This window comes from Arachis hypogaea, chromosome 18 (assembly GCF_003086295.3).
Source record: "Arachis hypogaea cultivar Tifrunner chromosome 18, arahy.Tifrunner.gnm2.J5K5, whole genome shotgun sequence".
In the NCBI taxonomy this organism is placed as follows: domain Eukaryota; kingdom Viridiplantae; phylum Streptophyta; class Magnoliopsida; order Fabales; family Fabaceae; genus Arachis; species Arachis hypogaea.
This window is the reverse complement of record NC_092053.1, coordinates 2,131,482-2,241,842: the sequence shown is the minus strand read 5'-3', so window position 1 is coordinate 2,241,842 and position 110,361 is coordinate 2,131,482. Positions and strand designations below refer to the sequence as shown.

The 110,361-nt window shown below is 33.3% G+C and overlaps 11 protein-coding genes, 1 long non-coding RNA gene and 2 pseudogenes across 23 annotated transcripts; 9 read left to right on the top strand and 5 right to left on the bottom strand.

Annotated features, from left to right (window-relative positions):
* The first annotated feature begins 639 nt into the window (after window positions 1-639).
* LOC140181704 (disease resistance protein RUN1-like) lies at window positions 640-6,228 on the top strand (annotated as a pseudogene).
* Window positions 6,229-9,536: 3,308 nt separating this feature from the next.
* On the top strand, window positions 9,537-11,853 carry LOC112771304 (threonine synthase, chloroplastic). Its single transcript, XM_025816000.3, has 2 exons — window positions 9,537-10,311; window positions 10,445-11,853. Exons 1-2 carry the CDS (start codon window positions 9,697-9,699, stop codon window positions 11,384-11,386), a joined length of 1,557 nt encoding a protein of 518 aa, XP_025671785.1. The 5' UTR covers window positions 9,537-9,696; the 3' UTR covers window positions 11,387-11,853.
* A 546-nt stretch (window positions 11,854-12,399) lies between these two features.
* On the bottom strand, window positions 12,400-14,895 carry LOC112771303 (uncharacterized). Its single transcript, XM_025815999.3, has one exon. The coding sequence runs from the start codon at window positions 14,203-14,205 to the stop codon at window positions 12,553-12,555; it is 1,653 nt and encodes a 550-aa protein (XP_025671784.1). The 5' UTR covers window positions 14,206-14,895; the 3' UTR covers window positions 12,400-12,552.
* A 15,913-nt stretch (window positions 14,896-30,808) lies between these two features.
* LOC112771527 (mitochondrial import inner membrane translocase subunit TIM23-1-like) lies at window positions 30,809-32,695 on the top strand. The gene has a single exon (XM_025816296.2). The coding sequence runs from the start codon at window positions 31,843-31,845 to the stop codon at window positions 32,410-32,412; it is 570 nt and encodes a 189-aa protein (XP_025672081.1). The 5' UTR covers window positions 30,809-31,842; the 3' UTR covers window positions 32,413-32,695.
* Window positions 32,696-35,231: 2,536 nt separating this feature from the next.
* Window positions 35,232-41,817, top strand: LOC112773067 (seed linoleate 9S-lipoxygenase-2-like; annotated as a pseudogene).
* A 2,105-nt stretch (window positions 41,818-43,922) lies between these two features.
* On the bottom strand, window positions 43,923-45,115 carry LOC140181625 (uncharacterized). The gene is made up of 2 exons (XR_011876599.1): window positions 44,716-45,115; window positions 43,923-44,463 (listed from the first exon to the last, which is right to left on the bottom strand). It is a non-coding gene; the product is annotated as an uncharacterized lncRNA (long non-coding RNA).
* On the top strand, window positions 44,008-52,503 carry LOC112773065 (TMV resistance protein N). 10 transcript variants are annotated; one of them, XM_072225725.1, is made up of 8 exons: window positions 44,008-44,414; window positions 47,179-47,727; window positions 47,883-48,765; window positions 48,858-48,951; window positions 49,704-50,217; window positions 50,383-51,468; window positions 51,544-51,836; window positions 51,947-52,503. In XM_072225725.1, the coding sequence occupies exons 4-6, from the start codon at window positions 48,915-48,917 to the stop codon at window positions 50,432-50,434; spliced, it is 603 nt and encodes a 200-aa protein (XP_072081826.1). In that variant the 5' UTR covers window positions 44,008-44,414; window positions 47,179-47,727; window positions 47,883-48,765; window positions 48,858-48,914; the 3' UTR covers window positions 50,435-51,468; window positions 51,544-51,836; window positions 51,947-52,503. The 10 variants fall into 10 exon arrangements, with proteins under 10 accessions (XP_072081826.1, XP_072081825.1, XP_072081821.1 ...); XM_072225724.1 differs by having other exon boundaries at window positions 51,544-52,503; XM_029294767.2 differs by lacking the exons at window positions 44,008-44,414; window positions 47,179-47,727 and having other exon boundaries at window positions 48,192-48,765; window positions 49,701-50,217.
* LOC112772604 (disease resistance protein Roq1-like) lies at window positions 50,509-51,006 on the top strand. The gene has a single exon (XM_025817570.1). The coding sequence runs from the start codon at window positions 50,509-50,511 to the stop codon at window positions 51,004-51,006; it is 498 nt and encodes a 165-aa protein (XP_025673355.1).
* A 3,019-nt stretch (window positions 52,504-55,522) lies between the features above and the next one.
* Window positions 55,523-56,387, top strand: LOC112773064 (mitochondrial import inner membrane translocase subunit TIM23-1). Its single transcript, XM_025818103.3, has one exon. It carries the CDS (start codon window positions 55,673-55,675, stop codon window positions 56,240-56,242), a length of 570 nt encoding a protein of 189 aa, XP_025673888.1. The 5' UTR covers window positions 55,523-55,672; the 3' UTR covers window positions 56,243-56,387.
* A 1,902-nt stretch (window positions 56,388-58,289) lies between these two features.
* On the top strand, window positions 58,290-62,846 carry LOC112773063 (seed linoleate 9S-lipoxygenase-2). Its single transcript, XM_025818101.2, has 9 exons — window positions 58,290-59,414; window positions 59,729-60,015; window positions 60,111-60,351; window positions 60,433-60,750; window positions 60,840-60,925; window positions 61,015-61,116; window positions 61,201-61,505; window positions 61,585-61,848; window positions 61,924-62,846. Exons 1-9 carry the CDS (start codon window positions 59,180-59,182, stop codon window positions 62,675-62,677), a joined length of 2,592 nt encoding a protein of 863 aa, XP_025673886.1. The 5' UTR covers window positions 58,290-59,179; the 3' UTR covers window positions 62,678-62,846.
* Window positions 62,847-65,958: 3,112 nt separating this feature from the next.
* Window positions 65,959-69,986, bottom strand: LOC112773062 (linoleate 9S-lipoxygenase). The gene is made up of 9 exons (XM_025818100.3): window positions 69,713-69,986; window positions 68,859-69,154; window positions 68,542-68,779; window positions 68,137-68,457; window positions 67,951-68,036; window positions 67,759-67,866; window positions 67,352-67,656; window positions 67,006-67,269; window positions 65,959-66,890 (listed from the first exon to the last, which is right to left on the bottom strand). The coding sequence occupies exons 1-9, from the start codon at window positions 69,927-69,929 to the stop codon at window positions 66,134-66,136; spliced, it is 2,592 nt and encodes an 863-aa protein (XP_025673885.1). The 5' UTR covers window positions 69,930-69,986; the 3' UTR covers window positions 65,959-66,133.
* Window positions 69,987-87,818: 17,832 nt separating this feature from the next.
* Window positions 87,819-90,453, top strand: LOC112773061 (eukaryotic initiation factor 4A-8). Its single transcript, XM_025818099.3, has 5 exons — window positions 87,819-88,015; window positions 88,349-88,418; window positions 88,538-88,644; window positions 88,860-89,290; window positions 89,641-90,453. Exons 2-5 carry the CDS (start codon window positions 88,351-88,353, stop codon window positions 90,274-90,276), a joined length of 1,242 nt encoding a protein of 413 aa, XP_025673884.1. The 5' UTR covers window positions 87,819-88,015; window positions 88,349-88,350; the 3' UTR covers window positions 90,277-90,453.
* Window positions 90,454-91,326: 873 nt separating this feature from the next.
* On the bottom strand, window positions 91,327-95,943 carry LOC112773059 (casein kinase 1-like protein 2). Its single transcript, XM_025818098.2, has 14 exons — window positions 95,610-95,943; window positions 95,467-95,507; window positions 94,894-94,963; window positions 94,649-94,797; window positions 94,468-94,563; window positions 94,318-94,388; window positions 93,912-93,973; window positions 93,762-93,825; window positions 93,597-93,681; window positions 93,381-93,507; window positions 93,170-93,252; window positions 93,029-93,092; window positions 92,691-92,833; window positions 91,327-91,974 (listed from the first exon to the last, which is right to left on the bottom strand). Exons 1-14 carry the CDS (start codon window positions 95,683-95,685, stop codon window positions 91,687-91,689), a joined length of 1,419 nt encoding a protein of 472 aa, XP_025673883.1. The 5' UTR covers window positions 95,686-95,943; the 3' UTR covers window positions 91,327-91,686.
* A 4,117-nt stretch (window positions 95,944-100,060) lies between these two features.
* Window positions 100,061-106,929, bottom strand: LOC112771999 (probable phospholipid-transporting ATPase 4). Of its 3 annotated transcripts, none has more exons than XM_025816871.3 (11): window positions 106,352-106,929; window positions 103,814-105,778; window positions 103,553-103,663; window positions 103,059-103,335; window positions 102,889-102,977; window positions 102,682-102,766; window positions 102,367-102,576; window positions 101,917-102,042; window positions 101,547-101,645; window positions 101,173-101,364; window positions 100,061-101,084 (listed from the first exon to the last, which is right to left on the bottom strand). In XM_025816871.3, the coding sequence occupies exons 2-11, from the start codon at window positions 105,640-105,642 to the stop codon at window positions 100,416-100,418; spliced, it is 3,687 nt and encodes a 1,228-aa protein (XP_025672656.1). In that variant the 5' UTR covers window positions 105,643-105,778; window positions 106,352-106,929; the 3' UTR covers window positions 100,061-100,415. The 3 variants fall into 3 exon arrangements, with proteins under 3 accessions (XP_025672656.1, XP_025672657.1, XP_025672659.1); XM_025816872.3 differs by having other exon boundaries at window positions 106,028-106,613; XM_025816874.3 differs by having other exon boundaries at window positions 106,009-106,578.
* Between the last annotated feature and the right edge of the window lie 3,432 nt (window positions 106,930-110,361).

The following is a 110,361-nucleotide window of genomic DNA, read 5'->3' as shown; positions in this document are numbered from 1 at the left end:
GATTTTTATGCTTCAAAGGGCATTATTCATCAACGTAGTTATGTTGAAACTCCTCAACAAAATAGAAGGGTAGAACGCAAGCATCAACATATTTTGAATATAGCTCGTGCTCTTATGTTTCAATCTAATTTACCATCATCTTTTTGGTCTTATGCTGTTAGACATGCTGTTTATTCACTTAATAGAGTTCCATCATCCGCAATTAATTTTAAAACATCATTTGAGATTTTATTCAATCATCCACCAAATTATCATGACATTAAAATTTTTGGATGCTTATGTTTAGTTTCTACCCAAATGGCAAACAGATCAAAATTTGATCCAAGAGCCAAAAAGGCTGTATTTATTGGCTTTCAATATGGTTTTAAAGGGTATATTGTTTATGTTTTAGAAGATAAAAGAATTGAGATTTCTAGAAACGTAATTTTTTATGAAAAGATCTTGCCCTTAGTCACAAAAAATGTCCAATTCCAGACACTCAGCCCAACATTGCCAAACACACCTTCTCAAAAACAAGATTCAGTTAGTCTTCCAGTTGAACCCTCACCTATACCCATTGACCCAACTCCACCTAGTTCTTTATTTTCTCCAACAACCTCTCCTTCTTCCTCACTATCGTTTCCTAACCAAGTTGAACCCATGACCACCGAATCACTTTCAACACTAGACACCAGTCCACCATCACCTTCTCATCCCCCGTCACCTTCTTCACCACCTGAGCAACCCCATCCTCGTCATTCCGACCGGCCTCACCGACCTCCAGCATATCTCTCTGATTACTTGTGTAATTTCTCTCTCATCTCTACAAATCAATCTCCCTCAAAGTGCAAGTATCCTTTGTCTTCAGTCATATCTTTTTCTTCTCTTTCATCTTCACATAAAAAGTTTCTTTTATCTCTACATTCTGACATTGAGCCAAAGTCTTTTAAGGACGCCAATCAACACTCTAATTGGCGTAGTGCTATGAAAGATGAGTTGGATGCTCTTGAGCTGAACAAATTTGGCGTCTTGTTGATTGCCCTGCAGGGGTTAAGCCAGTTGGCTGTAAATGGGTCTATCGCATCAAACGTAAGCCTGATGGTTCAGTTGATCAATATAAAGCACGCCTTGTGGCTAAAGGGTTCACTCAAACTGAAGGTATTGATTTCTTGGAAACTTTCTCCCCTGTTGTCAAGCCTGCCACTATCAGATTAGTTTTGGCATTGACCTCTATGAAGCATTGGCCTATACATCAGTTGGATGTCAATAATGCTTTCTTACATGGGGATCTTTCTGAGGATGTTTATATGACTCTGCCACCCGGATTTATATCTCCTCAACCGAATCAATGTTGTAAGCTACTAAAGTCACTGTATGGTTTACGACAATCTAGTCGTATGTGGTATGACAAACTTTCTCACCTTTTGCTATCTCATGGATATCAGCAGACCTCATCTGATTATAGTTTATTTGTCAAATTTATTGGTGATCAAATTTCTATCCTTTTAGTCTATGTTGACGATATTGTTCTCACTGGTAATTCCATTTCTTAACTTGCTGCCATTAAGTCTATTTTGCACCAACACTTCCGAATTAAAGACTTGGGCCCATTAAAATATTTTTTGGGTATTGAAGTTGCTTAATCAGAGAAGGGAATTTGCTTATCTCAGAGAAAATATTGTCTTGATCTTTTGGAGGATTCTGGTTTATTAGGTGCTAAATCTGCCTCTGTTCCAATGGATAGTACCACAAGACTATATCAAGACAAAAGTCCCCTGATATCCGACCCTTTTGTATATCGTCGTTTGGTTGGCCGTCTTATCTATCTCACCACTACTCGACCGGACATCATGTATGCCAGTCAACAATTAAGTCAATTCATGGCATCTCCTACTGAATCTCATCTTCAAGCTGCCAAGCATGTGTTACGATATCTGAAAACTAGTCCCGGCAAATGACTTTTCTTTCCAAGGGAATTAGAAATTCAACTTCTCGGCTTCAATGACTCTGATTGGGCCGGATGTCCTGACACTCGGCGATCTTTAACAGGTTATTGTTTCTTCTTAGGCAGTTCTTTAGTCTCTTGGAAGACCAAGAAACAAACCACCGTTGCCCGCTCTTCCACAGAAGCAGAATATCGTGCACTTGCCAACACAACTTGTGAACTTCAATGGATACTAAATGTGTTACAATTTTTACGCATCTCTCCTATCCGCCCACCAGTTTTATATTGTGATAATCTGAGTGCTCTTCATATTGCTGCTAACCCGATTTTTCATGAACGGACCAAACATTTAGAGGTTGATTGTCACTTGGTTCGACAAAAAGCTCAAGCTGGAGTGATGAAACTTCTCCCAATTCCCTCTTCTGGGCAACTAGCTAACATCTTCACCAAGCCTTTGTCTCCTCAACCCTTCCATCTTAATCTGAATAAGCTTAGTGTTCTTGACATCTTTCATCCTCCAGCTTGCGGGGGCGTATTAAACCACTCTTCCACCTTAGCCCATGACAACAATAAAGACGTCTCACGGCCCACAAATTCAGCCCAACAGAATACACAAATTAAATTATAATTTAGTCTTTATCTTATCTTATAGTTATCTTTATCTTTATCTACTTTTATCTTTCATAGGCCAATACTTTATATATACTTAGTTTTACCTTCATAATTTACAATTCATTCAATCAACAATCAATAAAATTTCATCCTTTCTTTTTCACAATTCTTTTATTTTTCTATTCTTTCACAATTTTATTACTCACAAAGGCGAATTCAGAGATTGAATGTGTTGGTAAGTGTGACATGATTCAGAGTGAAAGTGTGAGGTATCAGACTGACAGAGTAATATTGAAGAAGGAAGACTGAAGTCAGAAGAGTCAGAAACTAGAAACCATGAGAAGAAGAATGTCAAGTATGAAGAAGACTCAAAACTGGTGGAAGAAGTAGAAGAATCTCAAAGCAGGAATGATGACAGAGTAATAGTGCATTCAGGCAGTTAAGGCTCCAGTTGGCATTAAGTTAAAGTCAGTTAGAGATTGTTGTTATGAGTACCAGTCTGAAATTCAGTTAACTAGTTAGTCTCAGTCTGTTAGCTTCCCCAATCAGTTAGTTAGAACACCCCTTCCAACTATCCTTATATATACATGGACTACACTGTAAGCAAGTGACGTTGAATTAGATTCAATAAATCAAATAAAATTAATTATACTAATTGTTTTTATCAACTAATTGATTTGATTAATTCTTAAAAATATTTTTATTTAATTTATTTAAATACATGAATTATAACTAATTAGTTATTTAATTTTATTAGGATAAATATCAAATTCTATTCTTAATATAAAAATACAAAATTTTATTCCTTCCATTTTTATTTTACCACTATAAAAGACCATATATGCTAGAAGAAAATATCATTTGTTTACCAATTACTCTTTCATTCGGTAGCTTTTATAACAATTCTTTTTCTTCTTATGAGGTGTCGCAAGAAAGACAACTATCGTAGACACAAACTACCACACACTCTCCGGGTTTTCATCATTCAGAGCAATATATGATACGTCGTTATCCATGAGACATTTATAAACTATGCTGTTATTATGTATGCATAAAATTCGTATTTAAACTTAAGTCATTTACCTGTTTCAACGTCACTTGCTATCCTTCATCATATCTGTTAAATCGGCCTGTGAGGCTCACACTTGATCGAGATTTTGACATGATGATAACTGGGCAACGCCATAGTTTTCTTGGGAAGTACAAGGTATTGCTAATATCAAATACATTGGTAAAACTAGTGTGGTTCTTTGAACGTCAAAATGTTGCTGTAAAATTTTTTTTCCTCTTTAAGATGTATTTTAGGCAGAAAATGACTATGAACTGTTGTATTAGTACTTTTGATTGCTTCTATCTGGCTTAAATTCTGGGAGATCACTGGTTCTTCTGATTTTAATGTGGTTGAATAGTCAATTAGAGATATTATCTGATTTAGGTCGGATTTACTAATAAGTTTGCCTCTTATACATTATGCAGGAATGATGCTGACCTTGTTGATGAAATTGTCAAACGTGTCTTACAAAGGTTAAACCAATCACCCCAAGGTGATTTGCATGGTCTTGTTGGAATTCATGGACCAATTGAAAAGCTAGTATCATTGTGCACGGAATCTGTTATTCTTGGCCTTTGGGGCATGGGCGGTGTTGGTAAGACAACTCTTGCGACTGCAGTTTTCAATAGACTGTGTGATGGGTTTGAAGGATTTTGCTTTTTGAACAATGTAAGAGAAAGAGCTAAGAAATATGGTATAGATCATTTGAAGACAGAACTTTCTAAACTGCTAAAGGAAGAAGATGCAAGTCCCTTTGTCACGCCTGGTGGGATAACTAATTTTGCCAAGAAAAGACTTGGTAAACAAAGGTTCTTGTTGTTCTTGATGATGTCAATGATTCAGATCAAATTGAAGATTTATGTGGAGGACATACATGGTTTGGGGCAAGTAGCAGAATCATAGTGACAACAAGAGACATGTCCTTGTTAAGGCGGATGCTGATCATATACATGAAGTTGAGGCATTGAATTATGATGATTCTCTTCGGCTTTTCAGCCTGAATGCCTTCAAGCAAAACTGCACTATAGAAGCAGAACAAGTTGAGTTGTCCAAGAGAGTGCTTAACTATTGCAAAGGCCTCCCTTTAGCATTGAAAATCTTGGGTTCCTTTCTTAAAGGAAAAACTCAACAAGAGTGGGAAAGTAAACTGGCCAAACTTGAAAAGATGCCTGATGAAAAAATCCAAAGTATATTGCGACTGAGTTATAATGAATTAGATCGTAATGATCGAAATATGTTTTTGGAACTTGCATGTTTCTTTGATAGAAATACAGAAGAGCAGATAAAATCTCTTCTTGATCGCTGTGGATACACAACTACTATCGGGCTGACAAATCTTTGTAATAAAGCTCTTATTTCCATTTCAAACAATTGTGTGTCAATGCATGACATTAATTCGAGAAATGGGTCGTGAAATTGTTCGCAAAGAATGTCAAGATGATCCAGGAAAACGCAGTAGACTATGGGATTCTTGTGATACCTATGAAGTACTAAAATACAATAAGGTAAGCGTAAGATTACCCAGATTGTAATTTTGTCCCATTTTGATATATATTTAATTTTGACATACATACTATGCAGGGAACTCAAGCTATTCAAAGTATCACTTTAAACATGTATGAAATTGATACGATAAGGTTGCACCCTGAGACATTTGAAAGAATGCCAGAACTGAAGCTTGTTAGATTTCATGCACCCGGTTTCAGAACAAAGTTGTGTGCTCCAGAAGGTATTACATCCCTGCCAAAGAAGTTAAGCTATCTTCATTGGGACGAGTTTCCTTTGAAATCTTTGCCGTCTTCTTTTGGTGCTGAGAGATTTGTTGAAATCATAATGCCCAACAGTGGATTGCAAACGCTTTGGGAAGGTGAACAGGTATGGAAACAAGATTGTGAAATTAATTTGATGCCATACACATGCATACCTACCTTTTAATTAGTTAATTTCAGAATCTTGTAAATCTAAGGAAAGTGGATCTAGATGGTTCGTCAAGCCTAATGGAGCTCCCAGATTTATCAAAAGCTCCAAATCTTAGAGAAGTGAGTATCTCTGGTTGCAAGAGTCTGCGTCAAGTTCCTCCATCTGCTGTATGTTCCCAGAAGCTGAAATACCTGAACGTGAGCAACTGTGAGAGCCTTGAGTCCATAGCAGAGCTTCCAGCATCGGTTGTGTGCATAATTGCTCGCAACTGCTGCTCACTACACACTGTATTTGTATCTGCTTTGGATTCTGTGGCTGAAGAGCCAATCCAGCAGCAGCAATTTGAGGATATAACCTTCAATTTCACCAACTGCTACAAATTGGAAGGGAATGCAAGAAACAACATTACGGAACATGCCTATGGCAGACTAAAGCGACCACTAGCAGTAGCACCTACATGTGCTACAACACCATGGCAGTATACGGGTAAGTTTCTTCCTCTGTGGAACGACAGGCACAATCATCCCAAGTTAAATGTGTTGTCAGGTGCAGACCCGGGATGGTTCAGATATATAAACCCAGAAAGAGGGGCCGTTACTCTAGATGTTGCCTCAGGTGATAACTTGTTGGGATTCATCTTTTGGGTCATGTTTCCTGCATACTATGGGAGTTACCAAGTGGACGCCACTGAAGTGTCATATAAGTATTGCGTTAAAGTGATGCATGGCCCAAGTTTCAGCTATGACGGGTATTGGATGCCAGGCGAGAATATATGGCATAACGGTAACTATTTTTGGTACGACGGGCAATGCTGCATTGACATGATCAAGGTAATGGAAGAAAGCACCAACACTAATAACAGTATTCAACTCGTGGTTTCATTCCAGTTCTTCTATGATCGTCTTATTTTGGGTCAGCCTATTGTGGAAGATGATGGCAAAGAATTAGAATATTGGGGTGTGCACCCAATGTACGCCTCAGATGTTCCAAACTGACATTTTGGTGTTATAACGACTGACTTATATATTCTTATGAGCACAAGTGCTGAGCAAAAACATAAAATAATTAAAAAGTAAAATTCAATCATTATTGTTTAAGCAAAAGTGTTTGATATTGCCAACCAGTTATACTTCAAATAGTATAACTTCTCTATCTTTATCTAGAGATTTCAGAGATGAGTTTTATACTTTTATTTGATATATTATATGGTTTAGATTGTATTGAATAAATTTTCAAAATTTACATTTGAAATCTAATGCTATCTTATGGCCTATTATAAAGGGAGTTTAATTTCTAATCTTTTATTTACATTTCTAATCTTTTAAGAGCAGATATAGGGTTTGTTTGGATAGGTTTTAAAAAAAAAAATTTTTTTTTCGAGTTATCTTTTTTTAAAAGATTTTATAAAAAAATAAAAGTAATTTTATGTTTGGATATCTCATACAAAAAAATCTTTTTATTTATCAATTTTATTTGAGTATAATAATATAAAAATATTTTTCTGTTTATTTATTACATGAAAAACATCTTTTTTTAACAAAAAAGGATTTAAAAAAAATATAAATTACAACTTCTCAAAAAAGTTTTTTTTTTTTATTTTTCTAGTATTTTTACTTTTACTACTAAAAATTTGTCAAATACGCTAAAAAAATTTATTAAAAAAAGATATTTTTTTAAATCAAAATAATGACTCCAAACAAACACATAATTTTTCTAAAAAAATAAACTTTGTTTGAAACTTATCAATGATAATATTGAGAATGAATTGTCAAATAATGTAATAATAAAATTCTTAAGTAAACCGTAATATATAAATCAAAGACTAAACAAGAATAATAATTAAGATAAGATCAAATAAATTTGACTAAATACTGCTTATAAATCTGTAATAAGAATAAACAAGTTGAACATGAACATGAATATGAACGAAATAACAATATACTAGAAAAGAACATAAAGAAAATAACAACAGTAGAAAAAAATTGATTTCAAACACTCACTTATACTGTATTCTATAATATTTTTTGTCATGGTGACAAAGAATCTTACAGAGATTTCAATGTTACTTGAGATGTTTTATTGAATTGAAATCCTTTTGAATGTCTTTGACTCTTTTATTTATAGAGAAAAATTTATATTGCCTTGAGTAGTTTTGGCCTCTTCTCCCACGTTTTTGTTTTTACTTAATCTCCAAGTTTAATCGTCCATATTTTATCATATCTTGGTAGTCAAATAATAGTTTTCACATTTTTTCCATCAATTATATTTTTCACATGTTATTACTTATTAGTCTTATTCAATCTAATATTCATTTTCGATTCTAGCTAAATTGTGTGAATCAAAAATCATATTTTATATTGTTATTAACTACGGTCAAAACAATTATACTGCATCAAACTTTTGTGCTAACAATAAGATAATAATTAATAACAACAGTTTATATCTGATTGAATATGATAATTATAAGTTTATAACTGTAACACCTCTAAAATCTAAAAATAAACAAAAAAGTATTTTAAGAGTTTAATTTTAAAAATATATTGATAGTATAAAATTATTTAATATTTTAATTATATTTATTTTTTTAAATAATTATTCGTATCATTAATATAAAAGATAAATATTTTTACTGATTTAGCGTATAAAACTATTTACATGTACATTAAAATTGAATTTATATTTTAATTTAAAAATTGAAAATTATTATTTTAAATAATTATACTCTAAAAAAAAAAATTTTTAGTTTTTTTTTTAAATCTTATAAAAAAGTAGAAGTAATTTTATATTTGGATATCTCATGTAAAAAGGTCTTTTTATCTATCAATTATGTTTGGGTATAATAATATAAAAATATTTTTATTTATTTATTACATAAAAAATATCTTTTTTAAAAAAAAATCTTTAAAAAAAAATATAAATTATAACTTTTTTAAAAAAATATGTTTTTTTATTTTTTTAGTATTTTTATTTTTACTATTAAAAATTTATCAAACACATTAAAAAATAAAAAAAATTTATTAAAAAAAGATATTCTTTATGAAAATAATGGCAGTATTAAGAGCTCGTTTGGGAAGTAGCAGAAGCTACTTTTTTTTGACTTTTGGATTATGAAAAGTCATAATCTGCGTGTTTGGCACTATCTTAAAAAAAGCTTTTAACTTCCCGAAAAGTTAATTTACAGCTTTTTGAAGAAGTAAAAATATATGACTTTTCGGCTTTTTGATAAGTCATTCTACCACTTTTTTTTTAAATTAATTTCAAAACAAAAAAAATCTACTCTGTGAAAAATATTGACTCTTTACCACTATTTTCACTCAAGGTCTGCTAGAAACATTGGCCTTCCACCATCATTCCACCATCATTCTCATGCAATGTTCCAAACCTCACCATCATTTTCACGTAATGATTCATCTGATGAAAGTATTGATCCTCTACCACCATTTTCATTTTTCAGACAATATTGCATCTGAAGAACAACCTACTGCATATATTCATTCTAAGTATTTTTTTATCATTTTATCATTCTATTTTTTATTATTAAATTTGTATTTAACTGTGGTATGAAATTTTAGTTTTAATTTTATTTTTTTCACATGTGATTTTATAGCTTGCTATTATTTTCATAATTAATTATAGCAAGTTCTTGACCTCAATAAAGGAGAAGGGAGTTCTAATAGGAGTAAAATAAAAACAGCAACAAAATATACATTGATACATTTTATAGTTATTTTTTATTTTCACCTACCATATCATACATAATATTAGTGATTAGATTAGGTAAAATCAACATTCAATATTAAAAAATATTTGTTATCATCGTTATTTTAATATTCATCCTCTTTTGTAAAAAAAAAATTATTTTTTGAATTATTTATCCAAACACTACAACTTCAAAATAAGTACTTTTATAACTAAAAATCCAAACACAAAATAACTTATTTATAAGCTACTATTAATAAAAGTCATTATGCTTTAAGCTCTTTTTTTAAAAGAACTTATTTAAGTTATTTACCCAAACTGGGCCTAAGTAGTCAAGTGCAGTTGGCAAAACATAAAGAAGAAACGACAGTGTGAAAGGCAAGTTGGCAGTGATCCAGTGAGAGTGGAATCACGGCGGCGGATCGCAAACAGTATTTAAAGCGTTTAGATTCAGAGCTGCTTTCTCATCTTTCACATTCTAAATCCCTCAATGGCTGCTGCTTCTTCTACCTCCCTCTTCCACGCATCTTCCCCTTTTCCCCTCAAAACCCACCAACCCCCCAGGCCCAGGCCCACCCACTTCCCTATCAAGGCCCAATCCCAGCCCACCACTCCTCTCACCTCCCCCAAGCAGCGCCGCCCTGCCGACGAGAACATCCGCGACGAAGCCCGTCGCAACAACATCACCCACGACAACCTCTTCTCAGCCTGCTACGTCCCCTTCAACGCCGACCCTTCCTCCACCGAGTCCTACTCCCTCGATGAGATCGTTTACCGCTCTCAATCCGGCGGCCTCCTCGACGTCCAGCACGACATGGCCGCCCTCAAGAAGTTCGACGGCGAGTACTGGCGCAACCTCTTCGATTCCCGCGTCGGCCGCACCACCTGGCCCTACGGCTCCGGCGTCTGGTCCAAGAAGGAGTGGGTGCTCCCCGAGATCGACAGCGATGACATCGTCAGTGCCTTTGAGGGAAACTCCAATCTCTTCTGGGCCGAGCGTTTCGGCAAACAGTTCCTCGGCATGAACGATCTCTGGGTCAAGCACTGCGGCATCAGCCACACCGGCAGCTTCAAGGATCTCGGCATGACCGTTCTCGTCAGCCAGGTATTCATAATCATATTCCCGTTAGGGTTCTTAGATTCTTAGTTATCAAACTATTATAAAGTTAGTTAGTTAGCATTGCTTATTCTGCAACTTGTAATGTTATTTGGGACTGATTTTGAGTGTTTAATACAAGGTGAACCGCTTGAGGAAGATGAATAGACCTGTGGTTGGTGTTGGTTGTGCTTCAACTGGAGACACCTCTGCTGCTTTGTCTGCTTACTGCGCTTCTGCGGGGATCCCTTCCATTGTGTTCTTGCCTGCTAACAGGATCTCCATTGCGCAGTTGGTGCAGCCGATTGCGAATGGTGCTTTCGTGCTGAGTATTGACACCGATTTTGATGGTTGTATGCAGCTGATTAGGGAGGTTACGGCCGAGCTGCCGATATATTTGGCGAATTCTTTGAACAGTTTGAGGCTTGAGGGGCAGAAGACTGCTGCTATTGAGATTCTGCAGCAGTTTGATTGGCAGGTCCCTGATTGGGTCATTGTCCCCGGCGGCAACCTTGGCAATATTTATGCTTTTTACAAAGGGTTTCATATGTGTAAAGAGTTGGGGCTTGTGGATAAGATTCCCAGGCTCGTTTGTGCCCAGGCTGCGAATGCCAATCCTTTGTACTTGTACTTCAAGTCAGGGTGGAAAGATTTTAAGGCGGTGAAGGCTAATACTACCTTTGCATCTGCCATACAAATTGGTGACCCTGTTTCAATTGACAGGGCTGTTTATGCCTTGAAGAACTCGAATGGGATTGTTGAGGAGGCGACTGAGGAGGAGTTGATGGATGCCATGGCTCAAGCAGACTCCACTGGCATGTTTATTTGCCCTCACACTGGAGTGGCTTTGACTGCATTGTTTAAGTTGAGGAATAGTGGGGTTATAAAGCCTACCGATAGGACTGTGGTGGTGAGCACGGCTCATGGGTTGAAGTTCACTCAGTCCAAAATCGATTATCATTCCAAGGATATCAAGGAGATGGCTTGCAGATATGCTAACCCGCCGGTGCAAGTGAAGGCGGACTTTGGCTCGGTTATGGATGTGTTGAAGAAGTATTTGCTGAGTAAGGCTCCAAAGCATTAGGTCAGCATTGCAAGTTTTGGCCCTGTTTCCCTTCTTCATTGCTGCTTATTTCCTTTAGGCACTCCAATCTATTGTCTTTTTTGTTAGCTTTAAGTATTATAACTTGCATTCTGTATACTGCTTTATGGTAGAATATGCTTACTGATTTTGTTGTAGACTATTTATTTGTTGAGCATGTTTAGCTCTCCCGCACAAATGAGTTTGATAAAGCGAGGAATGCGCCCTCTTTGGTTTGTTACTGGGTTATGAAATCCCATTCATGTTATGCTCTAACCAAACTGTAGGTGCTACCTTACAACTCTGCAATCAAAGGACGATTCTTCAGTTGTAATTTTTGCTACAGAGTTGAGGCCAAATTACTTCTGTTATTTTTGCTTTTGCAGTTGTTGAGTGTTTAATTGTTTATAGAGTTGACAGAAAGTTGAAAGTTTTACATTTTTATGGAATTGGAACAAATTGGAACTGCATGATATGCTTTATATTTGTTGGTACTGTATTTGTTAGCTTCATTCAATAAATTTACCCCACTGGATCATAATTTGGATTGAAGTTTCCAATCCTGTTCATCTCAAGAATTCTTGAACTTTGGGACAAAAGAATCTCGCTTTAGTCTTTGAAGATACTCCCTCCTTTCTCTCTCTATTCTGTAGATTGAAGTTATTTTACTGAAAAGTTTCGCGAAAAGATAGAGTACAGATTAATCCAGCAGTAACAAGTAGTTTTCCCCCTTTCTGAAAAGTTTCTTTGTAACATTTTTTATTCATAATCCTCTTTTCTAAAAGTTTTGTACTGGCCACATTTGAGTTGCTCAAAACATAAGGAAGGAATTTTGAGTGCAAAAGCAGTACCCACAACACCGTTCTCTTGATGCTTATATTGTTAGACAACTGTTACCTTTTAGGCTTTATGCAACACAGAATCTTAGTCACACGTCACCACATCAAAAGTATTTTCATGCTTTTTTAAGGAAAACTAAGATCAAATTAAAAAGGGATAAAATGCAAGAAGAGATCTATTGCAAAGGAAATAAAACTCCTGTTCTTCTATACTGTGTGGTACTATCGAACTTGATCTCAATTGGTACATGATAACAATTTACTGTAACAAAAAAGAAATGAACAAACGAATACAAAGAACAAAACAATCTGATAAACAAAGACAAAATCTCAATTTCGTAACTTCAACTTGGGTCCATTTCTTTCCAAATATGTTGAAGGTCCAAGATTGGATCTCCCTATTCCCTGCTTCTCCCTGGTGGAGTTGATCTTTTCCATCCTCAAACCAGCTCTGAATGTTTCAATGAAAGTACCAGCTTTGGTATCAACATCAGGGCTGGGATAGAACAACATTATTTCAGGTTCTAAATCCCCACCTTGTGGAGAAGAAGGACTATTATCATTATCCCATTGACTTGCCTCACTGCTGGGTGAATCCACAACATCTTCATCCAAATCTGGCGAACCACTACTTGAACTACTAATGCTATCTACTCTAACATAGTCACCCTGCACCAGGAACTTCCACGCCGGCAGTTTAAATGGCGGCGGAGGCGGCGGTGGAGGTATTGGCAGCAAGGGTGACTCGTTACCAGTAATAACGTTTTCTTCCAAAGTTGAGATATTCTCTCTAAGATGGGGCTTAACATTAGCCTTTGCCACAACAACCTGCGGTTTGGTTCTTGATGATGAAACATCTGGGTGACCCTTTTTATGTTTGCTTTTCTTAGAGAAAAGATTCTGAAAAACCGAAGGCGGTGGTGGCATAGGTGGTGGTGGGGGTGGTTGTCGTGGAGGCAGAGTAGGAGGAGGTTCAGAATTCAGAATGCTTTCGAAATTCTCGAAGCTGCGCTGCCTTTGTTTCTTCCTATTTTTTCCCTTCAAAGACGTGAAGAACTCCTTAGTTGCACTCCCTCTCTTGTTCTTATTGTGCACCGCAGGAAGCGGGGGAGGTGGTGGCGGTGAGTGTCGTTGTCTTATGCTTTCAACTCCCGATTCTTCATACTTCGGCTTCTCAATCACTCGGGAATGTCTTGGACGATCTTTACTGGGTAAAGGTGGTGGTGCCGGCGGCGGCGATGGTGCAACTGCTGCTTGTACCGGCGGCGATGGTGGAACCGCTGCTGGTACCGGCGGCGAGCTGGGGACTTTGGTCGTACGAACTTCAAAGGTGTCAACTTCAATGTTCTTAATGATCCCCTGCTCTTCTTCTTTTTGTTCTTCTCCGGCAGCTGGTCTTGACGGCCTGCGACGGAGTTCTCGGTTCTCGTTGTGGTCGATGCCCACCTCGCGGTAACCTCTAACGTGGGTATCATCGTAAAATCTCCATCGTTCTTCGGCGGCGATCCACGACTCTTGGCGGAGATCAGGGTAGGAGTTGAAACTCCTCAACCTGTTATAAGAGGGTGTTCTCTCAGAGTATTCATACCAATGCATTGGTGTTTCTGGGTTTTGTTTAGCATAGTCTTGTGATTGCGTTGCTTCAATGAAGGTTTGATCTTGATAGGAGGAGGAACGTGGGGTGTCGTTGGTGGTAGTGGTGTTGTTCTTGCTGAGGAAGCCACATAGTATGGCAAAGAGAACCAGAACAAAGTTGAGTGAATCCCAGCTTTTCTTCACTGAATGGGGTTTAAGAATGTGTGAACTGAAAGAATGTAATGTAGGTGCTATGATTAAGATGAATGCAGTTGCAGCCACCAGAAGGATAATGAGAACCGCCCCGGAGCTGAATATCATGGAGTATGAGCGGCGGAGGTGGCGGCCGCGGTGGCTGGCGGCACCACTTTGGAGCCAGAAGGGTGTGTCGTCCACTACTTCATCCATAATGGTGGAAAAAGTTGAACTTTCTCTGTAATTGCTAAATGGTTTTTCTATGTTGGCCTTTTTATATGTGTTTCTTTGAGTTGTGATGTCTTGTGTGTGTTTATGAATATTTTGGTTTACTTATATTGTGGATGAATTGATGTGATTGGTGGAGATGTGTAGGGATGTTGAAATGTGTAATAATTAATTAATAAATAAAAAAAATAATGGCAATTCAGTGTTGGCTGTCTTGGAAGAATGACAGTTAGATGGAAAACAATGGTGGTATTTGCATTGCTGCTAAACCATGTGCATCCCCAAATTGAAGCTTGTATGTGTTGTGCTTGCTTGACTTGGCCCCCAATATTATTTCATCATTCTTGCAAGGGACTAATCATTGCCCTACCTTAATTCATGCCATGAATTTTGTTTCTCAATTATCCATCAAACACCATTCAATCTCAATAAAAATTTGTTTATACTAGTAGTGCATTAAAATTAAAATCAATTGGTGTGACAAATGAAATAAATAAAGATATTAGAAAAAATTATTTTTAACATAATATAAATAGTCCAAAATATAAGTTGTTAGATTTGAATAGGCACAAAAAGTTTCTCTATAATAATACACTTACAATAAGTTATCATATGGTCATAATGTGAATGTTACCTGATAATGATATTAATATTATATCTCTTACTCTTACTTGTTAACATGATTTCCACAAAAGATGTTATTAAAATATAAGTAGCTATAAAATGTGAACATTTTATGTTTAAAAAAATGTTATAGGTGCAGTTGTACAAGATATTTGGTTGATGCTGTCATTGGCATTCTTTCCGCGTGAGACAATCAAACATTACTCAAACTCGTTTAATTAGACCCAAAACAAATTTTGAGTAACTTATGTGCATAAACTTAGAAAGAGAAGGATGATAAGGACAAGTAATAGAAAAAGACTAGTTCTAAATAGAGGTTTTTATAAATGTCTTTAAGAAAACCGTGTAGCGTAATGTCTTGTTTGTTTTTGTTTTATGTCATTATCTTCAACAGCGTGTAAGTTTTGTTATATATGCATGCTGTGTTATCAACCAGCAAACCACCCTCAAAGAAAATTGAACACTATTCAATTCTTTCGCCGCAAGCCTTCAGTTTTTGATTGATTATTTATCTGATATCTTTCTTGAGACTGAATGTTTGACTTTGTCTGCTAGTTCAATTTGATGGCTATAATCTTATATTCGAGAAGTAGCTAAGAAACAACCTCTACAATCTCTCTTCAAAATATTTACAATTACTTTAAGGTGAATACTATAGTGTGTTATACTTAAATTATTAAAAAAAATAAATAAATAATATTTAATAAATTTTAAATAATTTATTTTTTATTTTAAATTTTAAATTTTTTATTTTAAAAAAGAAATTAAACAATTTAAACACCACAACAAAGACACTATAAAATTCATCTTACTTTAAAGTTTAAACTAGCTATACATGTATAAATTAAAGTGCATACTAAAGTTGCATGTGGAAGGAAATAATCTTTGTACCATAATGTGTATTTTTTATTATTTATTTATTTTTAATAGTAAAAGTGAAATATGAATTTCATACAAGTGGTCACAGATTGGTCAACCATACATCAAGCTTGCCCCATCTAGAACCAGTAGATTTGATACAAGATGAATAACAGCTATTATTACAACAGCAAGTCATCAATAACAATAAATAATAATTAAAACATATAAAATAAAAATTTAGTTAATATATGTTCTAAGAATATAAGTTACGACTATTATTGGTAAAACAATTTTAGTTTAAACTATTTTTAGGGCACATATTAACTAATTTATAAATTAAAATAGTGTATAAATTACACGATAGAAATTATTCAAAAAGAATTATTATTAATATTTATCATAATTGTAATTATTATCAATTATTTTCATACTTAATTTGTCAACTACAACCACAAATTAAAATAGTCTTTTAAATTTTGATCTTTCCTCCCAACCTGAATTTTTTTAGTTCAAACTTAATAATAATCAATATAAAATTTTAAAATTTATGTGAAAATTTCATTAGATATTATTTACTTTGTTTTATTGTTGTAGTTTTCTTTTTTTTTTAAATGTTGTGTTGTAATCTAATCTCAGTGTCTTTTTAACTTTTTGTGAAAGACTTAATTATCAAACAAAAAAAGTTGTCTTGATTATTTGAGAATTCACCATATCTATGTAAATTTATCATTTTACATTTTCATTTGTGCTCAATCTTTTTCATCCATCTTCCTTTTCCACTAGTACACATATATTCTCACAGAATTTTATAGTCAGGAGTTAATTAGATGAAAATATAGAATGGGTAAAGAATAAGGTTAAAAATGAAAATACTTTTTTTATTCACAAAAGGTGATCAGGCCTTTTTTTTTTAATTCATTTAATGTGTCGTTAGATGGGATATTGTTGTATCATAAATTCATGATTATTAAATTAAAGAGTAATACCTCAAATAGGTATTCAAGAAATTTACGATCGGACAGATTTGTCCCCAATAAAATTCAACTAAGATTTTGATTCTAACGTTTTTAGTTATACATTAAATATGTCTTTATGGCAGTTTGACCTGGTTAGGACTAACGGTGACGTTCTACATAGAGGTTAACGAATTGATGTGTCAGGTTAACTGCGACGTGTCACCTCTAGGACAATTTGGTCCTCATCCAAACTGGACAAAACGACATCATATTGGATCATGAGGCGAATGACGTCGTTTCGTGGAGGACAGATTCGTCCCCACCATAGAAGGCAGAGTTGCAAAATGGCGCCATTTTAAATTGGGACCTATCTATCTGATGATTGTGCTTTTATAGGGACCTATTTGCCTGATAAGTTAATGTTTGGGGACCTATTTATTTAGGGGTATAATAATTGAGACATTGGTAGTTGTAGTTGTATTTTGTATATATGTGGTGGCTGTTTAGGCAAGTTTTAATCTGTGTTGATTATCAAATTGTTGGATTGAAATGTCTCATTATATTTGGATGGATATGCATGAAATCAATTGTGGTGAAATAGTATAAAATAAACACATTGCTTTTGGTTTGTTTCATACATTTATCAAAATGGTTACATAACTGATAATCAAAATATTATAACCACACAAGTAGTTAAGTTTAATAGCAACATAAACCAAATCACACAAAAGAAGGTTTATTTCCGTTAATATAGACTAAACAAAACAAACCAACCCAAGCAACAAAAGATCTATTTTCTCCAACATGACAAAATATGGTGTTGGAATTCTTAAAAGCATCATTTTTTCATAGACTGCTTCAATCCCGGTGTTGGAATAAATTTGAACAATCTAGATGTTGTGCCATTGGTTGCAACTGCTATGGCCGTTTTAGCACTAACACTTTCCTGAGCCTTGGGCCTGATTACTGTTTGGTTTGAACGTCTAAAAGATTGCTGAGCCTGGAATTAACAAAATTATTATGAGGATGCTTCATACACATTTCAATATACACATTAAGTCATTCAAAATTAGCATACTTTGGGATTGTTCGAAACATTTTTTGTGACATGTGAAAGAGAATCTTCAATTTGAGTGTCATGAGAGGGAGGATTAGAATTTTGCAAGCTACTAAGTCCAGATACATATTTTCAATGAAACCAAAAAAGGGCAATGAATATATTTGAGGGTAATGTCACCAACTATAGGTCAGATAAGTCTCCAACATTAGCTTATCAGACAAATAAGTCCCTATAGAAGCACAATCATCAGGCAGATAGGTTCCCATTTAAAACAACGCCATTTCGCAACTCTGTCCTCCACGAAACGACGTCGCCTCATGATCCAATTCGACGTTGTTTTGTCCAGTTTGGATAGGGATCAAATTATCCTAGAGGTGACACGTCGCAGTTAATCTGACACATCAACCCGTTAACCTCCATGTAGGAAGTCACCCTTAACCAGGTCAAACTGCCATAGGTATCTGATAGATAACTAAAAACGTCAAGTCAAAATCTTAATTAAATTTTGTTGAAGATAAATACGTCCGATCATAAATTTTTTAGAGACCTATTTAAGGTATTACTCTAAATTAAAATTTATTTTCTCAGTTTTAAATTGTTTAATGTTTTAACTCTATATTCAATTCTTACATGCATCATTCATGATAAAAGGATTAAACCACAATAATAATAATATACATGCATGCATGTTATTGATGTGAATAGCATATTATTATTTTAAGTTTAGAAGGTAGAGATGCTCAAAACCTTTTAATCAAAAGATAAATAAAAATGACACAAATTTATTAAATTCAAAAGAAAACAGTAATAACTTATCAAATATTAGACACATTTACCTTAAATAAATATACTCTAATAATTTATAAACATCAGAGTACTTAGAGAATACATAAAAAAATACCTAATTAATAAGATAAAATACATATCAAATTTAAATAATTACAAGAATACGATATTAAATAGTATTATAAAAATTAAAATATATAATTATTATAAGTGTCAGATAAATTTTTTTTTTGTATTTTTTCTTTATCGCACTATCTGATGATGTTTTACTGGCTGTTTCATCATCTTCAACAGCAGCAGAAGTTACAACTTCATCAGTTTTTCTTGGTGCTCTTCTCCTTTTCTTTTACAAAATTCATCATAAGAAGATAAAGAAGAAGTAATAAAGATAATAGAATGTATGATCACATTACAATTTAAGAAAGTCCAATTAATTATGGAGGTCGATAACACAATTTTTTCAATTTTATGTTAGATATAAACAATTTTTAATAGTACTAGAAATAATAAAATTATTGGCGTGACATGTTGTATATAATTTACTTGTAATAAACATACTTTAATAATATATATACACTGGAATATTTAAAGAATACGTATAGAATACCTAATTAATAAGATAAAATACATATCAAATTTAAATAACTACAGAATACATTATTAAATAGTATTATAAAAATTAGAATATATAATTATTACAAGAGATTTTTTTTCTTCTTTTTTTTTTATTATCTGATGATACTTTATCAGTTGTTTCATCATCTTCATTAGCAGCAGCAAAAGTTTAAGTTCATTCGCAGTTTTTTCAACGCTCTTTTCCTTTTCTTTTACAAAGTTCATCATAAGAAATCATAGGAGAAATTAAAAACATAATAAGGTGTATGGTCACATTGCAATTCAAGAAAGTCCAATTAATTATAGAGGTCGACAACACAATTTTATCAATTTCATGTTAGATATGAACCATTTTTAATAGTATTAGAAATAATAAAAGATATAAACAATTTTATCAATTTTAAGCTTTTGACATAGTTTTATATAATTTAACTCATTTTTAATATATATTTTATATTAATAACTAATTTTAATGACTGATTTAATAATTGTACTAAATTATACATATATTTATACATAAATATAATTGATTTTAGTGATAATTTTGTATTAATTTTTTAAAATATTAAAAAAATTTAGTGTATTACTCAATTATTGAATTTGGTGATATTTTTTAAAATTAGAGAAAATGATAAATAGGTCCTTAACCTTTTGGTTTGCAGACATTTAAATCCCAACGATTTGAAAATACATGTAAGTCTCTAACCTTCTCAAAATCTGGACAGATGGAATCAAACATGGCTTCCATTGTATTGGCCTGGCCGATATATAGATGTACACGTGAGAGAGTTTTTAAAATGGGACAAATTAGATTCGGGAATCGATATATCCAGATTTTGAGAAAGTCAGAGACTTAAATATATTTTTAAATCCTCAAAGATATAAATGTTCTGCGGGTCAAAAGGTCAATGACCTATTTGTTCTAACTCTTAAAATTATGAAGTGGGACAATATGCCCACGCATATTAACGATACGCTCTCGTCTCCGTAATTTTAAAAAACAACACAAAATCATCCAAGCAATTTTGAGGTGCAAATAATTATTTTTCTATAAAAAAATGTTACAAATAGGGGTGGCAAACGAGGAAGCCCGCCCATCCCGTCAAAAGTCCGCCATCTGGGGGCTAGCCTGTGTCCACCCCGCCTAGTAAAGCAATTCTAAATTCTTTCCCTGTCCCGCCTAATGGTAAACTGGCGCGTCAAAGCCCTATTTTTTTTATAAATCATTAAATATTAATTAAGATATATAATTTCACAACCATTTCAATAAACATATAATTTCTAAAGACATAAAAACTTATAATTTCTAAATTTACAAACATTAAAATGTTTATAATTATAAATATGTAATAAACATAATCATAAACCAAGTTTTTTAAAACAAAATAATAAAACTAACATTGTCCAAAACAAAACAAACATTATCCAAAATACATAATTAAACATCTTCAAGTTTATAATCAATCAAACATAAAACATGATACAAAATATAATTTAGAACATCATCATCTTGTAGATTAATAATATCATAGAAATTTGTAAAAAAATGGTCCTAACAAAAAAATGTTTAGCCCGCCCTGCCCCGGCGAAGCCCGCCAAAACCCACGGATTAGGCGGTGTGGATTAGACGAACTTTTTAAGTTTGATGATTTCAAATTTTCAGCATAACTCACCTTTTGGCGGGTTACACAAACCGATCCTTCGGGTTTCGCGCTGTTTGTCACCCTTAACTACAAGTTCAACAATGACTAACCCCTTATCCATTTCCCATGAATCAAAGCCACGTGTCAAACAACATTCAGGAACTGGATTTTTTTCTGACATAAAATAAAAAAAATCATTATTTCTAAAAACAAATTATCCCAACTTTAAATTCCAAATTTTGTTTTGTTTTTTCTTTTTTGGAAACTCGACCAAGTTCGCCGCACTCTCGATGAACCTTATGATATTACTAAGGTTCACCGCACTCCTGGGCTGTGAAATATATAGAGTTCGACGTATCTTCGACGAAATTTACCTTAAGTTTGCCCAAATATAAAAAAACGTGGGGGACCACTATACTTGTCATTTTCATTTTCATTTCAAAATTTTCTTTTCCAACTCTCTTCATTCTCATCCTCTCTATTGTGAAAGTTATTTCATTGATCGTTGGTGAAGTTTGTGAGCTCTTCAGTTGATTATTTATTTGAGTTCGATAGTATTAAGGAATTCTATTTTATTGTTTATCTTTTTTGTTTGATTTCTTATCATTCATTTTTTTAATATGTCTGTTTATGAAGGTAGATTAAGTTATTAGTTATATTAATTAGTTTCATAAGTCAATGATAGAGTTAATTTACATGATTTAGTTATTTTGAAATAATTTAGTTATTTTTAAATAATTTAGTTGATATTAAATAATTTAGTTAATTTAGTAAATTTTTTATGTAGTTTAGTTGATTTAGTAAATTTAGTTAATTTAATTAATTCATTCAATTTCAACAAAACTTAATCTATTTTGTTCTGTTAAAGTGTAGTCATGGAGCCAGAATTGTTGGGTTATGAGGATACAATGTATAGATTGGACCAAACTGACCACATTGCAAGCAAACTTTACCGAGTGGTACACTTTGTAACTCATGTCGCTTATATATTTGAAATTTGAATTTGTGTTGTAACTTGTTAATTCTTTTTTGTTATAATGATTTATTATATTTGGTAGGCGCCTAAGGTCTTGCATACCAAGAGGAAATTGTTGGGGCGTTCGCCTGAGGTTATTAGGCCATATCTCAGATGAGCAGGATTCGAGCATGTTACCTACATGGTAGAGTGGGAGCATGATTGGCCATTAATATTAGCTCTGATTGAGAGATGGCGACTCGAGTCCCATATGTTTCACTTGCCATGTGGGGAGATGACTATCACCCTGCATGACGTGGCATACCAGTTGGGACTCGTTATTGATGGAGAGCCAGTTAGTGTATGCATTGGTGGATGGGAGTAGTTCTATGAAGAATTGTCCATTGAGGAGATGTGTCAGGAGTATTTAGGAGCTATTATGGGCCCAGATGACAAACAGTCACAGACGAAGTGGACTGTCAAGCTCAACTGGTTCCAGAACACTGTGTGGAGAGTTGGAGGAGGACCCAACTGAACTGCGTCGACTGCATCATACTCGGGGTTATCTCATGCAGATGATCGGGGGCATTCTGTTTACGGATGCCTCAGACACTAGGGTGCACATTAGATGGTTGCTGCTGTTAGCAGACCTTGATCGGTGTGGGAGGTTATCTTGGGGATCAGCAATGCTAGCCTGGCTTTACCGCCAGATATGCCGGGCCACGAACTACTAAAAGCGAAATCTAGGTAGATGCAAAAATCTGCTACTTTCATGGACATATCACTATATACCACTGTTGAGGCCTCAGGGATACGTCACGTGCCATTTTCCACTTGTTGAGAGGTATAATATTTTTTAAGCATATTTATCGTAAGTTACTTAATTGTTTGTCATGTATTAACTATCATGAGATTATAGGTGAGCGGGGTTGCAGTCAGACAATGACAGAGGCAAGACTAAGCTTCATACTTACCGGCGTCTCCACAATGGACTAGGAGTCCTTAATGTAAGTGAATATCATTTGGTTTTAACATCAATGCATTAATTAACGTTTGAAGTTGTATATGATAAGTGTATGTGCGTTTGAACAGGTTGCATGGACACCGTACGCCGACCCAGGGCTGCAACATATCGTTCCACCAGGGATCGCAGAGTCTTAAGCCTCTGCTGCAGTTGTATGCCCTCTCTTGTGCTTTGCTAAAGTCGAGTGGCATCAGGCTGATCGTGTCCTTCGGCAGTTCGGTGGCCTCCAACACATTCCGATGAGATGCATGGCATGATGGGAGGTTCGGCAGGAGCAAGTGGTATCCTGACTTTCTGGGGCCTGGCATAAGTTTTGGGATGCTCACTGAGAGCACATGCTGCTGGTGCATCATTCCATAGATGTTCGCCCATCACGTGCATATTTTACCTGGTACTTCCGATGGGCACACATCGAGCTTGTTGGTCAGGATGACCCACACTTAGTGTCGAGCGGGGGTGGTGTGGGATGACCTCCCCATTCACCATCCAGAGGCTCCAGAGCTCCATCAATCAGAGGATGGCGAGCTTCCACAGGTGCGGCCTCGGGACGGAAGAGGGAGATGTAAGAGGAGAGGGCATCGTGCTGGAGGGAGAGGGAGGCAGAGGGATGCAGTGGCCGAACACGATAGAGACTCTGTAAGCCCACTTCCTAGTGGACATGGGGCACAGATTCCCGATGATGATGGGCAGGTGGTTGGGACGATGTCAGGACCGCTTTTTGAAGACTATTCGAGTCTTGGTCTTCTTGGGAATTCACATTAGTCAGAGGCCGGGAGCAACCAGTAGGGGCAGTGACTAGCGGTAATTTAGATTTTGACTTCGACATCCAGTTCAGTCCATCCGAGCTTCTTGGTATTGATCTATCGTACATCCGGTGTTGACTACACAGGACATGGATGAGGTCACCAAGTCGTGCCAGACTGGTTGTCCCCTTACATGCAGGAAGGTGGTGTAGGGTTCTTCGATGATGTGCCAAATCCACACCCGATACAACCCTTTTCACACGCCACCCCACCACCTTCCGCCTACTAGGGACGTCACCTTGACAATCCGTCCAGTGGTTCATCTCCCACAGCATCCCAGAGGGTGCAGACCTCCTCCATGTGTCACAGGTGGATGTCTGGATGCTGTGCCTCTTAGGCGACATCCAAACCACATGGAGGTAGGCGAGTACGTGGACAGTATGATACTATGTACAGTTATTATGATGTAGTATTTTGTGATATTGTAACCTTTGTAAAAATGTATATTTTTATGCCATGATCAAGCAGTATGTTGTCAGTATCATTACCATTGTCAAATTGTATACTTTATGGGGTAAGTACGATTTTGGTCCCTTAAGTATGGGGCCAGAATCGAATTCGTCCCTCTTCTTATTTTGCCATTAAAATCGTCCTTAATGTTTTTTTTTCGTATTAAAATCGTCCTTTTTATTTTTTTGGACAAAAATGCCCCTCCCCGTCTTCCCTTCCCAGCACCCCTACGTCCCCACCCCCCACCACCACCCCCACCCCCACCCCCACACCCCCACCACCATCCCGCGCCCCCTTTCCCCCCACCACCACCACCACACCGCGTCGTCCTCCCCTTCCCCCCAACTCCACCCCCTCCCCGCCTCCCCTTCCCCCACCTCCACCCCCACCCCCTCCTCGCCTCCCCTCCCCCTTCCCCTCCCCCTCTTCCCTTCCCCCACTCCCACCCCGCGTCACCCCCCTCCCCTTCTTCCCTTCCCAGCACCCCCACTCCCACCCCGCGTCACCCCCTCCCTGTCTTCCCTTCCCAGCACCCCCACCCCACCCCACGTCACCTCCCTCCCCGCTCTTCCCTTCCCCTCCACCCCCACCACCACCACCACCACAGCAAACAACAAACAGAGATAAATCAACAAATCAAAGATTCAACAAATCAAGAAGCAGAAGACGAAGCAGAAAGAAATCGAAGCAAGAAACAGAGGCGGCGAGCAGCAGTGGCGAGGCGGCGACCAGCAGCGGAGCGCAAGCGACGACGACGAGGAGGTCACGGCGGCGACCTCCCTGTTCCCCCCTTCTTTCCACCTCCACCCCCCGGTAGCGTGGTGAGGACGACGGCGGCAGCGCGGCGAGGACGCGGTGGTGATGAACGCGCGGCGGCTCCAAGCCCGTGACCCCTCTCAATGGGTCTGACGGCGGCTCCAAACGGTGCGATGGTGGCGGCGACTGAAGCACGAACGGCGGCGACAGGGTCTGACGGCAGCAACGCGAGCAGCAGCGAGCTGCTCCCTCCCCGGTGCCAGCCCCCTCCCCCCTTCCCTCCCCTCCCCTCCCCCCTTCCCTTCCCCTCCCCTCCCCTCCCCACCCACGCGTTTTCTTCCCCCCTTCCCCAAACACCCGTTTTGTTTTTTTTTTATTTTATAATTTTTATTATTAAAATAGGAATAGGGGTAGTTTAGGAATAAAACAAAATTTTTTATTAAAAAGGACGATTTTAATACGAAAAAAAACATTAAGGACGATTTTAATGGCAAAATAAGAAGAGGGACGAATTCGATTCTGGCCCCATACTTAAGGGACCAAAATCGTACTTACCCCATACTTTATTGTTTGTTACTAAGTTACTGTTGGATGGAAAAACATTCATAGAATGTTTCTATTATGTCTACCAAATTTGATAAGGTATTGTGTTGGAGTACATAGAGAAACATCATAAGTAATAACATTTTGACTTAATGAAAATTACGAAAACATACAACGGAAATGTAAAATAATATCTAATGCTGACTTGACGAGGCCCCACCAGTATCAAGAGCAGTACAAGTCGTTCGCATATGAGCGACCTAACAACACAATCCACACCTCTTCTCCCTATTGGATTTAACGTCATCCATGTTGTTATGAATCCTGAAGCTAACAGGCCGACCTTTTTTCGCTCTCATCATCCTAGGATTCGGCCGAATACAGGGTCCATCATATGAAGGCCAGTCATCCTCGTGACCTATGGGTTTGAACTCTGATCTGTAAACCTTAAATACGGTCTCCATGCGATACATGGGATGAACAAAGCGCCTCCAATCTTGTCGTGAATGGGAGCATACGGCTAGAATATGTCGGCATGGGGTATGAAGAGCTTGGAAATACCCATAATCACACTTACCATCATCAAGTAGAACTTGATAATTCTGCTGCCTGGAATTGGGCACTGCTGCCAACTCCTCAATGGTGAACGTGGTCCTCGACCGATCGAACTGATAAATATTTAACGTATTAATGTGCTTCGAGTTGAACTCTATAGTCTTGGATCAACAATTCTGAGAATTCTGTTCCAACTTGAAGCTGTGCATGGGCCTCAGATCCCTTCTTTGCAAAAAGTTCACCCAAATAGAAATAGGTTGACTTAACCAGACTCGTGATGGCCAGATTACGAGAACCTTTCATCACAGCGTTGATACACTCTGAAATGTTTGTTATCATGTTACCAAACCAGCGGCCATCATCTGCATATTGCGTCCACTGTGTACAAGGCATTTTTTTAAGCCATTTGTGATGGCAACATTCTCGCCTCTCAAACAACCAAAATAATGAGCAAACTCCTGTTGTGACTTAGAATACGCCGCATTGATGAGAACCTTCTTCAAGTCCTTGTTCTTGAAGTGAGTCATTAAGTTGGCAGCTATATGTTTTGTACAAAACGCCTGGAAGGTATGCAGGGGTTTCCATAAACTTCCATCGGGATTCAATGCAACATCAATCAACTTGTGGCTATCTGAAATCATTATCAGGCCTCGTTGGGGGAGGGGTGGGGGAGGGGGGTAACATGCTGCCTTAGATACGAAAGAAAAAATGACCAAGCCTCCTTCGTTTCACCCTCGACAATTGCAAATGCAATAGGCAATATGTTTGAATTGCCATCAACAATGTTCCTCCATATTTACCGTACAAGTGGGTGCCGTCAATGAAAATAAGTGGTTTACAGTGCTTAAAAGTCTCAACACACGGAGGAAATGTTAGGAACACCCGGTGAAACATCATAGTATCAGCTGAAGCAGGCCAAGGTTGGGTAACAAGTTGAACCTAGGTACCTAAATAATAACAGATGTTATTACTGAAGAGGTCTAGCTACGTTAAGCATATATAACAAAAGACAATGTAACAGATCTTACCAGATAACTACATCTGCATAGCGAATAACCAACGAGGAAGCTCATTGTATGACTCCTTTGAATCTTCGTATATCCTACCAATGACTCTCTACTTTACAAGCCAAACCTTATAGTATGATGCCTTGCAACCGAAGTGATTCTTCATACCTCCTTGCAGAACACGAATGCTGATGGTTGGATTTGCTTTTACCATGGTGAATATGTACTTAGCAATCAACTTTGAATCCAACCTTCGATGGTCTTGGCCCACCGATGTTTGCAAGCAAGTGTGAGGTCCATTGTATCTCCTCACCTCCCATTTTTCTTGCTTTCGGCGATAAGATATGCGTATGTTCCATCCACAACCGGACCCGAACTGGCTGCACTGTGCAGCATATTTTAATTGATCAATCTCTACTATCTTATACTCCATATCCCTCCTGATGTTATACGTCTTAACTGCCAACATCGCTCCCTCCTTTTTTTCAAACTGTTGTCCAATATCAAAGTCACTTACGGGATCCTCTTCGGGGGCTCATTGAGTGAAGACACAATATGAAGTCATTACATCGAGTTTTAAAGTGGAAAAGTGATCCGACTGGTCGTACGGTCGAAAAATGGTTGGTTGTGTTCAGCATAATTTGTGTGTCACCGTAGTAGTTCATCTCTTCCTCCTCCTCACCTTCATCGGGAATTTCCATTGGTTCAGCCTCAACATCTTCAATGTCATCGGGATTGACTTGATACAGATCTGTCATTGGGTCTCTAATCGCAGAACTCTCATGACTTTCAACATCAGACTGCATCATGTTTTCATTCGAATGTTCAATGTTTGAGCCCTCTTGACTATCTTGAGGTGACATATTTAAGTCAATTATCGTCCTTCTAATATATTTTCCTAACAGCTCCGCTTAAAGGGCTATCAACAACAGTATCTGCAGATAACTTTTGTCTACCTAACTCAACTAGGATAACGAATAATTCCAACAGATGAATATTTGTCCAATGGTTATGCCACACTCTTATAAGACGTATGTCTTCATCATCACGTAGCTGATACTTAAATGAAAAAAAAGATAAAATACTGTCAAAACCTCAACTATAATACAAAAAATACAAAAATAAGAATCACAACATCTACAACATACCTTTTGTAAAACAAAACGTTATCTACTTCGGACGGATATCGGTAGTAAATTTTCTTTACTCTTTTTGTCTGTTGTTGCCCAATAGCATTTAATATTAAATTCTTTAACATGGTTAGACTGTTAACTTCCGGTGCCATGTATGCAATTACTGGTTGAGCATATCTAAATACGATAGAACCTTCTTCATCATACATTATTTCACCATCATAATGAATGGATAACAACGGAATCCTAAACATTGTACAGAGTTTATTAAAATGATGAGCAATATCAGAAAGAAGAATAAGCTACTTGAATTGAGTTTCGACTCCGATCAGGGTGGGTCTTTATAGAAGTAGCTTTAAGTTTGTTGGGGGTACGACGAACTCTATATATTTTATAGCGTGCGCTGGAGGTTAGAGGTGTTGATGGATCGGATCCGATCCGCATATCCGCAGTATTTATTCGGATCGGATTGCGGATTTTTTGTAGGTATCTGCATATCCGTGGATCTGCAAAAATAAATAAATAAATAAATAATATTATTTTATGTTTTATTTCAACTAATATATGTTGACACGTTGTATTATTTTATTTTTATTATTTAAAAAAAGTATGTTTAATGATATTTTAAGAGTAAAAGTAAACATGTTTAAAAGAGTAGAAAAATAGTATTTTATTGATATTTTTAAAATAAAAATAAAATTTTTAAAATATTTATATATTTTGCGGATCGAATCCAAGTTTAAAAATCGCGGATATTTGATTCGATAATTTGAGTGCGGATCGGATCGAAGATTTTGCCATATTCGATCGGATCCGCGTTCACTCCTACAAGGAGGTGCATCGTATCTTAATAGGAAAATGCTACTTGTACAACAAAATTCAACCTTTATTCAACCTTTAAATCTAATATTTTATTATTTTAATTTTTTAATTAATCATATTTCTTATTTTTAAGGAACCACTTTTGTTTTGAATACTTATCATTGTAAAATTTGTAACCACTTGCAATTCAATAATTTTTTGCAAACCAAACCATAAAACTCGTAACAAGTTTTCGTGTACTAATTTTTAAAAAATCAGTGAAGTTTTCAAAATCAATTGAACTCACTTCCAGTGACGGACCCAGAAAAATTTTGTTGTAGGGGTAAAAAAATAATAAAATTTAGGTATAGATATATTTTTTTTGTTTTTTACTATAATATCTAATAAATTAAGAACTAATCTATCATGACTTTGAGTTTTATTTAAGAGGGACAATTAAGCTAATCACTCGATTAACCCAAATTTATTTAGACATATTTAAAATTTTAAATTAGAACTATCTATACATATTGATAAGAATTACAAACATACACACAATCACTTATTATAGTATTTAAAATAATAAAAAGATAATTTCACTCAATATAATATTTAAAATAATAAAAAATAATTTATAATGACTTTTTTATTTTTAACATAATTAAATATTATTTTTCTATATATGTACTTAAACAATTATTTTATTTTTTATTATCTCATATTTAATTATAAAATCTACTTATTATAGTTTTTATGGTATAAATAAATCTTTTATCCAAAATAATTACTATAATTAAGATCATTTTAATAATAAATATTAATAGAGTATATTAATATATAGATAATATGTTTTTTTATGTTAAATATTTTTTAAAAAGTCACTAATAATTTAAGTTGTATTTAATTAGAAAACTAAATTTTAATTTAATTATTAACTAATTAACTAATATAATAAAATTAATTATCACTATTTTTTGAATTTATTTATTTTTTATTTTTATTCTTATACTAAATCAAATTTAACAATATAATTATTATTAAATGTTTTTTTTTTTACCAAAGATATGAAGACTCGAACCCGCAACTTCTTAGATGAGTATGGGAAGATTATGCCATTTGAGCTATTACTCATTGGCTAATTATTATTAAATGTTAAGTTTAACAAAATATTTTTTTAACATAAAATACAAAAAAGTATTTATATTTTATTTTGGATAAATATAATATAATAAAAGGCATATATATATATATATATATATATATATATATATATATATATATATATATTAGTTTTTTTTTTAAAAAAATCCTGTGGGGGCAAATGCCCCCACCTCCTTCAATGTAGGTCTGTGCTCACTTTAATTATTTTTTTATTCAAAACATTCAAAACTCATGTTATAAACACATCTAAAATTAAATAAACAACATAACATTTAAAATTATGTATTAACACATCTAAATTATTGTCATTATAGTTCTAAATTACATATTGAACACAGAAAAAATTAAACTTAAATACACATCCAAAATTAAGGTAGCGTTTGGTGGAGAGACAGAGACGAAAAGACTGAGACTGAGAGACAGAGACTAAGAGACAGGGATTGAAATAAATCTCAGTATTCTGTTTGGTGCAAAATGGAAGACATGAATTGAAACAAGAATGAAACTCTAATTTAATTTGCACAAAGGGTAAAATTGGAATTAATTAATTGAAATGAAAGTATTTTAGGTATAAAATGTTATTAAAGTTTCAGTTTCCATCTCTAAAAATTTCAGTCCTATGTGTCCCTACTTTTTGGAGGTACTGAAATACTGAAATTTTAGAGACAGAGACAGAAATTTTAGTACCAGTCTCTGAACTAACAAACACGATACTGAGTCTCAGTCTCTCAGTCTCTGTCTCAGTACCTCAAAACAAACGCTACCTAAAAGAATGCACTCTAAATATTTTATCAACACATCCAAAATTCACATAAAAAAAACTTATATATGTACATAAGAACATAATCAACAACATAAACACACCCAAAATTAAGTATTGACACATCCAAATTAGATTAACATTACAACTTCCAAATCAAACATATGAGTGCAAAAAAAAATTATAATCACAAATACATTTGAAAAAAAAGAAAAAAAATACAGACACTTTCAATATTATACATAAATTTAAAAAAATAGAACTTTTTATTAAGCGAAAAAAGGAAGCAGAACTACCCGAGATAGAAGGAGTGCGACGTAGGGAAGGAGACAGGAGGCGCGAAAAAAGGGGGCGGTTGTGCGTGCCGCGAGAGAGGAGACCAGGGACGGGGAGGAGCCCATCGATGGAGAAGGCGCCAGGATATGCGCAGAGAAAGTGCGCGTCGCCGAAGGAGGAGATCGTCGCAGAGAAGTGCACAACACGGGAGAAGATGAAAGCGGTCACAGATGAGGAGGGAGAGGCGCTGCAGCTCTTGATGGAGTGAAGATTTTACTAGTAATTTAAGATGGTATAAGATTTATTTTAGAATTTTAAATTCAAAATTTTAAATTCTAACTAATTTGATTTTTGGATGTGTATTTAAATTGTAATATATTAATAATTAAATATATTAAATCTGAAATAAAAATTTAAAATTTATATTTAAATTTTAAATTTTAGTTTTATTTAGTTTATATTTTAAATATGTATTTAATTTTAAAAAAATACTAAATCTATTTATAATTTTTAGATGTATTTATTTTTTTTAAATTATTGTAATAAAAAAACTGAATATTATACAATTTTTAAAAGATATCTAGTTAAATTGATCTTAATAATATCATAAGCTTCGCCGAAAGTATGGCGAACTTGGTTGAGTTTCCAAAAAAAAACGAAATTTAAAATTTAAAGTTAAAATAATTTATTTTTAAAAATAATATTTTATTTTACCGAACGCGCCGCCATAGCGGTTCGATTAGGCATCAAAACGCAAAGCTTCAAAACAAAGCATCGTTGCTCTTTCAAAATCCTCTTTTCACCGTTTCTCTCAGCTCCGAAACCCTAACCCTAGAGTCCGGAAGCTTCTCTTATGGCGTACCAAGCCCCCGATCACGAACCGGACTCCGATTCCAAGAAAGAAATCCGCCTCTACAACCCATACAAGGACCTCGGGATTCCAAATCGAAACCTCTACCAGCTCCCAACTTCGCCGGAGTACCTCTTCATCGAGGAGGCTGAACGTAAGCGTCGATCCTGGGGTGAGAACCTCACCTTCTACACTGGCTGCGGTTACCTCGGTGGCGCCATCGGCGGCGGCGCTCGAGGCCTAGTAGACGGCGTCAAATCCTTCGAGGCCGGCGACACGCTCAAGCTCCGGATCAACCGTATTCTGAATTCTTCCGGCCACACTGGACGTACTTGGGGGAACCGTCTCGGCATCATAGGGTTGCTCTATTCCGGGATTGAGAGCGCCATGATGGAGACGAGAGACACCGACGACGTGTGGAACAGCGTGGTGGCGGGGCTGGGCACCGGAGCGCTGTATAGGATTTCGGGAGGCGTGAGATCTGCGGCCGTGGCAGGCGCAGTTGGAGTAGTGGTGGCCGGAACTGTCGTGACGGTTAAGCAGGCTTTCAAACGCTACGCACATCTTGCGTGAGCCTTTAATTTTTTTTTTTCTTTATTTCATTTTGGGTTGCTTCTATCAATTTTGAGCGGTTAATTATTGAGATATATTCGTGTTTAAAAAAAAAATATAGATGATTACAGCAAAATGTGAGTTGCAACGGTGTTGCTGTTGAAAGACTGTTGATATCCTGAGTTTAATTTTTTCCAGCTTGATTAATAACTAAGGCTAACCATATAATTTCTCGAATCATCTCTAATGAATAATATGGACGGCTGTAGAGCTGGATTATATATATATATATTAGCATAGAAAATTTGTCGTTTGTGTTGTGGGATTGTGCTTGTGTAGAGTATGATTTAGTTTCTCTGATGTTACTCTTAATGCATAAACTTTGAATTGTATGTCTTGATGGGCAGCAGCTAGGAAACAATGTTAATCCTTATTTTAGTATCTATTTAATTTAATAGGCAATTAAGTTTGCATTTAGGTGAATCGTGATTAGTTAGAATAAGGAAATGGTTCTCTATTATATATCGAGACGTTTTTGTTTGTAAGCGTTAACTAGTAGAATTTTAGAATTTTCATGTTTTAGGAACCATTTAACAGAGAAAATAATGTCGGCACATTTAGTGTTTTGCAGGACTTCAATATCCTTTTAATGTGATATTGTGCCCGAGTTTGGTCATCCATTTACAGATTCTATCTTATATCTAACTCTGTTAGATGTTTGAGCTCATGATTTGAGTGGTGCTAATTATTTTTGTGCAGCACTTGGAGAGCGCCTGTGTATTACTTTGTTAGTTGAACAAGTTTTCAGCTCAAACAGAAGCAATAAAAGTATTAACCAATGTAGATGATTGTTGTAGGATCTGATGGATACTCGGGAATTTTTCGTTTGCACGTATATGTTCTATATCTTGTGTCGGCAGTTTGGTTTCTGTTCATCCTCTTGCTATTTCATGATATTTGGTTGTTTCTGTTCATCCTCTTGCTAGTTCATGATATTTGGTTCTTGTTCTATCAGTTTGAATTCCAAAAATTTGTGTGTAAAGGAAAGCCCGTTTCCCATTTTCTCGGATTATCCTGAACCTTACCCAAGTTAGTTTGCTAGTTTTGTTTTAGCAGGTTCGTGCATAAACTTGGGGAAGTGTTTTCTTTTTTCTTTGATATTATGGTATATATGGTCATGTTTCCTTGTAGCTTAAAAAATAATCACAACGGTGGTTGATTATTAACAAATATTAGCAAAGACACAAGAAGAAGGTGAAAAATGTATTGTGTATATTTTTCGTTGCTATTCTTAAATTCTTGTATATATATATATCTAAAGGAATTTTATCTACAGCTCGTCGTATGTATCAAATCTTCCAAAATGCAAGAATCTTAATAGAATGATATTTACACTATGAGTCACTAATTCTAGAATAATGTAAAATAACGTGATAGAAATGAATTGAAGAAAAAGAATGCAGCTTATTTTGTGTGGGTTTGTTTGTCGTTTGATTTCTTTTGGGCCAACGGAGATGGTTGGTTCAATAATTATGTCAATTTGCATTTCTGACAACGTTCAACTTAAAATTGTCTCTAAATTTAATGTGGTTCGTCTTGAGATATTTTTGCGGTGAAATTATCTTAAAATTATTCCCGAAAATCACGCTGGACTTGTATTTTATCAATCTCGTCCCTCATCAATCTAAATCTTTTTATTCTCTTTGGTGTTGTTTTTATCACCACCATCACTACCACTATCACCTCTTGTAATTGCTACATAATATAGCCATTAGTTGTCCATCGTGGTTTCTTTTATACACGTCATTACTCTTTTCGCGAATATTCGTCAGAAAATATCTTAGAAACGATCGTTGTTAAGTTCAAGGATAATTTTGGAACAATTTTAAGTTTGGAGATGAATTTAAAGTTCAATTGCAAGTCAGAAACTATTTTAAGATTTAGCTCAATGAAAAATGAAACTTGAAACTTAACTGAGATTTGATTTGGCTACTTAAGTACATATACGACGTGGTTCTAGCATGCCATCAAGAATATTTAGTAGCACATTGTATTGGCGTTAAACTCGTGCCCTATATTTATTATGCGAGATCCGCAGCATAGTTTGTCTAGAACTATTGCACATTGCAGTATTTCCCACGAACAAATATTAAATTAAAAAAAAAAAAAAAAACTTAGAGGACACAGGAAACGCTCTGTTTAATGGTTATGGCAGAGAATTCAGTGTGTTAAAAACCTTAATTTCCCCATCTTAGTAAGGAAAATTCAAATTTACTTATATATACCGGTCAACAACTTTTGACATTGACCCCTGCCTTTTTACTTTTTCTTTTGCCTTGGTACGATTGTAAAGGATTATGAGGAAATATTATGGAGGTTGGTTTTACTTTTTACAAGAGCATGATTTCTGGATACAGCGTTTGAATGATTTCAATCATTCGCGGCTCCAGTTACACGTGCATCACGTAAAATGCAAAACGTAGCAAAGATCATTGTGAAGAGAACACGAAGATCAGCATATTGTCTGTATTCACACAATGAAAAGTTTTATTAAGAAATTCAACAGAGGATAATAAGTTGGGATCATACTGATACTGAGGTCTGAGGCCACCCAAAGAACGGGACAAAATTAACACCCAATATATATATTAAATGTGAATCTCTACGTAAAACAATTTTGCACTATGGGTTGGAAAACAATTCCCAATGAGAAATAGAATTGTTTATTATTGCATGCGTAGGGCATGGCAAGTGCTTCTTATCTTATCCTCTTATGCATCAAGTGTGTTTGACACCTAGCACTTGCATGCATGATCATTTCCCGCCATAAACACCAGTGCCTATCAATCTTGCTTTCCTCATCCTCCTCCTCCTTCTGAAATCTTCATACAGTTCAAACTTCAAAGATGTTTTCAGGGGTAGCCGGAATAATGCTCAACCGAGGCCACAAGATCAAAGGGACTGTGGTCTTGATGCGCAAGAATGTCCTGGACGTTGACACCTTTACTGATATTGCTGCCACCGCCAACATCGGAGGCCTCATTGGCACCGGCATCAACGTCATTGGCTCCACCGTTGACGCCCTCACCGCTTTCTTAGGCCGCAGTGTCTCCCTCCAGCTCATCAGTTCTGTTAGTCTCTGTGATGTGAAAGTACAATATACAAGGGGTATATATAGGTGCCAGAAGAATCAAAGTAATAAAGGTATAAAATCCTACAATTAATACACAGATATACTATAAAAATATAAACGATACTAACTGATCTAAAATGATTCTAATGATTCTCTAATGATTCTCTAATATCCCCCCTCAAACTCAAGTGGGAGCTAAGGATACCAACTTGAGTTTGGATAACAAAATCCGAAAACGAGTCGGGTGATGAGCTTTCGTGAAGATATCAGCAGTCTGATCCAGTGTTCCAACAGCAATGAGACGAACAGCATCAATAAGGATACGTTGCCTAACAAAGTGACAATTAATCTCAATGTGTTTGGTGCGTTCATGAAAGATATCATTATGAGCAATCTGAATAGCACTGCGGTTGTCACAAAAAACATCAGTAGGGGATGACTGAGGAGCACCCAAATCTTTGAGAAGCCAACGAATCGAGATAACCTCAGCAGTGGTGTCAGCGAGGGCACGGTACTCAGCTTCGGTGCTTGAGCGAGCAGTGAACGTTTGCTTCTTAGCACGCCAAGAAACAAACAGTAACCAGTAGTAGAACGACGATAAGTGGGATCACCAGCCCAATCAGCATCGGAGTATGCCTGAAGGGTCAAAGAGGAATGGGCAGAAAAATAAAGGCCATGAAATAAAGTGCCTTTGATGTAGCGAAGAATGCGAAGAACTGTCGCATAGTGAGTAGTACGAGGAGCTGACAAGAACTGGCTAAGTACATGAATGGGATAGGCAATGTCTGGTCGGGTGACAGTTAAGTAGACAAGTCCTCCAACTAGCTGTCAATAGAGAGTAGGATTATCCAAGACAGTGCCATCCATAGGAGTAAATCGAACATTAGGCTCAAGAGGAGTAGACTCAGTGCGACTATCGGTAATTCCGGCTCGAGCAAGGAGATCTGAAGCATATTTAGCTTGAGAGAGATAGATGGCATCATCGGTGGATATAACTTCTAGACTAAGAAAATAGCTGAGAGAACCAAGATCTTTCATCTCAAAAGTATGCTGAAGGGACGCCTTGAGATCAGAGATACCATCAGCATCATCTCCAGTAATGATCATGTCATCAACATACAGAAGTAGAAGAACAACTCCACGTTCACTTTTACGAATAAAGAGAGCATTCTCATGAGGACTGCAAGTGAAACCAAGACCGTATATGGTAGTGTTGAACTTGTCAAACCATTCACGAGGAGCTTGCTTAAGCCCATAGAGTGCCTTGCGAAGTAGACAAACTTTGCCAGAAGGACAAAGATAACCCGGAGGGGGTTTCATATAGACTTTCTGTTTCAAATCTCCATTAAGAAATGCATTCTTCACATCCATCTGACTGAGAGACCATCTTTTGACCGCAACAATGGCAAGAAGAGCTCGAACAGATGTGAGACGAGCAACAGGAGCAAAAGTCTCTTCATAGTCAATACCATACTCTTGCGTACAACCCTGAGCAACCAATCGTGCCTTATAACGGTCAATAGAACCATCAGAGCGAGTCTTGATCTTGTATACCCATCTGCTTCCCACAATTTCCTGATTTGAAGGAGAATCAACCAAGTCCCAAGTGTGTGCCTTTTCAAGTGCCTGTATTTCTTCCTGCATTGCTTGTTGCCAATTTGGATTTGTGGAGGCTTCTCTGAATGACTTAGGTTCATGTTGATGAAGAATAGTAGAAAAGCAATGATAATCAAGAAGATGAGGAGGTGGATTTCTCACCCTGGAACAGCGAGTGGAAGGAGGCGGCATGACGGTAGGAGTAGGAGCGTCGTCCGGTCCAGAATCATCGAGAGATGGAGAAGGCGGAAGAACAGGAGGCTGTGGAGGGTGACTCGAGATAGAATCTGTAGAATCATCACTAGGAAAAAGATCAACATTGGAGTTAGTGAAAAAAGGTGACTGAGTAGGAGGAATAGACTCAAAGGAGGAGAACCGAGAAAACATGTGATGCTCCCAGAAAACAACATGACGAGATATACAAATACGTTTAGAGAGAGGATCCCAACAACGATAACTCTTGTGTTCAGTGCCATAACCAAGGAAACAACACATACGAGCCCGAGGTTCAAGTTTAGTATGTTCATGAGGCTGAAGAAGAACAAAACAGACACAACCAAAAACTCGAAGAGAATTATAATCTGGGGAGGTACGATAAAGACGCTCAAAGGGAGTAACATTACCAAGAACAGAAGAAGGGATTTTATTGATAACATGAACAACAGTAAGAACAGCTTCACCCCAAGTACGCTCAGGACACGAAGAAGAAAGAAGCATTGCACGAACAGAGTCAAGAATGTGACGGTGTTTGTGTTCAACTCGGCCATTTTGTTGAGACGTACCAGGGCAAGAAAACTCAGACAAGGTACCCTGTTCTGCAAGAAAGGTTAAGAGTTTGGAATCACGGTATTCCATAGCATTATCACGGCGAAAACCTTAATGACCTTGGAAAACTGAGTTTTAATCATAGTGGCAAAGTTTATATAAATCTGAGGTAACTCATGGCGATTGGTCATCAAATAAACCCAAGTAAAACGTGAATAATCATCAATGAAAACAACAAAGTATCGAGCTCCTCCCATAGAAGCAGTGGGAGCGGGACCCCAAACATCAGAGTGAACGAGATCAAAAGGAGAGCAAGCAAGAGATGAATTATTGTGAAAAGATAAAGCAGGTTGTTTGACAGTTTGACAAGAAATGCAATCAAAAGATTCATTAGGAACCTGACCCAAAAACCTTGAGACACAAGAGGACGCAATTTTCCTAAGGAGCTGTGGGCAAGACGTTGATGCCATAAGTGAAGGGTAGATGGAGAAGAAGCAGCACATATATTTGGTATAGGAGGAATATAAAGATTCTCGACTTCAAACAACCTTCCAACCTTACGTCCAGTCCCGATGACTTGTCCCGTCCGACGATCCTGTACACGACAACCAGAGAGAGAAAAAGTGACATCAAAACCCAGATCAACAAGTTGACCAACAGAAATAAGATTAAAGCTTAAATTGGGAATAAAATAAGTATCAGGAAGATGAAGAGTCGACTGGGAGATAGAACCCTTGTGTGTTGCATGCAAGAGGGAACCATTAACAGTATTGACAGAAGGTCCATTTGTAGTGGTAGACAGAGACGAGAAGAGATTTCGCGACGGAGACATGTGATTAAAGCATCCCGAGTCAAAATACCATTTAGAATTATCTGGAGGAGTCGAAAGAGCAGCAGGGGTATTACCAGAAAGGGAGAGAAGTCGTTGAAGGAGAGACACAATATCAGATAGAGAGACAGAAGACGAGGTGAGAGGAGCAGAGGTGGTAGATTCAGGAGTAGCATGAACAACAGAAGCAGGCATACGACGTGGTGGGCGAGTAGGACAGGTAGTAAGCAAATGTCCCGAGAGCTTGCAATAATGGCAGAATAGTTGTGAACAATGGTAGCTAATATGACCTTTCTGATGGCATGTGCGACATTCAACAGAAGGACAGACGGAGAAGTGGTGCCCAAAACGGTTACAATTTCGACAGAATTTATCATTTTCATGTGTGGTAGCAAAAACAACTGACTTTTCCATAATAGTAGATATAGAGATCATGAAGAGGAGAGAAAAACTGCAACTTGTAAGCCGAAAATGAGAAAACGGAGGGCAAAATCGGAAAGAGCTCACCAAAAAACCTTAGGAATGGTCCCACTTGTCTGACACGTCAGCGACACGTCAGCGCCACGTCAGCAGGATCGTCAGTGCCACGTCAGCGATGTTACGACACGTGGCAGCACCTGAGAGGCGGAAGGAGACACGCTGGCGACGAGATGGCACGCGGGTCAACCGTCGGGTCGGGTCGGGCGCGCAGGTCGAGCTTGGGCGGGAGAGCAACGGCGTGACACGTGGCAGAAGCGGAGCCGTGGATCTGGAACGCTGATCCAACGGCGCTGGATGCGTCTGGAAGGAGAACGGATGAACGCGGATAGGCAACTTTGGGCGGCGCGTGGCGGCGCGTCCGGCGTCTTCTGGCGATGATTCCGGTGGCGTTGGAAAGCTTGCAACGAGGAGAAGGCGAGGGTAGCAGCGGTGACGAACCAAAGCGTCGTGAAGGACTCGAAAAGTGAGCACAAAGTATTGCCGATGAAACAAGATAAAGGAGCCAGAAACCAAATGTTTCTGAAAAAAAAAACAACCTAAACTCTTAATACCATGTTAGAAACAAGAGACCAAACTAAAGAAAGTGTTTTCTGTTTTATTCTGTGTAATGTGAAAGTACAATATACAAGGGGTATATATAGGTGCCAGAAGAATCAAAGTGATAAAGACATAGAATCCTACAATTAATACACAGATATACTATATAAATATAAACGATACTAACTGATCTAAAATGATTCTAATGATTCTCTAATGATTCTCTAACAAGTTCTACTCAATCCGATGGTAATAATCAATAACGAGAAACTCTTGAGACCTAGCAATTTTTTAAAAAATACGAGTGTAAACTGTATTGTTTTATGCGTATAAATTTTGGTAAATATAAGAGTAAATTATATGCAAAATTTTTGTAAATATGAAAATATGAGTACAAATTATGTGAAGTTGATGGCCGAGAGTCGTTAGATGGAAATTTAGTCAAACTAGTTAAATCATCTAATCGCAATCAATTTCACGTAAAGTCGACTATATCTGAGTTTTCACCATAAATTATTACTGGTAAAAAATAATAATATTTGCTGATCATATAACATTATTCATCATTCTGATACAGAGAATGGCAACGGAAAAGTTGTAAAGGATACATTTCTGGAAGGTATTATTGCGTCGTTACCAACCTTAGGAGCTGGAGAATCTGCATTCAGCATTCATTTTGAATGGGACGATAGCATGGAATCCCTGGTGCATTTTACATCAAGAACTATATGCAAGTTGAGTTTTTCCTCAAGACCTTAACTCTTGAAGATGTTCCAAACCAAGGAACCATCCATTTTGTTTGCAACTCTTGGGTTTACAACTCTAAACTCTACAAATCCCCACGCATTTTCTTCTCCAACAAGGTACCTATCTATTTAATCATCAATTATCAAATTAATTCTTGAACTAATGTAGATAAATGTATGGGGTGCAGCCATATCTTCCAAGTGAAACACCAGCTCCACTTGTTAAGTACAGAGAAGAAGACTTGAAGAATTTAAGAGGTGATGGAAAAGGGGAGCGTCAGGAGCATGAAAGAATTTATGATTATGATGTCTACAATGATTTGGGGAATCCGGATCGGAACGAAAACCATGCTCGCCCCATCCTTGGAGGTTCTACCACTTTCCCTTACCCTCGCAGGGGAAGAACTGGTAGATATCCTGCAAGAAATGGTTGGTATTATTCTTATTCTTGTTATGCATTTTGCTTTTGATTCAAATTTTAATGCCCTGCAATTTGTTAAATAAAGTAGACTATAAAACATTTCAGTACGATACTTGATCGCCACTCAAGAATTGTATTCATCATCAGTCATTTCACTGCATTAAGCTAGCAATTACTAGCTACTTCTCTGAAATTACGTATGATGTCTTCCTCAGTTTCAAAGATATTGAACTAGACATCTTACATTTGGAAGAGAGTTAGAGAAAATAAATACAAAGCTTATGTATATGAATTCAATTTGGTAAAAATAAAGGGGTAGGTGAGAATGATAGCAATTCCAATGAAGGGGATGATGCCAATCCTTTTCATTATTCTCCTGAATTTAAAGAGAGACTCCAACCCAATGATTTTATGGATTGGGTAAGTCTTTTAACCAAAAGCAAGTTGAGACATATATAAGAAGTAATTATCTACTTATATTAAAATATTAATATATATTATATTAAATATGTCAAATTATTCGATCGATATCAAATATTATTTTCGCATAAAAATATTTTTACTTAATAGTCTTTTTCATTTCCTTATCTTAAAATAAACTCGAGTCTTTTTTTTTTACCAAAGATAAGAGACTCGAATCCGTAACCTCCTAATTGAATATGGGGAGACTATGCCTTGCGCGACAATAAAATAGATATAATATTAATTTAAAATTTAATAATTATAAAATTAAATGATGTATTCATAAATTAGATTTTAAATAAAATTACAAAAATACTTAATTTAAATTTATTTATTCAATTTCATATTATTATTTTTATTCTTTTGAATAGTCACTATAATTTATTTTTTTTAAAATTATATCTAAATACTATAGTATAAAAAGATTAAAAATAAGTTCTATTAAGAGGCTATTTTGAACTCTGTTTAATATAGTATAAAAATTCAATTTTTTTAGAATAGTTATTATATGAATATAAATGGATATTTCAAAATTAGAGATATATATTTAGATTTAGATGTATACATATCTATGTTATTTCTTTTTCTTTTTTTTTTTGAAATAAAGAGAGTTCAACGCAATACAGTGGAGCAATGAGGGAAAACTACAAGCAGCAACTCACTACCCAACACCAACCCACCCCTAGTCATCTTCGACATGGCCATCAACAACTAAAGGGGTCACCACCACTCCAATCCTTAGAAACCTTAAACGACCTGGTCTCTACCATACTTGAGGCCTGATCTCGGAAGAGCCCCGCATTCCTTTCTAGCCAGATTGTCCAGATAATAGCAAAGAACTCAATGAACCAACTCTTTCTGTCATCCTTCCTTACTGATAATTGCGTCCAGCTTTCAAAGTGTTGTTTTAGCGTATCTGGAGTGCTCCACTAGTCCACTCCCTTCCAAAGGCACGCAGCCACGCACACCACACCTACCAAGTGATTTCACACCCAAGAAACAAGTGAAAAGTAGTTTTCACATACTTACAACAGAAAACACACATATTGTCGTTCTGGTTAATAACATGTAATCGACACAGTCTATCCTTGGTATTCACTCTGCCTATCAACACAAACCAAGAAAACAGCTCAATTTTCGGTGGGACGAACCCTTTCTAAACAACACTAGTGAAACTATAACTTGTAATTTTTTTCGATAGGACTTCCACCTACACCACCTGCACAAAAAAATTAGTTGAATAAACACCATTTTTTTTATTTATGATTGTTAAAGTAACAATTATAGTTACTGTTAATATATAAAAGATAATTGTAAAATTTAATTATCCTTATTAATGTCAATAACACTAATTCATTACATAATAAAATGATTAAAATGATTGAATATAAAAGACAATTGTAAAATTTAATTACCCTTATTAATGTCAATAACACTAATTTATTACATAATAAAAGGATTGAGAAGTATTTTAATTAGAAATGAAAGGATTAAAAGATAATTTTGTCACTTAAGCTGACATGTCATTATGGTAGAGAATTATGCTAAAAATTTGACTAAATCCCTATAATGGTCATTCAGATTCAGCCCGTGTACTGATTTAGCCCCTGAGATTCCAATTGCACTATTTATGTCCTCCAGATTGCGCTCCGGGCAACATAATGGTCCTTTGGTGAATTTCCGGCGTGACTCAGCGATGGCGTTGCTTGTGTGGCATAGCCACTGCCACGTTAGACGTCAGAGTGTACGTGGATTGTATTGTAAAATTCCCCAATGTAGTCCCTGTCTTCATTTTTAAACCCTAAAACTTTGTTGGCCTCTCCTCAATCTGGTTCTCTCCATCAACGTCTCCTTCTGCATCAACGTCTTCATTGAATTGATGTTTTTTATTCTAAAAATCCTTTCAAACATGAATCATTATCATAAAAACAGGAATCAGTAGTCAGAAAGAAGTATTAGCTCTAATCAAAACCACTGAGCTGGTTCATAGCAAAAGCATACATAGTTATTCCCAATCTCGGAGAAAAAATGAACATGCATAATTGAGAAATGAGTCTTACTGTTAGGTGCAAGTGTTAAATGTTGATGGAATTTTAGTCCTGCAACTGAGGGTTACAGCTTCTTACTCATTCATTAATGCCTTTGTGATGTGGAAGAAGAGGGTCATGGGAGATTTTCGTATTTTCTTTCAAATAATCTCTTGTAAAAGTATAGTTACATTCTTAGTAATAAAATTCAAATATCAATGCTTCGATTGGAATTAGGGATGAAAAAAGTATTTAAATTAGTGATTTTGAATCCCTCGTTTATTATAAGGGGCAAGGAGATATTTTTTGGAGGAAAGCTTAACCCAACTTTAAGATTACAAGATATATCTGTAGTTTCATTTTATTTAAATAATATATAAAACTATTTTAGAAAATACCTTTCAAATTAACTAAGAAAAAGAAAAAAGAAAAGCACATTTATCTTGTATCTTTTTGTCTACTCTAGCCTCTAGGTTTTATGCCTAAAATAAAAAACTCAGCCCAATACAAACAAAAGTGTAGTTGAACTTGAAAGTTGAAACCATAAGAAACTGATGGCAAGATTTAGCTAACAAAAAAAATATACCTCCATGATCCATTACCATAGCTAAAGGTACAAGAAGACTAGTTTGCATGGCAAAGATATAAAATCTAATCCTTAATCTCTAACTATTAGAACCATTTCTACTGTTCTTGAATAAGGGATAATAGAATGACTATGTCCTAAATTAAACTCTAGACTCAACACAAACTAAAGGGTAATTGGTGCAGTTCCTAAATTCTATGCTAATGTTTATGTTGTTGCTGTGGTGGTTGTGGCTGCTGAAACTGTTGCAAATGCTGAGGTTGATGGTTTTGGAATAGCTGCTGTTGATGCCGTTGCTTCCGTGAGCGAATTTGGAGTTGTTGTAACTGCTGGGCAGCTAAAATGGTGTGCATCGACTGATTTTTGGATTGGAATTGTTGTTCTCCTCCAACTGATGAAGCAAAGTTCATAGGTGCTCCTCCATTTGGCAAAGCTTGTCCGGTAAGGACTCTCAAATGCTGAATTTCCTCTTTTAATGCATCGTTAAGCGCTACATACGAAAATATAAATGAATTGATTCTTATAGCAACTGAGATATAAGATCAGATTCAAGATCAACTACCTTGGCACATTCAAAATTCAAATTTGACTTTCATGGAATGGTTTCTAAAGTGAAGACAATAGTATAACAAGTGTATCAACTTCAACAAAATTCCAATTTCCAAGTAGTAATACACAATACATCAAAATGTGCCATAATAAGTTAAGAAACATTATAAGGTTGTTTACAGCATGAGCTTACCATCTTGCAAGTGAACTTGTTGCTCTATCGATTGCACCCGCACTTTCAGCTCATTGTTTTCGGCATTCAATCCACCTGTATCCCTCTCCTCATAAGATACCAAAATGAATTGATTATTTTTCCTCCAAAAGAGCTTTTCAAACAGAAAGCGACATAGTAAATAATGACAATACACACCACTGAGAAGATAGAAGTTTAAACATATATAAATCACAGTCGCAAGTTGATACAAGTGGAGTAAAGTAGAAAATACTGTAAAATCAGATACAGATGATTAGCTAATACACATCTGCAAGATAGTTAATTGTGCAGACAAGGATGTTGCTTCTGATTGCAATGTTTGTACCCTCTTTTCAAGCTTGGTGATGTAGCGCATCTTCCTTTCTTTTGACCTAGCAGCAGACTGTCTATTTGCCCATAACTTCTTTCTGACTACTCATTCCTATTTTTATGATAATGATTCATGTTTGAAAGGATTTTTAGAATAAAAAATATCAATTCAATGAAGACGTTGATGCAGAAGGAGACGTTGATGGAGAGAACCAGATTGAGGGGAGGCCAACGAACTTTTAGGGTTTAAAAATGAAGACATGGACTACATTGGAGAATTTTACAATACAATCCATGTTATCTTTACACTCTGACGTCCAACGTGGCAGTGGCTACGCCACATAAGCAAGCCGTCGCTGAGTCACGCAGGAAATTCACCAAAGGACCATTATGTTGTCCGGAGCGCAATCTGGAGGACATAAATAGTGCAATTGGAATCTTAGGGGCTAAATCAGTGCACGGACTGAATCTGGGAGACCATTACTGAGATTTAGTCCTAAAAATTTAAAAAGTTAAGAATGAATGTAGAGGCTATCTTTAGCTGTGTTTTAAACTTTAACACATAGATAATAGAAGGAAAGAGTAAAAGATTAACTAGAGCAGAAAAATTTACATACCTGGACACCATCCCAAAGCTTTTCCAACCTGCTATCCATCACCAAAAGTTTGGAAAAATTTCAAGTGTACTAAAACATCAGTGTTCCAGTTGTTTTAACAGTTAATTTTAATTAATATATATTTTATATAATTTTTTATAATTCAAATCAACGGTTAAAATAACTGAAATATTGGTGTTTTCGGTATACTTGAAACTCTTCCCATAAGTTTAACAAGGTTTTCAGTACAAAAAGATGATGGCAAAGATTTCAAATGGCACACGCATTCCATTCAAAAAGTCTCAACTCTTCTGAAAGAGACTCAATACCTTGAGGAACACGCAACAGACATTCCCCGTACCTCGTCCAAGAACAACTAATTCTCAAAAACTGAATTTCCCACTCTTCTTTGCTTCTTCCATAAACTTTTAAAGCCAATGGATTGCCATTAGCATAGTTAACCAGCTTGATGGTTAGCTCAGCATGAGCTTGGTCTCTTTCAATGTCATGGTTTTGTTTGAAGGCATTCAAATTAAAAAGCTTGAGAGATTCATCATCATTCAATGGCTTAACCTCATGTATGTGATCAACTTGTTTAACAAGTAATACATGTTTATCCCTAGTTGTTACTCAAATCCTCTCCCACATAAATCTTGCAATTGGTCTGGATCATTGACATCATCAAGAACAAGAAGAATTCCCTTTCGACTAAGTCTTCTTTTGGCAAAATTGGTTATTCCATCAGGCATGATAAAAGGGTCTACATGTTTTTCCTCTAGTAGTTTAGAAAGAAGCTCTTTCTTCAAATGAGTCATGCCATATCTCTGAACTCTCTCCCTTACATTCTCCAAAAAAATATATACCTTGAAATTCTTGCTGAAAATCTTACTTGCAAGAGTTGTTTTACCTTTTGGATCATGAGTTCTAACAAATTCTTTTGGATCACATTGGTATGCTTGGTTCAACCTTTGCAACACACGTTTCACAATTTCTTCAATGAATTCAGCATCATTCCTGTGCATCCAAGCACCATGTAGAAGAAGCATAGTCTTGGGAGAATATGATCAAAGAGATTTGAGATTGTTCAATGGCTGTGAGGAGTGAGTGTGATATTTCAGTTCCTTCCCTCAGCATGTAATCTACATATGTTTCAATTTGCTTTTGATTGAAAGCCTTAGCCAAATGGCTAAGAACACATCATAAGTAATGGAAGGAAAAGAAGCCATTTTAGTTTCTTCTGCAATGAATAATAATGGTAATTGGATGCTGCAATATCATTATTTCTTAATTTCTCATACAAATTGATAAAAACTACTCCAAATAAGCTCAAATTTAGCACAACATTTTCTTACCAACTACATTTAAATATATCATCATTTTTGGTATTTTCATTTTAATTAATTTTTTCTTTAATTATTTGCAAACAATAAATTTTTACAGAAGTAGTAGTGAGCATTACTATCTACTATTCAATCATAATCCCCATAAGTACCCATAAATTTTTCTGTTTTGGTAACAACATATTATTTGGACGCAGGTTTCGGGGTCAGGGAAGAAACAGAGCAAGTTAAGGAATGCTGAGACCAATAGCAACACCACCACACCTACCGTCGCCTCTTCATCTCCGCCGCCAGATCCCTCCCTCCCCCCGCCACCACCAACACTCACACTCACCCCAATCCCCAACTCCCAATACCACCGCCTCCTCAACTTTCTCAAGACGCATCTTTCCCCACCTTTCACCCCGGAATCTCTCCTCCATTTCCTCAAATCCAAGCTCCATCACCACCCTTCCTTTTCCCACTACGACTTTCACGTCTTCACCTGGGCCTCCTTCGTCGACTCTTTCCGCCACACCCACTCCACTTTCCATTGGATGGCCCAAACCCTAGCTCTCTCCCACCGCGTCCACCACCTCCGCGTCCTCCTCGATTTCATCGCCTCCAACCCTTGTCCCTGCTCCGACTTCATCTTCTCCTGCCCCACACCGAATCCATCTTCCGCTTCGCCATCCACGCTTACTGCAAAGCCGGCAAATTGGACGAAGCTGTCTCCTCGTTCCGTTCCATGTGCAGGTTGATCGACGGTAGGCCTAATGTTGCAGTTTGTAATATCATAATTCATGGATTTTGTGAAATGGGGCATGCTTGATAGGGCTCTCGAGTTTTATGATGAGATTGTTAGGGTTAGGGTTAGGCCTGATCTGTTCACTTTTAACATTTTGATCAGTGGTTATTGTAGGAATTTGAAGTTTGGGTTGGCATTGGAGATGTTCAAGGAGATGAGAAAGATGGGCTGTGAGCCAAATGTGGTTACTTTCAACACTTTGATTAAGAAGATGTTTAGGGAGGGAAAGGTTGAAGAAGGGATTGGGATGGCTCATGAGATGATTGACTTGGGTTGCGAGTTCTCCAATGTCACTTTTGAGATTCTGGTTCGCGGGCTTGGCGAGAAAGGAAAGGTTTTGCAGGCATGTGAGCTGTTACTTGATTTCTCCAAAAGGGGAGTTTTGCCTAAAGGGTATGATTATTTTGATTTGGTCGATGCTCTGTGTGGGAATGGAGATGTTGATAGAGCACTGGGGCTAATTTATGAGTTGTGGGAGAAAGGATGTGTGCCGAGCTTGATTGCTTGCATTGTGATGATTGATGGGTTGAGAAGCTCAAGGAAGACTAAAGAAGCTTGGAGATTGGTGGAAAAGATGCTTAAAGAGGGTATGATACCAGATGTTATTACTTTCAATTGTGTGCTTCAGGATATTTGCAAGGTGCGACAAACAGAGGAAGCAAATAAATTAAGATTACTTGCTTTTAGCAAGGGTTTGGAACCGGATGACGTGACATATAAAATTTTGGTTAATGGATACACAGGAGAGGGCCAGAAAATAGAGGGAGAGTCAGTGGTGAATGAGATGTTGGATAGGGGATTCCTACCTGATCTTGCTTCATATAATGAATTGATGAATGCGCTATCCACTTGTCAACGACACTCCACCCACCATCAGGCTAATAAACTTGACCACACATAATACAAGTGTTCAAGGTTTAATTATAATTGAAGCCTAGGATAAGTGATTTATGGATGATTCAGAGCTCAATATGAAAAACCTTCAGATGATTATATTGTAAGATTATAGATTTAAATAGGATTGTATCAAAATTTGAAGCCTTACTTTCATGAAATATCAGTTGATCTTTGGTTGTTTCTCATGCACAGGTTATTTCGGGGCTTACACTGCAATGTCTAGTGCATCCTCCATGCTGACTTCTTTCAATGAGACCTGGGTGTGGTGAAAATGTAGCTGGATTCTGTAAGCTCCTTGATCAGTCATCTTCCGCTAATATGTTTTCAACATTTTATATATAGAAAGTTAGAAACAAAACAGAAAAAGTATCGAGATCTATGTATAGTTGTATACTACTAGAATTTCGTTTGTTAAAAGTGTAGTCGCTTCAGTTTGTATAAGGCACCTTCAATGGCTTACAACAAATGTATCAAGTGATATAGGCAAGAGCCAAGGAATGTCTTGGCAATGTAATTTTTGTTTCTACTTAAAACACCTAATATGTGCATATATGCATGTGTTTCCGACTGACATTTTAGATTGATCAAGTTTTGCAATTTTATTTTATGAAGCTCCTGAAGAATGATGCATGATGAATCAATTTAACTTTATCTTAAACAAACTTGATCAATTATCCAACAAGTTAAAATAGGACTATTGGTTACTAGTAACAGTTATTGTTAAAATGGGAGTACTGGTTACTGTGAAGTGTGAACATAAAAGATACTGTTATACAAATAATGAGTACATCAGCATGATTTTACTTTGTCAATTTTTTAAAGGGCGTAACGCAATGTATCTAAAGTCTAAACAAACATCACTCTACTCACACTGCTACAATCTCCTCCAGCCTCAGCCTCTGTTCTGATCTTCATCATTTGTCTCCAACTTAATTAGATTGTACACAATTTTATTGTTACAATTTTCATTCGATTTCTCCTTAGTTTCTTGTCTCACCTAGGTCCTGTCATTTATATGTATGTTTGTTGATGAAGCAGATACTTGTGTGATCTTCGATCATTTTTGCAAGGAAGAGGATATGGCTGCGCATGCTTCTTCTGAGATTATTAAGTATGATGTCTTCCTCAGCTTCAGAGGCACAGACACTCGCCGTGGTTTTCTCAGCCATCTGCGCAAGGCTTTAGAGGACAAGCACATCAAGACATACGTGGATTACATGCTCAGAGAAGGAATTGAAATATTGCACTCACTCCTTGCAGCCATTGAACAATCAGAAATTGCTTTGATCATATTCTGCCAGGATTATGCATCTTCCCAATGGTGTTTGGAAGAACTAGCCAAAATATTGGAATGCAGGAAACAAAATGGTCAAATTATAATACCTATTTTCCATAATGTAGACCCATCATGGGTGCGCCGCCAAAAGGAAAGTTATCACCATGCGCTTGCTAATCATGAGGTGAGGTTTGCAGACAGGGTGCAAATCTGGAGAGATGCTCTCAAGGAAGCTGCCAACTTGTCTGGATTCCATTCACCGTCATCAAGCTTCAGGTCAGTGTTTCTTTTTCATAGATTATTTTGTTTCTTCTGCTACACTATTAGATTAGGGTATATTTTGATAAATGAGACTTTAATGGAAGGGATAAATACATTCTCTCATTAAACTAAACAATACAACAACAATACTAATAAGTTTGCCTCTTATACATTATGCAGGAACGATGCTGACCTTGTTGATGAAATTGTCAAAGTGTCTTACAAAGGTTAAACCAATCACCCCAAGGTGATTTGCAGGGTCTTGTTGGAATTCATGGACCAATTGAAAAGCTAGTATCGTTGTGCATGGAATCTGAAGCTGTTATTGTTGGCCTTTGGGGCATGGGCGGCGTTGGTAAGACAACTCTTGCGACTGCAGTTTTCAATAGATTGTGTGATGGATTTGAAGGATTTTGCTTTTTGAACAATGTAAGAGAAAGAGCTGAGAAATATGGTATAGATCATTTGAAGACAGAACTTCTTTCCAAACTGCTAAAGGAAGAAGATGCAAGTCCCTTTGTCACGCCTGGTGGGATAACTAATTTTGCCAAGAAAAGACTTAGTCGAACAAAGGTTCTTGTTGTTCTTGATGATGTCAATGATTCAGATCAAATGGAAGATTTATCTGGAGGACATACATGGTTTGAGGCAAGTAGCAGAATCATAGTGACAACAAGAGATAAGTATGTTCTTGCTACAGCTGATGCAGATCATATACATGAAGTTAAGACATTGAATCCTGATGAATCTCTTTGGCTTTTCAACTTGAATGCCTTTAAGCAAAACTGCGTTATAAAAGCATAACAAGTTGAGTTATCCAAGAGGGTGCTTAATTATTGCAAAGGCCTCCCTTTAGCATTAAAAATCTTGGGTTCCTTCCTTAAAGGGAAAAACTCAACAAGATTGGGAAAGTGAACTGGCCAAACTTGAAAAGATGCCTGATGAAAAAATCCAAAGTATATTGCGATTGAGTTAGATCGTAATGATTGGAATATATTTTTGGAACTTGCATGTTTCTTTGATACAAATACAGAAGAAGAGCAGATAAAATCTCTTCTTGATTGCTGTGGATACACAACTACTATCGGGTTGACAAATCTTTCTAATAAAGCTCTTATTTCCATTTCAAACAATTGTGTGTCAATGCATGACTTAATTCGAGAAATGGGTCGTGAAATTGTTCGCGAAGAATGTCTAGATGATCCAGGAAAACGCAGTAGACTATGGGATTCTTGTGATACCTATATAGTACTGAAATACAGTAAGGTAAGTGCAAGATTACCCAGATTGTAATTTTGTCCCATTTTGATATATATTACTTTTGACATACATACTATGCAGGGAACTCAAGCTATTCAAAGTATCACTTTAAACATGTATGAAATTGATACGATAAGGTTGCACCCTGAGACATTTGAAAGAATGCCAAAACTGAAGCTTGTTAGATTTCATGCACCCGATTTCTGAAGAAAGTTGTGTGCTCCAGAAGATATTACATCCCTGCCAAAGAAGTTAAGCTACTTTCATTGGGATGAGTTTCCTTTGAAATCTTTGCCGTCTTCTTTTGGTGTTGAGAGAATTGTTGAAATCATAATGCCCAATAGTGGATTCAAACGCTTTGGGAAGGTGAACAGGTATGGAAAGAGACAACATTGTTCTTCATTTATAATTCCAACAAGATTGTGAAATTATTTTGATGCCATACACATGCATGTATACCTACCTTTTAATGAGTTAATTTCAGAATCTTGTAAGTCTAAGGAAAGTGGATCTAGATGGTTCGTCAAGCCTAATGGAGCTCCCAGATTTATCAAAAGCTTCAAATCTTAGAGAAGTGAGTATCTCTGGTTGCAAGAGTCTGCGTCAAGTTCCTCCATCTGCTGTGTGTTCCCAGAAGCTGAAATACCTGAAAGTGAGCAACTGTGAGAGCCTTGAAAGGAAGAATTTCCTTTCTGCCCCCACTCCCCACAACACCCACTTCGCCCTTTTTGTGCATACGAGGGATTAGGGCAGACAAATTTGAAGGATTGGGAGAGGAAACGAAACGGCGTCGTTTTCGTCTCCAGGGACTTATATGTCTTGTTACGAAATGCTCCATGCCACCTGGCCTCCTTTACGGCCAGCTCAGCGCCAACTCTGTCAGTTCAGCTTTTTCCGTCTAGTGCAAACGGCTGAATTCAACGGAAGGACATAAATGTCCACGTTTTTAAGGTGTGAGGGACTTTAATGTATTTTCCATTCCTTGAGGACGAAAATGTCCGCGAAAAAAAGGTCAAGGACCTATTTGTCCTTTACTCAAAAGATAATTTAAGAACAATTAAAGATAAAAAAATAAAATAAATAAATACATAAATAAATAAATAAATAATGATAATATTCAAAATAATTTTCTAAAAATTATATAAATTAATGAGTTTAACTATTATATATATTTAAAATAATTCTATACATCTAAATTTTTTTGTTAATCAAGTTTAACTAAGTTAGTCTAATATAACAAGAATTAGTTATAATTAATATTATTCTAAATCTTGTTAAATAACTTAGTTGGACTTTATTCATAAAAAGATTTAAATATGGATCATTACTTATATGTTTATACATATATTATGCTAGTCAAACCCTAAATTAATTTAGTTTATAAAATATATTAACCTGAGTTAAATTAGTACTTTTATTAATATTTTGTTATTGGCTAATACATTTTATCTTAACATGAATGAACACGAGCAATTTTGCCTGAGTTTGTTTAAATACGAACACCATTAATTATAGTTATCATAACTTAAGCTATAAGTTAAGCTATAAGTTATACGAGACATGTAATAGCTCATTCATCTTACCTTGCAAAATCTTCATAAATTCTACAAATGTAACTTAGGATTAAAGTAGACATATATAATTTTATGGATTTGGTTTTGATGGATTCAAAATGATTAGACTATTAAATAATCTTAATATTAGAATATATTTTTTAATATTTTAATAATTATTAAATAATTTTTATTTAATTTTATTTATTAATTAATCTTTCATATATTATTTAATTTTAAAATTTATTTTATATTTTATAAATTATTATTTTATCTTAAAAATTTTATTTTTAAATTTTATAAATATTTATCTTCAATCTCTTTTCTAATTTTATTTTGATTTAGAAATTCTAATTTTATCTTTTTCAATTTTAAGATTACTAATTTCATAATCTATCATCAATTTATTTTTTAATTATCTAGTTTTATAATTGTAATCATTTATGAATTTTCTTTCATTGTGACTATCAATTTTGTTACAACGACGACCATGTTTATGAATAGGCAGATATGCGATCATCACAGTTGCATAAATCACAATCTGGCAAAAATTCAATCGATTTTTATATTGAAGTAATTAATTGGTTAGTGAACAGAAGTCCTTTACCGTTTACAATGTTCAAAAAATTAATCAATTTTTATATTTAGTTAATCAATTGGTTAGTGAAATTTTTTTTTTTTGCAATTGTTCGTAAAACAATAGATTTTATTTTATTCAAAAAATCGATTGATTAGTGAAAAAATATATTTTTTTACCGCAATCGATTGTTTTACTTTTTTATCCAATTGATTGTTTGAGAGGGATCTAATTAATTGGTTGAATTATCCAATTAATTAATTAAAAAATAATTAATTATACATACTCGGACTTTTTTTTTATATATACAAACAACTGATTGTTTGAAAGATTTATCTAAGACTTTATTCATCATATGGGTTTTATTATCATATTTGTTACAGCGTTATATAACCTAGTTTACTCAATCAATTTTTTTAATAGTCAATTTTAAGATGTCAGATATATTTAAGAAGGACAGTAATATAGATGAATAATACTAAAAAATGATATAGATGAATAATTTGAGGAGAATGATAATATTACTTTTTTTTTTCATATTGTTGTATAAATTACTTATACACATATTAATATATCACATAATTATTCTAAACAAAATATTATATTAAATTATTTTTATAAGAAAAAGAAATGCCCCGGACCAAGCAAGTTTATACGAGTTTAAGACAAACTTTCAGAAGCCATGTATATGCAGTAGAAATGTGCTTTAAAGAATATCCCAACTATATATCTGTCTATCAAATAATTTTTCAAATGATATTTATTAAAAATCAATTTTCTGACCTAACAATTTTTTGTTTCATCATTCGCATCAAAATTTAAGATTTAATTAGAGTGAGACCAGTGTCATGTGCAGATTTATAAATTAATTATACTATTTTGCAAAATATTTTTTAATTTATTTATTTATAAAAAACATAGATTTTTTACCAATAGTGTTATATAACATGAATGTTTGACCATCTCAAAAAATATAGTCACGTCCATACATTTATTCAATTGGAATTTTATACATGACTGTATATAACAACTATTAATGGATGAATAAAGCGGTTCATGCTTTAAAGATGCTATATAAAATATAAATAAATTATTTTAAATAAAATATAATTTGCAAGACATACCAATAGTATGAAATAGTTGTTCAAATAATAATAAATAGATAAAATATGATCTCAACATATAAATATTCAATAACCAAAATTCCTTCGTAACCTAAATCAGTGTATCTTCGTATCTAATTATTTATTATATAATCCAAAAAAAAATTAGTTTGAAAGTGTGTATGATTTTTTAGATTGTAAAACATTATAATCAATTATTTTACTTAACAATCATTGATCAAGTAATAATTGGAATAGAGAAAACATATTGCTTTCACTATTTCAATAGATTTTCTTAAAAACAATGGATTATTTTATCTATTAAATCTTAGGATAAGCAATATTCTTCTTAGCATTATATATGTAAATTATAATATATATAAATATCTTTTATTAAATAATTTATTTTTAATTTATTTATTTTAATTTTAGTTATAAATTTATTTATTATTAAATTAATTATATTTTTATTTAATAATAAAAATATACTCATTTATTTTTTTATAATTATATAATATCTATTAATATTATTTTTTAATAAATATTTGTAGTATATAATAGTATAATAGATATAAACTAATTAATAAATTATTAAAATTTAAAAATAATAATTATTTTAATATAATAACAAAATAAAAATATTTATGATAGAATAAAATTAATAAAATATTTATTGTTTATATTTTAGATATTTTTGAATAGATAAATATTTTTAAAATAATAATAAAAATATGTATTTTAAATTTTAATTTTTAATTTTTGATTATTTTTAATAGTGAAAAAAATCCTTCAAGAACCACATGTCCGGTTTGAAATCGACTAAGGTCCAAAACCCAAACCGACTTAACTGAACCGAACACCGATTAGGCATCAAAAGGCAAAGCTTGAAAACAAAGCATCATTGCTCTTTCAAAATCCTCTTTTCACCTTTTCTCTCAGCTCCGAAACCCTAACCCTAGAGTCCGGAAGTCTCTGTTATGGCGTACCAGGCCCCTGATAATGAATCGGACACCGATTCCAAGAAAGAAATCCGCCTCTACAACCCATACAAGGACCTCGGGATTCCAAATCAAAACCTCTACCAGCTCCCATCCTCGCCGGAGTACCTCTTCATCGAGGAGGCTGAACGTAAGCGTCGATCCTGGGGTGAGAACCTCACCTTCTACACTGGCTGCGGTTACCTCGGTGGCGCCATCGGCGGCGGCGCTCGAGGCCTAGTAGACGGCGTCAAATCCTTCGAGGCCGGCGACACGCTCAAGCTCCGGATCAACCGTATTCTGAACTCTTCTGGCCACACTGGACGTACTTGGGGGAACCGTCTCGGCATCATAGGGTTGCTCTATTCCGGGATTGAGAGCGCGATGATGGAGACGAGAGACACCGACGACGTGTGGAACAGCGTGGTGGCGGGGCTCGGCACCGGAGCGCTGTATAGGATTTCGGGTGGCGTGAGATCTGCGGCCGTGGCCGGCGCAGTTGGAGTAGTGGTGGCCGGAACTGTCGTGACGGTTAAGCAGGCTTTCAAACGCTACGCACATCTTGCGTGAGCCTTTAAATTTTTTATCTTTATTTCATTTCGGGTTGCTTCTATCAATTTTGAGCGGTTAATTATTGAGATATATTCATATTTAAAAAAGAACATAGATGATTACAGCAAAACGTGAGCTGCAGCAGAGTTGCTGTTGATTGAAATTCTGAGTTTAATTTTTTTACAGCTTGATTAATAACTAAGGCTAACCATATAATTTGTCGAATCATCTCTAATGAATAATATGGACGGCTGTAGAGCTGGATTATATATATATATATATATATATATTAGCATAGAAAATTTGTATGTGTTGTGGGCTTGTGTTTGTGCAGAGTATGATTTAGTTTCTCTGATGTTACTCTTAATGCATAAACTTTGAATTGTATGTCTTGATGGGCAGCTAGGAAACAATGTTGATCCTTATTTTAGTATGTATTTAATTTAATAGGCAATAAAGTTTGCATTTAGGATAAATGGTTCTCGAGACGTTTTTTTTTTTTCTTGTAAGTGTTAACTAGTAGAATTTTCATGTTTTAGGAACCATTTGACAAAGAAAATAATGTCAGCACATTTAGTGTTTTGCAGGACTTCAATATCCTTTTAATGTGATATTGTGCCTGAGTTTGCTCATGATTTGAGTGGTGCTAACTATTTTTGTGCGGCACTTGGAGAGCTCGTGTGTATTACTTTGAGTTTGCTCATGATTTGAGTGGTTCTATCATAACAAGTTTTCAGCTCAAACCGAAGCAATAAAAGTATTAACCAATGTCTTTGTAGATGATTGTTGTAGGTTCTGATGGATGGCTATACCTCTTATATATTGCTTCCTAAGTGCCTAGTAGCAGCACTCGGGAATTTTTTGTTTGCATGTATATGTTCTATATCTTGTGTCGGCAGTTTGGTTTCTGTTCATCCTCTTGCTATTTCATGATATTTGGTTGTTTCTGTTCATCCTCTTGCTAGTTTATGATATTTGGTTCTTATTCTATCAATTTGAATTCCAAAAATTTGTCTATAAAGGAAAGCCCGTTTCCCATTTTCTCGGATTATCCTGAACCTTAGACCCAAGTTAGTTTGCTAGTTTTGTTTTAGCAGGTTCGTGCATAAACTTGGGGAAGTGTTTTCTTTTTTCTTTGATATTATGGTATATATGGTCATGTTTCCTTGTAGCTTAGAAAGTAATCACAACGTTGGTTGATCATTAACAAATATTATGCAGAGACACAAGAAGAAGAAGGTGAAAATTGTATTGTGTATATTTTTCGTTGCTATTCTTAAATTCTTGTCATATATATATATATATATATATATAAAGGAATTTTACCTACAGCTCGTCGTATCTATCAAATCTTCCAAAATGCAAGAATTCTTAATAGAATGATATTTACACTATGAGTCACTAATTCTAGAAGAATGTAAAATAACGTGATAGAAATGAATCAAAGAAAAAGAATGCAGCTTATTTCGTGTGGGTTTGTTTGTCGATTGATTTTTTTTTGGGCCAACGGAGATGGTTGGTTCAATAATTTTAAAGAGTTCAATCTTAAAGTGATCCTTGAATTTAAAATTGAGTTTCAAATTCGTCCCTCAACTTAAAATTGTCTCAAAATTGTCTCTGAATTTAACAACATTTGTCTTTGAGATGTTTTCCGACAAAATTGTTTCAAAATTGTCTCCGAATTTAATGAGATATTTTCATGCGACGGATTGATGACGTGGTTGGACGAAAATTTTTGTATTCTCTTTAGCGTTCTTATCACTGTCATCACCGCCACTACTACTACCATCACCTCTTGTAATTGCTATGAAATATAGCCATCAGTTGTCCATCGGGGTTTCTTTTTATATATGTCATTATTCCCTTCATCAAAAAATGTCATTATTCCCTTCATCAAAAAATACTTTAGGAATAACCGTTGTTAAGTTTAAGGATAATTTTAGGATAGTTTTAAGTTGAGCGATGAATTTGTTAAGTTTAAGGATAATTTTAGGATAGTTTTAAGTTGAGCGATGAATTTGAGGCTGATTGTAAGTTTAGAAACAATTTTGCGATTTAACTCAACGGAAAATGAAACTTGAAGCTTAACTGAGATTTGATTTGGCTACTTAAATACTTATACGACGTGGTTCTAGCATGCCATCAGAATATTTAGTAGGCACATTGTATCGGCGTTAAACTGGTGCCCTATATTTGTTATGCGAGATCCTCAGCATAGCTTGTCTAGAACTATTGCACATTGCAGTATTTCCCACGAACAGATACTAAATTAAAAACAAAAAAACTTGAGGACACAGGAAACGCTCTGTTTAATGGTTATGGCAGAGAATTCAGTGTGTTAAAAACCTTATTTCCCCATCTTAGTAAGGAAAATTCAAATTTACTTATATATACCGGTCAACAACTTTTGACCCCTGCCTTTTACTTTTTCTTTTGCCTTGGTACCATTGTAAAGGAATATGAGGAAATATTATGGAGGTTAGTTTTACTTTTTACAAGAGCAAATTTTTCTGGATTCTCATTACAGCGTTTGAATGATTTCAACCATTTGCGGCTCCAGTTACACGTGCATCATGTAAAATGCAAAACGTAGCAAAGATCATTGTGAAGAGTACACGAAGATCAGCATATTGTCTGTATTCACACAAAATCAAGATCATGAAACACGGGACAAAATTAACATCCAATATATATAGTATTAAATGTGAATCTCTGCGTAAAACAATTTTGCACTATGGGTTGGAAAACAATTTCCAATGAGAAATAGAATTGTTTATTATTGCATGCGTTGGGCATGGCAAGTGCCTCTTATCTTATCCTCTTATGCATCAAGTGTGTTTGACACCTAGCACTTGCATGCATGATCATTTCCCGCCATAAATACCAGTGCCTAGTATCTTGCTTTCCTCATCCTCCTCCTTCTTCTGAAATCTTCATACAGTTCAAACTTCAAAGATGTTTTCAGGGGTAGCCGGAATACTCAACCGAGGCCACAAGATCAAAGGGACTGTGGTCTTGATGCGCAAGAATGTCCTGGACGTTGACACCTTTACTGATGTTGCTGCCACCGCCAACATCGGAGGCCTCATTGGCACCGGCATCAACGTCATTGGCTCCACCGTTGACGCCCTCACCGCCTTTTTAGGCCGCAGTGTCTCCCTCCAGCTCATCAGTTCTACTCAATCCGATGGTAATAATCAATAACGAGAAACTCTTGAGACCTAGTAATTTTTTAAAAAGTATGAGCGTAAATTGTATTGTTTTATGTATATAAATTTTGGTAAATATAAGAGTAAATTATATGCAAAATTTTTGTAAATATGAAAATATGAGTACAAATTATGTGAAGTTGACGGACTGAGAGCCGGAGTAAAATCATCTAACCGCTTTCAGCTATCAACTTCACGTGAAGTCGACTGCACCTGAGTTTCCACCACAAATTATTACTGATAAAAAATAATAATATTTGCTGATCATATAAAAGTGTTCGTCATTCTGATACAGAGAATGGCAACGGAAAAGTTGTAAAGGATACATTTCTGGAAGGTATTATTGCGTCGTTACCAACGTTAGGAGCTGGAGAATCTGCATTCAGCATTCATTTTGAATGGGACGATAGCATGGGAATCCCTGGTGCATTTTACATCAAGAACTATATGCAAGTTGAGTTTTTCCTCAAGACCTTAACTCTTGAAGATGTTCCAAACCAAGGAACCATCCATTTTGTTTGCAACTCTTGGGTTTACAACTCTAAACTCTACAAATCCCCCCGCATTTTCTTCTCCAACAAGGTACCTATGTATTTAATTATCAATTATCAAATTAATTAGATAATGATTATAGATGCAAGTTCTTGAACTAATGTTGATAAATGTATGGGGTGCAGCCATATCTTCCAAGTGAAACACCTGCTCCACTTGTTAAGTACAGAGAAGAAGACCTGAAAATTTTAAGAGGTGATGGAAAAGGGGAGCGTCAGGAGCATGAAAGAATTTATGATTATGATGTCTACAATGATTTGGGGAATCCGGATCGGAACGAAAACCATGCTCGCCCCATCCTTGGAGGTTCTACCACTTTCCCTTACCCTCGCAGGGGAAGAACTGGTAGATATCCTGCAAGAAATGGTTGGTATTATTCTTATTCTTGTTATGCATTTTGCTTTTGATTCAAATTTTAATGCCCTGCAATTTGTTAATACTTAACAGATCCTAACAGTGAGAAACCAGGGGATGTTTATGTTCCCAGAGATGAAAACTTTGGGCACCTGAAATCTTCGGACTTCCTTGCAAATTCAATAAAATTTTTGACTCGGTATGTGCTGCCAGCTTTTGAATCTGTGTTCGATTTGAATTTGACCCCAAATGAGTTTGATAGCTTCCAAGATGTTCGTGATCTCTATGAAGGCGGAATTAGGCTACCTACGGAAGTAATTAGCACAATTAGCCCCTTACCTGTCATCAAAGAACTCTTCCGTACCGATGGCGAACAAGTCCTCAAGTTTCCACCACCTCACATCATTCAAGGTCATAAATCAATGTATCTGTGAGAAAATCTCAAGCTTTTGTTGAAGTAATACTTGTTTTTTCTTATCTTCTTGTTGTTGAATGAGCAGTGAATAAATCTGCATGGATGACTGATGAAGAATTCGCAAGAGAAATGATTGCTGGTGTAAATCCTTGCATGATTCGTAGTCTTCAAGTAAGTTATTGAGTTGATGGTAATTGTAAGGAAGGATCACAATCTTTTCTTTATCTTCACTCACATAGTATCCTCTTATATAATGGTAGGAGTTTCCTCCGAAAAGCAATTTGGATCCCACAATCTATGGTGATCAAAACAGTAAGATACCTGCAGAAGTTCTTGATCTTGAAGGGTGCTCACTAGAAGAGGTGAATATATAGTTGTAGTTACAATATATTTGTTCTATTAATTTGAATCAAAGTGATTAAAATCAATTTCAACTTATGCAACAGGCAATTAATGGTCGGAGACTATTTATATTAGATTACCATGATGTGTTCATGCCATATGTGAGGCGAATAAATGAGACCCATGCAAAAGCATATGCCACTAGGACTATCCTTTTTCTGAAAGAGGATGGAACATTGAAGCCAGTGGCCATTGAATTAAGTTTGCCACATCCTGATGGAGATAAATCAGGTGCTATCAGTGAAGTTATCTTACCTGCAAAGGAAGGTGTTGAAAGCACAATTTGGCTACTAGCCAAAGCTTATGTCATAGTAAATGACTCATGCTACCATCAACTGATGAGCCATTGGTATAAACTAAAATTTTTTCATATTTCAATCACCACAATATAAATTTCCTAATTTTTCTTTTTTTGTGTGTGTTTATAGGTTGAATACTCATGCAGTTATTGAGCCATTTGTGATAGCAACAAATAGACAGCTAAGTGTGATTCACCCAATTTATAAACTTTTATCTCCACACTACCGTGACACTATGAACATCAATGCACTTGCTAGGCAGAATCTGATTAATTCTGATGGCATAATAGAAAGAACCTTCTTGCCCTCCAAGTTTTCTGTGGAGATGTCTTCAGCTGTTTATAAGAACTGGGTTTTCACTGATCAAGCACTACCTGCTGATCTCATCAAGAGGTAACATAAAACTCTTCATTCTATTATAAGCATGAACTTATCTAAGTAACATGTTTTATGTTTTGGATGATTTAGAGGAATGGCAGTGGAGGATTCATCTTCTCCTTATGGAATTCGTCTTGTAATAGAAGACTACCCTTATGCTGTTGATGGACTAGAGATATGGTTTGCCATTAAGGAATGGGTTCAAGATTATGTCTCATTGTACTATCCAACAGACAATGATCTCAAAAAAGACCCTGAACTCCAAAATTGGTGGAAAGAAGCTGTTGAGGTAGGTCATGGTGATTTGAAAGATAAGCCATGGTGGCCAAAGATGCAGACAGTTGAAGAGTTAGTTGAATCATGCACAACCATAATATGGACGGCGTCGGCGCTCCATGCAGCTGTTAATTTTGGACAGTATCCATATGGAGGGCTTATCCTGAACCGTCCAACACTTAGCAGAAGATTGCTTCCTGAACAAGGCACTGCAGAGTATGAAGAGATGGTGAAGAGTCACCAAAAGGCTTATCTGAGAACAATTACACCGAAATTAGAGACTCTTATTGACCTTACAACCATAGAAATCTTATCAAAGCATGCTTCTGATGAGGTGTATCTTGGAGAGAGGGATAATCCACATTGGACATTTGATTCAAGAGCATTAGAAGCATTTCAGAGATTTGGGAACAAACTGAGTGAGATTGAGGAGAAGCTAACAGAGAAGAACAAAGATGGGAGACTGAGTAATAGAATTGGGCCAGTTGAATTGCCATACACTCTGCTTCATCCTACTAGCAATGAAGGGTTGACTTTTAGAGGAGTTCCAAACAGCATCTCTATCTAAAATCTAAATGCAGGGAATAATATAATGAATTAATAATGTGTGGTTTCTTAGCTTTTTCAAGTCTTATATATCATGTGTATTTGTAATGTGCTACATTATATTTGAATAATCTGTTCTGGTTTTCACTTTTCAAATAATAATAAGAGATGACAGTTGTGTGTGTGGAAAATTCTGTCTTGTTTATGAGTTAGGACTTTCATCTGAGAAACTCCTACTATATGAATATGAAATCTAAATGTGATGATATATATTCTTTAGTGCTAAGTTGCTAATATCCCTTATGGAACTTGTGAAACAACAATGAACATAATTGATTATATTAAAACTGTAGATAATACAGGATAGATAGATAAGCCACAGAACTGATATATCAATTAAAACTTAAGCAATTCAAATTACATAAAACATTTTAATCACTTCAAAAGCATTATTATTATCTAGCTATTTCTTAGTACATACACAGATAGCAGGTATATATAGTACTAATGTAACCAATGATTGAGGCTCCCAAGTCCCAAACAATGATCAGAAAATATTAATGTGCTCATGATTGATGAATATTGAATAGTATGTAGATATAGATAGTAAATGAATAGCTCCAAATTCAAAATGCATGACGTGCACCGCATCCATCAGCCACATATATATAAACTCGTGTCATGCATATAAATAACATGCATGTTGTACTAAGCTATATATTGGTGGCTGCATATAGAAATGGTAGCGTATGGTATAAGTATACTGCTCTTCAAGATTGTATTATCGTGCAATTATTATGGCAATTCATCAGCTTAAGGATACGTGTAAGGTTTTACGTATATGCATATCTGCATGTTTCTATTGGCATTATTTTTTTTATTAATTTACATTTTTTAGACAAATAATTTTATGATATAATATAATATTAAAATTTTATAATTAAAATATTTAATATTTAATTTTTTTAATTATAATAAAAATTAATATAAAATGAATATAAAAAACTTATATAAAATTTATACATGTAATAGAAGCATATTAAAATCATAATACTTACGTGTTTCTTTCGTAACATATAGTATGATAAGAAGAATTTAGGGCAATTTATCCAAATAAATAAAGTAGATGAAATCTTTACTCAAATACACAAAACAGAAACATGTTACGTGCATGTGCAATTTTCCATTTCTATGTAATCCGTGGAAAGCAACCACGGTTTCTAATTTTTACATAAACCGTGGCTGCCTAGGACGGATTATGATTGTTTTGTGTTGTGTGTAAACCGTGGCAAATAGCCACGGATTACGAAGGGAAGAAGAAAGTCATAAACTGTGGCAGGCTTCCACGATTTATGAAGATGGCTAGATAGTGATAAAACTTTGTGGGAGGGAGAGGGAGAGGGACTGATATACTGATCAGTAGTCAGTACTATTCATTAGAAGAGTTTCAGAATTTGAGTGGAAAAAGAGAAAAAAAAAAAGACAAAATCTCAATCATATGATGAGTGAGTGGGTTCCTATTAAATTTTGTTTGCTTAATATAATGTGAAAGAACATAATTCTGATTGAAGTTTATTTGCATTAGCAGTTAGCACCATTAGCATGCTATATGCATGAGTTGAACTACACTTTCTTTACATACATAGAATAGAAGCCTTGAGGAATGGAATTTTTTTTTATGAAGTTTAAATACCAATGGCGTATTTATTGTCAATGAGGGCATGATTTGATTTTGAATTGGGATGAGTATTCTGCTTAATATAAACTCGTGTATAAAATAAAAATAGTAACTAAATAATGAATCTTTAAAGGATTATTGATTTAAAACTTTATTACTTGAATATGAAATATATTGTATATCAACTTCATATTTACAGAAGTTTAAATTCATATATTTTCTTCTCTAGTGATTTTTCAGAAGCATTTTAATTCAGTAAAATTAAAAATTTTAATTTTAAAATCCAAAAACTAAATCTTAAAGGTTTTAATTATTAACCCACACATCTAAAACCCTACAAGAGATCATATTTTGATTTAATATGTTAGATATATTTTTATTGAATAAGATCTAAAAAATTTAGCTTAATTATTCATTTTAATCATTTTAAAACCATTAATAAAAAAATAAGAAATATTAGATACGTTTTTAACTTTTTATCGAATAAGATATAAAAAAAATTAATCTTTTTTTTTCTCTTTTTCCACTCAAATTCTGAAACTCTTCTAATGGATAGTACTGACTACTGATCAGTATATCAGTCCCTCTCCCTCTCCCTCCCACAACGTTTTATCACCATCTAGTCATCTTCATAAACCGGGAGAGCCTGCCACGGTTTATTCTTTCTTTCGTAATCCGTGGCTACTTACCACGGTTTACACACAACACAAAACAATCATAATCCGTCCTAGGCAGCCACGGTTTATGTAAAAATTAGAAACCGTGGTTACTTCCCACGGATTACATAGAAATAAAAAATTACACATGCACATAACATGTTTCTGTTTTGTGTATTTGAGTAAAGATTTCATCTACTTTATTTATTTGGGTAAATTGCCCAAGAATTTAAGAATTTATATATCTGGCTCTTGAGGAGCTACGTTGAACAGAGTGCACATACTTAATTTCCAATCAACTGGCTGGTCTATATATAATTTAGATTCTTTAAATTAAATTGAGAAGATTAATAAAATAATAAAATAAAAAATTAATTATCATTAAATTTATAATTTTTATCATATATATGTGCATTTTATTATTTTAATTTAAGAATAATTTATTATTTATTTTATCATTTTATTAATTTTTTCACTTAACTGAAAATTTGGTTCAAATAAAATAGTAATCGTCCTCTGCTGAACTTTGCACTTAATTTGACCCAAACTTATTGAAAGCGTAGAAAATGTTTTCTTCATATCCAATATAGAATCCAATTTTAATTTGTAGAGACACCTACTCTACCGCTAAATTTTAATATGATCATAGTTTAATAACTCAAACTCTTTGTAATACCTACAAAATTAAAACTCATTTTTTAATGATAAAATACTCATATCACACTGCCCCAAAAAGATTTTCTTATAGGGTTTTGTGTTTTATTATTAATAAAGCTTCAAATAGTAATATTAATCCCTTTAATTAGTTGCAAATAATGCAAACACATACAACTTTTAATAGAATACTTATGTATGTTGATTAATAACTCTAGATATGGACTCATCAGAGATCATCTTCATCAAATGCAATCAAATTTTGCAAAAAAAGATTACTGCTGTAGCTTAAGTATTAATAGTGCAACCATTGCATTGATCAAACACAAACAACTTCTATTATTGTGTTTCCATTATGCAAACACATACAACTTTCTTATTAATTAGCATCAAATTAAAACTACTAAATACAAATGACAACACAAACATAGGTGGATGAAGCTAATAAGGAATCAGATTCCTTTTATTTAAAGACATCATCATAGACTCATTAGATAGAGATACTATTTGGAATTCCTCTGAAAGTCAACCCTTCCTCACTAGAAGGATAAAGCAAAGTGTAAGGCATCTTAGCTGGTCCAGAACGATTTTTCAATGATCCATCATTGTTCTTCTGCATCAATCTTTGTTCAGTCTCTGCAAGTTTCTTTCCAAATCTCTTAAAGGCATCTAATGCCTCAGTATCACAAGTCCAAAACTCACCATCATCCCTTTGTCCAAGGTAGGACTCATCAGAAGCATGCCTTGACAAAATTTCAATAACTGTAAGATCAATTAGTGTCTCTTTCTTCCCTGTGATTGTTTTCAAGAACTCCTTCTCATGATTCTTAGCCAATTCATCATACTCAGGAGACCCTTTCTCAGGCATGAATCTTCTGCTAAGTGTTGGACGGTTAAGAATGTAACCTCCATAAGGGTATTGGCCAAAATTAATAGCTGCATGAAGTGCTGAAGCAATCCATATGAGAGTGGTTGAAGCTTCAATCAACTCGTTTCGAGTTTCCATCTTTGGCCACCATGTCTCATTCTTCTTGTCACCATGACCTACCTCTACAAGCTCTTTCCACCATTCTTGGAGTTCAGTGTCTTGTTTTAGTGCATCATCTGAGTTGTAGTAAAAGAACACATACTCTTTAACCCATGATTTAATAGCATCCCATATTTCTAATCCATCAGAAGCATAAGGGTAATCCTCAATCACAAGGTGCACACCATGGGGAGAAGATGAATCCTTAACTGCCACTCCTCTGAGTCAAAAACAACAAACTAACAACCATTAGTATAAGATACTACCTGTCATATCAGTATTTAGCATAACAAATTAAGGGTAGAGACTAAAATATATAGACCATCATTAATTACCTCTTGATGAGATCATTAGGTAATGCTTGATCTAGAAAAACCCAATCCTTATAGAGTACAGCAGACATTTCCAAAGCATATCTACCCCACAAGAATGTTTGTTCTATAATACCATCTGCATTAATCAAGGCTTTCCGAGCAAGTGAATTTATATTCATGGTGTCACGGTAGTGTGGGGAAAGTAGTTTATTAATGGGGTGAACCACATTCAAATGCCTATTTGTTGCTATCACGAATGGTTCAACAACTGCATGAGTGTTTAACCTGCATATATGTCATTCATAAATTATTATGAATGTTAATAATTCATTTGAATATACATTAACTAATTAAGTTTATTGCATACCAATGACTAACAAGTTGGTGATAGCATGAGTCATTTACAACAACATATGCCTTGGCCAGTACCCAAATATAACCTTCAACTCCTTCATGTGCTGGTAGATAGACATCACTCACAGGACCATGCTCTTCTCCTTGAGGATGTGGCTTGCTTAGCTCAATGGCCAGTGGCTTTAAAGTTCCATCATCTTTCAAGAAGAAAATAGTCCTTGTAGCATAGGCCTTTGTCTTGCTTGAATTTATTCTTCTCAAATATGGAATCAAATAGTCATGGTGATCTAGAATGAACAATTTCTTTTTCTCAATAGCCTGAGTTTCACCCAAATTTAATTCATTAATTAATTGTTAATTGTTCATCACTACCACATATTAAAAAAAAAACAAATAGATTTCTATGATATATATTATTACCTGTTCTACAGTAAGCCCTTCTAAGTTAGGCTCTAAATGTTCTTTTTTCATTGTACTAGTATGATCACCATAGACTTTACTATCTAGCTTGCTACCTGGTGGAAACTCCTGCATACATGAAAATTAACCAAATCCAAGCTATAATTGAATGCAATTCCCTAAAAACTTATTACCACAAATTAATCGAATTACCTCAAGACTCTTAATGACATTAGGATTTACACCAGCTAGTGTTTCTCTAGAAAATTCTTCATCAGTCATCCATGCAGATTTATTCACTGTATCACATAATTTCAGTTTAAAATTATATTCACATTATTCGCCACATTAATATTGTTCAATGTATAAGATAATTGTAGCATAAATATAAATATATACCTTGCATGACTTTGGGTGGTGGATATTTAAGGAATTGTTCACCATCTGTTCGTAGAATTTCCTTGAGTACTGGCAAAGGGGAAAACTTGCTGAGAAAGTTTGTAGGTAGTGTAATTCCACCAGTATAGAGTTTATCCACTTCAGCAAAATCATCAAACTCAAGAGTTAAGATATTTGAATCAAATGCATCTGTGAGAACAGGCATCACATCTTGTGCTACAGATTTTAGTCCATAAGTTAGAAAATCTGATGACTTCAAGTGACCAAATGCTTCGTCCCTTGGTAGGTAAACAAAATCGCTCCGTTTCTCGCTCTTAGGATCTGTTTAATTAAGTTGAAAGCAAAATTAATTAGCACTAATAACACAAATTAAACATGTTACATGTGAATAAATCAATAATTGACCTTTGTTAGTGGTTGGTCTTCCTGTTCTTCCTCTACGAGGGTAAGGTAAAGTAGATCCTCCAAGAACAGGGCGAGCATATTTTTCATTGCTATCTGGATTCCCCAAATCATTGTAAACATCATAATCATAGATCCTATCATATTCTTTGCGCTCTCCTTTTCCATCTCCTCTTAAATTCTTCAATTCATCTTCCCTGTACTTTACAAGTGGTGCTGGCGTGTCACTTGGAAGATATGTCTGCATGGATGCATATTATGTTTCATTAATTACTTTAATTATTTGTTAATTAATAACTAGTTTAATTTAGTTTAATTACCTTGTTGGAAAAGAAAATGCGATCGGTTTTGTAGTTTTTAGCATTATAAATCCAGGAGTTGCAAACAAAGTGGATTTTGAGATTTGCATGGTTTGGAATGTCTTCAAGAGTCAAAGTAAGGAGGAAGAACTCAGTTTGCATGAAATTCTTGATGTAAAATGCTCCTGGAATTCCCATCTCACCATCATCCCATTCGAAATGAATAGTGAATGCAGATTGCCCTGCTCCCAATGTTGGCAACGAAGATATTATGCCTTCCAAAAACGTGCTCTTTCCAACTTTGCCCTTCCCATTCCCTACAATAATAAAACAAAAATAATCAGAATAACCATCCTCATCAAACTATTTTTTTTTTCTAAAATTCCAGCTGACAAAAAAAAGGTTATATTTCTTATATTTTTCTTCACACAATAATTTATGATTATATTTTTAATATATTTTTTTATATAATAGTATTTTTTAAATTTGTATAAAATTTGGTAAAAGTTCCGGACATAAAATTAATAAATAAAAGCCGTTGAATGAATCGATAGATTTACCTAAATTATTATTTAATAATAAAATTAAGGTTTGTACCTACCTGAGTTTTCAATACAAAATTTATATAAACTTTAACTTTTCTTTTGATCTGTTTTAAATAAAGAAGTATGATCTCTGAAGTCTGAACCTTTTGAGTAAAATAACATACTTTTATAAAAAGCTTAAGCTGAATCTAAAAGAAATCGACTATGTTAAATGTATATAGAATCAACTATCAGTATATAAATATATATTAATTTATATACCGTTAATTTTAGAGATAATTTTAGTATACGAATAATATTTAAAAAAAAAATAAAAGGGAGCAACATAACCATCTGGTTTGGTGGCACTAATGAGGTGGAGGGAGACAGAGCGGCCCAAGAAGGCCGTGAGATTATCGATGGTTGAGCCGACGAAGCCGAGGCCTTGGCCGATGAGTCCCTGAGCGCTGGTAAGGGAGTTGATGTCAAGGACGTTCTTGCGCATCAGCACCACCGTGCCCTTAATCTTGTGTCCCCTGTTCACCAGACTTGTCACTCCCGAAAACATCTTCGCAATTTGGCTAAGTAAACATTAACTAATTAATTAAGTAGCTTGTATTGCAAATAAGCAAGGAAATGTGGTACGGTATTTATAAGCTGCGTGTTTACGTTTTGAACGTAATACTCCATTATTATTATGTGCAAGGTGTCATGCAGCCACTGCAACTAACATGCAGAAATTTTTAATTATTTGCACACATGGTGAGACAATGTAGTGTGATGATTACACGTCTTAAGCATTCAACACTCGTCAACCAACCTCACAAACCACTACTGCATGCCAATGCCCACGTACCTATCTCACCGCATCCAATGCATGCAGTTGTATCGGAACTAGTACTTATGCTCTTCCAATTTATCACACAAAAATGAATGCCAGCCATATTGTGATGATGCAATGCACAGAAACTTTGGTTAATAATAAAAATGCCTTCATTATTTTTATTTTTTTTTTTCAACATGCTGATTTCGATATTTAAATCCATACGCATAGTATTGACTCACAGTATAATGTTAGGGTTAGAAGTTGGAACCATATTAATAATGATATGAATAATATAGAACAAATTTTCTAAAATTAATAAATTGACAAAAATTTAAAATAAAAAATAATTAATATTAAATTTACAACTTCTATATTTATAACTTCTATTATATGAGTGTTAGAAAATTATTTTAATTTTTTAATTTGTTTGTGGACAATACATATATTAATTGTAATTACAAATTATGTTATTTTAAATTAAATGACTTATATAATAGTGATCTCATTTATTGTTATAAATGCTAAATTGAATAAGTCATTATTACTTTTGATTTGAAATTAAATGAGAATAAAACCGGATATTATCTTTTGTTCTTTAGATAATTATCTTTTTGGATTTTAGATATATTATCTTTTGAACTTTAGATACTAATTTATTTGGATTTTAGGGTTTAATGGGTGTCATGCTCAAATATAAATAAGTTTTCAGGGTTTCGGTCCCCAATATACCAAAGCCGCCTTTGTTGCTCTTTCCCCATCAAAAGAGTTGCAGTTGTTGGGAATATAGAAGGTTTTGGTTGAGAAAGATCGAAAGAACACAAGATCCAAATCCTTCCATTTCTGCCTCTTATGAATAAAGGTATGCTTCCGCATTATGATATATTTTTTATGATATATTTTTTATGACTTAATATGAATTATCTAGGTTAATAAAATTATTTATTCCAACAATGATATAATAGAAGTTAGAGGATTAATAAAATTTATTATTTTTTATTAATAATTAGTTAATAATAGTAAAAATATGAATTGCCAATGAGTAATAGCTCAAATAGCATAGACTTTCCATACTCAATTAAGAGGTTGTGGGTTCTGAGTCTCCTATCTTTTCAAATTTTAAATGGCATAGTCTCCCTATACTTAATTAAGAGGTTGCGGATTCCAGTCTCCATATCTTCGATAAAAAAAAATATAGTAAAAATATGAGTTAAAAATATGTTTAGAATATTATACTAGAATTAGATTAACTAAAAATACTGATTAAAAACAACAAATACTCTTAAACATTTGGTACAGATCCAAATGATATATATCACACATTTTTAACAAATTGAATATTGGGCCAATATATTTGGGCCGGGTCATAGAAGTGTAATTGGGGCGGGAAAATAACAAAAAAGAAAAAAGGGAATTTCAAAAAACGAAGGTGCTGATAGACAGTTACAGTTTGGTTAGTTATTGTTGAGTATAGCGCCCGTCTCTTGAGATTCAATCTCTCACTCCCTGAGACTCATTGTGTGTATATAACTATATATAGCACTCCCTGAGACTCATTGTGTGTATATATAGCACTCAAACACACACACATTTCTTTCTCTCATCGTTTTCTCTCTCTCAGTATAGTTACTAGCAGCGAGTTTAAGAAATTAATTTTATATTTTTATTTTAAAATTATTAATTTAATAATAATTAAAAATAAATTATAAAAAATAAAATATTTTAAATTATTTAATATGTAAAATATTAAAATAAATAAATTTAAATTAAAAAATAAAATTAAAAATATATTAATTTGTTATTATGTGTAATAAAATTAATATAAAAATTTATTAATATTATTTAAAGATTAGTTATTTATAAATATTATTAAATTTATTTATTTTTTCAATTCTATTTAATTAAAAATAAATTTAAAAATTTATATTTAAAATATTTTTTATCTTTATTCATAATTCTAATAGATAAAAAATATATTTCTTCAATCTTATCTTGAACCTCTTTAATTATCTTTAATTTTATTATTTTTTAAGATTATTAATTTTTATTTTAATTATATTGTCTCATCATATTATACATTATTCTTTGTCTCATCATTATTATTATGGTGCCTTGTTTTATTTTTTTTTCTTCTTCTTCTATTCATCCCAATGGTAATTAATTATCACTGTACTATTATTCCAACTTTCATTTTTGTTTATCACTTTGATCCATAACTACCATTGTATTAACTTTCGAGTTATTAAAAATTTGCTAAAGGAATTTTTTTTTCTTAGATTTAGATATCTAGATGTATACCTATTATATAGATCCTTATTATTTGTCAGACTTACTTGTTAAGTCATATTTTATTGTTTTCACACAAAATTTAAGATATCAAGTATTCAGATTTTTTGTTAATCAAATTATAAAATTTGCCAACAATTATAAAAAAATAATATCAAATATTTTATATCTTCTTAAAAGAGTAATATTATATGGATTATGGACACTACTATTAACATATATAATTGAATATAAAAATATTATATTATTGGTAAATATCTTTCCTATTCTTAACACTTATTTGTAATAATTTTTAATATTTCTCTAGATTTAATATGTCAACTTGTATGTCTCTAACTAATAAAATTATTAAGATTTTCTTAAAATTTCATTTAATTTCAAAACAAAATTGTAATTTTTATATTTTTATTTTTTTTAATATTTTTAGAAAATTAATTTCTATGTTTTTTAAATTATAAATTTGAGATAAAAAATAAAAATTTTAATAAATAATAAATTATTAATAAATAAAAATAAAAATAAAAATTTTATAAGTTATATATTTTTTAATGTATAGAATAATAAATTTTAAATTAATTTAAGTATGATACTAAAATTATTATGTTGTTATTATACGTAACAATTAAGATAAAAATTTATAAATATTTATAAATTTATTTTTTTTAATCTTATTTAATTTGAAGTAGATATAAAAATTTAAATTTAAGGAACTCTTTTTTTTGCATAATTTTAATTGCTAATTTTTTTTAGTTTTATATTCAATATGTTAAATTATATTTTGTTCCATTATTTTTTAAAAAATTTTTATTTTCATTTTCATTATTTTTTATTATTCTTCATACACATATTTATTATTTTTTTTATTAAGTGAAATAAAGATAGGTAGAGAGTACTACACATGTACTCTATAGAACAGAAAAAAAGACAACATAAGTAGAAATTATGTGTAAAATAAAAAAGTAACTATACAAAGAACAAAAAAAAAATTTCAAAAAGCGAAAGGTGCTAATAGACGGTTACAGCTTCGATTAGTTATTGTTGAGTATAGCGCGCGTCTTTGAAATTCAATCTCTCACTCCCTCAAACTCATTGTGTATATATAGCACTCAAACACACACATTCCCTTCCCTCATCATTTTCTATCTCTCTCTTTCAGTAACTTCCACTTCAATCCCCTGTTATAAGTATGATAATACTTTCCTTTATCATTATATTTTATGCTACGTTTTACTTGATTTTGTTTATTGTACGTGCTTATAGCTAGTTCTACTCATAGATACTGGAAATTCAAGAATCGTGTTACGTACTATCCAAATTAGGGTTCTATTCATGATTACATCTGCTATAATGCAACAATTAAACATGATGAGTTTCCTTTTGTTTTGATTCCTGTATTTGAATAAATTTTATCCCGTGATTTTTTCTGTAGAAGTATTATTATCATACTTGACATGCATGTAAGGGAAATTTTTTGCCGCATTAACAATATGTATAGTATATACTGTATACTTTACTTCTTTAGCTTGTTTTTCTTGATTATTCCATGTGGATTTCACTACTATGATCTTTTGCATCCCCTAACTAAGTATATTAAATCATTATTCTAACTTAGTCAATGACAAAGAAGTCTTATGGCCCATAAATTCAGCTCAACAAAATTCATAAATTCAGTTTTAGTTTTAATTTTTATTATTTTATCTTATCTTATCTTTATTTTACCATCTTATCTTATTTTTACTTTTTTTTCGTAGACAATACTCTATATATATTTAGTTTTACTCTTATAATTCAATCAATCAAAAAATACATACTAAAATATTCTTTATCTTTGGGTACTCTTTTTGTACTCTTTGAATTTTGTCAAGGTACAACATTGTTGTAACTTGCATCACAAGGATGGATCCAAATAAGAAACTAGAGGAAGCAGCAGCAACTTCAGAAATGGATAAGGGCAAGATGGCAGCATCATCAGAAGAAGAACCAGTACCAACTTCAGACATGGATATATCAAAAGAAGAAGAATCATCAGAAGAAGAATCATCAGAAGAAGAAACTGCGGATGCTGCGGAAACCGAGGCCAGATTAATTGCTGAAGCAGTGTTCCAAGAAAAGGTGGCCGAATTAGGAGCCATACGTATGCAAGCACGAAATCTTGTTGAAGAATACAAAATAGGCTTAAAGGTTCTCACAGAGTTGCGGGATAAAAGTTAGTTTCCCGGATAATTAACCAACTACTCACTAATAAAAAACAAAGTTTAATTTCCATAACCATTAATTGTTCTTGTTCTCTTCATCATGTGGCAGCTTTGCGTGAGGCAATCAAATTCAACCGGCCTCCTCCGAAGGATGATAAAGACGGCGATGATAAAGATATAGATAAAGATAAGTAAATTTGTTTGTACTAAGGCTTCTACATACCTGATGAATTCTCTACAATTTTGATACATTACTTGGTCTAAGCAATTTTTCACGGAATATCTCTCAGAAGTCTGAAGGATGATAATCATGAGATGAACATGATATATAGTAGTTAATGAATAAATAGTTCCATATGCATATTGGATTTCAATATTTCTAGCATAAATGAAACTTGATGGATGGAATAATGTTGCAATTGTACACTTTTATAGTTTTAGTTGATGAAGTCTTTAGCATGTCATTTGTTGTTTTATCTGCTGGGGCATCATTTATAGGGTAAATGGCAGTATTAAGCCAGCTTGCATCAGAATTTACATGATTAAATCAAACGAAAAAATAAGACATGGATCAACTAAAAGTATGTCTTTATATAATTTGAATCAAATCTATTGGAACTAAAAAGTTTAGTAATTCGAATCAACCATGTTCGAATTAGTGAGGGAGTTTGCAGTGTGAATAGTTCGAATCCCATTGATTCGATGCAAGGTGAAGTTCGAATCAAAATGATTCGAATTATTAATGGGGAGTTCGAATTTATCTTATTCGAATTATGTGTATGTAATTTGAATTAAGCCAATAATAATAATAATAATAATAATAATAAGGTTTAAATATACTTTATTATATTAGGTTAGATAAAAATTAAACTATTTAAATAAATAATTCAGTGTTTAGAAGTCAAGCATTACAATAACTTTTTGAAAAATATTTATCATATTATAAATTCATAATTATGTAAGTATGTGCAGGATTTATTTTTTAAATTATGTTTTTAATTTAAATGGCTTTCAATATTATTAGATTGTCCTATTTTTAAATCGGTCAATTCATTTTATATTTATATATTGTAATTATTTATTTTATAACGAGTACAACTGAAATTTTAATAACAATTATTAAATTAAACATTATTACAATGATTACTATAAAAATTTGTAATGTACTTGTTACTAACCTATCACATAATAAAAATTTTTAAACTTTATAAAATGCAATTTCTTTCATAGACTTATATTATCGAACTAATACAAATTTGTAATGTACTAGTTGACGATGTCTTTTAAAATTTTAGTTGATGAAAATAATGTATATCATTTACATATACATTGTTATTATAATTGACTACATATAGAAGTTTGGGTAGTTAAAATACATATCCGAAAAGTTGAACAAAGTTTTAGGACTTAATTAGTAAAAATTAAACATGAATGGCCAATGGTGCAAGTATTCAAAGTTGAGGGAAAAAAATTGGTTCTGTCTCTCGGATAATCCGTCCACACTAAAATAAAAAGATGTAAAAAATAAAACGAAATACAAAGAGTAATTATTTCAAGCTCTAGTAACTTTATCCTCAAGCTTATTTCGGCAGTCTAACTAAAATAACAGTTGAAGCTTCTGATCACCTGCTCGGCTGCTCCAGACTTGAGCTAATCCAAAAGTACGTTATTCATTCGAAATGTTCTAGTCCTACCCCGACCATGTTGATTTGAATGCATGTATAATAAATTGCAGTGAAACCTTTTAATGTCCTCCCTATTTTTAAGCCTTAAACTACTTTTCTGTGATAAGTTGCTAATTAAAATAAATTATTATTATTGAAATTTGTCCAAGGTAAAATCATAAGGCATTTAACTTTGTTCCCCTATATTTTGTTCTGGTGAATAATTCTGACTTGCACTTTGTACATTTAACTTGAACCTTTTATTTTCTTTTAGGGTTCAATTAGATTATAGCTTAGCTTCTATTATGCTATGTGTTGATCTTTTTCTTTCTTGTTATACTGGTTTAATTTGTTGCTTAATATTCTCTTATTTGAGATTTTACAAAGAAAAATAATAGGTTGATAAACTACCTTATACATGACATTGCAGGTTCTGGAGTTTCTTTAAAAGAGTTGAGTATAGGTTTAGCTTGTTCTTTAAGGAAGCTTTTGAAAGGGTAAAATATAAGTATTGTTAATATGATTAATTCTTGCTGATGCTTTGGCTAAGTATGCAGCATCTAATTGCATATAGCAATTGAAATCAGTGGGGGAGTTTGAAATAAAATTTTGAGGGAACCAAAAATTTAATATAAAAATTTAATAATAATATTTATATTAAAATAAAATTTATAAATAAAATTATTTTTTAAATTTGTTACTAATAAAATAATAAATATAAAATGGTTTATAATGATACTCTTCGAATTTTTAGTGACTTGAAATTTTCAATAATTGAATGAGAATTAAACTTTTTAGTAATTTATAATATTTATTAAATTCTTTTTATCAATTTATATAAATATAATAATATCAATATTTATTGAATATTCTAATATTTTTTATCATATAAAAAATTAAATTAAATAAACAGTAAAATATACAATAATATTAAATTAAATAAATAAAAAATATCTAATTTTTTATATTTTTAATTTTTTTTGTTAGATAAATTTTTGTGTTGTGAATGCCAACAAATGTCTATCCACTTCCGTTTAAATTCAACATATTTTTAATATTTAAAACTAAAAATTATTGTGTAATAAAAACAAGAGATGAATATTAAATTTAGATGTTTTAAGGCATAATAAAATATTTGAGTCAACTGAATTAGTTTTTATTTTTTAAAAAAATACTACTATTTTTTTTTATAAAAAATTTGGTGATCTCTATTATCTCAACTAAACTCTACCCGTGTAAAAAAATTTAATAGTGTTGTTACAATGACACGTAGTGCCTCGTGTTTGGTGTATTTTCTTTTTTTTTCTTCTTATCGTTTGACACTCAAAAAAATTATATATCATTTCCTTTATTTATAGCTAGTTGCTCGATCTACTCTTTTAGAAGCATGTTTTCTTAATTAGTCATTATTATTTGTTAGTTGTACTTTTCCTTCTTCATTCAAGACAACATAGATTTAGTTTAGTAATCAATTTATTTTGGTGCCATCTACTGTAAAGATGCATCTTTACAGGTTTTTGTCTTTTATGGCAAAAAAGCGTCTCACTAAAAAGTGTTGCTTAAAAAAAAAAGTGTTACCCTTAATCGTTAACTTGGCTCTGATACTAATTTTTACCATTTTTATCTAATTTTTTACTAGTCCTTGATGTATATTGTGATTTCATTTTTATAGTTTTCAATCTTGTTTTAGTTTATAATATTCTTTTTTGCATGAATTATTGTATATAAAATCTTTTATCTGTTTGTCTTTTCCTTTAATATAATTTCTCAAATCCTCAAAAACTTCTTTTATTTCTACACTTTCTGTTGTTTCTAAATACCTTCTTAATTTTTCGACTTCATTCTCCATTTTTTCTTTCAACAGTTTTAATTCTTTTAAGTCATAATATGGTTTTCCAGACATTTATAAATTTTTTAAATTTAATTCCAACTTGTTTATATTTATTCTTATTTCTATCCTTTTTATTATAAGGTCATCAATTTCGATCTGAAGGTTATTTAATTCCCTTTTATACTCTTTTATTTTACTTTTTAATTTTTCAGCCCTTTTTCTTTTTATTTTATTTTCTGGTTTTTCAATCTTTTTATGCTTTATTATTTATTTTAAAATTTCTGCAAACTCTATCATCGATTCATCACTATTTTCTATAGATTCTATTAATTTTTCTAGCTCTTCAACTTCTCTTCTTAACTTGTCATAGATTATTTTTAGAGCTTCAAATGCTCTTTGATTTATTTCAGAAAACTGTAAATAATTCAAACGATTTTCTCTTTCAAAGAGCTCTTGTTTCTTGTCTTGATAAGTTACATATATTTCTTCTTTATTTATTGTCATAATTTAGTGTTTAGGGTTTCATTTAATTTTTCGACCTTTTTTGTTAATTCTTTTATTTCAGAATTTTCTTCTTTAATCTTTAACTTAGATAAACTTAAAGGGCTATTAATTTTAGATTCTCTTATTTGAAAATTCGATGAAAATAATTTTCCTGATGGTTCTTTTAATAATAGAACTGGGTTTTCAATAGCTTTATATTTTGGTATTTCTGTTTTTACAATTTTCTGAAATAATTCATCGACATAAATTCTTTCTCTGTTTTTAAATATTATATTATGATGGCTATTTGTTAAAGCATAATTTATTGCATATGTAATTGAAAATGGTTCATCATCTTGTTCCATTAGATTCTTTCTGTGAAATTTATAAGCCAAACTTATAGATCTTCCAAGATTTTCAGTTGATAAAGGTATAGCATATCCAAGATGGGCATTGAATTTAACATTTACGTTTGCCAAGTTTCCATGAACAATTCCAATTATTTGATCTATTGGGTCATCAGTAATTCTTTTGTCACAGATTGCTAAGCTTATTGGTGAATTAATTCCTTTCATATATGTAGATTTGATTAAGACTTGTATAGTACTAATATGAATCCATCCAATTTTAGATCTTTTTTGTTGATCCTTAATTTTTTCAATCTGTTTACTTAATTCTTCATCATTTATCAAAGCTATTTCAAGTTCTCCATTGGCGGATTTTATCTTTATAGGGGCTTCAAGTTGAATTTTTCCATAGTATATTATATTTTTTCTATTAAAAACTTCTTTTAAAAGGTTTTGTTTATTAAAATTTTCATTTGATTTGAGATTTAATTCTGTTTTTAGAACAGCCTGTTTTTTATTATCTAATAAAGCAGTTAATCTATAATAATCAGATTCTTCTGTTAATTCTAAACTTTCTAAATAATTCATAAATGAAAGACTAGGATGAAGATGTACCTTTCTGGAGAAAAACTTCCTTTATTTAGTATATTTTACATAAGGTGTTTTTATCTCCAGAGGGGAGATTGTAAATACTAACTCCAGAGGAGAGTTTAGAACTATTTTTCCTAAAGGAATTCTTCCTCAAACCATAGAATCGCCTCGGCAGCTTCTTCCTTGCTCTCCTAGCATGTGAGTACTCTTTGCCTCCTGCTTTCTATTTTCTGATACTTCTACAATTGCCTAAGCAACCTATTTATAATAGTTGGGTTTGATGGACAATTCCCATCCTTACCCTTCTTATAACGTCATTGCTTACGTCATTGTTTGCTTATCTTGCACCAGCTACATCGTTGGTGCTTTATGACCTAAGTGCTTACGTCACTATGCAATAATATTGAGAGATGCTTCAGATGTGTTGTCCTCCTCTTTTATCATGTGACCCTCAGATGCATTGTCCTCTTCTTTCATCATGTGAGTTGATTCCGTTTCATTATTGCTTTCTTCAGATAACTATGAGGCACATAGCTGGCATTTGTGGTCTTCTCTGTCTTTTATCAAATAGCAGAGATTCCTCTTTATCCCTTCAGGGAGCTTTTCTAAAAGTCTGGATAAGTTGTAGAATGCTGATTCAAATTCCACCAAGAGTCTCATCTCTCTTTCTTCAATTTCATTTCTTTTGCTGGACACAAGCAAAGTATTTCTACTTTTATAATTAATCCTTGTGTGAGATTCCTTCGTTATTTTTTGAGTTCTTTCAAAGACCCTTGCTAATGTGCTGGCTAGCCTTCCTTCATGACTGTAAATTGTTAAGTCTTGAATCTGATCAATTGGTTGAAAATTTCCTGGGAAGACGGACATGAATATTACTTGGTGTGCTGGAACTAAGCATTCTTCTTCTTTATTAAAAATAGGTTGACTGTTTGTAAATTTTAGGGATATATCCCTTGGATTTACATTGTCAATCATATTTTTAAATCTCTTTACTGCATCAACGAATCCTGCAGGAAACTCACTAATAATTTTTAGATCATTAAAAATTAAAATTGTATCAATTAATCCATATTGGAAAAACTGATAGGTATCAGATGGGGAAGCATCTGGAAATATAACCAGCTTTGTTAGCTGTTCTTTGGCAATAGGATAATATCCCAAAATTGCCCTTTTTTCTTCAGTCCAATTCAGGACTATATTAAGGGTTTCTCTGAGATTTGATCTGCAGACCCTTTTCTTTTCCTTTATTTCAGCCCTTGTAGGGATGTTTCTTATTATCCCTGTTCTCTGGGTTTGGATTGGAGCTTTATCTGCTCTTTTTAAGGTTTGTTCTGGATGAAGAGCTTCATATTCCCTGAATGATTCCTTTGCTTCTTCCAGTGTTAGAAACCCTCCTTTATGAATTATCCTTGATTGATGTGTGAATGGTGCTGCTTTTTCCCAGGCATCATATACTCCTTTCATGGGGCCATTATAAATTACATAATATTTTTTATCTTGGGTGGATTTTTTAATAATTTTAGCAATTGTTTTATTTTCCGAAATTTTTTCTTCACCTGATTTGTCCACCACGCTTGGCTGGCTGAACTCTGATGGTGTTGTTTGTTGTGTTGATTTCATTGCTTCAATGGCCTTCTTGAGGGATTGGATCTGTGTCCTTATTTGCTAACAATGCTTGCATTTTTCGAGTTCTTGCTCATATTTTTTAATTTCTTGATCTAATGCGTTGTAGACGAACTCCATTCTCTTGTTAATGTATCTGCAATAACATTTTTGTCACCCTTAATATATTCAATTTTTATTGGATATTGTAACAAAAATAATTGCCATCTTACCAATCGTCCATGATTATAATCAACTTTTAAATTATATCGTATAAAATCTGTTAAGTAACTTGAATCTGTCCTTAATGTAAATTCTCTGGTTAGTAAATCAATTTTCCATTTCTTAAGAGATTTAATTGCTGCTAGAGTTTCCTTTTCATGAGTGGTATATCTTTGTTCTGTTGGAGTAAAAGTCCCTGAAATATACCTGTAAAGTAATTCCTTTGGGGAATATTTAGAATCTAGTGATTCTTTTTCTTGTTCTAAACTTTTTATAGCTTTCTTAGCTTTTAGACATCCTGACCAGGTTATGTCTGAAGCATCTGTTTCTACTATTAAGTAGTCATTTTCTTCTGGAATATAAAGTTCTGGAAGTTTTTCACATAATTTTTTAATCTTTTGAATTTGCATACTGTCTTTTTCGTCCCATTTCCATTCTTTTTTAGTACTTATTTTTGGAAATAAGCTTTTAGTGTATTCTGTTATATTCTTTAAAAATCCTTGATCAGAAATATAATTTATACACCCTAAAAATCTTTGTAATTGTTTTCTATCTTCTATTTTACTAGGAAATAAATTTACCTTTTCTAGGACATTTGGCTGTAGTTTTAGCTTTCCTTGAGTGGATAGAATTAACCCAAGAAACTCTATTTCTTGTTTTGCTATTCTTGCTTTCTTTTTGCTAAGAACTAATCCTTTTTTTTTACATCTTTCTAAAACTATTAATAATTTTTGAAGATGATCTTCTTTATCCTGTTTTGTAAAAATTAGTATATCATCAATGTACACTAAAACAAATTTATTTAACTCTTTTAGATTTTCTTCCATAAATCTTTGATAAATACCTGGGGCTTGTTTTAATCCGAATGGTAATACATTCCATTCATAGAGCAACACACTTGTTGATTCTTTTGTTGGGCAAGTAAAAGCAGTTAATTTCTTTGTTTCTTCGTCTAAACGAAGTTGCCAATATCCTGATTTTGCATCAAGAGATGAAAACCAAGTTGCTCCTTTGATTTTTTCTAAAATAGAATCTTTTCTTGGAAGCTTATGAGCATCACCAATAGTTGCTTCATTCATCTTCTTATAGTTAATAACCATTCTTTGTTTTCCCTTTTTAATTTCATTATTGTTTTCGACATAAAAGGCTGGAGCCGCATGAGGACTTTTACTTAATCTTATAATTCCTTTTTCCAAAAGATCTCTACATTCTAATGAAAACTCTTCTCTATCTCTTGCGGAATAAGGAATTTTATTTGGAACATTTATCTCTTTTGTAGGATCTTTTAATTTAATACTTACTAATTCGTTATTTGTATTTTTAATATCTAAAGGATTTTCAGCACAGATTTCATCCAAGAGTTCTTCTATCTTTATTTCAAGATTATTCTTTGGGATATTTATCTGAAAGTATAGATTTAAATAACATGTTTCTAAAATAGAGAATATTTTAAATTTTAAGATCTTATCTATAGTAGTAGTCGGTATTTTTATACGTTTTGATTTTTGATTTATTGAAGAATCGTGTGGAGCTTTTAAAACTATATATGTTAATTCTTGAATGAATGGATGATATAGCTTTAAAAAGTTATTTCCTATGATAAAATCCATTCCAGAGTCTAACATATATATAGATGGAACAATGAACCTATAATTTTGAATAAAAATTTCAACCATTTCTGTTTTTTGGTCAATTTTATGTATTGATTTGTCAGCTATTCTAACTCTTAATGGTTTCTTTAATTTTTTCCAATCAAGTTTTATATTTGAACTAGCAAAGCATTGTGTTGCTCCAGAATCTATGAAAGCATTTATAAACTTTTCTGTTATTTTTATAGTAATAAATGTAGCATTATTACTCAGTCTCTGAGTCTGTTTCCGAGACATATTCAAAAATATAGTCTAAGTTATCATCAGATTCTTCTAATGGTTCCATGAAACAAGATTTAGCAATTTCTATTTGTTTAGTAAGATCCTTTTTATCCTTCTTTTTCGGGCATTCATTTGCATAATGTCCTTCTTCTTGGCAATACCAACATTTACAATTTTCTTTTTTATTCGGGCAATAGTTATTTCTTTGTCTTTTGTTTTTATTGTTATTTTCCTTTCTAAAATATCTCTTTTTTCTTCAGTTTGGATAGTATTTTCTTTTTCTAAATTGATATTTTCTTTTTCTTTGAAAATTTTTATTAAGACCATATTTTTGAGGTATCTCCTCATTATCCTGACAGCAAATTTTAATTATATTTGCAAATCTTTTTTGAGTTGCTTCTTGCATACAACGTTCTTTTATTTCCTCTCTTATTGCAGAGGTTGCTCCACCAAAATTATTTTCAATTGTTCCTCTATTTATTTCTCTTATAAATCTTCCTATTATAAATTCATTAGCAGGATATGGAAGTTTTGTTATATACATACTAAGATAATGATTTTTATCTTCTTCTTTTAATTTGTAATAATGTATTCTATATTCACATATATAAGACTCCACATTACATAAATCATATATCTGAATATTAGCTAAATGGTTTTTCGCTTCTTGATATTCTTTATTATAGACTTCTTGTCTATGATCTATAATATTTTTTCCAAAAAATTCTTTATATAGAATCATCATTATATACAATATCTTATCATAAGCTGATGTTTTTGTTTCTAATTCTTCTATTACTTGATTTTCTATTGATGTCATATAATCTCTTATAGTTCCTTTAGTATGAAATCCTATGTAATTCCAAATGTCTCTTCCAGACAATTCACTAAGTTTTGGATTAGTAAAGGCTTCTAATAAGAAGGAATTCAACCAGTTTTCGAAAATTTCTTTTTCATTCTTTTTACAATCTAAATCGAGCATTCTATTTCCTTCCATTTCCTGGATTTTAGGGATGTATTTTGATGGTATTTTTGTATATTTTGAATCTTTATTTATAAACCCTTTTTTAAAGGCATAATTATCAAAAACTGTTTCCCATTTAAATTGAGATTGATTATCTTTAGATGTTCCAGCTTCATTTTTTACTTGTATTGGAATTGCTGGTTCTTCGTCACTTGAGTAATCTAGGATGTGTTCTTCATTTTCTATATTTTCAGAATTTACTAATTCTTCTTCTATTTGAAATCCCTGTTCCATAACATTATTTTCTTGAGCCATTTTTAATTGTTTAAAAAGCATTGTAACTTCTTCTAATTTTTCTTCAATATTCATAATTTTAGTGGTGGTTTTACTTTTAAATCTGTTATGTTGATTATATTTTGGAAATTTTTTTCTTCCTTATTTCTTTGAAATTTTATGGATACTAATATTTCTTCAAGCATGTCTACTATAGAATTTAATTGTGGGTTAAAGGTATGATAAAGATGTGGTGAATCATTTCCATGGTAACATTTTTTAGAAATTCCGTGTGAGAAATAAGTTTTTTCAGGTTTTTGGAGTCCTTCAATAAAACTTATAGTAAAATAAAGATTTTGAGAAAAATCATTTTGTATTGATTTTAAGAATTCGGTGTCATTACAGTTAACATTAGTTAAAATCATTAATTTTTGATCTATTAATTTTGATAACTTAATTATTTCTTCTCTTAAATCTTTTAATTTACTTTTTTCCATTAGGTGACACTTTTCTTTACGAAGAGTTATGGTTTTAAATGAAAAGTGTGGCTTTAAGATGTATGGTATGAATTTTGCCACATAAGCACATCTATAAATTTATATATGTACCCTATATTTCACCATTTATTTTTATCCCTTCTTATGTTGATTATTGTAAAATTACATATAGGTATATAACATTATTGTTTTTCATATTCAATTTATCAGGTCATATCTTCTTTTGAAAGATAAAATGAACATATCTTTTAATTTGTTGTTAGTCTTATCTTATATCTATTTTAAATTTAATTAATCATATCTCACATTTTATATATAAATATAACAAGAAGAAGAATCTAATTTCCATGTATTTGTTTTTAGTTATATATTGTCACATTATTAAAAACAACTATTTGTTTACATTGAATTCTTTTAGTTCTTTTTTACATAAATTCTCAAAAAGATCGAAGAAAAATAATTACAACAAAAACATACAAAAATTTAATGTTGTTTGGTACATTCTCTTTTTAACATTTAAAACTAAATTAGAGAATCAAAGTTATAATCTAAATAAAATTCGTAATTGATTAATTACGGATTTTAATGCATTTTTCTTTTATTTAGAACGCAACATCAGATATATCGTTTTCAGTTTAATTAATCTAATTCAAAAATATCACAATTTTGTTACCTAATTTCAAATAACATATTTTAGAAAATCTATTTTATTTTAAATTTATTGATAATTTTATTTTGTAAATTTATAGTTACTTCTCAATTATTTATCATCATCATCACTGAAGCCAACTTGAGTTAAACAAAAGGAATAAAAAAATATTAAAAATACATGCAAATGATGAATACTATAATTAGGTAGTAAATAAAAAAATAATATATTAAGACGGTTATAGTTTCGGTTAGTAAATTTTTTATCATTTTATCATTCTATTTTTTATTATTAAATTTGTATTTAACTGTGTTATGAAATTCAGTTTTAATTTTGTTTTTTTCATATATAATTTTATAGCTTGCTATTATTTTCATAGTTAATTATAACAAGTTCTTGACCTCAATAAAGGAGAAGAGAGTTTTAATAGAAATAAAAAAAAACAGCAACAAAATATATATTGACACACATTTTATATTTATTTTTTATTTTCACCTACTATATCACACACAATATTAGTGATTAGATTATATAAAATCAACATTCAATATTGGAAGTATTTGTTATCATCATTATTTTAATATTCATTCTCTTCTATAAAAAAAAATTATTTTTTGAGTTATTTATCCAAACGCTACAACTTTAAAATAAGTACTTTTATAACTAAAAATACAAACACAAAATAATTTATTTATAAGCTACTATTAATAAAAGTTCTTATCCTTTAAGCTCTTTTTTCAAAAGAACTTGAGCTTGTTTGGGTGAGTTTTTAAGAAAAGATTTTCTTTCGAGTTATCTTTTTTTTAAAAGATCTTATGGAAAAGTAAAAGTAATTTTATGTTTGGGTATCTCATGCAAAAAATCTTTTTATCTATCAATTATGTTTGAGTATAACAATATAAAAGTACTTTTTGTTTATTTATTACATGAAAAATATCTTTTTTTTAAGAGAAAAATTTTTTTAAAAAAAGATGTAAATTACAACTTTTCAAAAAAGATGTTTTTTTTTTATTTTTCATGTACTTTTATTTTTACTACTAAAAATTTGTCAAACACATTAAAAAAAAATTCATTGAAAAAAAAAATTATCAAAATAATAACGCCTAACAAACACTTATTTAAATTATTTATCCAAACTAACCTTAGTTAGTTACTTATTGTGAATATGGCTGAACTCTGCGCTTTGCACTATTGACATCAACAGTGAATAGTAGAATACACATTCAACATTGATCTTTTTTCTTTCTTGTAATACTGGTTTAATTTTCTGTCTAATATTCCTTTATTTGAGAGTTTGCAAAGAAGAATAATATAGGGTTTAATTTCCATCTATATGATAATTAAATTGTATGTTTTAATTTCCATTACCGTAATAATAATTTCTTGAGTGGCAGGATCTTCTTCAAGTAAGAAGGGGTGATGATGATAAAGATAATAAGGGCAATAAGGGAAAAGATAAATAGATTCATTCCACTTCAATTGTTAAGGCTTCTCTATATGTGATCTAAGATTTCTAAAATCTTCTCTGAAAGGAAAATATATTTTTGTATCTGTTATATACTATATGATCCAAGTGAACACAATATACACTATAAAGTAATTGTAGTTAATGAATGAATAGTACACCATACATGGATGCATCTTGGAATTTCAAACTCAACTTTTGGAATAATATTGTCTTTGTTGTTCTCTTAGCTAGTATTTGATTGCATAGTTTATATTATTGGAGCTAAATATATATATTGGAACTTGCATAGACTAATTATTAATTAGATATTTTATCTTTCTTTCTCTATGTTGATTATAAATTACTTAAGATATATATAACATTATTTTTTGTATCCAATTTATCAAGTTATATCTTCTTCTTTTGAAAAAGAAAATAAAATAATATCTTTTGTTATTAATTATATCTTATATCTTATATCTTTTTATATATCTTTTTTGACTTTAATCTTATTAATTTATTATATGTCTCATGTCTAATCTATAAATATAACAATAAAAAGAATCTAATTGTATTCAATCATATATTGTTTTATTATAATCATCTAGAGGTGTATATATTTGATTGGAAGATCATATAATTATTTTTTAATATCAAAATTAAACATCTAGAAAAAAAAAGTATACAAGGGTCAAAAGAATACTATAAAAGCTGATTAGCTGAATATACAAAAAGCCTAAAAACAAAAAAGACATTCACTCTGATCTCTGTGTTCTCTTCCGCTTTCTTCCTTAACTCCACGGCCGCAGATCCGAGGAGTTTGGGAAACCCCTCTCTCACTCTTTCAATCTTCATTCTTCTCTCTGTTCTATTCATCTGACGCTTCTGTTTTTTCAACACTATCATCAGGTAAATCAACTCTCGTTTTTTATCAATCCGCGTTTTTAATGATTGTTTGTTTCTTTGTAATCGTGGCCGAAGCTTAATCCGATTTCTTTTTTTTTCTTCCGAAAGTTATTGTCTTTTGACCAATCCACATCCCATTGTTCATTCTCCTATTTGCTCTTCTCTTGCGATTACTAGTTATTTTTTATATAATACTGGAATTTATTGTCAAAAGTTTATTCTTTTTAAGATTTATTGCATGCCCAGATTAGATTTTTTAAGATTTAGAATGTAATCTATGTCGTAGCCATTACTTGGAACGGATTAGTTATGCTTTTTTTTTTTTTTTTTTTGCAGTGATGGCGGGTTTGGCTCCTGAAGGAACACAATTTGATGCTCGGCAATATGATTCTAAGATGAATGATTTGTAAGTCTTTGTTCTTCTACTTTTCATGCAATATACTGTATATATTTTTTCACTCTATGCTAAAGGTTGAATTTTCATGTACTTGTCTGTAATTTTGATGTCTTTCAAATTAACTACAGGCTTTCTGCCGATGGGCAAGAATTCTTCACCTCATATGATGAAGTCTATGATAGTTTTGATGCAATGGGATTACAAGAAAATCTTCTCAGAGGCATATATGCTTATGGTATAGTAGCAGATGAATGTTCCTTTGTTACTTCCTTTAAGTTCTTATTTTATACTGGTCTATCAATGTCTTAATTACTGTCTTATTTTAAGATCTGATGCATTGTTGTTGTGCTCTGCAATATTTAACCCATTGAAATTATATTCTAAAATTTGTTTCAATGTCATGCTTAACTCTTAGACAAAATCATGAGTGATATGTTTTTTTTCTAAAAGGTTTTGAGAGGCCTTCTGCAATACAGCAAAGGGGAATTGTTCCTTTCTGCAAAGGTCTAGATGTGATTCAGCAGGCTCAATCTGGAACCGGCAAGACAGCAACATTCTGTTCCGGAATTTTGCAGCAGCTTGATTATGGAGTGGTTCAGTGTCAGGCTTTGGTTTTGGCACCAACAAGGGAGCTGGCACAGCAAATTGAGAAGGTTATGCGAGCACTTGGTGATTACCTTGGTGTCAAGGTTCATGCTTGTGTTGGTGGGACAAGTGTTCGCGAGGATCAGCGCATTCTCCAGGCCGGTGTCCACACTGTTGTTGGCACTCCCGGCCGTGTTTTTGACATGCTGCGGAGACAGTCTCTTCGCCCAGATTACATAAAGATGTTTGTTTTGGATGAGGCAGATGAAATGCTTTCTCGTGGTTTCAAAGACCAGGTTTGCGCTTAATTTGTTTCAAGACTTTAAAGTGCATGTTTTTTTAAGGCTGCATTTTGTTCTGTTTCAAAACAGAACAAGACAGGATATTGAGAACATGAGACAAAGAGAGACACACAAATTAATGTTTTTGTATTTTGTTTGATGGTAAAATAAGTAACAGATAGAATAAATTCTGAATTATACAAAGGTACACTAATTAAGTGTATCATGATACAATGTTAGTGTCCATGATTTCGTGTCTTTATGTCTTTGTTTCAGTATCTCGTGCTTATAAACAAACGCATGCATTATATTTCTCTTTCTATAAGATATCTAAAATCTTGTTCTTTGATGATTGAAAAATGCAGATCTATGACATCTTCCAGCTTCTACCATCCAAAATTCAGGTTGGAGTGTTTTCTGCTACCATGCCACCAGAAGCCCTTGAGATTACAAGGAAGTTCATGAATAAGCCAGTGAGAATCCTGGTTAAGCGAGATGAATTGACCCTTGAAGGTATCAAGCAGTTTTATGTGAATGTTGAGAAGGAAGAATGGAAGCTAGAGACACTCTGCGACCTTTATGAGACTCTGGCCATCACACAGAGTGTCATCTTTGTGAACACAAGGCGCAAGGTGGATTGGCTCACTGACAAGATGAGAAGCAACGATCACACCGTTTCGGCCACACACGGCGACATGGATCAAAACACTCGCGACATCATTATGCGCGAATTCCGGTCAGGCTCATCGAGAGTTCTCATCACCACTGATTTATTGGCTAGAGGCATAGATGTGCAGCAAGTGTCTCTGGTTATAAACTATGATCTGCCAACTCAACCTGAGAACTATCTTCACCGCATAGGAAGGAGTGGAAGGTTTGGAAGGAAAGGTGTTGCTATAAACTTTGTGACTTTGGATGATGCAAGGATGCTTTCTGATATTCAGAAGTTCTACAATGTCAATGTAGAAGAGTTGCCATCAAATGTTGCTGATCTCCTCTGATAACTTCATTTTTTTCTTCTTAACTCATCAGATCTTTTATTTTTATAAGAGTTTCTTTTATTGTTTTTTTTTTTACAAGAAAAAATTTTGTCTAGAGTTCATAAATATCTTGTTCTATTTATATACCGGATTCTATAATTTTTTGTTCTATTATTTTATTATAATGGTGTTTTATCTTGTCTGTCTTTTTTTTTGTCTTTTATGATTTTGGACTAAGAATTTCAAATTCACTCATTTCGTAAGTTGGGAAAGGTGGGTGAGACAAGTGACGTTAAGTCATGGTTAAAAAGTTACATGTCAACATAGATTCAAACATGTTGGGATTAGAGATTTTTATAGAATAAGAAACTTGAGTGACATATTTCAAAAGGTGAACATTAAATCAAAAGCCGAAAGACAGTTTAAATAAAAGGAGAACTTGGGAATAATTGATAGAAGTAATGCGTATGTAATAATTAGCTTAATTTGTACATAGACTACAATGCCGGAGAGAATTAACTAAAGAAAATTTTACTCTCCTTTCTGGATTGAGACTAGTAAGAACAATCTTAAAAAACCCTATTAACATGAGAATCTAGTTATTGAAGAAAAAAAAAAAGACTTTCAAGTTTGATGATTATCTAAGAAAATTATTCGATATGCCGATTAAGAGAAGGAAATTATTACCGAACTTTATATTATTAATTTATTATCATGCCTGTAAGTAACTCTCAAAGTCTCTACATAGTATATAACTAGAAAAATGTCTTACGATGTAAACGATCACCAATCAGTTGGTTAATCATTTGACGACTTTCTCATTATTGGTGCCTGATGATGTTTTTTTTTTCCAAATTCATGGATCAACGTAATTGTTCAATCATGTACTTATAATAAAAATCAATAAATAATGTAAAATACATATATATATATATATTAAAATACACATATATAAAAAAAAAAAGCCAGATGGGTTCCCTCATTCTCTGCTTGGAGCCTTGGACTCTTGTAGATGAATCTGCTGAAGGATACCTCTAGGTTCCATCTTCCAGACATTTTAAAATATCCAAATTTGAGATAACAACGATAAATTATTTTTAATATTTATAATTTATGAACACAGTAAAATTTAAAAAACAAAAGCAAAAGCATGAGACATTGAGCTAGACAACATAATAGAAAAGACGAAAGGACGTTAAAGGACAGGTGAAGTAAAACAAAGAAAATACAAACAGTATTAACAGAAGCCTTTCTTTATGGGCAAACTTTGCCGGGAACCCAACTAGTATCTTTGTTGTATACTTACTTATAGTGACGACTCCAAACATGTTGCAGCTTTCCATAAACAATATGCATTCGGTATTTCATGAAAGAGTGTAAATCTTTCAAGAATGTACTAATAAGATAGATGATTGAGAGTAACAGCTTTTACTACTTTACCCTCTCCTCATTGAGATTCAGGTTCTCAAATCCTCTGAGAGTTGACTCAAAATTCCTTATGTTTGATGTGGCTATGCCAGAAGGTGCCCGGGTGTGCTCAGAAGAGATGATAGGTGAATTCTTCTGGGCACCAGATATTTTCCGGAGTGCTCCTGGATTTGCATCCAGGGTCTGAGAACGGGAGTGTTCAGTACCACTGCCAACTACCGCTTCACGACCGCCTGAGAAAGCCACTCTTCTTGTAGATCCACTTGACCGAAAGAAATTAGAACTAGACAACTGCATAAAACATACAAATCCATAAATAGCATGAAAACTAGTTGGAATACAAAGAGATAACCTTGTTTAAGTGCCATCGGCAGACAATGATACAACCAGATCGTGTAATCATTTTCATGTATTGGATATCATGAACTAAACATACACTGGCCAATACATTTTCTTTAACTACTATATTAATTTTGCGACTCAATGCGACAGGTTAAGTTCACAGAGAGATAGATAACTTTTCTAACACAAAGCTGACCTCTGAAAAATGTTAACATTAACTGTTTAGCAATTAGCATAATACAAAAAAAAAGGAAATACATTATAATCCTGGCCATGACCAAAAGAAACAAAGCTAAAAAAATACATTATAATATCTTTTTCACTTTGGAGAAATGAGAAATAACTCTGTCTTTCCATCAAAACTTATCAATGTTCTTAATAAATATTTGTTTTTTTCTTTTTTCGTCTGCGAATACTTCGGAGAAATGAGAAATAACTCTTTCTTTCCATCAAAACTTATCAATGTTCTTAATAAATATTTGTTTCCTTTTTTCTTTTTTCGTCTGCGAATACTTATTTTCTTAAACAGTTATTTTGTCAAGTATAATAATCAGGCAAAAAAATCAACTAAATTTCAATGCATAAATATACACAATCCATCAACTTCCGACAAGAAATATTCACAGCTCACAGGAATAAGACACCCCATAAATAAATGCTCATACCATCCCATCTTTGGATCTAGTAGTGTCATTTGCAACAGGGGCCTTTTGTCTGGATAAGTTTCCATCATTTGCAATAGGTCCAGAGTGCCTTCTACGAGTAGGATCTGATGAAGACAAACCAGTATGCCTACCATCTTCTCCACCTACAGAGAGTTTGCTGTTAGAAATAAAAAAGGCACAGAGCAGGGGATGTAGGAAATATAATTAGCATCTAAAGAGAAACTACAACCCCTTTGTTGTGTGAAGTTGGATAACGGGCTACACTCTATGGAAAAAAAAAAAACGACATATGGAACTGTAAAAATAAAAAATAAGAAAAAGGGGAGAGAAAATTTTACCCGAGTGTCTATCAGCATTCAAAGCAGCTGGTGGCAAGCCAGAACTTGGCCCTGGAGGAAGACCCTGCAAATATGACTTCAATAAGATAACCTAAGCTTGACAATCAAACATCTATTACCACCAGATAGCAAATCACTTACAACAGGACGAACGGGAGGAGAGGCAATTTGAGATTGCTGATATTTCAAGATGGTCCAATCAAAGACATAATCAAACTGGAATCCTGCAGTAAGATGAGAACCACAACCCAAACAGAGATGGCATGTTAACATATGACCATCAAGTTAAGTTATCAAAGGCTGAAGTCAATCCAAAGGTAAAGTATAGATAGATAAAAAGAAGAGCATAAACCTTCACGAATGAAAAGGTCACGGAAAAGCCTTTTCAAATAAGCGTAATCTGGTTTATCATCAAATCGCAGTGACCGACAGTAATGGAAATATGAAGCAAATTCTGAAGGATAGCCACGGCAGAGAGACTAACAAAGAAGCAAGCTACATTATGCTATTGAGAAAAGGGAGGGAATTACATGATATGCACCAAAATACTACAGTATCAAAGTTTTACCTCAATGGAAGTAGAAACTTTCTTCTCACTAATTTTATCATACTTCTGCTTCTTAGTACCAGCTTTCAATCCCTGCCATGGAAGACTGCAGAAACACCAAGTGAAACATTAATGAAGATCAGGCGATAAAGAGAGGCAAGATAAACGACAAAGATAAACAATTACCTTCCTCTCAAAAAATACATAAGAACAAATCCAAGTGACTCTAAGTCGTCCCTACGGCTTTGCTCTAAAAATGCATGAAAGAACAATCACAAAAGTAAGAATAAATTGTCAATAGCAATTAAAAGGCAAGACAACAGATCAAAGGCTCACCAATTCCAAGATGAGTATTCATGCTAGCATATCTTGCAGTTCCAGTCAAATTCTTATTCTCTCTGAAAAGGATGACAAGTTAAATCCAGAAAACAAAAACAGAGTTACAAATAAAAGAATTTAAATTTGGCTGATTGTCTATATAAAATTTGTAGAGTTGATTCGTCGATTTCAAGACTTCACAATGAAGCATATTTTGGTCATAAAACATAAAAGCTGCTACTCTTTTACTTGGGAAATAATTATCTCCAAATAGTCTCATAAATAACTAAAAACATTGCATCAATTTTAGATATTGAATTTGACATTCTCAAAATTTTAATCTTAACACGATTAAATATCAAACTTGTTACTAACCCAACCATGGTATACAAATTTGGAAACATTAACAATGACACAAAAGTACCTATATGGAATATGCTGATGGGTAGAGCTGTCTCTGTATTTCTTAGCAAGACCAAAGTCAATGGCATACACCTATAAAAGAGGTTAATATGAGGAGGATACATCCAAGAGAAGGCAACCTAAAAAAAAAGGAAGATCATTTGACTAATACTTGATTTGCACGCCTCCCTAAACCCATGAGGAAGTTGTCTGGCTTGATGTCCCTATGTAAAAATGATTTGGAATGAATAAATTCAACCCGATTTATCTGCAAGTAGTCCAAGATTGCACATTTTAAGAAAACTGGTTAATCTAAATTGGGAAGAATACTAAGACAAAACAATAAATCCTACCATCTGATCAGCAAGCATGAGAACAGTTTTCAGGGACAATTTCCGACTACAGAAATTGAATAAATCCTCGAGGCTAGGACCCAGCAAATCTATAACAAGGACGTTGTATTCTCCCTCAACACCAAACCATTTCAAATTTGGGATCCCAGCTGCAAAATAAAAGCATTATTAACGCAGAGTAAATTGAAGGATATGGTAAGAAACAAGATTCAAACGATATAAACTTCAGTAAGATTGGAAATTACTTCCTCCTTGAAGTATTTTGTACAGCTTTGATTCATACAACAGCTGAGGATGCTTGGTTTTGATACTTTCCTAAATCCAAAGGCAAAGGCACAAATTATTTAGTTAAAAATAAATCCCTAATCCAGAACAATCAGAACAGTTCTTTAATAAGTTAGTTATCATCAATGCATTATGAAAAATACAAGCCTGAGCCGATAAATAACCAAACACATGTCTATTACTTGGAATCATGTAGCACCAAAGCACCATGAGACACGAGCGGATCAAACAGCCTAAGGCACACATATAGGCGCCTGTGACTACACATTAACTCCATTTCCAAAAGCCAACCATATATGAATTGTTCTCCAAACTCCAAACTCTACCACTGATCGTATCAACTAAGCTGCCTTCATTACTTCAATTTTTCACATTTTCAGTAGAATTAAACCTAAATCAATAGTTCTGCAACCACTACCACTAAATAGTACACAGTAAACATGACCTAAAATGAGCTAGAAATCACAAAATGATGAAAATAAAGTTCTGAGTTTGGAAATTCAGAATTAGAGTATGTCAGTAATAGTACTCACAAGCTTAATTGCAACCTCTTCATTGGTCTGAACGTTAGTCCCTGAACAAACACAATAAAAAAAAAAGTAATTAGAGGGAAAATGAACAAATAATAAAAGTAAACAAAGCAAAAATGGAGAAAAAGTGAGGAAAAAGAGTAGACCGAGATAGATCTCCCCGAATGATCCGCTACCGAGCTTGCGGCCAAGACGGAACTTGTTGGCAATGCGAGGCTCCATCGGATTAAACCCTGGCAGAGCAGAATTGAGAGAAAAGGGGTAAAGGTGAAGGGCAATATTGGAATTATGTCTGAAGAAACGGAGGAGGGAGGGAGGGAGGGGTGGTGGTGGTCCTCCTCACGCGCGCCTTCGCCTCTCCTCTCCTCTGCTGACTTCCAATTCGATGATGCGGATTTTCTTTCTTCCTTCTTCCTCTCTCGCCAACCACCACCGCACCAAACGACGCTGTTTCGCTCCCATTTATAATTGATTATTACTAATTACTAATTACTAATACTAATCATCTTTATACACGTTCAATTCAATTCTTAGGCCCTTCTTTTCTCAAAAAATATACTACTTTATATCTAAATTTTATTTCTTTCCCAAGGGCCAAAGCTATTTTTTTAAGACAGGTAATGTACATTAATATTATAATTTTTTGTATTTTTTAAAATTATAAAAAATTAAAATTAGAAAAAAAAGTAAAATATACTTTTTATACTTAAAAGTTTGACAAAAGTTTTAAAAATATTTTTAAATTTTATTTGTTTTAATTTTGTCCTAAAAATTTTCAATTTACATTAAATATACTCCTAACGGCTAGTTTAAAAAAAATTAAAATCAATTCAACAACAATTTCATAAGAACAACCTTCGTCACAAGTAAATCAAGTATAATTTTCATGCATTATTGTTAGATTGGTCTTAAATTTTTTGAAAATTTAGCCATCGAGACCTCGACAGTATATTTGATGTAAATCAAAAATTTTTAGGATAAAATTAAAACAAAATAAATTTTAGAGATATTTTTAAAATTTTTGTCAAATTTCAAGAATAAAAAATATACTTTATTCATTAAAAAGTTTAATTTTTGTACCTAAAATTTTTAACTTTTCTAAAACAAATTTAGAGCATTTAAATTTTAAAAATATATCTAAAAATACAAAATCGAACTAGCCATCTATCTATAATTCTAAAAAATACTATTATTTATTCAATATAAAAAAAATAAAAGGTGCTTCGGCAACTATTTTATTATATTAGTAGACTACATATTTTTGCATCTATTTATTTTCTTATGAATTTAATTTTAATATATTAAATTATTATATAATTAAATTTATGTATTTTGATTATTTTTAAATAATAAATTTAAAAATTAATTATTTATATTAATTTGTCAATATGCAATTAATTGTATATCTAAAATTATTTTATACTAATTAAATTTTTATTTTATTTGTAATTTAGATCAACTACAAGAGTTGTGATAGCAAGGTAGTAACATGCTGCAGGCAAAAGGAGTAACACACGCAAATCATAACGAGGATAGTAACAAGCATAACCAACAAATATAACTAATAGAATTGATGTCTATTACACTGTGTGACATTGATAACAGAGACGTCTATGAATTGAACCTTCCTTTTTAAATTTCTCTTTGAATTTTCTCTCTTTCTATTTTTCAATTTTTTTTTTTACTGTGTGATTTTGTGCAGGTTGAACTAAACTACCATTATAAATTCTCAATCCTTTCAGTTTTAATATTGTACTTCTATATATACTACTAATAATTTTATTTATGATTTTTCTATTATTACATATTCATACAAGTGATTTTTGCTTAATTTTAGTAAGCATCTGTATCAAATTAAAAATATTTAAATATATAAAGTTACTAATTACTAATACTAAGCACCCTTATACACACATTCACTCCCATTTATAATTGATTATTACTAATTGTACTCCTATATATACTCCTATTGATTTCATTTGTGATTTTTTATTATATATTCATACAAGTGGTTTTTGCTTAATTTTAGTAAGCACCTATATCAAATTAAAAATATTTAAATATATAAAGTTACTAATTACTAATACTAAACACCCTTATACATATTCACTCCCATTTATAATTGATTATTACTAATTACTAATCCTAAGCACCTTTATACACGTTCAATTCAATCCTTAGCCCTTTTTCTTCTCAAAAAATATACTACTTTATATCATATTTTCTTCCCCAAGGGATGAGGCTTTTTTTTTTTTATACTTAAAGTTTGATAAAAATTTTAAAAATATTTTTAAATTTTATTTATTTTAATTTTGTTTTAAAATTTTTTGATTTACATTAAATATACTCTTAACGGCTATTTTTTTAAAAAAGTTAAGACCAATTTAACAACAATTTCATAAGAACAACCTTCAATACAAGTAAATCAACTATAATTTTTATGTATTATTGTTAAATTAGTCTTAAATTTTTTAAAAATTTAACGATAGAGAATATATTTGATGTAAATCAAAAATTTTTAGGATAAAATTAAAACAAAATAAATTTTAGGAATATTTTTAAAATTTTTACCAAATTTTAGAGATAAAAAATATATTTTACACATTAAAAAATTTAATTTCTGTATCTAAAGTTTTTAACTTTTCTAAAACAAATTTAGAGAATTTAATTTTTAAAAATATATCTGAAAATACAAAATCGAACTCGCCATCCATCTATAATTCTAAAAAATACTATTATTAATTCAATATAAAAAAATAAACTATTTTATTATATCAGTGGACTACATATTTTTGCATCTATTTATATTCTTATGAATTTAATTTTAATATATTTAAATTATTATATAATTAAATTTATGTATTTTGATCATTTTTAAATAATAAATTTAAAAATTAATTATTTATATTGATTTATCAATATGTAATTAATTATCTGTTTAAAATTATTTTATACCAATTAAATTTTTATTTTATTCGTAATTTAGCTCAACTATAAGAGTTGTGATAGTAAGGGAAGCAACCCACGCAAATCATAACGAGGATCGTAACAAGAATGACCAACAAACATAACTAATAGAATTGATGTCTATTAAGCGGGCGTGACATTGACAAGAGAGACGTGTGTGAATTGTAAGCCTTTCTTTTTAAATTTCTCTCTGAATTCTCTCTCTTTCTGGTTCTTGTTCTTTCTTCTGCTCAGTAACTTTGTGCAGGTTGAGTCAGATTACCATTACAAATTCTCAATCTCTCAGCCTCAATATTGTACTCCCATATATATTTCTATTAATTTCATTTGTGATTTTTCTATTATTACACATTCATACAAGTGGTTTTTGCTTAATTTGAGTAAGCAGCTGTATTAAGTTAAAAATATTTAAATATATAAAGTCGGCGAATCTCTTGCTACTCATAAAATTATAGGTTATATTTATACTCTATTTTGTTATAAGATATTTGGATTAGTTAGATGTAAAACTTAATTGACGTGGATTTAAACACCTTATTTACTATTTTAAAAAAACACACCTTATTATTATTATTATTATTATTATTATTATTATTATTATTATTATTATTATTATTAAATAGCACGTGAATTTTATAGTGTCTTTTTTTGTTTTTAGTGTCTAAATAGTCTAAATTAATTTTTAAAATAAAAAATTAAATATTTAATATTTATTAAATATTAATTAATTATTTATTTTAACAAATTAGATTTTGTTTATAAGGTACCATAGCAATTACCTAAATAGCTACTCTAACGCAACCAAACTTTAAAATCTTCTATGCAAAAAAATGAGTGTTGCAAAAACAAAAAAAAGACACGAGTAACACCCTACAAATGTGACTTGAGTAACAATTAACAATTGACAATTAAGCATCATCTGATTCATTATCGATGAAAGCAAATTCTGAGGGATAGCTAGCCAGCATGCACAAAGAGACTAACAAAGAAGCAAACCACTTTCTATTATGATAAAGATACAGTTTACAATATGGAACCAAAATACCTATATATATATATATCCAAGTTTTACCTTAGATGGAAGTAGAAACTTTCTTCTCACTGATTTTCTCATATGTTTGCTTCTTTTTAGAAATAAATACCAAGCAAAAAAGTTATTAAGATGAGGTTACCATAATAATAATCATATATAACAAAGGAAAAAAAGTGCAATGTAACAAAGAACATGAAGAATTGATTAAAAGGCAAGAAGATTGATTAACACTTTTTAACATGTATTACTCTTGTTTTTTGGCGGAAAAGATTATAATACATATATACTTTGTCTAAAAGTAAAAAAAAGATGTAAAGTGTATCAAGTGATACAAATATTTGTCATCTAACAAAAGGCAAGAAAATTGATTTAAAAAAAAAAGATGAAGTGAGAGCTACCCATTCCAAGATGAGCATTCACACTAATGTATAATAATTCCTACCAACCGTATAAACTTTGATATTTTGAGCAGTTAAATGTTTTCTTTCATAAAATGTGATGGACAAGATTTTGATGACAAATTAAAACTATACTATTTTAAACAATTGCGTATTTTGAGATTTTGTTTTATTAAGAAAGAGCATCTTAGCACATATATATAAGAATAAGAATTAGATTAGATGAGAAGGGAGTACATTTTGGTACATTAATATGTTGGACCTAATATATTCCTAAATTTACTCTGCCATAATGGATCACTACTTAGCTTCATTTCTTCAAGACGACTTGAAACATTTGGGGAGAATTACAGGTTGATCACTCAGAATGCAATTCACTAACATGTTGACTGTTTCTTCTACATAAATATGTTACATACAAAACGGCTCCATTCCCCCCTTGAAGCAAACAATGCAAACATGTAAAGAATTTGAATGAGGCTAAGAGCAAAAACTAAAGAACCCAACCCCGCAGAGCCTGAAAAGAATTGAAAAACTATTAAAATTATATATTATTATGTGTAAGTTGGTGATGGAACCCCCAATGCAGATTGCTTCTTCTGCAGCCTCCCTTTCAATTGTCTAATCTTGGCTTCCACTCTTGCCGTGAATCCGATCTTCGTTTCTTGTCTCGCCTTGGAGCTCTCCCTCGTCCACATGTGTCGATCTTCGATATCCTTCTTGTAGTACTTGATTTCTTGGATGATGTGATGATCCATGGGATTAAAACATCTTTGGAAGGATATGTGGGCAAGATAAGGAAGAATGCATGCAACTGTTACCAGAAGTGTTGCTGTCCAATAAATAGGAGCCGGAGCAAGAACTTCAATCAATATCTGGTAGGCAGTCTTGGAATATTTCGGAGGAAGCACGCCATATAGCAAGAGAAAGAGGTACCATGTGGCTATGCTACCCCACACAAAGAGGTGTTGGATCCATGTGAAATGGCTCATTGTCAACGCAATCTGACAGTTGACAGCGCAGATGATGCAAGTGAACATTGTTGTACCGACGGCAGCCATATCCGCAGTTTGGCCATTTATCCGGAATGCTTGATCATAGAAGATGATTATAACTAGGAAGAAAATAATGAGAGACGAATAGAGACCATTGCCCATCCATCCCAATATTCTATACCAGTCAAAGAACAAATTTTTGGGTCCTTGTTGATATAGTGCAGGAAACTGGAAAGAGAAACAGCTCATAAGAATAGGATCTTCCAAACACGGATGAAAATATGGACTATATTGGAGGCAATTCAAGAGAACAAACCTGTAAGCAAACTTCTGATGGAACATCTTGTTCAAAAACTCCAAGTGAGATGACAGGCAATGATGTGAGAACAACATTGAACAATATCATGTACCAGTCATCATAAACCGATTGACCAGAGAATCCCGCAAAGGCCTCAAAATAGAATATGGTGAGCCCAAATGCTATATTTTTGTAGAAGAAATAGCATATCTGGCATGCATAAAAGAACATGGTAGAGGAGAAATTAGGAAAATATTTAATAGAAATACAATATGCTAAAGACATTACATGCTTTACTATCCATGCACAGGATGGACAGCAGACGAGTCGGTCAAGATATCCAACTTCTGACTGAAGACTAAGATTCAAGATGAATATTAGTCAATAATTACCATTTGTGCAATTCTCTTGTAACACCAGTGTCCATGGATAACCAGAAGCCTCTCCAAGAACCGAAATTGAGCAATAGAAAAGTCACTAGCCATCACAGCCTGAAAGAGAATTTCCAAGCTTCAGTTCAACAAACTTCCAGAAATGTTAAATACTCCAAAACAGATAAATTGTGTGTTCTTATGGATGAAAATAGCAATTAACGAGTCTTAACTAGACTAATATACATAAGGTTCATAATGTAATTACTGAACTGGGTAAGAAGCATATGGTATAGCGTCAGGAAAAAGAGTATGTTACATTAGATATCATATGTAGTGAAAGTTGTCTGATGCATATAATTTTTTGAAAGAAAAGAAAGCAGTTACTGACCTGCATACCTTCAACCCCACTGATTCCCACACCAATATCTGCTTCTTGAATCATACCAACATCATTGGCACCATCGCCTATTGCTAAGGTGGTCTTTCCAGTTCCTTCTTTCACTAACCTTGTCACCTGATGCCAAAAGAATACAGGATTAAGATACTAAAAAACAGTACACGGCCAAGCTTTCTGCTCCTTCAGTTGTCACTGTAAAAGCATTAAGTTTGAATAATCTCAACCTACAGGTGTGTAGTTATGCACAAACAAAACATACCACGTATCCATAACTAGTTTTTCCTGTCTAACATAAAAGCATTATAGTTTTGCACAATTTTTACTCCACTAATTGAACAAGTAACATCATTTATAGTGATCAACTATTGAAATGCGCTATAAAATAGCCGAAATAGAGCCCAACAAGGTACAGATGAATAAACAAATAAAAAGATGTCTTACCAATGCCTTTTGCTTGGGAGACACACGACAGCAAATGACAGATGCACAGTCAACAGCTAATCCCAAAAACTGATGCTTCATGTCATCTTCTAAAGCATATGTTAGAGTTTTCCCATCAATAATTAATGCAAATGCAGCATGGGGATCCTTCTCCATATTTATCATTTGTGCGGCATTGGTGATTTGATTCAAGATGTTGCCCTTGACCACCTGCGGGATTACAAGGACTAGGTCTATATCAGATGAAACCCAATGTCCACAAGTTAAAGCGAATTTATTTACTCTATTGAAATGAAGTTAAAAAATAAGAAGTACCTCTAGGCGATCATTGGTTACTGCATCTGAATCCAGAGTAATACAGATTTGCTTCATGCCCTGTCGAAGCAAACTACAAGCAAAACTGCACCACAGAAACAAAAATTTATTGAGCTCATGTATAGAGATATGTTAACTTCAACCTGAATCATTTCAAGAAAAAAATGGAAAAGAGTCATGCAGCTATTTAATTTGCAATAGACAGACCCAATGTTGATTGCAGTTTCCATCTTATCTCCTGTCAATACCCAGATCTTGAGACCAGCTTGAGCAAGTTTATCAATACACTGAGGCACCTGAAAGAGCGACCACATTTGAGTGTTTGAAAAATAGAAAAGCATAAAATAATGATGACTACAAAAGAAGATGCAGCCTACCCCTTTCTGCAGTTTATCTTCCACAGCAGTTGCACCAATAAGAATCAACTCCCTTTCCATAAGATCCGATACCTCCTCAAGCAATGCCTCTCTGTCAGTCCCAACAGCAGTCCTGGCTTTATGAAACTCATTGTTCCACTCAGTGTACTCTTGCTCATTAAGCCTTTTGTAAGCAAGAGCAAGTGTTCGCAAACCATTTTCTCCATATTCATTAAGGTGCCTAGTAGTAGCCTCCAAATACATTTTTCCATTCTCTGACAATCGATCAAATATAATGCTGCAAGAACAAGCAGGGGAAAAAAGGATGTCAAGTTTAAAGATAAATGCTGAAAATCTTTTCACGCCGTAATTGTGTGTTTATGTAAGCAACTTCTCTCGAAATAACACGTTGCTGCGATTATATACCCAAACTCCCTTCCCAGACCCTCGTAAGGCTGGATGCTTGTGCATCGGCTGTCCAACATAGTAACTGAGAGAAAATTAAGTGAGCTAACCTGTCTGCTCCTTTGCAGAAAAGAATAATGTTTCCCTCCTCATCACGAACAATCACGGACATTCGCTTTCTTTTGCTAGTAAAATCTAGCAAATTCAATATTTTATACTCCCTGTATAATTGACCCAAAACAAATAAAATCAGGCTAAGAAAATGCAACATAAGTCACACTCAAATAACAATTGAAAGAATTCTAAAGCAAAAATCAAAGTTGGAAAGCAGGAAAAAAAAAACAAAATACATTCTATCCATGTCACCTCACCTTTCAACCACTCCTCCTGAGGCAGAAAACTTTTCACGTACAACAACAGTCGATTGAGTTCTTCTAAAAAACTCAAAACCAAATTCTCTTGCTGCTACAAGAAAAGCCCCTTCATCGGGTGACTCAGCTTCATATGTACAAATGCCAGTCTCCTCATTCACCTCAGGAATGGCAGTATGGCAAACTGATAATATCCGGAAAAACAATAGCATGATATCTGCTTTGGGATCTTTCAACCAGTTACCATTCATGAGGCGGCTGTCTTCAAAACCAAACCCCTTTATTGCAGGCCTTTTATCCTCATCTCCTTTGGAAGTTACAACAGTCTCAAGTTCAATTTCTTCTGCTCTTCTAACATTTTGTCGTGGAACTCTACCCTTAATCATGGGGAAATTAGAGAGATCTGATTCCGTATCCTGCTCCTCCATATCAGAAGCCATCTGCTTTGCAGCAGCAAGTTCAACTTCACTGGAGCGTACACCATAAGAAGTACCAGCAATGGAGCACTTCAAAAAGTCCATCTGATTGCAGGTTAAAGTTCCAGTCTTATCAGAGAGGATAGTGTCTACCTGACCCAATTCTTCATTTAAATTTGATGTCCGTGCATCAGCTGGTGTCCCAGTTTCTTCATCATACATTTGAATGTCTTGGTTAATGAAAGACGCTTGTAATACCTTCACAATCTCAATTGAAACATAAAGTGAGATAGGTATCAAATATCCATAAAGAATCAGTGCAGTAATCAAATGGCTCATCCCAGCCAACATAATCTTCTTAGGATCATACTGGTATTCGATGTTATCCGGCTGCAGATACCACCACTTTGGGACTTGGAACTTGGTCTTCACAACAAATCCTATTGAACTAATAAATGAAATCAATATGAGGACGGTGAAGAGAGTGTATATTATATGATCCATCTTTTTCTCTATTGTGCTCCTTTTTGACGGGGATTTTGTAGAATTCTGCATGACTTTGCTATCATGACCAGTGAAAATGACCACCCCATAGATATAATCAGTATTCCTAAGCTTTGAATCGCGAAGGAGAATTTGACTAGGATCAAGAGGATAAACCTGACGTTCATACTCAAAGTTGCCAACAAAGCTATAGAGATTGGGATTTGGGTCTTCACAATGTATTGTTCCTGAGAAATCCCAAAAGGCTCCATCATTATCCAGAGACAGGGTTGCCTCCAAAGATCTCTTCACCTTCAAGTTGGTTTCGCCGTCCAAATTCATTGTTTCCACATAACATATCCCATCCTCATAACTTGATGACAGTAGAAGCAAGTCTGCTGGAAAAAATTGGTCCTTCTCTACTTTTACAACATCCCCAACCATAACTCTCTGCCAAGACCTGGGGACAAACTCACCATTACTTTTATGGACACTAACTTTCCGGTTATTAACCTTGACATCCTGAAGGAACCTGCGGGAATCCTCCAATGCTTCCTTCGCCATACTAAGACCCACAACAAATGCCAGAGGAGCAATCATGCTCAGAGGGCTGAAAGGTGAAATTGGAGAGGCTGAGAGGCAAGCAGCCAAAAGGAAGTATATGTTAGCCACCCTTCGGAATTGCTCAAAGAGTGCCTTAGGCAAGAATGTGAGGACATTGTACTTGGTAGTTGATATGTTATTGTTGCAGTAAAATAGGGATTTCTTCTCATGAATTAGTGGCTGGTTGCAATACACAGTTCGCGAATACCCGGGACCATGGAGCTGGAGAGGATGAGGCCCTCCTTCCTCAGTGGTCTGTGGCCGAAGGCAACCAAATGTATAAAGGTGGCTCCTGCGGATCCTTGCCCTGATCCTCCCTTTCGTCATTCTACCCTGATTTCAGCTCAAGGCAGCTTTTTCACAGTTGACACATACCCCACCAAGAAGAAAAAGCTAAGATTCTTTGCCTCTAGGGAACAATCAAACGTCCCCTACCCTTATCCCCAATTTACTCTTCTAAAACCTGAAAGAATCAAATCAATACACAGAAACGAAAGCAATTAACTACAGTATATGAAAGTTGAAGCACGATGAATCTGTATAACACGTCCAATTCATCATAACACAAGAAAACGTAAATCCATGCTTGGAAACGCAAAAAAGAACCATCAATTCAATTCGGATCCATAATGTTCAAGGGAGAAATAAAAATAAAACAATCCGAAGAAAAAGAAGAGAAATGAAAAAGGTTACGAGAGATCGTGAGTCACACTCTTTCGCTTTCGGAGCTGCGGGAATTGGTTGAAATCAAAATTGAGGAGCTGATGCAATGTCCAAATGCGTCAATCACAAACAATTATCCAAAACAGCTCAAGAAACAATCAAACGATGAACGTTGCTTTCACAGTCTTTTTCTTCTTGTTTTCAAAATAAAGAAAATTGAGCTAAAGCAACGATATAATCACGCATTCGAACACGGAGAGTGGAAGATCCACGCATGAAAAGAGGCGAAATTTTCAAAGATGCTGCATTACGCGCAAATAGAACAAAAATTGAAAAACAACAACAAAAAAAGGAAAAGGAAAATTGCGCTCACCGAATGTGAATGGCGCCGTCCATGTCGAAGACGGCAAAAAGAGTGTGCTTTAAAAGGACGAAAAGAAGAAGAAGCGGAAGAAGACGAAGCTGAATAACGAAAATGTTGATGCGCCTTGCAGATTGAGAAGAAACAACGAGACAAAGGATGAAGAAAGAGAGAGAAAGAGAAAGAGAGAAACTACACAAGTGAGGAGAGAGAAAGTGATCAGCGTTTTTGAATTGAATAATTAATCACCTAAATAATACAAGAAAAAGAAAATGTAATCTTTCATGTTGATATGGAATTATATAATGATATGATATTTAATTTTGATGAATTATCAAATAACTTAATAACAGAGTATTAAATTTTGAAAACTAAGGTAGTTTGACATTGGATTTGTTGTTATTGTTGTTGAAAGAAATACTTTTTTAAGCAAAATATAGAACAGAATTAAGCAAAACTAAAAAATGGAAAAACTACTTTTATTTGATTTATAACCTAACAAAAAAATGTATAACATTTTTTCTTAAAAAAAAAAACGTATATACCTTTATTTGTAAGAGAAAAAAAGCCAAAAAAAAAAAAAAAAAAAACAGGCCATTATTAATGAACCTAAACCAGTCCAATTAGTACATGATCATATGAAAATATTTTGGAAGTATCACAGTATCACACTATTATACATTATTATTATTATTATTATTATTAGGGTTAAGTACTTTTTTCGTCCCTAAAGTCTGGACAAAAATCAAATTCGTTCTCGACCGTCTTTTTTATTAAAATCATCCTCAACGTTATTAAACGTTATAAAATCATCATTTTTTAAAATTTTAAACTAAAATACCATTCATCATCATCTTTCTCCTTTATCCTCCTCACTCTTCAGTCTTCACGAAAATCTTTAACAATAACAATACCAACTATTTTTTTTAATTTCAGAAAAAATCAAACAAAACTACACAAAATTAACAACAACAACATATTCAGATTCAAAAATCCATCAACAACAACACTATATTCAAATTTAAGATAGAAAATTCAAAAATTCAAAAATCCAATCCTTCAAACTCAAAAGAGAACGCAGAAAAAAGAGAAGAGAGGAGAGAAAAAAAAGAACAAGTCTTCTCTTTTTCATCTCCTTCTTTCCAGAGGTTCCAGATCCACAAGCCACATGAACCCCAAACCCTCTCTATCCCAAGAAACCCTCTTCAAGCAGGGAACATAAACACAACCCTCGATCTCTCTCACTGAACAGCGATCATGAAGGAAAGCATTCGCTAGTCCTCGCCGGAACCTCCACCGTGACTCGTGACTCGCGACCAAAACAACGACGAAGACGACAGACAGCTGCGGCAACTTGTGACTACTCACCGGCGAAAGCTTCCTCCCCTCCCTTCCGTTTCCAATTCCACTTCGGTTCAGTTCTTGCGGACAGATCCGAACCGTTATAACTTCTCCGGGTCAGGTTTTCGCTTCGAGCTGAGACTCCACAAGAGCTTTACACTGCGGTGATTGGCGCCGATGACTCAACATGTTCCTTTTCTTTCTTCTTCGTCTCTGTTTCTCTCTTCTTTTGTTCTGCGTCTTTTGGTTTTTTCTTTCTGTTTTAGGTGGGAGGGTAGAGGGTAAGGGGTGGGGTGTTTTTTTTTAATATTTTTATTTTTGTTTAAGGGTAAAATTGTTCGAAAAATATTGTTTATGGACAAAATGATGATTTTATAATGTTTTGTAACGTTAAGGATGATTTTAATAACAAAAAAAGGTCGGGATAAATTTGATTTTTAGCCCAAACTTTAGGGACGAAAAAAATATTTAACCATTATTATTATTATTATTATTATTATTATTATTAAAATATCGTTTTTATCCCTGTGTTTGGAATAGTGTCCCTAACGTTTAAATCGTTTTATTTGTATCCCTAACATTTGTAAAAGTGATTTAATGTTATCATGCAGTCAATTACATATTATTAGCTTTAGTGAGAGTTCTGAAGAATTTCTTCTTGAAGTTAGAATACAAATATCTGAAACAGAATCAATGATCCATTTCGGATAATAACTCATCAACAGTTGAAACTAATCTTACAATATTCACATAATTCACTCTTTTATAAATATAATTAAATTTGAACACAGATAGTAAAATTAAAAAATACAATCTAATTTGTTAATATTAAGTTGGGGACAAAAATAATATTTTATTATTATTATAATAATAATAATAAAACACGGTCTCATGTATGCTTCTGAGCTGGGTTTGAGTTTGATCTCCTGTCATGTTAAATAAATGAAATAGTGTTGTGTACTTGTGTATGTAAATGCCATTTGGCCTAACAACATTCTTTGCTACAAATTTGTATAGTCTTTGTATTTGTATAGTTGCATCTGATATGCTTACATTTGTATGCAATTATTGGAAAACAATAATACTGTTGGACTTTATTTCATTTTCTTGTGTCATATTATCACTTTGGGATATTTCATTTTCTATTCGTTTTTTCAACGTTTTTAGTTGTTTTGGACACTTACATGTTATAACAAAATAACATGCTCTGTGGGACCCTATTTGTCAGTTAGGGGGGGGGGGGGGGTTACGGGTTTACGCTCTCGTGAATATCTCAAACAAAATGTTTAACCGTGAATATATGAGTTGGACCCTCTCATATGCTGCCACGTGGCTTCATATTGAAAGTATATAAATGGAACACTCTCGAGCTAAATATACAGAGGAATAAACTATCTTTTTTTTTAATTTGGAATAAATTTTATTTGTATTTTTAATATTTTAAATTATTTTATTTGTATTTTTTATATTTATAAAAGTGATTTAATATTATTCTGTTGTCAATTATATATCATGTATTTTAGTTGAGATTTTAAATTTTTTTTTTTAAATTAGAATACAAATATTTGGGATAGAACTAATGATTCATATCGGATAATAGTTCTTTAAAAATTGAAATTAATCTCTGTAATATTTACATAATTCACTTTTTTATGGGCATAATTAAACCTGAACATAAATAGTAAGTACAATATTAAAATCGAATCCATTTAAGTGAGATCAAATTAAAAATAAATATTTTAAAGTGAGAATAATTAAAAAATACAATGTGATCTATTAATATAATAACAATAGAATAATATTAAATCACTTTTATAAATATTAAAAATATAAATAGGACAAAAACAATACTTTATTTTATACCGTTTTTTTTTTCCTTATTATATTTATTTCCCATACATGTACATTTTATAGGTAAATAAATTCATATTTTACTTATTATCATCAAGTGCGAATATATGTTAATCAAATTCATATCTTATTATCAGTGAACAACTGTCAACGCGTAGAAAGAAAAAAAAAACAATATATATTATTGGACCACCAGTGATGGATGTTGAAATTAAAAAGTTTAAAGATTCAACTTGAGTAGTATCCGAGTTTTAGAGCTTGGATTTATCTAATAATTGGTCCATTTCATGTGTATCAAAAACACTTCACTTCTCTTATTAGTCGCTCTTGTCTGTGTGTTTCCGAAAGCAAGAATATAATTTTGTTATGCAATTCATTAAGGAAAAAAATCCAAGGAGTAACATTTTTTAAATATATATAAATCCGAGATATCTTACAGATTTGAAAGTAATAAATATCTAAGAAGTTAAGCTGAAGTGGAGGTTGTATTAAAAATTAGAAAAAAAAATTTTAAAAATGGATAAAATACAAAAAGACTTCTTGATTTGATGATAATTATATTATCGTGTTTTTACTTTATCAAACTCTTTACTTTAGAAGAGTCTAACCTTAAAGTTTTGAGAGTAAAAAAATAATTCTGTACTTCTTGTTAAGTTAGTATTTTAGATTTTTTGTCCCACGTAGGTGGTTCTGTCACTAGAATAATGCCACAATGATGGAGATAAGATTTGTCTTAACATAAGAAGATATTGTTCTGACATAAGATAAGATAAAAATAAAAGCAATGATATTATTATATAGATATTAATGCGCAAAAAAATCTCTAAAAT

Coding starts and splice junctions, on each gene's coding strand:
- LOC112771304 (XM_025816000.3), top strand. CDS start 9,697: ATGGCTGCTGCTTCTTCTACCTCCCTCTTCCACGCATCTTCCCCTTTT. Junction 10,312..10,444: donor TGACCGTTCTCGTCAGCCAG/GTATTCATAATC, acceptor GTTTAATACAAG/GTGAACCGCTTGAGGAAGAT.
- LOC112771303 (XM_025815999.3), bottom strand. CDS start 14,205: ATGGATGAAGTAGTGGACGACACACCCTTCTGGCTCCAAAGTGGTGCC.
- LOC112771527 (XM_025816296.2), top strand. CDS start 31,843: ATGGCGTACCAAGCCCCCGATCACGAACCGGACTCCGATTCCAAGAAA.
- LOC112773059 (XM_025818098.2), bottom strand. CDS start 95,685: ATGGAGCCTCGCATTGCCAACAAGTTCCGTCTTGGCCGCAAGCTCGGT. Junction 95,508..95,609: donor ATTCGGGGAGATCTATCTCG/GTCTACTCTTTT, acceptor GTGTTTGTTCAG/GGACTAACGTTCAGACCAAT. Junction 93,974..94,317: donor CATCAGCATATTCCATATAG/GTACTTTTGTGT, acceptor CATCCTTTTCAG/AGAGAATAAGAATTTGACTG.
- LOC112773062 (XM_025818100.3), bottom strand. CDS start 69,929: ATGTTTTCGGGAGTGACAAGTCTGGTGAACAGGGGACACAAGATTAAG. Junction 68,458..68,541: donor AAGACCAACCACTAACAAAG/GTCAATTATTGA, acceptor TTAATTAAACAG/ATCCTAAGAGCGAGAAACGG. Junction 68,037..68,136: donor ACCACCCAAAGTCATGCAAG/GTATATATTTAT, acceptor TATGTGATACAG/TGAATAAATCTGCATGGATG.
- LOC112773063 (XM_025818101.2), top strand. CDS start 59,180: ATGTTTTCAGGGGTAGCCGGAATACTCAACCGAGGCCACAAGATCAAA. Junction 59,415..59,728: donor CAGTTCTACTCAATCCGATG/GTAATAATCAAT, acceptor ATTCTGATACAG/AGAATGGCAACGGAAAAGTT. Junction 61,506..61,584: donor CATCAACTGATGAGCCATTG/GTATAAACTAAA, acceptor GTGTGTTTATAG/GTTGAATACTCATGCAGTTA.
- LOC112773061 (XM_025818099.3), top strand. CDS start 88,351: ATGGCGGGTTTGGCTCCTGAAGGAACACAATTTGATGCTCGGCAATAT. Junction 88,645..88,859: donor CAGAGGCATATATGCTTATG/GTATAGTAGCAG, acceptor TTTTTCTAAAAG/GTTTTGAGAGGCCTTCTGCA. Junction 89,291..89,640: donor CTCGTGGTTTCAAAGACCAG/GTTTGCGCTTAA, acceptor TGAAAAATGCAG/ATCTATGACATCTTCCAGCT.
- LOC112773065 (XM_072225720.1), top strand. CDS start 47,764: ATGGATTTTGTGAAATGGGGCATGCTTGATAGGGCTCTCGAGTTTTAT.
- LOC112771999 (XM_025816871.3), bottom strand. CDS start 105,642: ATGACGAAAGGGAGGATCAGGGCAAGGATCCGCAGGAGCCACCTTTAT. Junction 103,664..103,813: donor TCAGGAGGAGTGGTTGAAAG/GTGAGGTGACAT, acceptor TCAATTATACAG/GGAGTATAAAATATTGAATT. Junction 102,577..102,681: donor TAACCAATGATCGCCTAGAG/GTACTTCTTATT, acceptor GTAATCCCGCAG/GTGGTCAAGGGCAACATCTT.
- LOC112773064 (XM_025818103.3), top strand. CDS start 55,673: ATGGCGTACCAGGCCCCTGATAATGAATCGGACACCGATTCCAAGAAA.
- LOC112772604 (XM_025817570.1), top strand. CDS start 50,509: ATGGAATCTGAAGCTGTTATTGTTGGCCTTTGGGGCATGGGCGGCGTT.